The sequence below is a fragment of the Zingiber officinale genome, chromosome 5B (assembly GCF_018446385.1).
Source record: "Zingiber officinale cultivar Zhangliang chromosome 5B, Zo_v1.1, whole genome shotgun sequence".
Classification (NCBI taxonomy): Eukaryota; Viridiplantae; Streptophyta; class Magnoliopsida; order Zingiberales; family Zingiberaceae; genus Zingiber; species Zingiber officinale.
This window is the reverse complement of record NC_055995.1, coordinates 126,550,633-126,682,371: the sequence shown is the minus strand read 5'-3', so window position 1 is coordinate 126,682,371 and position 131,739 is coordinate 126,550,633. Positions and strand designations below refer to the sequence as shown.

Here is a 131,739-nt window from a genome sequence, read left to right as displayed (position 1 = left end):
CTACGACCTTCCAATGGTTTGTTCCTTTCCATTTGGGTCGTGAGCTGCTGTTTATAATTTATAAGGTACTGATAACATCATCTTCTGTATGTGACACCACATACTATGTTATCTATAATATAAATTAATTAAACAACTACAAATAAATGTAGATAATTTGACCAAATGTGATTCTTTATTCAAAATAAATGTTTACAAAAGCTTAGGCTTTCAGTATACACTCTAACAACTACGACTATTCCAATGGTTTGTTCCTTTTCATCTCAGTCGTGAGCTACTGTTTATAATTTATAAGAAATTGATAACATTATCTTCTGTGTGTGACACCATACACTATGCTATCTACAATATAAATTAATTGAACAACTACACTTAGCTTATAAATGTAGATATTTGACCAATATGATTCTTATTTCTATGTAAATGTTTATATAAAAAGCTAGACTTTTAGTATACATTTCAACAAACATCTCCGCAGCAAAGGCGCGAGGGCGCCTCCATGGAGCTGGAGGCGCTTTGGACGCTGAGCAGAGGGCGCCCTGGACGCTGGGCAGAGGGCGCCCTGGACGCTGGTGGAGGGTGCCCTCTATGCGGTTGGAGGCACCCTCAGGTAGATAAGCGGTGAAGGAGTCAAAGCGTATCATCGCTGCAGATTCGGCGGGGATGTGGGCGCCCTCCATGGTGTTGGAGGCACCCTCCACGGGCTACTTAAGCCTAGTTCGAGCAACAGCAAGTATAACAACAAGAACTCGCAACCATTCTTTTGTGTGCTGCTTAAAGGACAATTTGATAAAGCTGTAACAAGACACCGACGACCTGAAGCTTTAAAATTTCGTGTTTTCCATTGTCGGTATAATTTCATTACTGCTTTACTTGTATTTCAAATTGTAAATTTCTGAGCTTATAGTGATTGCCTAAAGTAAACATTGTTGGTGCGGGAAGCATCCGACGATCGAACTCGTGTTTTGATAACGGCAAAGAATTCAAAGTTAAGATGTTTTTTAGTCTAACAAGTCTACTTGAGGATTTCAGGAAAGTCCTAGCTGCGGTTAGGCAAAGGGAAAACCCTAGGGGGCGGTAACCCTAGGTCATAGGGGGTGGTAACCCTATGCGGAAAGTCTTGGCAGGTCGAGGGCTTCAGGCAAAAGTCCTAGGGGGTGGTAACCCTAGGTGAAAAGTCCTGGTGTCGCAAACCAGGTGAAAGACTGGACTAGCCGGGGAAGCGGATGTCCAGCAGAAAGTCCGGAAGCATCGGGTGCTGAGCAAAAGTCCAGTCGATCTGGAGGATCGACTGGCAACAGGTAAATCTCCTGAGTGGAGTAGGTGAGGACGTGTTCCCCGTAGAGGGAACAGTAGGCGTCGGGTCGACCTAGGGTTTCCGGATGGAAATCCAAAGTCAGACTCGGACAGTCCGAAGACTGTCGTTTATACCTTACTATGTTTTATCATATTCTAACACTGTCTTGCAGGGTATTTTGCTCGGACTAACCTTTGTTTACAGGTGAGGAACCTGCTGGAAAAAGGGTGTCCGGGCGCCCGGGACCAAAGTTTATCCCCTGCGCGACTTCGCCACGTGGAGCATCCTGGTTGGTTGGCCACGTCACACTCCAGGCGCCTGGAAGGGATCCAGGCGCCCGGAACCGCATATAAAAGGAGGGTTGAGGTGCAGCTTCAAAGTGAACAACTTTCTAAAGCGATCTTCTGCAACGTGCTGCGAATACGACCATCCTGAAGTGCTGCAAGTACACCCCGACGACCCGGAGCTCAGTCTTTTCGATTCTACATTGTTGTTGGTATATTTTATTAGTTATTGTACTTGCAATCTGTAACTATTTAACGGATTTATAGTTGTTGCCCACCGAAAGCGATCAAGGATCGCGGGCCTTCGAGTAGGAGTCGCCTTAGGCTCCGAACGAAGTAACTCCTTCGTGTCTGTGTCTCTTAACTTAATTTCCGCTGCATTAACTCTTACATTTTACGATTCCGATAATCGAACGATTTTAGCCACGAGCGCTATTCACCCCCCCCCTCTAGCGCGGTCTCGATCCAACAATTGGTATCAGAGCGGGGTAGTTTTGAATTGGTGCAACCACCTTTCAAAACAAATTTTTTTTCGTGGTATTTTTTTTAAAAAAAAAAAAAAAGTCAATTAACATTTAGCTTTATAGCTATATTTTAATTCTTTTATCGAATCGTTTTTTGCTCAAAGTTGGTCAATACCACTTGAGCTCGTTTTCTTTTTTTGCTTCCAGCACTACTAATCCAAGACTCAGTCTTGGAATAGATCTTCGTGTTTTTGTACTTTTTCAGCTCAAAATGTCTCAACAAGAGGGGTTCAGTACTGTTCGTCCCCCACTATTCTCCGGAGATGATTTCGGTTACTGGAAGGGAAGAATGGAGACGTATCTGAAGATTCAGTTCGAAACATGGATGATCATTAAGACGGGACTTCAGCTACCATCCGATGACGACGGCAAACCGACTCCCTGCGAGAAGTGGGATGCCTCTCTAATCAAAAAGGTGGAAGCCGACGCCAAAGCTACCTGCACCCTCCAGTGCGGCCTTACCAAGGAAGAGCTCAACAGGGTCGGCCCATTCACCTCCGCAAAGGAGCTCTGGGAAAAGCTAATCGAACTCCACGAAGGCACTAACGACACCAAGGTAAGTAAAAGAGATCTTCTACTTAATAAGTTATATAATCTAAAGATGCAGGAAGGCGAGACGGCGAGTTCTGTACATGCGAGAATCCAAGACATCCTCAACTCTCTTCACGGAATCGGGCAGAAGATAGAGAATCGGGACGTCATAAGGTATGCTTTAAACTCATTTCCAAGGAATACATTGTGGGCATCAATGGTAGATGCCTACAAAGTCTCTAAGGATTTGTCCTCCTTAAAATTAGACGAATTATTTAGTGAGTTTGAACTCCATGAACAAACTAATGCACAGCCATCCGAGAAAGGGATTGCTTTGGTTGCAGGAACGAGTCGAACACGGGAATCAAGAGGACGGCGAAAAGTTGAATCGGAATCAGAAGACGAACCCGATTCAGAAGATAAACTGGCCAGCGAATTTGTGAATCTTGTAAAGAAACTCTACAAGAAGAAGAAGGACTTCAACAAGAAAGATCTGAAGAAGGCAGTTCAATCTAAGGAGGCTCAACAGAACTCAAAGACAAAGTTCGAAGTCACTTGCTACGGGTGCAACCAAAAGGGGCATATAAAAGCCAACTGCCCCAATCAAAAGGAAGCCAAGAAGCAAAGAAGAAGGAAAGTCCTAAAGGCAACCTGGGACGAATCTTCTTCGGAGGACGAAGACGACGAACTCGACCAAACGAGTTTACTCGCATTGATGGCCCGGGACCAGATCAGCGAATCCGAGAGCGAGTCAGAAGCCGACTCCGGGCAAAGCCACGGATCCGCATCCGTTTTCGAAGGGCCAGACTCCGCTGTAAGTATTCCTAGGCTTAATAATTTAGTCAATTATTTACTTCGCAAATTAGCCAAGTCAAATTTGAAAATTAAGTCACTTTTAAAAGAGGTAACCATTCTTAAAGAAGTAACTAAATCAAAACCTTTAACTGAAGATTCAACTCAAGTACAACAACTTGAGAAAGAAAATTTAAATCTGAAAAATCAGTTAAAAGATTTAAAAATTACTTTAGAAAAATTCTCTCTGAGCTCCAAGAATTTGGATCTAATTCTTGGGACACAAAGAGCCGTCTACAATAGAACTGGGCTAGGATATAAAAAGAAATATAAATCCTATTTATCCTTAATAAACAAACAAAGTAGTAAATCAGTCCAAGCATGGGTCCCCAAGTCCAAATTGATCAATCAAATTGGACTTGGCCAATACTGGGTTCCGAAGGATCAAATATACTACCTCGACAGACCATATCGAGGCCGTGATCCAGGGAAAGCTAAAATGAAAACGATCTTAATTTAAAAATTCGAAATTAAATTAAAAATAAAATAAAAAAATTTAAAAACCAAATTCAAAATTCAAAATTCGAAATTAAATTAAAAAAAAAATAAAAATCTAAAATTAAAAATCAAATTCATAATTTAAAAATTCGAAATTAAATTAAAAATCTAAAATTAAAAACCAAATTCAAAATTCAAAATTCGAAATTAAATTAAAAACCAAATTCAAAATTCAAAATTCGAAATTAAATTAAAAAATCAAATTCAAAATTCAAAAATTTGAAATTAAATTAAAAAATTAAAATTAAAAATCAAATTCAAAATTCAACAAATCGAAATTGTGAAAAGTAAATGGAGGATCCAAACTAGCTGGCACCTCCAACTGAACTACCCGACAGGGTAACTGAACCTAATTTACCCGGAATGGGTAAAATAAGAGTAGACTACCCGGTAGGGTAATTAAGGATAGATTAAAAAGGGTTAGATTTAACTTGAAAGACAGTACTGGTGAAATTTTTTGGATGATAGTACGTTAGGGAAACTTGGGCATCGCATGTCTAGGAAGATATGGCTTCGACCTGGTGCATTTGGCCAAGTGGAACTGACCGAAGCTACCCTTAAATGGATCCTAACTAGTTAGACCAAGGGTTAGTATTAAGTTCAGTGGGTAGGACTATTTGGGAAACCTCGAAGGCATGGTTACTTTAATGAGTTCCTTGTGACTCACCATAGCCCAGAAGTTTATCCAAAAAATGCCTACTTGTTAAACCCAAAGCTAAACCTGAATCTAACACAAAGTTAAACTAAACCTGTAAATTGAACCTCAATTCATCTCACATCAATTATAGGATTCCCTAATTGACAATATAGATCGGGTGAGATGACTAAGGAATAAAATTGTCTTTTCAAACAAATTTCAAAATTATTTAAAAATCTTTTCAAAAATCATTTCAAAATTATTTAAAAATCTTTTTCAAAATCATTTCAAAATTATTTAAAAATCTTTTCAAAATTATTTAAAAATCTTTTCAAAATTATTTAAAAATCTTTTCAAAATTAATTTCAAAATTATTTAAAAATTAATTTCAAAATTATTTAAAAATCAATTTCAAAATTATTTAAAAATCTTTTCAAAATTAATTTCAAAATTACTTAAAAATCTTTTCAAAATTATTTAAAGAACTCTTCAAAATGAATTTCAAAATTACTTAAAAATCTTTTCAAAATTACTTAAAAACTTTTCAATTTCAAAATTATTTAAAAATCTTTTCAAAATTAATTTCAAAATTACTTAAAAATCTTTTCAAAATTAATTTCAAAATTAATTTCAAAATTACTTAAAAATCTTTTCAAAATTAATTTCAAAATTACTTAAAAATCGTTTCAAAATTAATTTCAAAATTAATTTCAAAATTATTTATCTTTTCAAAATAAATTTCAAAATTATTTAAAAATCTTTTAAAAATTAGTTTCAAAATTATTTAAAAAAAATAATCTAAAATTAATTTCAAAATCATTTGTAAAATATTTTAAAAGTTATTTTAAACTTAAAATTATTTGAAACTTAAAATTATTTGAAAAACTTAAAATTCAAAATTATTTGAAGACCTTAAATCTCAAACTCAATAAACATAGAGGTAAAACACCACTTTGTAAGGGATCATGTAGCTAAAGGTGAAATTACACTCAACCACGTTGAGTCCAAATCAAACCTAGCTGACATTTTTACAAAACCCTTACCTGAACTTGAGTTCAGTGGACTTAGAAGGCAAATAGGAATGTGTTGGGTAGAATAGATATCTTACTATTATTATTTTGTTTTCAAATTCTAGGAAAAACAGTTTTCAAAACTCCAATTTTGTTAGATTTTTAAAACTTTCTGGAATTAGCCTAGCCTTTCCCCCTAAATATCATGTTCCCCTAGAATTAAGCCAGAGCATCTCACAAACACCTAGGTTTACCTTGATTGTGATTGAAAAACATAGAATGGTGTGAGATGCATAGGGTATAGCCTGGACTCAAGAATGCTTATATCTGTGCATCAATATGAGTTTGGGCGTTAAATATGCAATAGACATTAATCAAGTTAAAGTTCTCCAGCTCTAGTCAAATCTATCTGGACCAAAAAAAAAAAAACTTAACTTGACTAACCTAGTAAAAGCTATTGTCCTATAGACAATCAGCAAGTAACTAAAGGTTAGACAGTTGGCAAAAGACACTCAATTTCTATGTTCAAGAATGTTTTGTTCTCTATGGCTCTGATACCTAACATATAAACATGACTTATGCTTGGACTTAAGGACCAACTGAACTTAAATGAATAATCCTGTCCACCTTAACTTCCAAACTCTGTTGAACATTGCTAACTTTAATCATGTACAACCCCTTACACATTGCCCATTTTTTGAGTTATGGCAAAGGGGGAGAGTAGCAAAAATATAGTAAATATAAAATTCAAGTTAAAAATATAAAATTCAAGTTAAAAATTAAGGGGGAGCAAAAGTTAAGGGGGAGCCAAAACTTAAGGGGGAGTATATAGGGCAAAATTTACTTTAGTTACCTTGTTCATCTATACTTAGCAAATTTTGCCTATGTTTAAAATGACTATCTATTCGCTTGTTTACTTAACTTTGAATTTGTGTTGCCATAATCAAAAAGGGGGAGATTGTTGGTGCGGGAAGCATCCGACGATCGAACTCGTGTTTTGATAACGGCAAAGAATTCAAAGTTAAGATGTTTTTTAGTCTAACAAGTCTACTTGAGGATTTCAGGAAAGTCCTAGCTGCGGTTAGGCAAAGGGAAAACCCTAGGGGGCGGTAACCCTAGGTCATAGGGGTGGTAACCCTATGCGGAAAGTCTTGGCAGGTCGAGGGCTTCAGGCAAAAGTCCTAGGGGTGGTAACCCTAGGTGAAAAGTCCTGGTGTCGCGAACCAGGTGAAAGACTGGACTAGCCGGGGAAGCGGATGTCCAGCAGAAAGTCCGGAAGCATCGGGTGCTGAGCAAAAGTCCAGTCGATCTGGAGGATCGGCTGGCAACAGGTAAATCTCCTGAGTGGAGTAGGTGAGGACGCGTTCCCCGCAGAGGGAACAGTAGGCGTCGGGTCGACCTAGGGTTTCCGGCTGGAAATCCAAAGTCAGACTCGGACAGTCCGAAGACTGTCGTTTATTCCTTACTATGTTTTATCATATTCTAACACTGTCTTGCAGGGTATTTTGCTCGGACTAACCTTTGTTTGCAGGTGAGGAACCTGCTGGAAAAAGATGGTCCGGGCGCCCGGGACCAAAGTTTATCCCCTGCGCGACTTCGCCACGTGGAGCATCCTGGTTGGTTGGCCACGTCACACTCCAGGCGCCTGGAAGGGATCCAGGCGCCCGGAACCGCATATAAAAGGAGGGTTGAGGTGCAGCTTCAAAGTGAACAACTTTCTAAAGCGATCTTCTGCAACGTGCTGCGAATACGACCATCCTGAAGTGCTGCAAGTACACCCCGACGACCCGGAGCTCAGTCTTTTCGATTCTACATTGTTGTTGGTATATTTTATTAGTTATTGTACTTGCAATCTGTAACTATTTAACGGATTTATAGTTGTTGCCCACCGAAAGCGATCAAGGATCGCGGGCCTTCGAGTAGGAGTCGCCTTAGGCTCCGAACGAAGTAACTCCTTCGTGTCTGTGTCTCTTAACTTAATTTTCGCTGCATTAACTCTTACATTTTACGATTCCGATAATCGAACGATTTTAGCCACGAGCGCTATTCACCCCCCCCCCTCTAGCGCGGTCTCGATCCAACAAACATTCAATGAGCTTGGGTCTTGGAGTAGGAGTCACCACAGGCTTCGAACCAAGTAAAACCAACGTGTTATTTCTTTTATTGCTTTTATTCCGTTGCGTATTACTCAATTCCTTTAAACGAACGAAATAGCCACGAGCGCTATTCACCCCCCTCTAGCACTTTCGATCCAACAATTGGTATCAGAGCGGGGTCATTTCGAATTAGTGAAACCACCATTCAAGCAGTTTTTTCGTGGTATTTTTTTTTACTTTTCGGAGTCGATCGGAATCGAAATAATTGCCGCCTTCCGATCTATTTTAATCGCAATCGAAATCTTTGCTCGAAGCTGGTGCAACACCACTCGAGTTCGCGTATTATTTTTAATCCCGCACTACTAATCCAAGACCAAGTCTTGGAAAAAAGTTTCTTGTCTTTTTGTGTGCAAGGTTTTCTCTAAAATGGCCCATCAAGAAGGCTATAGCACAACCTGACCACCGCTCTTCTCCGGCGAAGATTTTGGCTACTGGAATGGCTGAATGGAGTCTTACCTTCAAACCCAGTTCGAGATGTGGATGTTCATCAAAACCGGCATCACACTTCCACTCGATGGCACAGGAAAACCAGCTTCATGCGAGAACTGGGATGCAAGTATAATAAAGAAGGTCAAAGCCAACGCCAAAACAATGTGCACTCTTCAATGTGGATTGACAAAGGAGGAGCTGAACCGAGTTGGCCCGTTCTCAAGCATGAAAGAGCTGTGGGAAAAATTAATCGAGCTGCACGAGGGAACTTCCGACACGAAGGTAAGCAAGCGTGATTTACTTTTTAATAAACTGTATAACATCAAAATGCAGGAAGGAGAGACGGCTAGCCAACTTCACATGCACATTCAAGATCTTCTCAACGACCTCCATGCAATTGGACAGAAGGTGGAGAATCGAGATGTAATAGGGTACGCACTAAATGCTTTTTCGAGGAATACGTTGTGGGCATCAATGGTAGACTCCTACAAAGTATCCAAGGATTTGTCGTTAATTAAATTAGATGAATTGTTTTCAAAATTTGAGTTACATGAACAGATTAACGCACACTCAGCCGAGAAAGGTATTGCTTTGGTTGCAGGTATGAGCAAAATTCGGGAACCAAAAGCAAAGCGCAGAACCGAACCCGAGTCCAAAGATGAACCGGACTCAGATGACGACAGTGACGAGATAGCAGCCGAACTCGTCAACCTGATACGAAAAATGTGCAAAAGGAAGAAGGTGACTCCATCGAACACGAAGGCCAAATCTGGAGTTACCTGCTACGGCTGCAACCAGAAGGGACACTACAAGCCGGACTGTCCGATCCAGAATCAACAAAGAAGAAGTCCTTCAAGGCAACGTGGTCTGAGTCATCGGAAGAGTTCGACTAAGAAGAACACAAGCAAGCAAGCTTTCTCGCTCTACCGGTACAAGTGTACATTGTCGAAACTGACTCCGAGTATGAAGCCGAGAGCGAATTCGAAGCCGAGTCTGAAACAAGTCATGGATCCGTATCCATTTTCGAAGGACCAAACACCATTGTAAGATCTTCTCAAGTAGATAAACTATATAATTTAATTAACTATTTAATGCGCAAATTAGCTAAGTCAAATATCCAAGTCAAGTCACTCCAAAAGGAGGCAACAACCCTTAAGGAAGTGACTAGCCCAAGCTCCTTGACCAAACCTAGTCAAACTGGAACTTCAACTCAAGTTCAACAACTTGAGAAAGAAAATTCCAGTCTGAAAGATCAAGTCAAGGAACTTAAGGGAGCATTGGAACGGTTCACCGTGGGTTCCAAGAATCTTGATTTGATTCTTGGGATGCAAAGGGTCGTATACAATCGATCTGGACTTGAATACAAGACTAAATACAAATCATACTTATCATTAGTAAATCAATCAAATAGAAAAGTAGTCCAAGCATGAGTCTCCAAGTCGAACTTGGTTAATCAAGTTGGACTTGGACAATATTGGGTCCCCAAGGATCAAATCCACTACCTTGATAGACCTTATCGAGGCTATGATCCAGGAGGAGTCAATAGAAAAACTATTTTTAATAAATATATTTGTTTGATGATTGCCTTTACTGCTTTTATTAAACATGCTTAGATTAGGCTAGATAAGAACCTAGGCGTGATTTACACTTGACTAGTTAGACCTAGGGGTTTCAAAAAGAAAAATTAAATATCCAATTTCTTTGAAAGAGTTTGTCTAGAAGTGGTGGATGATCTCATACCCAAGAAGGTCTAGTGCCTGGGCACAGCCTGAAATCCAATCTTTGAAATGAATATTTAATTGACTAATTGAAAAACCTGAGTCTAACTCAAATGTAAATCAATCCTTAGATGATAACCTAAATCAAAGATTAAATTAACTATCTCACAAAACTATTAAGATTCCCTGATTGAAAATCTAGAAAAAGGGTGAGATGAATCTAGATTTAAAGTAGTAACCAAACTCGAATTAATTAATTTTGGAAAATTAATTTAAAAGGTTAATTATTTTTAAATCATAATTATTTTTAAATTATAATTTATTAATTTCAAAAGTTTAATTAATTTCAAAACTTTAATTAATTACAAAACTCTAATTAATTTCATAACTTTAATTTCAAAAGTTTAAGTAATTAACTTTCATATCTAATTAAGTTTCAAATATCAATTAAGTTTCAAATATAATTAATTTTCAAAGTGTTAATGTTAATTGATTTTCAAAGTATAATTAACCTTCAAAATCTTAATTATTTCCAAATGCTAATTAATCCTTAAATTTTCAATTTACACTTATATTTTAAAATTTGAAATTCAAACTCATTCAAAAGTCAAACTTAAGTTTTTAAATCTCAATTTCAATATTGCAAGTTAAACTTAAATATTCTTCAAAATTCAATATTTTGAAATCTAGTTCAAATTTAAATATTTTTTTAAATACTTCAAATTTAAATATTTTCAAAACTTTATATTTTTGAACATTTTCAATATCTTTAAATATTTATAAACTGAAAATTAAGTTAAAAATTAACTTAAATTTATCTCACACAAACTCATAAGCTGAACATGTTTGATAACTTAGAAACGGTGAAATGGAAAATTAGGATAATAAATAATTACTTCTATTTTTACTTTAAATTTTCATGCTTGGACTCTAGGATTTTAATTTTTTTTTTTATAAAAATTGACTAGCATTAATCAAGGGGGAGTAAAAAAAAATTCAAACTAAGCCAAGTTCATGTTTTTAAAAGTATTTTTCAAATAGAAGTTTTCTTTTGTTAAACTTTATTTAGAATTATTTTTAAAACTTGGTTATTTTTAAACTTGGTGTTAAAATGAAATTATTTTTCATATTTAAACAAATTATTTTTAAGTTTAGTATAAATTTAAGCTGAGTTTTTTTAACTTAGTGTTTATTCAAAATTAAAATTATTTTAAGCTTAATGTTGAATTAATATCAATTTTTTGAATTATAATTATTATTAAGCTTAATGTTAAATTAAAATTAGTTTTAAGCTTAGTGTTTATCAAAAGTATTTTTATCAAAAGTTTTTACTAAATACTTGACTAAGCTAAAGCTTTTATCAGAATTTTTAAGTTGAGTACTTCTAACTAAGTTTTTCTTAAAAATCTTTTCAAAAGCTAAGTACTTGAAAAAGTATATTTTAAATATTTTTTAAAGAAATCATTTTCTTTGCTAAGTATTTTTAGAAGAGAATCTTTTTAAAGCTAAGTGTTTTATCAAAATCTTTTGAAAAGCTAAGTACTTAACTAAATTTTTATAATATTTTTTTTTAAATTGAGTACTTTTAACTAAGTTTTTTATTAAAACCTTTATAAAGGTAAGTCCTTTACCAAAACTAAGCTTTTATCAATGGCGGAGCCAGGCTTTAGACTACCCGGGCTATAGCCCGGGGACCCAGTTAAAATTGTATTAAATTTTACCCTTTGATTATATTGATTTTTCCATTTCCAAATAGAACAAGGGGATCTCTAGCCCGGATACCCCTTTGGAGGACATTTGTAGCCCAGGTGGGCTACAAATCCTGGCTCCGCCATTGGCTTTTATCAACATCCTTTTAAAGGTAAGGACTTAACAATGTTTTATCAAATTTTTTTTAAAAAAAAAACTGAGTACTTAACTATTCTTTTTTCTTTTTAAAAGCTAAACTGTCCTTTTTAAAAGGGGTACTGCTACCCTTTAGGGGGAACTTCAAGTTAAACAGATTAAAAGCTAATTTTTTTTCATAGTTCTCCCTACTTATATTCTTTTTGATTTATGTCAAAGGGGAAGAATAGTTAAACTTAAGTTAAGAAAGCATAAGGGGGAGTTTTTGTTATATAAAATTTGTTTTACTTATACTCTTACTCTTGCTTAAACTACTTTTATTACAATTATATTTTACTTAACTTTGAACCAGGTTGTCATAATAAAAAAGGGGGAGATTGTTGGTGCAAGGAGCACCAGACGATTGTGTTAGAGTGTATACTAAAAGCCTAAGTTTTTGTAAACATTTACTTTGAAATAAAGAATCACATTGGTCAAATGTCTACATTTATATGCTAAGTGTAGTTGTTTAATTAATTTATAGTAGATAACATGGTATGTGGTGTCACACACAGAAGATCATGTTATCAATTCCTTATAAATTATAAACAGTAGCTCACGACTAAGATGGATAGGAACAAACCATTGGAATAGTCGTAGTGTAATTTGGTATTAGTTTATCTTGACTATAAAATTACACTAGTACACTCTGAGTGTATTGAGCAGGACCATTTAAGGTAAGTTCTTTTTATACTGGCTGCATAAAAGAACAAGACCTTTGTTATTATGGAAGTGTGTGCTTTTAATCCTGATATAATAACAAGCACATATATTTAGTATTTATTTCTTTAATTTATCAAAGGGTGCGATTTAGTTAGATAAATCAATAGGCCCGATAAGTTGGGAAATAATATTATTTATAGTGTGCGTTGTTGATTATAGAAGGAAACTATGTCCTAGGAATCTAGGTTGATGATGTCCCCAAGAGGAGCCCATAAGGATTGTCATGTAAACCCTGCAGGTGGACTTAGTCCGACATGACGATGAGGTTGAGTGATACTACTCTTGGAGCTAGATATTAATTAAGTGAGTTGTCAGTAACTCATTTAATTAGTGGACATTTTATATCTTAAACACAAGGAGATTAACACACTCATGATAAGAAGGAGCCCATATAGTAATATGGGATTGGTGCGGTAGTTCAATAATAACTCTTTAGTGGAATGAGATATTATTCATGAACTCGAGTTGGGTGTTCGGGGCGAACACGAGAAGCTCAAGTTCATCGGGAGACCAAAATCAATTCCTCCTCTCGGTCCCTGTCGTAACCTCTTATTTATAAAGTCTTATACTCACTCATACCCACCTTCTTACCCACCTTAAGGTGGCCGTCCAAGCTTAGCTTGGAGCCCAAGCTAGGGCCGGCCAAACCAAGGTTGGATGGGTCAAGTAGGTGGTCGGCCCTAGCTTGAACCCAAGCTTAGGTGGTCGGCCACAATTAAATAAAAGGAGTTTATTTAAAATCTTTCCTTATGTGGAAGCCATGGTTTTAAAAGAGAGTTTAAAATTTAAATCTTTACTTTTATAGCTCTCTACAAAAGATTAAGAAAAAGATTTGATATCTTTCCTTATTTGTAGTTAAAAGGAAGATTTTAATTTTTTTATAAAACTTTCCTTTTTTTGTAACCATCCTCATGGTTTTAAAATAGAGTTTTAAAATTTTAAATCTTTTCTTTTATAGCTTTCTGCAAAAGATTAAGAGAAAGATTTGATATCTTTCCTTATTTATAGTTAAAAGGAAGATTTTAATTTTTGATAAAACTTCCTTTTTTTTGTAACCATTCTCATGATTTAAAAGAGAGTTTTAAAATTAAATCTTTCCTTTTATAGTTTCTACAAAAGATTAAGAGAAAGATTTAATATCTTTCCTTATTTGTAGTTAAAAGGAAGATTTTAATTTTGGAGAAAACTTTCATTTTTGTAATCATCCACATGTTTTAATAGAGAGATTTTAATTTATAAAAGTTTCCTTTTATAACCAACCATGAAGGAAATTTTTAAAGAGAAATTTTTATTTTAAAAATTTCCGGAAACAAATTAGGAAGTTTTAATTTTGTGTTTAAAACTTTCCTTCCTTGGAGGATTTGATATGGCTGGCCACATTGATAGAGAAAAGGATTTTTTTTTAATTAAATTTTCCTTTCAATGGCAAGGAAAATAAGGAAATTTTTATTAAAACTTTCCTTATTTGCCAAGACCAAGGAATATAAAAGAGAGGGTAGAGGTGCCTCACCTCACAACAAGATATCCTCTAGTATTCCTCTCTTCCTTGGTGGTGGCCGGCCCTCTCTTCTTCCTCTTCCCCTATTCTTCTTCTTAAGTGGCCAGCGGCATCATTTTCTTGGAGAGATCTTGGTGGCCGGATTTTGCTTGGAGAAGAAGAAGAGATAGGAGGAATTGTTTCCTAGCATCCCTTGGAGCTTGATTGGTGGTCAAAGTTCTTCATCTCTAGGAGATTGTTGGTGGCCGAAACTTGCAAGGAGAAGAAGGAGGCTTGGGTGGATTCTCGTCTCGGTAGATCGTCGCCCACACGACGTCCGACATAAGAAGAGGAATACGACAGAAGATCGTGAGGTCTATAAGCTATAAAAGGTATAACTAGTTATTAGTTTCCGCATCATAACTAGTTCATCCTTTTATTTAGATCTTGAAATACCAAACACAAGAGGCTAATGAATCTAGGTAATCGAATTTATGTTTTTGATTTTGTGTTTCTTTTGTTTTTCGAACTTGTGATTCGATTGTTCTTTTTGGTTAAACCTAGGGTTACTATAAGGAAATTAAATATTAAATTTTGTTGAAAGGTTTTGTCTAGGAAGTGGTGGATGCTCCCATACCCAAGAAGGCCTAGTACCTCATCATGTTTAACCTGGAAGCCGATCTCTGAAATTAATATTTAATTAAATTTGTAATATGGGTGGATTTGGATCAATAATGTTAAGCATCGTTTGCGATCCAAGTCTAAACCACTAAGAACAGATAAGTTGAATTTGGAATCAATAATGTTAAGTTCTGTTTGTGATTCCAAATTTAATTTCTAAAGAACACAATAGGTTGTTAGGAAAGGTTCAGGACTTGTACAAAATTTTTGTACAGAGGAACCGGTACGATATTCCGAGTAGCAACCAACAGATTGAACCTAATTTTTGATTATGTCAAAGGGTTCAAAGTTAAGTTATCTTGTGGTCTAACATGTTTGAATGAGTTTGCAGAAAAGTCCTAAGTGTACTTAGGCAAAAGTCCTAATTGTGGTTAGGCAGGTGGAAAATCCTAAGGGGTAGTAACCCTAGGTCCTAGGGGGTGGTAACCTTAGGTGAGGAAAAGTTCTAGCTGCGGTTAGGCAAAGGGAAAACCCTATGGGGTGGTAACCTTAGGTCCTAGGGGTGGTAACCCTAGGCAGAAAGTCTTGGCGAGTCAAAGGCTTCGGGCAAAAGTCCCAGAGTCGGGGACTCTAGGTGGAAAGTCCTGGTGTCGCGAACCAAGTGGAAGATTGGACGAGTCATGGAGCGGACGTCCAGTAGAAAGTTCTGGAGCCTCGGGTGCTGAGCAAAAGTCCAGTCGGTCTGGAGAACCGGTCTGGCAACAGGTAAATTCTCCTGAGTGGAGTAAGTGAGGACGCGTTCCCAGGTGAGGGAACAATAGGCGTTGGTTCGACCTAGGTTTTCCGGTTGGAAATCTGAAGTCAGAACCGGACAGTCTGAAGATTGTCAAATATTTTATGTATCATGTCTATATTGTACTAACTTTATTTTGCAGGGTATGGTTAGTTTTTTAGACTAACATATTTTGCAGGAAGCGAATTAGATATGATTGCCTCAGATGAACAGTTCCCGAGACGCCCTCCATAGAGTTTGGGGGGTGCCTCAGGCACCCTCGTCAACATCTCCGCAGCAAAGGTGTGAGGGCGCCTCCATGGAGCTGGAGGCGCCCTGGACGCTATGCAAAGGGCGCCCTCTATGGAGCTGAGGGTGCCCTGGACGCTGGTGGAGGGCACCCTCCATGCGGTTGGAGGCGTCCTCTGGAAGATAAGCGGTGAAGGAGTCAAAGCGTATCATCGCTGCGGATTCGGCGGGGATGAGGGCACCCTCCATGGTGTTGGAGGCGCCCTCCACGGGCTACTTAAGCCAATTTGAGCAGCAACAAATATAACAACAAGAACTCGCAACCATTCTTCCGTGTGCTGCTCAAAGGACGATCCGATAAAGCTGTACACCGATGACCCGAAGCTTTAAAATTCAGTGTTTTCTGTTGTCGGTATAATTTCATTACTGCTTTACTTGTATTTCAAATTGTAAATTTTCGAGCTTATAGTGATTGCCCAAAGTAAACGCTCAACGAGCGTGGGCCTTGGAGTAGGAGTCACCACAGACTCCGAACCAAGTAAAACCAACGTGTTATTTCTTTTATTGCTTTTATTCTGTTGCATATTACTCGATTGCTTTAAACGAACGAAATAGCCACGAGCGCTATTAACCTCCCCCCTCTAGCGCTTTCGATCCAACAAGCTAGTCATCTCAATCCTCTTTGCAACAGTAAAGGGATAAGCATTTATCCACTCCCGGGCACCCGGACCATCTCCGGGCGCCCAAACCGCTGCTGACATGGACCCGAAGTTGATCCACTACGATGAGGTGCCCGTTAGACACCAAAGTGGTCCGGGCGCTCGGATCAGCTTCAGGTGCTTGGACTTGGTCTAGGTGCCTAGACAAGGTCAACTCAGGTTGACTTTGTCCGGTCTTCAACTCCAGTCGCTTGTGTGATTTTCTGGCCATTTAGAGTTGGGCTCACCTGAACCCAACTCCGGCAATCTCTCCTTAAGCAGACTTCCGCTCCGGCTTTTTACCCCTTGCAAGCAGCGGGTGCATCCTTCTCATTCCACTAGCATATTCTTCCGCAGCTTTTCGTCCTTCGGATGCACTAAGCCCATCGACTTGATTCCCGTGTCATCCTTCTCATCCATCGCGTCTTCCACTTCACTTCTTGTCTTCCTAAGTCCCTACATACTTAGACGCAAGACATCAGCATAAACAGGATATAATTTAACTCGGTTGATCACATCAAAACTACCATGGGATACTTGCAGAATTACTCTCCCATGTGATGACTAGCTTCAATTTCCTTATTTACTTCCTCCCAATGGTGTGGGGGCAATCGGGAGGGTGGTCTCTAGGGTGACAAATTTCACCTTTTGTAGAATTTCCTACAACGATTGAGTGTGGGGTAGTGGGCGGGAACCAAGGTGACAGATTTCACCTTTTGTAGAATTTGCTACAACAATTGAGCCCCCCAGGGCATAACCAGGTTGGTTATTACATAACAGGTTTATAGAATTGAGCAAGGATTGAATCTCGGCAAAGACCAAAGAATTACCCTCCCATATGATGGCTAGCTTCAATTTTCTAATTTATCCCCTCCCAGTGGTGTGAGGCAGTTAGGGGGGGCCAGGGTAATGGATGTCATTTTTTTACAAAAATTACATAATTTGCTACAACAATTGAGCCCCTGAGGCATGGTTGAGTTGACTATTGCGAGGTAAATATTGCTACAATGGCCAAAGGGTCGAATCTCGATAAAGTTGAGAAAAATACCCTCCCCGCAGTGGTCAATTGCAGCTTTCCGATTTACCTCCTCACATATGGCCATGGGGCCAACCATGTGGGGGCCGCTGAGGTAACAAATTCCACCTTTTACTACAATTTGCCACATCAATTGATTGCCTGAAGTGAGCATAATCATTTTTTACTATAATTTGCTACAACAATTGACATGGTGCTTGACTCTCGGGATAAACTCCTCCCACACCTAGTTACTTGGAGGTCATCTATAAGCAGACCTAGTAATTTACCTCATTTTACATAACCTGAGGACATGATATGATGGGCACCTGAGGTGAGCATAATCACCTTTTGCCACAATGAGATGGTGTCCGACTCACTTTCATGCCTCATTTCATGACTGAGATGAATTGGGTTGCCAAAAAATGATCTTTGTGCCTTGAGTGACTTCCAAGCGCTCCGATTCATTTCAATCGCAAAAATGAGGCACAGAAGTGAGTCGACCACCATATCAACTTCCACCTCTCACGTATTGGGAAATAATTATTATAAGTAAATAGTTATTTGTTTCCTAGTTATTAGGGAATAATTATTATTAGAAAATAGTTATTTGTTTCCTAGTTATTAGAGAATAATTATTATTAGGAAATACTTATTATTTTTCTAATTTATGTATTTTCCTATTTTCACTTGTAATGGTATTTATATATACCATATGCTATCATTAATAACATGTGAATTCTATCGTCAATATGGTATCAGAGCTCTAAGCTTAACAACAACTCTTTTCTTTTCTCTTTCTTTCTTTTTTTTTTCTCCACAATACCTACCAGCCGCCTTCTACAATGACTGTTGCCGACGACATCAACCGCCGGCTCCAGCCGTCTTCTACAATGGCTGTTGCCGATGACATCACCGATGTCGCAACCTGCCACTAACCGTAGCTGTCTGCAAGTGCCTTATCACCACTGTCATCATCGCCGCCATCATCTCCATCATCATCACCTCTTGTTGCCGGGTCGTTCACGCTGCCTGGTGGCAATCGACCCTCTAGCCCATCGACTCTTTCTCCCTCTCTCGCTTCTCTAAACCAACATCCCATGCAAACTCACTCCAAAAATGCCATCTACAAACCAATCCAAAGTATCTTCTTCATACTAGTCTTCCATAATCTTGTGAACCCTCCTTTGTCACGCAGGCGCTTAAAGATCCGAATTGGGTACAGGCCATGCATGAAGATTATGATGCTCTTCTCCGTAATCAGACTTGGACTCTTGTTCCACCTTCGCAAGAGCAAAATCTTGTGGGTAATAAGTGGGTGTTTCACATTAAGCGTAATTCTGATGGCTCAATTGATTGGTATAAGGCTCGCCTTGTTGCCAAGGGTTTTCATCAGCGCCCTGGCGTTGACTTTCATGATACATTCAACCCTGTTATTAATTCAGTAATAATGCACATTGTTCTTAGTTTGGTTGTGAATCGGTGATGGTGTCTTCGCCAACTTGATGTACAATGTGTTTCTTAATGGTCATCTTGCAGAGGAGATTTATATGGCGCAACCTTCGGGAATGCTCAGTGCTGAGTTTCCGGATCATGTGTGTCGTTTGCATAAGGCGCTTTATGGTCTGAAGCAGGCTCCGAGCACTTGGTATTGGGAGCTTCGTGCTTTCTTGGTCTCTCTTGGCTTTATCGCATCCCGAGCTGACACCTCCTTATTTGTTTATTCTCGGGATGATACTGTTATCTATTTCCTTGTATATGTTGATGATCTAATCATTACAGGGAGTGATGCTTCTTCTATTGACGTCATAGCATGTAAACTTCATACAAAATTTGCGATTAAGGATCTTGGGGCTCTTTCCCTCTTCTACGGTATTGAAGTTCGCCCAACTTCAAATGGTCTTCTCTTGTCTCAGCAAAAGTATGTCACTGATCTTCTCTCCAAACACAACATGCTTAACTCCAAGCCGGTCTCCATTCCTATTGCTGCTGGCTCTCGTCTTACTTTGCATGATGGGTCTTCATCTTTTAATACGACTAAGTTCCGACAAATGGTTGGAGGCTTATAACATCTCCGTATGACTCGTCCTGATATTTCCTTTGCGGTCAATAAACTTTCAAAGTTTATGTATGCTCCTTCAGAGACACATTGAGGTGCTGTGAAACGTCTATTTCGGTATCTCAATGGTACTAGGGATCTTGACATTCGTCTTCTTGCGGATACACCTTTTACTCTTCATGGTTTCTCCGATGCAGACTGGCAAGAGATCAAGATGATCGGTGTTCTACTGGTGCATTTGTTATTTTTCTAGGTGCTAATCCGGTTTCCTGGAAATCTACCAAAAAGCGCACGGTTGCACGCTCTTCTACTGAGACTGAATATCGTGTCATTGCCTCTGCAGCAACTGAGATTCAATGGATTAAGTCACTTTTGACAGATCTGCTTCTTCCGATTACTACGCCTGCTGTGCTTTTTACTGATAATTTGGGTGCCACATATCTTTCAGCTAATCCTGTTTTTCACTTTCGGATGAAGCATCTGGCTATTGACTATCACTTTGTTCGTGATCTGGTGCAGACCTTCGAACTACGAGTTACTCATATTTCTGCTGAGGATCAGTTGGCTGATGCACTTACAAAGTCGCTTTCTTGACCTCGGTTGTTTGCTATTTGTAGCAAGATTGATGTTATTTCTGGGACATAATCTTGAGAGGGCATATTAGGAAATAATTATTATAAGTAAATAGTTATTTGTTTCCTAGTTATTAGAGAATAATTATTATTAGAAAATAGTTATTTGTTTCCTAGTTATTAGAGAATAATTATTATTAGGAAATACTTATTATTATTCTAATTTATGTATTTTTCTATTTTCACTCGTAATGATATTTATATATATATCATATGCTATCATTAATAATATGTGAATTCTATCGTCAATGTCACGTGTGTGTAATTTTAGGGGGGAAATGGGGTGCTCCAAGTTTATGCAAATCATCGAAAATGACATTCTTTAAAAAAAAAATGCCCCCATTAGAAATTTTATTTCCAGAATACCTCTTATCCAATAGTATTGTAGCAGCAAATGGCTGCTATCACAGATATAAACTACTAAGTAGTTATTACAATATATAAAAGCTATCAAATAAGAGTTGTGATATGCTCAAGGAAAAAATTCAAAGAAAAGCTCAAGGATAGATACATACATTTATTGTCCACCATTTCACTTTTTGTGGGTCACATCACTTTATATGTCTATACTTAAATTTTTCCTTAAACAAATCATTTCATATCAAATAATTGTTACATGTTGTTCCTTACTTTTAATATTATTGTAGAAACTATTCTATAACTTAAACTATTAAAGTAATTGTTATAATTATTTTAAAATAATTTGATTAATTTAAAATATTTTTATAAAATTTAAATAATTTTGGCCTAAAATTATTTTGATATAATAATATTTAAAATTTAAGATTTAGAGTTGAAGGTTTTAAAATTTAAAATTTAATTACAACTACTATAAACCACTCTTCTATTAAAAAAAATTACGTTGATAGATGCTACAATTTAAAAAAATAATTATTTATTTTAATAAAAATAATACACATAAATCACTATTATATTAAAAAAAATTTATTAACTTATCAAAATTATTTAAACTTTATTAAAATTATTTTAAAATAATTATAGTTAAATCCTAAACCCTTATATTTCTTTATTTTAATAATCTATAAATCAGTTTTTCCTAATTCGCCTATCGTGCAAATTTAAAATATAACTTATTCACATTAAAAAATCGATCTTCAACATTTTGACCGGTTGCACCACCTTAAATCAATTTTAACCAACTTTAATTCAAAGTATTCCAAAATGATACAACTTTATTCAAAATCATTTTTAACTTAATTTTAATCAAAACTACTCGAAAATAATACAATTTTAATTTCAAAAAACTACATAAAAATATTTTACAAATTACATAAACTAGCAGCAGGTGATTTTAAATTGATATGTTATCAAATTTGCTTGTATTTAATTCATTATTTTCAGTAAAATTTGGCCGTCTAGACCCCCCTCTGTTTACACATATTTTCCATAAAAATTATTATAAATTTTTTTTACTCGTGTTTGTATAATTTGTCAACCTGCCCGAACAGAATCAGACAACCACCATGAACCAAACGAAGCAGCACCATGAACCAGCCATCAACTTCTCTCCATCAAGCCTTGTCTTGCTTGTTATTCACAATGGGAATCATCTCCATTCGACCCCTAGGGGTGCGCGGTGTTCGTGGCATTCCAGGAACGGCGGCCTGCTGAGACAACAGATGTCGAACATACCCGTAAAATGTGCACCCCAGCAAGGTCACCGCGCATCCAAAAGCATTCATAGCAGAAATGGGGTTTCTGAAGATAAGCCATGACACTAACACCGCAACGGCAACCTGAGTTCGCATTCATATTTCATTAGAGAATGATCATAACAGACTATTTTGAGTTGAACAATCAAAATATACTATGAAAAGAGATAAAGAATTGAGTTTGGATCATCACTCACTTTCATGTTGCCAGCTACGTTGAATGTAACTGCTGTGGTAGAGTGTATAACATAAAAGATCGAGAAGTTGAGGCAAAAAGCTAGTATTCCTGAGCTAAAAATGATGACCAACGATGAATAAATAGACTGATGTGTGTATATCCAGTTCATGACTCCGGCCCCTTCGATCAACATTGCTGGTATAGCTAATATCATGGTCGCATAGGGTGCCATGTAGTAGACAGTGTTTATGCTACATAGAAGAAATAAAGGATGTGTTAGTTTAGAGAAGGTGAGAATTGAAAATCTTAAGGGTGCGTTTGGTTTGCCCCATTTTCATTTTCATTTTCTGAAAAACGTGCGTTTTTCGTTTTTTAGAAAATGACTTTTCCGCGTTTTTCGTTTTCTTAGAAAACGCTCTCATTTTCTTAAAAATGAACGTGGAAAACGCAAACCAAACGCGTTTTCCATTTTCTCAAAAAATGAAATCAGAAAACAGCGTGGAAAACGCAAACCAAACGCCCCCTTAGCTTTGTAGAGATATGCATATCAGTTGTTGTTCGCCAAGGAGGTTTATCAGACATGCAGAAATCTGCTGAGTTTTCCTTCAAAACATTGCAGGGTAGTCATGCTAGTTGTGTTCAAAGTATTTGTTGAGATTGAGACAGATGAAACACTGGAAGTTGACGATGAGATAAAAGCTCATAGGATCAATGTGCCAAGGAGAATGAATTAAACATTATACAAGCTCATAGGATCAACAATCCTTACAAAAATCATGGAAATAGAATTGAAACATAGAAGAAAATACTAGAAGGCCCTGTGTCATAAAAGGAAACATAAATAAATGAGGGCTTGGTTTCCTTGAAGAAAAATATGGAAAGTAAGCAACAATGGGAGAGAAAGAAGGTGAGGTGACTAAAAAATCATGTTTACTTGGACAGATAGTTCAGGGAAGAAAGAAAGATGGAGAGATTAAAACCATGAACTTTCTTCCCAAACAAATCATCCCATGACTATGCACAGATTGGAGAGCAATTTGAGACTGTAAAAGGAAATTATTAGGGTTGCTCATCCCTTAGGTAGTCCCTAGCAGATGGGAAGTCTCTTGCTTTATTGCCCAACACACTCCCCTCTTCCACCTTCCCTCCAAATTGTGCCCTTCCAAGGTAGTTCTTCCTTTGTGATCCCTCTTGCTAAAATCCCTATTCTCATTAAAGTTTGCTCTCAACTGCAAACCATGACTGTAGTGGCCAAACCTTAGCTAAGAAGGTGGCAATGTAAAAAGGGGGAAAAAGAAAGTAGAAATTTGGAGCACTTATTTTTACCATCTATATCTCTGCGATATAGTCTTCCACATAGGGATAAGATTCTTGTAGCAAATCTCAAATGGCTAAGACAAACCCAACTTGATCATGATGGTGATGGAAAAGAACAATTTTTGACATAGTGAAGAGGCAATTACAGATAATCACTATTACCTGTCAAATTTATATCCATGAAGAAGAGATTCTGCTAGAATTGTCTTTGTAGATGTGGCAAGACACCCAAGCAATGCAGCACAAAATCCAAGACCATTGAAGCTAAGCTCAGTTATAGACGTTAGAAGAATACCCCCAACAATGGGCACCAATGAAGCCCATATGCGCCATTCAAAAATTTTCTTCCATACTAGCCACTGAAGAATCACTGTTATATACATATACTTTAGTTAAGATACAAGCAATGTGAAATTTCATAATTAGAATGAAAACCATCAAAAGAAAAGAAAAAAGAACACAGTTACCTGTTGTTGCAGGAGTGAAGGATTTTATTGTTTGCATGAATGAAACAGGAATATAACGCAAGCTGACATTTCCCAATACAATGTTGATACAAAACACAAAGGACATTGGGAATATTCTCCTCCAACGATCTTGATATTTTACCTCGATAAGTGGTTTAATTTTAAGAAATTTGATTGCAACAAATGCTCCAACAGTAGAGCATACAAAATGGATGCATGATACGGTTAGAGGAAACTTGAAATCCAATTTCTGCAAAGTAGATTTTTTGGTTAGACCATTCAATTTAGAAATTGAAACCTAGAAATTATTTTGACATTCTCAAGATAGGTAATGTGGATAGTTTCTTGGCAGCTATGGTGATTAGTGAATGATGAATCTTCAATAGTAAATATGATAATTGACAAAACATCACATCATATACTAGTCTGTTTGGACACACAAGTAACAAGAACCATTAGGAATTACATTACTCCATATTATAATGTTTGTATCTTTTAATCAGAGAACATTATTCTAAACTCCAAATAAATCTTCAATTTACTGTGCAAACTTTTCTCTTAATATGCATTGTGAAAGTATCAACAGGATATATAAAGGTTGGATTGGTCTCACAGTTGGTAAATTTGGATATTAGACTAGCAAATAATAACTTAACAATATAAAAGAGAAGAAAAAACTAATTCTTAATAATGACATAAAAATCAGGAGTATATAGATGTTGTTGAAAGACAGACTTATCCTTCCCAAAGATCTATTCCTTTCTCTTAAAAAAATTGAAAAATAATCTGAATGTCGAACCTAGAATTTTAAATTTGCATTCATCAATTTGAAATATATGATCATTGCGAGGTATCAGCCTCATCAAGATATGGATCGCAATATCCAATTCCCAACTTTAACTCAACCGATTATATTGTTCAGCTTACATTTAGCAAGCTTGTGCTTCGATTCCACAAAGCATCCTTAAATAGGGAAACAAGAGTATCAGTTTTCAAAACGCAGGATGTAGCTCAGCAGCAAATCGAACAGGAAATACTTCCCTCACAAGTATTTATCAAGTAGTCTACCGTTTTGATCACAAGTATTTAACTTTAACTTCTACCAATTCTTGGAACTCTAACTCTCATCCCGACAAAAAGATTGCTAACTCTCAACGAAATTATCTTATAAATGCGCCTTTACAAACCCTCACGAAAAGGTGAGCAATGAATAAAGACAAAAGAAAAAAAAATACAAAGAATAACTTCATTCAGGAGCAAAAGGAAAAGACGAGACACAGTATATAGGAACAAACGCGTACCCTGTAACAATCGGTCAATAAAACAAAACACCTTATGCCTTTTGGACGAAAAACAAAAACAAAAAATCCCTACTTTTAAGCGAAAGATATGGAGGCCAAAGAAATATAACCTGAAAGATCCACTTATTCATGATGATCACAGTAACGTTGAAGCCCCACCATTGCAGGATGGCGAGCACTGCCCGCAGCATCCCCAAGTGCAAAACTTTGCTCTCGTCCATCCTAATTCTTCTTTCGATCCGCCGAGAACCAGAACGCCCAGCTCCAACACCCACACAAAAGCGCTTCAGATGTCTCCGAGGACGAGGTCAAATAACAAACTTTAGCGCGGACCAGAGGCAGGCAGGAGAAGAGCGATCAAAACTTCTCGTCTCCAACCACCATCTTTAGCGCGCGCACACGATCTCTCTCTCTCTAATCGAAGGAGGACGGTAAACAAGTTCGGAAAGCGTGGGATTTGGAAAGCGGAGAAGAAGGAGGCGCTGCCTGGGAATTCGTTTTCGGTGTGAAGAAGGAGGCGTTATGTGCGAGCCGCCCTCACCTACTCTGTTACGTCATTTTTAACTCACAGCTACCTGCTCTCTAACTGGAATATAAGCGGGACCCAGCCTACCATCTCTCAAAGGTAAGTAACTCCGAGTATCTAAAACTCATTATAATTTATACACCAGAAGAAAGTAACGCGTAGCTATAAATGGGGAAAAATATTTTATTTTATTTAATCAAATTATTATATATAAAATATTTAATTTAATCAAATATTTTTTATTAATTTAATTAAAATTATTCATATAATTATTGTGATTAAATTTGGACAATTTTATTTTATAGTATAACACTCTATCAACGATAAATGAATAATCAATGACTAATACAATTTATTTGAGTAACAATGAATTTTTTTTCATTGCCAAACTAAATTTGCAATTAATGAAGAAGTAAGTTAGGAATAATAATAATAATAATAATAATAATAGATAAATCTATTTAGCCGCATTGATTAATCTGGGAAAAATCGGTCTAGCTTCATAAAATTTTTCTACCGGTCATCAGGGTAAATTGGAAAGCGCACGCGGCGGGCAGTCCAGTATTTATTGGTTGCGCGACCCATTTAGAAAAAAAAATTCTACAAATACGTCATAACTAGGGATCAAATTACGAGTACTTAGGTGCTAACTTAGATATCCTACTACAGTACCATAGTCCCAAGGACAGTAAATTAGGCATAAAAAAGATATATAGGGGAAGGCGTTTTTAAATCTCCAATGACAATTCTTAAATCTTTCATTAGTCCTTATGTCAGACAAAATACGTTCTCATTCCCCAATAGCTTCAGTTGTTTTAACCCTTAATGGATATGAATTTACCCCATTGCCCTTCATTAGTCCTTATGTCAGACAAAATACGTTCTCATTCCCCAATAGCTTCAGTTGTTTTAACCCTTAATGGATATGAATTTACCCCATTGCCCTCGGTTTTAATTAAACTCTCCTAATACTTTTTCCCTCCCGATTCCCAATATCAGCTTCTACCATAAACCATCGACAACAATGCCCATCGAATGGAGTTAGCGGCCAAAATCAGAGCGACGACCGGACCTTTGAAGTGAAGCAACACCTTACTTTGTCCAAAACAGGGGAAAATCAATGAATAAGAGAAAAAAGTAAATTTTTTTTTGCTAGACTTTATATTTTTTTTTCCATTTAAATTACACCTTTATGATTGGGGTTGTGTTTGATCATTTTCAATTGAATGATTCCATGAGATTTAGGGTTAGTTTTCTTATTGGGTTCGTGTAATTTACTGTCAATTAAAGTGAAATAGTGCCTTAGTTTATGATTACCAATCTCATGCCCAATATTTAGGGTTTAATTTTCTGATTGTATTTATATTTTATCTATATCCATTGTGGAGTAGTTATCTGAAAATTCTTTAGAGTAATCGATTTTATGTCCAATTTTTATTGTTTAGTTCTTGAATCGAAACATTGTTCAATTTTTAGGAATGCTCTTGAAAATTTATTTTTTTTTGCCTTGAATTTTATATAGATGAAGCTTTGATTTTTAATTTTTCATATTATGAATTGAATGCTATGTTTTTGTATATTATGTTGAAAAGGGATTCAGGAAGTGGGTCTTGTAACCTTACGTTTTTGGGTAGTTGTAAGTGCAAGAAGTTGTTTGTGATTTCAATTTCCAGTGGTTGTAATTTGATGGATATATTTGTGAGTCTTGGTAAAAAATGTGCAGAGCTTACTCCTGAATCTATGATTCTATAATACGTCGCTCCACAGCATAAGATGTATGTGATATTAAACGATGATGATGATGTCCTTAATATGATACATCTTCATATGTGTATAAAACTCAACATGATCGATTTGAGGGTAGAGAGTAGAAACGAACACGTCGACAATCTAAATTTTGGGAGGTAAATTGTTGTCCCTTTTTATATTGTGGTTTTGTTAATATTTTATGTTACATCTAGCACAAGTGCATGTGATGTTGTTTATTTGACACTACTAATCATATTTACATTCAATATTTTCATTATGTATGTATGTTATCTACTTATTTTATACTTATTTGTGTCTAATGCATCTTAATAATTTTGTATCAAACTAGTAAGGGTTAAAGAGGAACACACACAATCAAGGAGTGATGAGGAGATCAAATAGGCCCTATTGTCGAATTCTCTAGATGCTTAGATTAATTGCATCTATTGCGAAGGGTAAAAATTCGAAGATGTTGCTGATTTTAGAAGAAGTGTTAAAAACTATGTTGTTGCTACAAGATGTTCACTTTTGTATAGAAAAATGACATCAAGAAGATTATTGCTATTTTTAGTGAAAGGAGTTGTGGATGGAGAATTTATGCTTTAAAATATAAAGTAGATAATATATTTGGAATCCAAAAATGCAACTTGTAGCATACATGAGGTAAGAATAATCTACGTAGTAGAGGACATTCTAAAGCTGATACAACTTGGATTGCTAATGTGGTGAAAGATAAATTGAGAGCAGAGTCCTCTTATTGCTCTTGTACAATTTAGAAAGACTTGCAAAGAGATTATGGGATAGAGTTAAACTACCGTAAAGTGTGGAAAGGTAAGGAGTTAGCGATGCATGATATTCATAGCATAGAGAAGGTATGCTACAACACGCTATGATGGTATTGTTGTGCTATTCGAAAAATAAATCTTAGCAGTGTTGCTGAGTACGAGATTGATCCAGTAACCAATAAATTTAAACGGTTATTCATTTGTTTCCATGCATGTGCAATTGATTTTGTTACTGGTTGTAGACCGTTGATTTTTTTTGGACGGGACTCATATAAAGAATAAGTATAAAGGTAAGTATCCTAGTTGCTATGTCGAAGGACGTCAACGATGATCTTTTCACAATTGCTTATTCTATAATGGATGCGGAGAATGATACTAATTGGGAATAATTTTGTTATCATTTGAGAAGTGTCATACTTTCATGTCAAAGCATTCTGTTCAACAAGTTCACATTTTTCTCTAACAGACACACTGGGATTATGAAGGCAATTGAACAACTATTTGTGGGTAGTCACCATTCGTATTGTTTAAGACATTTAATGGATAATTTTGTGAAGCGGGTAAATTAATTACTTACTTTCATCTAGAAAAATTTTACTTTAATTTTTATATTAATACATGTTTTGAGGGCAATTTACAAATGTTTTGAATTTGAAATGTTTTTTATTTTGTTATTTTAGGTGTTGCGAAGTTATCCAAAACATAACAAAAAACACAAGTCTTTAGCATTCAAGAATGTTACTGTTGGTGCGGTTAGTACTAACGGTCTAACTCAAATTTTGATGAATGACAAACTACATTAAGTTAGTTTCATATTGATCTAACACTTTGATGAAGTGTGCAGGAGAAGTCCAAACGGGTCGACGGGCTTACCTGACGTCTGGCATGAAGTCCAACTAGGTCGATGGACTAACCTGATAGCTAGCAAAAAGTCCAGACAGGTCGACGGGTTGACCTGACGTCTGGCACGAAGTCCAGCTAGGTCGATGGGCTGACCTAATAGCTGGCACGAAGTTCAGACGGGTCGAAGGGCTGATCGGACGTCTGGCAGGTAAGTTAAGGTAAGTCACTGGAGGGGAGTGACTGTGAGGACGCGTTCTTGGGGAGGGAACATTAGGAGTCGATCCAACTTAGATCCATTTCGGAAATCTAAGTTGAGATCATGATTAGATTCCGGTCTCGAAGTGACGGAATCTAATTAATGCTCTACTTATTAATTATAACTGTGCTAATACTTTATTTTGCCGGGTAATATAATTTGCATTTGTGCTTCAGACTAACGTTTTCTTGCAAGGAGTTGAGCTGCTGGAAAACAGAGGTCCGGGCGCCCGGAAGGGATTCGGGCCCCCGAAATGCAAAAGTTATCCTCGACGCACGGCGCCACGTGGAGCACTTAGGTTGGACGGGCTACGTCACACTCCAGGCGCCCGGAAGGGATCCGGGCGCCCGGAGCCTCCTATATAAGAATGATGCACCCTGGAGCAAAGAACATCTCAGAACAAGATCTTCCAATGCTTATTCTTTTGTGCTGTGCTCCTGCGACACTGCGAGGCTTCTCCAACAAGTGTTGTTTTTATTTTCCTTATTATTGTCAGTATTGTTTATTTATTAGCATTCCTATAATTTAAACTGTGTAATCATCTTTTCGAATTGCTAGTGAATTGCCTAACGAAAGTACTCAACGAGTGCGGACCTTGGAGTAGGAGTCGACAAAGGAAAGAACTTACCTAAATGATCCTACTCAATACACTTAAAGTGTATCAGTGTAATTTATTAGTCAAGATAAACTAATACTTAATTACACTACGACTATTCTGATGGTTTGTTCCTTTCCATCTTAGTCGCGAGTAACTGTTTATAATTTATAGAGAACCGACAACATGATCTTCTGAGTGTGACACCACACTCCATGTTGTCTACTATATAAATTAATTGAACAATTACATTTAATAAATAAATGCAGATATTGACCAATGTGATTCTTTTATTTTAACAAATAAATATTTTCAAAAACTAGGCTTTTAGTATACACTCTAACAGCGATGATGAAGGGGGGCCCACCTTGTAGGTCCCTTGGCGACTGGCTTGAGTGGGGTAAATAGCCTGCACAATAAAAACAAACAAAATCCCCTTTCTCGAACTTTACAGCTTTATTAACACTTGCATAAAAAGTAATACAAATTAATTAAAGAAAGAAGATATACAAAGGGTTACTTGGTTTGCAATCAGGGGATTGTTAATCCAATGAAGTTGAAGCTCACTAAACAATCTAATTCAGGAGAAGAAGCCTCTTACAACAGTTAAATCTCACAACAACAAAGCTAAATAGAATTAGAAGTATTTACAAGTGTTGATTTAAGCTACTAGGACTAGGGCTATATTTATAGCCCTCGTCAGGGCGCCTGAAAGGGTTCCAGGCATCTGGAGGGGGATAGATTTTTATCCCTATCACAACAGAATGCGCCACATTGCGTTTGGCTGAATTTTCAGGTACAGGTCTTCCGCTCTGGTTCCGTTCACTTGGACCAGATCTTCCACTCCGGCTCTATTCGCTTGGATGATTTTGGCCATCCGGAATAGGGCTCACCCGAACCCATTTTCCAGCCTTCGAACAGTCTTCCGCTCCAGCTTCTCGTCCTTAGAAACACCGTGCACCTCCTTCTCTTCCGCCAACGTACTCTTCCACAGTACCTCATTCCTCGGGCGCACCAAGCCCGTCGACTATCTTTCGTACCATCCTTATCACTAGCTGCGTCTATCGCTCGACTTCCTGTGTTCTTAAGTTTCTGTACACTTAGACACAAGGGTTAAAAATACAACAGACCCTAACTTGACTTGGTTAATTACACCAAACTATCATGCGATCTCTTCTTGGGGACATTCTCAACCTAGATAACTAGGATACAGATTCCTTCTATAATCAACAACACACACTATAAGTAATATCATTTCCCAACTTATCGGGTATATTGATTTATCGAGCTAAACCTCACCCTTTGATAAGTCAAAGAAATAAATATTAAATATATGTGTTTGTTATTATATTAGGATTAAGAGCACACACTTCCATAATAACTAAGGTTTAGTTCTTTTACTAAGTCAGTACAAAAACACACCTGAGGGAAGTCAAAGTCAAGAAGGGAAGCCACGATGTGGCAGTCAAAGGACAAGCTTCTGGTGGCCGAGAGGCCTACTTGTCCGCCCGGTCAGACGACTTCTCCGGCCAGGTGGAAGACAGTTTTCTACGCTCTCATCAATATAGGAAGGACAATAGGTTCTCATGTTTGCAGCGATCGCAGAAGGGATCATCCGCTCGGATTGACTGTCTAGCCGGACTGGAAGAGCTACTTAGCCACGTGGTTGTAATAATGGATTGCCCAAGTGGTCGGGCGGTGTCCCCAAGTCGAGCGGCTCCCCTGCTCAGTCAAGCAGTGGGATCCCTTTCCCCACTTAGCATGCCTTCTTGGGAGTTCATGCCACTGACATGGGGCATGGTCAGGCGGCAAATCATACGACAGAAGGTTTTACCATCACGTCAGGGATATGCACGTCCCGTTAAGGTAAGGTGTTAGAGATGCTTTACTGACATGTCCTTTCATAGGACAAGTATGGAAACATGTAGGCATCTTGGGACGTGTGCTCACACATTTCTACGACTCCATATGCCTTGGGATGTGTGCTCGTACATCACCACAGCTCTATATAAAGGAAGAGTCCAACCACTATGGGAGGTACGCACACACATTCTCACTATTGAGAGCTTTCATCCACTATTTATTGTTCCTCTTTGCTGCCGGTGAATGACTTGAGCGTCAAAGGGCCAACGTCGGGGATCCCTTCCCCGACCCGACACTAACATTTCTGTTCTTGAAGATCGGGCATAGTCTTTGTATAGTCAACGGAGGAGCTACATTCCTAGCCAGCCGTCTTCATCAAGTTTGGACAGGATCAATTACCAAGAGAAAAAATAACACAGTTAAATAGAAGACAAATAAACATTCTAATAAAATCATCCACTTCAGAATCCTTCTCTGATCTAGCTAATAAACGTATATCAATCATTCAATTGAAGAGGATAAAATACAAACATATTCATAAAATTGTAACTAGAAATCTAGAACTCAATTTTATTTAAACTAATAATATCGACAACACTAAAAATAGGAATGATTTAGCCAAAACCATTTTATTTATAATTCATACCATAAAGTAAAAAATATGAAAAATTGAGGATGAAAGTGCTTAAATTGAGTTTATTATTCAGTTTATTGAGGGGTAATTCATTAAAATATCCCTAATATTTCAATCATGTCCTATTTATATCCCTAAACAAACAATAAAGATCTAGAGAATGCTTGAAGATCATTCATAACATAAGTAGCAAAAGCTTGAAGTATATAATATAAGCACATATGTTTATCTCGATATATCCATCAACTTTCATTACAAAAGAAAATAAAAAAACTACTTAGTATCATCTCTAACATTGAGAGCTTTCAATGTAGGTATTCCGAGGCAGTTTTGATATGATTAACTAAGTTAAGTTAGATCCTATATATTTGATACCTTGTGTCTAAGTGTACATCAACTTAGGAACACAGGAAGTCGACCGAAAGATGAACATAGTGAGAAGGATGGCACGAGAGAGAGTCGATGGGCTCGGTGCGTCCGAGGGATGAGGTGCTGCAGAAGAGTATGCTAGTGGACGAGAAGGAAGCGCATGATATTTCTGAGGGACGAGAAGCTGAAGCGGAAGCTTGCTCGAGGAGAAGATAGGAAAATTGGTTCGGGTGAGTCCTATTCTAGATGGCTGAGATCACCCAAGCGAATGAAGCTGAAACGGAGAAGAATCCTGATAGTTAACTTGCTATTGACTGTCTGAGGGCCTAGACCAAGTTTGGGCACCTGGACCCCTTGGGGTACCGTAGGGGCACCTGCCTCAAACGAGTCATATCAGCATGGTTTGGGCGCTTTGATCAGTCTGGGCGCCCGAACCTAGATAAAATTATCCATTGTGAGCCATTGTGACCCAAATAAAGTTTTATCCATGCCCAGGTGCCAGGAGCACTTCCAATCACTCGAAGCTACCATGTCAGCAAACAAGCAGATCTAATCAGCAAGATATAAATAAAGCTTTGGTCTCAGTAGTAGATAACATCACTTGTTCACGAATTCATTTTCTTTTCTATTTTACTACTTTGATTGTGAGCTGTTAATGCTATAAGAGGCTATTCCACCTAAGAAGATTTCTAATGTGCTTTTCATAGTCTTGGATTAGTAATTTTCTGATTGCAAACTAAGTAAATTCTGTACCTCTTTCTGTTATAATTAGTTTATTATTTTTTTTATACAAGTGTTTGTCTAACTTCGTTCAAAGTTTGAGAAAGGTATGTTTGTATTTTCAGGGCAATTCACCCCCTCTTGCCAGCTATATCAAAAAGAGACCTATAAGTGGTATCAGAGTCAGACTCACTTCAGAAGGACTAACCACCATCTGAAATAGAAGAAATGACCGAATCTAGCATCTACTAGCTGAAATTTGAGGGAGACTTTACAACGTGGAAAAAGTGCATGGAGGTATTCTTCAAGACTGATTTTGAAATTTTTCTAATTATAAAATACGATTTTATAGCACCTAAGGATCGACACGAAGCCGATAAAGAAGAGTACACATGGATGAAGAAGGAACTAGCCGACTTCATGGCAAATGGAAAAGAAGAATTTCATCTGCTTAGTGTTCTTCTACCCCAGGAGGTCAGCCGGATCGGAAGCTACAACTCCGCCAAAAATCTTTGGGAAAAATTCTTGGAACTTCATGAGGGTATATTGGAAGCCAAATTAACAAAGTGGGGCATCCTCCAAACCAACTGACAAACCTCCGGATGAACAAAGGAGAAAAGGTAGCTCAATTCCATACGAGGATCAAAGATCTGATCACCCGGTTCAACAACCTCAGAGAAAAAGGTAACAAATCATGACTCGTTAAGGTACACACTTAACGCCTTTCCGAAAACTCAAGAGTGTAGGCTGCTTACTATATTTTTAAGGATCTCGAGGCAAGTGCACTTGAAAGTTTATTTTCTACTTTTGAAATTCACGAGTCTCGTTGTGTAGATAATTAGGAACTAGATAAATCAAACAACATTACCCTAAAAGCTAAGAAGGACTAATCAAACGCCAACAATTCCCTCGACGATGACGAAACAACATTTATGGTAAGGAAATTTAAAATTTTTTATATCTAATAAATTAATCAAGTGCAGGCCAAGAAAAAAAGAGCAAGGAAGATGAGATGCTATAACTACAATGAAGAGGGGCACATCAAGGATGACTACCCAAAGCTAAAGAAGAAGGACAACAAAAAAGTGTTAGGTTTTTCAGACCGCAAAAATCGCTTTTTGCGTTGCGGAAACCCCGAAACCCCTCCACCAGATCTGTGCGAAGAAATAAAATTTTCATAAAACTTCGAGTACGAGTTTCTAACCTAGATCTAAACTAGATCTACAAAGGAGAAGAGCTTTACACTTGATGCGATGCCCTTCGCTTAATCCCGCTCGTCCAAAGTTCGCTGGATCTGGAGAGTATCAAAGTAAATACTCCTCTATGTGTATCCACACAAGCAAGAGATGGAGAAACCAAACAAAAAGTGTGCTAGCACCTTTGAAAGGTTCGGCCAAAGTGGAGGAGAGGGAGAGAAGAGAGAGCTTTAGGAAGAAGATGAGAGTTACACAAAAGAAATGAAACTCACACAATGAATTAGTGTGGCCGGCCACATTAAGAGGGAGTTTTATCTCCATGGGATACCAAGAGTCACAACTCTTGGTAACTCCCATAAGGTGGCATCCCACTTAAGTAATCATGATGATGTGGAGCATCATCATTGGCCCACTCTTTGCCAACTCACCAATGAGGTGGCAAATGGTCAAGTCAAACTTGACCCTTCATCTTCCTCTCAAGTCAAGTCAAACTTGACCACTTCTCTCCCATGGTTGATCTAATCTAACAATTGGTTCAAGTTAATTTTAATTTAATGAATCTCTATTCATTGAATTAAATTGATTTAATGAGTCTAAGTCCAAATTAGACTCATCTAACACATGAACCAAATTGAGTTCAACTCAATTAGCCTAATTTGGATTACTCTTAATCCAATTTGGTTCATCACATGGACCTAATCCTTTAGGTTCATCAGATGAACCTAATCTCCATCTAATTGCCCTTTGTGTGTGACCCTATAGGTTCTTATAATATTGGCAATGCTCCTAAACCCATTTAGAAGCATAAGTAATGAGCGGTATCTAGCAACACATCATTACTACCCAAGCTATAAGAATGTTGAGATCCAACATCACCTTGTGACTACTAATTGTGACTCTTCACAATATATGACAAGTGTTCTTCTATCCTAGACATCTAGATTGATCAATGTGAGGCATAGACCGTTTCATCCTCTAATCAATCTAAATCTTGAACTCCAAGTAGACTCACTCAATCAAATGAGCTCAACATCTCATATTGACTCATTTGGGCATGACCATGCACTTAGTGGTCTCACTCTATCAAGAATATCGATGTCTCTCCCGTCATATAGGAGGGATAGATCCCATCTACATCACTCACATCCCTCCGCATAATTTGTTACATACCCAGTAATCGCCTTTATAGTCCACCCAGTTACGGGTGATGTTTGACGAAGCCAAAGTATGTAACTCCTTATGTAGGGAACCATGGTGACTTCAGGTCCAAGGACTAAAAGTCATACTAATAGCCACATGAGAAAGTATATGACACTCATATAACGATTCATGATACTTTCTCATGGCGGGTCATTCAGTATACATTCTCCAATGCATACCCATGTGTCAACTTGATATCTCCATATCCATGACTTGTGAGATCAAGTCATCGAGTTGACCTACATGCTAGTCTCATCGCATTAACATTGTCCCTGAATGTTAATACTTGACTAGGAATGATTAAGAGTAGTGTTCCCTATATCATCTCACTATCGATTCAACCAATCGATTGATATAGATAAGAACCTTCTACTCAAGGACGCTATTATACTTAGTTATTTGACACCAATACAAGTAAGTATAATAACCAAAAACAAATGTCTTTATTTATATACAAGAATATGATACAACGAGTTCATACAATAATCATCAAATGATTGGCTCTAGGGCTCTAACTAACAAAAAGGACCAAGCACAACAAAGCACAAAATCCTAAAGGTGACTTGGGATGAGTTGTCATTAGAATATAATTTGGAGGAGTACGTTGGACTTGCACTAATGATAAGTCACCAGGAGGACAACATACACGAAGGGGGATGCTCCTCAGAAGAAACCTGCAACGAGGAGGAAGAAACAAATTTCAGAGCAGATTTAGTGAGATATATTTACTACCTCTTGACCAATTATATATTCAGGTATTAAATCTATGACTAGATCATTATATAAGCTTAAGTCTAAAAATAATAAAAATGAAAAAAAATTGAAAGACCCAATTGAAAAATATAAAATTCTGTATGTGTTAATTCTAATACTTCAAGAAATTATAGAACCCTAAATTGGTACCCGAAATATCATAAGGGGAAATTGGAAAAGTATCGTAAAAATATGTTCCAATTTTTTTTTTATAAATCCTATAGTTAAAATTTTATTTTGGGTCCCAAAATCTTGTTTAATATAAATAAATAATTATGCATGTTTTATGTTTAGAAATATTAATTTTTGCAAAATTAAGTTTGTATACTTATTGATAACATTTGTTGCTGAAATATTTCTTCTGTTGCTAGAACGAATAATCTCTTAGTATTAACTTTTATAGTTTTTTTTATTAAACAATTTTTTCAAATTTGTTATTGAAAAATAATAATTTAAATTTATTTTTTTTAATATATATTTTTAAAAACTTGATTTTTTTACAGAATTACCATTATATTTTGAATTAAAAAGAAAAATCAACCTGATTTTTAGGTTAATAAAATTATTTTTAAATATTCATTTTTAAAAGAATCATGTCTATTTAAAACATTTTTGTACAATATTTATTTTAAAAATTCTTTTCCAAAATTTTTATATGATAGAACCATTGAATTTCTATTTGAAAATATTTTTGTAAATATTTTTTGATAAATAATGAATTTTGTATGAATTATTTACTGAAAATCTTATTCTTAAAATTAAAAAGTCTTGAAAACTTATTTTTAAAAAATTTAAGTTTTCCTTAGTTGTTCATTTTGTTTTCAATACTTAGAAAAATTTAGGAGATTTGTTTCAATAAATATCGATTTTTAAAAATTTATCTTGCAAAAACTATATTTTTGTATAAAATAATTTATTTATGCTAAAATATTTAAAAAATTTTGTGAATTTTTTTATGAATATTCATATACTACTGTTGAACTTTAAGAAAAAGTTTTCAAAATTTTTCAAAGTGTTAAACTTATTTTTAAATTCAATTTGCAAGTATGATTGTTATATCTTGAAAATTCAGATTTTTAGAAAAATATTTTGTAAAGTTTTTTTTACTTTGAATTATGTTTCTTTAACCCTTAAAAAAAGTTTTAAATTTTTATCTAACTTTATTTTTTCCTGACTTTATTTTTAATGTGATCAAAAAGGGAGAATGAGAGATGAGAGCTTAAATCTAGGGGAGGTTATATTTGTAATTTTATAGTTTGTAAAATTCTAGTTTTAATTGTCATCTTATTAATTCTATTTTTTTCCTAATTCTAACTTGGGTTGATACACATCAAAAAGGGAGAGATTGTAGATACCCTTAGACAATTTTGATGTGGTCAACTGAGTTAAATTAGGTCCGGTGTGTGTTTGATACCTTCTGTCTTAGTGTGTAAAAACTTAGGAGCACAGAAAGTTGAGCAAAAGACGCAGCTAGCGAGAATGATAGCACGGGAGAGAGTCGATGGGCTCGGTACATCCAAGGGACGAGGTGCTACGGAAGAGTATGTTGGCAGATGAAAAGAAAGTGCACGACATTTCCGAGGGACAAGAAGCCAGAGCAGATGCTTGCTGAAGAAGAAGGCCGGAAAATGAGTTCGGGTGAGCCCTATTCTGGATGGCCGAAATCACTAAAGCGAATGGAGCCAAAACGAAGGAGAATCCAGACAGTCAACTTGTTGTTGACTATCCGAGCGCCTGGACCAAGTCCAGGAGCCCATACCCCTAGGTAGCCCAGGGGCTTGCCTCAAACGGGCCGTATCAGCATGGTCCGAGCGCTCAGACCAGGATAAAATTATCCATTACGAGCCATTGCGAACTGTTGCGACACAGATAAAGTGTTATCCATGCCTAGATATCCGGAGCTGTCAAGTCATCAAATAGTCAGATTTGACCAGCAGGCTATAAATAAAGCCCTGTCCTCAGTAGTAAATAACATCACTTGTACACGAATTCATTTTCTTTATTATTATACTACTTTGATTGCGAGCTGTCAACGCTATAAGAAGCTACTCCACTTGAAGGAGAATTCTAATGAGCTTTAGTCTTGGATTAGCAATTCTTTGATTGCAAACCCAATAAATTTTGTGCCTATTTATGTTATAATTAGTTATTATTTCTTTTTCTACAACTGTTTGTCTAACTTCGTTCAAAAGTTCGAGAAAAGTCTGTTTGTATTTTCAGGAGAATTCACCCTCTCTTGCCCGTTGCACCAAAAAGGGACCTACATTCAATTATTGTTGTATCTCATCTAACATCCATGTAACCTTTAGACAATGGTTACGATGCTCATTTGCTAACTCTAACTATGCATCCATAAGTTTAGCTAGCATCTCAGATGGGTCGAGTTTACTAGAACTCGAAGCGGCAGTTGAGCTTGATGCAAATGTTGAGCTCGAAGGTTTCTTTTAGCACAGATAAAGGTGGCAGCTTGTTTCTCTTTGTATGCAATAAGTACTATTAGCGCCTCCTCATTAGTTTTATAGGACTTGTGTACAACTCCGCTAAATTTGTTAACTTGCATTTATGTTTCTTCCCAAGTGATATAAATGTCAAGCTTCTGTCCAACAAACACAACATATATCTTGCCCTATAATTGCAACAAATTTTTTCTAATTTATTTCCAAAATACAATAAATAATCAAAAATTGAAATTGAAAAAATGGCTCACTGTATCCAAACTTATTTACTCCTCTTTCTTCTTCTCCTACTCGGTTTAGATGATCATGACGTGTTTTCTAGTCTGCTTGTATAGGGGAAAAAATCACATGAGAAGCACATGCTCATTCTGTTAATTATAAACAACGGAGTTAATGAGAAGGATATATTTAGACACATTTAAAAAAATAAGGGACACATTCAACTCCTAAAATTTTTTAGGGATATAATTGGGACACGATTGAAACAATATGGCTTTAATGGGATAATCATATCTCTTTCAAATTTTCAATTAAAGAAGACAAAATACAAACACGGTCATAAAATTACAGTTTAAACACCAAAACTAATTTTATTCAAGCTAGCAGAATTGATGTCACAAAAAATTGGAATAATTTATCCATTCATATGATAAAGTACAAACCCTAAAAATTTTGGGGGCATTAAAGTATTTAAATTGGGTACGTTACTCAATTTATTGATAATCACTATAACAACTCACATATCTCATTCATTCCTTGAATTGAAGAAGAGCAATATAAATTCATTCAAAAAATTCCAATTCGACCACTAAAACATAATTTTATTCAACCTAACAAAATTGACAATACCCATAAACTAAAACTTCGATTGTTCACATCATTTTACAGAAACATACACCAATAATAATTTTAATTTTATTCTACAAACAAGAATAATAAATCAGTCAAAATTTAGGGCACAAATATAACTTACCTTCTACTCGAATACATATGTTTTTGCCTTCGAAATACAATGTAAACCACTTTTTCACATTAGCAGTCCTCTGGTTATTCCGATTACCATCTTCTTACTTCTTTAGGCCCAACATTCATCGATCATCCTTAGGTTGAAGGTGAAAGTCGGGTTCTGCACTCAAATCTTTAAGTTTTGTACTTGAAGGTGAAAGTTGTGTTCTGCCGCCTGTTCGATTTTTGCCTTCAACGTTGAAGGAATTGTTTTGGACGACCAAGGTGGAAATCGGGGAGGGAGTTCGCTAGAAGCCAGAGGAATATAAAATGAGTCGTAGGAGTATAGAATGAAGAAAGAGCGTAATTTGGTAAATTGAAGTAGATTAGGGAGTTAAAGAATAGAAAGAGGTTTGATTAGAGAGTGGGAATGCATTTTGTCGGACTCAGGAGCTGGCGAAGGAGTTGAGTTACAGTTAGGGACTTAAAGACAATTTACTAAAATATAATAAATTTATATATATAGTTTTTTAAAAAAATAGATGGACAGATTAGAGGATCCATTTTAATTTATTTTTTCACACTCAAAATAAACTTTCCATCTCTCATTTCTACTATCCCATCGGCATCGGCCTAGCAACTCAATGCCAAAACCCTCAAACTCATCATAGTTGCAACCTCTCAAAGTCACGACCGCGAGTGCGACCTTGTAGCCTCGTCATGGGGAGGCCCACAACAAGGAGGTCGGGGTGACACTGTCATTCTCTTCTTTCCATTTTATTAGTTTCTTATTTTTTTTCCTTTCAATCTCTATCTCCCTTCTCTCCACCAAATTAAATTAGGTCGGTTATCCCCAGGGCGTAGCACAACGAGTGAAATATGATTTCATAGCTGACAAATTTAAAGTTCGATCCTCGAGATGTCATTATCTAGGATTAACGTTTCGACCATGCACATTCAACTGTATACTTATATTTATTTCTCTCTATATCTGTGGGACCAGTTCTAAAAGGATTTTTTTTTAAAATTAGGCTAGTAAGCACCATTAATTACGGGCTCAACACTGAACAAGACATTTACTAGTTCGGAGAAATTCAAGCTCATATCAAAATGGACTCTATTTTCCATTATTAGGTTGAAATGATTAATGATATGGAAATGCAAGTTCATATAAAAATAGAATTATTTTCCTTGATTCATAAACACAGGTATTGTTGTATTTATTGATCCTGTGAGCACAAATCTTTTAGGTCATTTTTTTGTGATTTAGGAGATGTGCCATTCACATTTACGTTCGGATCGTGATCCAACCGTAAATAGTTGCGATCTCTTCTTGGATTCACCGTCCCTATCAGGTTATAGTTTTTGTTCAGAACGGGTGGTCGGAGGCCGCCTGAAGACCTCCGGTGGTGGATAAGTAGTTAGATTACTGAGCGCCGAGCGAGAGTATCCTCCGGACGACCTCTGGCCGCCCGTTTAGAACAAAAACTATAATCTGGTGGGGACGGTGAACCTAAGAAGAAATCGCAATCATTTGAGACCGGATCGCGGTCATAATCCGATCGTAAATACGAGTGACACATCCTCTAGACCATAAAAAGTGATCCTGGAGATCCTGCCTATGATCCTGATTATTACCCGTGTTCATGCTAAGACTTTTATAAATAAATTTAGTGTTTGATTTCAATAAAAAATATTTATTTATGCCATTTAATAATAAACACATATAATAAATAAGTTTGAAAAAAATGAGCTCAGTCTAACATTCATAAATAAAACTCACGAACAATTTATAACTATACATACTTATTAACTTGTCTAAATTCTAATTATAAATTCATTTATCTATTTTTTTATCCATATTCAAAAAATTAATCATATAATTTTTACTATCTTAAATTAACTATAATATATCATAAATAAAAAATATATAAATTTAATATATTCATTCTGTTAAATAATTTAAATAAATTAGATTAAAATGGTATAAATCCTGATTCATTTATCAGGCTTAAACGGATTTAAACGAATCAATCCCTGCGGTATTCAGGTCGGTTGGTTCCGTGGCAGGCTGGAGACACAAATAACAACAAGATAAACAACAAAATCCATTGGAACTATCAAAACTTGTGAATGACTCATCCAACGGCTGAGATAGCTCAAAAAGCCTCGAATAAAAGTTGCGAAACGAAGCCTGATCTCTCTCGTAAAACCCTACCCCATTCGCCTCGAGCCTCGGCCGCAAGACTGCAAGTTCATTTGGGCCGCCGCTGCCGCAGGCGCGTCGGGTTGATGTGAGACGACTCCGTGCCGACGTATTCTTCTGCCACTTCCTCTCTCCGAAACCCTTAGGAGGCACTCGGTGCTGGTCGTCCAACTTGGCGCCTCCGCTGCCTTATCGGCTTCTGCGGTCGCCCTTCGGTCAAATTGGCTCCTCCGACTGCCCTCGCCGCGCCTGGTACGCAGAGTTTATTGTTTTCCACCAATAACTTGTCAGCTTGCTAAAAAATTTCGTCTTGTTGCTGCTTCCGGCTTTATTTTGAGTTTGATTTCTTGAGGAGGAGCTCTCTCTCTCTCTCTCTGTTGAGTGTTGAGAACCATTCTTCAGGTGTAGAATTCTCGATCTAATTATATAGTTTTGGAAAAGCAAACTGATCTCTGTACTGACCAAACGATCTCAAAATTTTCATTGTTTAAGTGCATGAAACGGGGAACCATGACAGCCGAGGATGAGTTTACCATATATACTTACCCATGGAACTACGGGAAGAAGAACAAGAAGAAAACAGAAAACAAGTATTTTGCTCTTTTTGTGTGCAAGTTGGCATGGGAGGCGTTGGAAAAATATTATTCGGTGAGTAATATCTATTTGTATTTATTTAGTTGTAGAAAAATAATTTTTCCATATATTAGGTAATTAGGTTGAAATGATTAATAGTAATTGTTGGGCGCCACCTTAGCACTTCCACTCACTTCATGTTCTTTCTGTTATAGATTACTGCTCCAAGATCAAATTAATTCAAGAGATCATAACTATCATGGCTTTGGTGGTAGACTAATAAAGAGATTTCATAGAAGTTGATGCTTGATCAACCGTCACATTATGTGAAATGCATCACGATCAGTGTTTAGGACTGAAATATGCTACAGTGTTTATGAAGTATACCCTCTCCATCCAATTGCAGTGCTCTTGCTATCCTCCATCCACGGTAACTGATGTACATTTCCAACCATTATATGTACTGTAACGACCACCCTTCTTACTACTACTACTACTCTCTAAAGGCGGACGCTACTTAACTACTAACTCTACTTAACCGGTACGCTACTTAACTACGAGGAATCCCTATCGAAAAATTTCGACAGAATCTCCTCTGTACCGGTGACCAAATCAACAATACAAACAAATTATACTCAGCCACAGGCGGCTGGAACATATATTTTCACAACCACGCAGTATAATATCACAAATAAAAGAAGGAAACTACTCTAGCAATAGCAAACAATTATATCACTCCATCAATAGAACCTAACTACAAGTACGGAATAAACTTAATTACAATCTCAACTCATAATAACATTTAAAGAAAACTAAAAGAACTCTAAACAGAAAAATCTTGACAATTTCTTAGCAAACTCTTGATCTCCCCATAGTTCAGCCATCACACACTTTCATCACCACCACCTTGTCGCCTTCCTTGCTAAATCTTTTCCTTTCCTTTATCTGCAGATAAAGGAAAAGCTAAAGTATGAAAGGAAGGCGACAAGGTGGTGGTGATGAAGGTGTGTGATGGCTGGACTATGGGGAGATCAAGAGTTTGCTAAGGAATTGTTAAGGTTTTTCTGTTTAGAGTTCTTTAGTTTTCTTTAAATGTTATTATGAGTTGAGATTGTAATTAAGTTTATTCCGCACTTGTAGTTGGGTTATATTGATGGAGTGATATAGTTGTTTGCTATTGCTAGAGTAGTTTCCTTCTTTTATTTGTGATATTATACTGCGTGGTTGTGAAAATATATGTTCCAGTCGCCTGTGGCTGAGTATAGTTTGTTTGTATTGATGATTTAGTTATCGGTACAGGGGAGATTCTGTCGAAATTTTTCGGTAGGGATTCCTCGTGGTTTTTAATTATACCGGTTAAGTAGAGTTAGTAGATAAGTAACGGTTACTCTTAGAGAATAGTAGTAAGAAGGGTGGTCGTTACAGTTGATAACATTACCGAGAATGCTTCTCAAATGTGTAGCTGATAACATCTTCAAATATTTGAGGTTCACAAGATCGTGAATGTCCCTTGATAGAGACGCAATCCTAGTAAAGGATAAATCAAGCAATTCAAGGTAGGAAAGATTGCCAATCCATAGTGGAAGCTCTTCTATGGAAGTGTTCTAGAGCTTAATTACAAACCTTGAGGAAAAAGATGTAGAGTTCAGGGTCAAATTGTTGCATCTATCGGAGTATGCAACAGTGAGATAGTAGTACTAGTGCACATGGTTCCCGAGATTGAGACCACTGCGATGTTGATCATGAACGCCACGAACAATGAGAAGCCACTCTCCAACAAGAAATATCCGCAGATATCTTAAAATATCTGCAGGTATCCTGAAAAAACAAAAGAGTGAGAAATGAAGAGAAATTTTCAAGAAATAAATTGCCTGATCAAACAGATTTGATTCATTGATTCCTTTGGCCCCATCGTAATGCGAAATAAGTTGTGCCTGCAAACAGATTTGTTGATCAGTAAAGTTGCGCTGCATGTGTTTGGTTATTTTTGTTTGTTTACGGCATGACAAGGGTGTCCAGAAGGGGAATAGGTGGTGCTGCCGCCTTGTAGTCTTGGGACAAACGTGGCCTTCATCATCTCTAAGAAAGCTTAGGCTTTCTGACCTATAGGGAAGTACAATTGCAGCGAGGGAAAAAAAATGATGAGAAACAGAGTAATAATTGAGGAGGCAAATTTGGCAAAGTCAAATCAGTTTTTTTTTTTTTTTTATCAAGATAGCTAGATTCTGTTTAATTTATTTGTCATAAGTTGTTTAAAATCAGCTTACGCCATTAAAATTAGTCAAGAATTATATAAAACGATTTCAAAATAAAGTCAACTAGGGATAAAAATGAAACAAATGAAGATAATGTTAAGAGCGATTAATATTTGAAATTGCCATGCATCAGTAGAAGTAATTATGCTTTTATTTTTTCTGGCTGTGCAATGAATACGATTGTAAAAGAAATACCTCTAACCGGTAATGAAAGAGTTGATATTTTGAATATATATATTTGATATGTTAAGTAATATTTTGTGTACGATCATGAGTGACATATGATGCAGGTTATCTGATGCGATTAAAATTTAATTTTTTTAATCTCTTTCACATTTGCATTCAATAACTTTTGTCTCTCATTTATATATAATAATTATAAAATTTTCATTTCTCTCTCATATTATTTTATACAACAATTATTGTGTTGCTAATTTTTAAAGTTGATGTAGCTGCTATAATATTGTAGCAGTTATTACACAATATTTGTTATATCTTGTAGCAGTTTCTATATAATAGTTGTTATAACGTTGTAGTAGTGTTATTATGTATCTATTATGTTGTAGCAGTTATTGCACCGTTGTAGCAGCTACTGTATCGTTGTATCAGCTTCTGTACCGTTGTACCAGCTTTTACACTGTTGTAGCAGCTTCTGCACCATTGTAGCAGTTTCTGCACCGTTGTAGCAGCTTTTACATCGTTATAGCAGTTACTGCACCGTTGTAACAGCTGCTGCACCGTTGTAGCAGCTACTGCACTATTGTAGCATCTACTGCATAGTAACTGCTACAAGTTATAACATCGACTACATAGTAACTGCTATAAGTTGTAACACCTACTGTATAGTAGTTGTTACTATATTGTATCATCACTATCACAATAATTTTTTGCATGTAATAATAGGAGAAAGAAGATAAAATTTCATTTTAATTTAAAAAGAAATCGAGAAAAGTTATTGCATGCAGATGAGAGAGAGAGATTAAAAAATTTGGATTTTGGCCACGTCAAATAGCCCACGTCGGATTTCATTCACGGTCGCGCACAAAGTGTCGCTTAGCATATCAACTATATTTATATATATATATAAATATTATAATTTTGTCTGAAATCGAAAAAGATGATGTGTTGGATAAGTGACTCTGATGTTTACTACAAGTGGACTCCTAGCAAGAGGAACATGGTGTTGTGGACTATCTCACATGGAAAAAACAAGAACTGGGAGAGAGCGCCAACAATCGGGCCACAGAGGGGTCTTTGGCGCAGGTACTTCGACGCTCAAGTTAGACAAATATGAGTGTGTAATGTTGCATATCGTGCTTGTGCTTTTAGGAGTGGACCTTTTATATAGTGTCAATATTCCTTTCCACACGAATATCGATGCATTTTCAAAAAAAGATTGACCATTCTGATATTTTGGCACTTTTCCAAAAATAAATCAACTATCTCTGCACTTTATAGGGTGGAAGTTTCCATTGTAAAAACTGCATAGGGAATAGTCTCTTGATTCTCTGACAATCGTTACACAAAATGTCAAAAAGGAATATTAGATCGTTGGGTTGATGGATCATTAATATACTCTAATGGTAAGTCGACTGAGTCGCCTCTATCGTTCGATCGGATCTCGTTGTATACATGTTCAAGTCAGCTAAAGAATGGTGACTGGTGTTGGCCTTTTTGCATGTCACGTGACACTCCAAATTAATAAAGATTGAAACTCATTAAAATTAAGACAAGTGTCGTAGTAACGAGTCCCAAGTCGTATTTTTCCAAGGATAACTAGTGAGTATGTGTGTGTTCTAGAATTGGTTCATATTGCCTTCTTTATCTTCAAAGTTTATTAGTCATTTTCATCAATCAAGCATCATGGAATCAATTTCTTCCGCTAATAATTACGTTGACAATTAAATTCACGCTCAACGATTTATAGAAACCGAATTGCATTCAATTCTTGATCACCATCCACTGCATCACTTAATTTGATCTCCAACTCTTGATTTCATTTCTACAATCAAAGTTAACAAAGGTAAACAACGTGACAATCAAGTGATTCATTCAACATTCAAACTCAATTACTGTCTCAACAAATCCAAGCATCGAACAAATATTTTCTAAATTTTCGAATTGAAACTATCTCTAACTTGTGAACCGAAACATGGAATTAAAACTAGAATTAGATTTTAAACTAAGTTATCAGTTAAACACTAGTTAGAATCATAGAAGTTCAGAGAAAATCAGAATTACAATTAGAAATCAGAAATGAGTTTGCAAAGTAGTAAATCAGAAATAGAATTGCAAACTAAACTGAAATAAAGATGAAATTTCGAAGCTAGGAAATCAGATCTGGTGATCTGAGCAATGTAATGGAGAATACAAAGACAAAATTAAAGAAAACAAAACCCTAAACATTCCATATATCGAAATCCAGCTCAAACTCCTCTCTGTCGAAACATAGATCTGCCTCTGGGAACGTCCTTCCGGCAATCACCGGCTAACCACTGAATCACCAGCACATTCAAGAGAATTCGAAAGCCATAAAGAACACGCTAGTTAGCTCGGATTCACCTGAAATCACCAGCCACCGAAGAAACAGAGCACATCTTGCCATTTCGAAGACGCGAGGTGAAAATGAAGATGGATCACCCTCTGAAGAACCAGGGAACGCCCTCAAATCCTCCAGTGAGTATGACAACAGCTTAGATCGGGGAACGCCCACAAATCCTAGCCGAAATGAAGCTCGCGAACAACAAAACTACGATCGGGGAACACCCACTGCATTGCGCTCTGCCCCTTGAATTGTTGGTGGTCGGATCGTAGATAGCTCGCCGGCGATGAAGGAGATCAAATCTTGGCTTTGGATATGGATGGAAGTGTCGGCGTTGCTGATGAAGAAGACGCAGGAACAATGTGGAAATCGTGAACGCCGAGCTCAGGGAACTGTAGCTTCTCACGCGGCTTTTAAACCTCCTCAAAATTGATCGGACGGTCCAGATTATTTCTGGGCTTGATCAACGGTTAGATCGTCTTGGATCTGGATCAAAATCTCTGGATCTTCATCTACAGTCCAGATCTACTCTTCATTAGGTTGGATGAGTCGGATCTTCAATGGATGGTGTAGATCTGCTCCACTCTTGAATGAACGACTACGGTTGTTCTGGAGCTTGATCGCCTCATTTCGTCCTAGCTTTGATCGCAACTGTGGTCTGATCTGATTGGGTCCATGACCCTTTTGATGCCTACAAAATCATAATCAAATATTAGCATCAAATACCATGAAAATAAGTTAATTTGTAATTAAGTCCAAAATTAAATGCAATTACAAAATGTAATGTAAATGTGAGTTTAAGCTATGAATAGACCATCAAAAATATGCATTATGAATCAAAATAATATAGCTAAATCATGGTTATCAGTGACCCTCTCAAGGACTCTGCATTCGCTCGACCCTCTGCTCGGCTAAAGAGCTCGGTTGGGTCATGTGCTTAGCATGTCTGATTGAATCGTAGGTTCGATCAACCTGACCACTCGGCTGAGGCACGTGCCCGTGTTAGCCCCGAGTGACCCAGAATATTCGACTATGAGTGACACTAAAATAACTTGAGGTTTCATCGACCCTGAGGGACTCGGGATCCGATCAAACCAAGAGTCTGATCGGCTGGACCACTCGGTTGCAATAGGTGGCCGTGCTAGCCCCGAGTGTTGACCCTTTCTTTGTTAGTACACCAAGATAGTTTTGATGTGATCAACCAAATGAGATTAGGTCATGTTGGTATTTAACCCCTGTGTCTAAGTGTGCAAGAACTTAGGAGCATAGGAGGTCGAGCGAAAGACGCAGCTAGCGAAAAGGACAGCACGGGAGAGAGCCGACGGGCTTGATGCGTCCGAGGTACGAGGTACTACGGAAGAGTACACAGGCGGACGAGAAGCCGAAGCAGAAGTTTGCTCAAGAATGTCGGAAGTTGGGTTTGGGTGAGTCCTATTCCGGATGGACGAAATCACCTAAGTGAGTAGAATCGGAGCGGAAGATCTAGACCAATGCGAGCAGAACCGGAGCAGAAGACCATAACTAAAAAGAAAACATCAGGTTGACTTTTCGGTCCAGGCTCTCGGAGCCGGCCGGGGGGGCGCCTTATTTCAGCGGCTTCGCGGAGCGGGTTTAACTAGGTCTGGGCGCCCGGAACTAGTCCAGGCGCCTGGACTGAAAAAGTTATCGACACGACAAGTGTCGTGAGCCATTGCAACGGGGATAAAAATTTATTCTCCTCCAGGCGCCTAGAACCCTTCTAGGCGCCCCGCTCAGGGGCTATAAATACAACTCTGGTCCCAGAAGGTGATAACAACACTTGTAATTAATTATTCTTTAGTCTTGCTCTGTAATTGAGTGCTTCAACTGTTATAAGAGACTTCTCCGCCCGAAGGAGATTGTTTAGTGAACTTTTCATCTTCCTTGGATTAACAACATTCCCGGTTGTAACCAAGTAAAATCTCTGAGCCTCTTATTTCTTTAATTAGTTTTCTTTTGTACAAGTGTTTATGTTTATATAGCTATAAAGTCGAGAAGGGTTTATTTTTCTTGTGCAGGCTATTCACCTCCATTTAGCCTGTCGCCAAGGGACCAACAAGTGGTATCAGAGCCCAACAACTTCAAGAGGATTAATCGCCAAATGAAGCACAGACATGGCCGGATCGAGCATCAATCCATCGAAGTTCGAGGGGGAATTCGCGAGCTTGAAGAAAAGGATGGAGGTATTCTTTAAGACAAATTTTGATTACTTTTAATAATGAAATTTAGTTTTGTAGCACCTAAGGGTAAAGAAGAATATCAATGGACGAAAAAGGAGCAAGCCGACTTCGTGGCAAACGACAAAGGAGAGTTCCATCTGCTGAGCATCTTAACGCCACAAGAAATCAATCGGATCGGAGCCTACAGTCTGCTAAGGAGATCTGGGAGAAATTCCTGGAACTACACGAATGAACTTCTGAGGTAAAACTCGTGAGACAAGATCTGCTCAGGAACCAAATCAACAACATCAAATTAGAAGGAGGAGAAACCATTGCACACATTCACTCAAGAATAAAGGAACTCATCACTGGACTCTCAAATCTCGGAGAAAATGTAAGCAATCGAGATTCGCTAAGGTACGCACTTAACGTATTTCCTAGGACTACTGAATGAACATCATTAGTAGATACTTATTATATATCTAAGGATCTAGATTAAGTACTTTAGAAGAATTTTTTTAACATTTGAAGTCCATGGAATAAGACGTGCAGATCTGAAGGAGTCAAAGCACAATATTGCCTTAAAGGCAAAAATGGACAAATGAAATTCTGAATCTTTTCTCGATGACGACGAAGCACCACTCATGGTAAGAAAATTTTAAAAATTATTTAAAACTAATAAATTTAATCAAGTGCAAGGTAATAGAAGGAAAAGAAAGATAAAATGCTATCACTGTAATGAAGGACACGTGAAAGACAACTGCCCTAAATTGAAGAGCAAGGACAAGAACAAGAACAAGGACAAGGAGAAGAACAAGAAGCCAGCTCAGACCAAGTATAATCTAAAAGCGACGTGGGACGAAACGTGGTCCGAATCAGAGATAGAATCCCTTGCCGGACTTGCGCTAGTAGTAAGTCACCAAGAAGACGAAGACGAAACAAGCTCGCCCGAAATGAGCATCAAAAGCATCGATGAAGGAGGAGCGACATCGGAAGAAAGCAACACTTTAGGGGGAGCTTCAGATTACGAGATCGACAAGGTAAGTCAGGTACAGTCTCTTCCTCCTGCCAAGTTATTTCAGTTTATAAAAATGTTATTAAAAAATTACTGTAAATTAGAAAAATAAAATAAAGAGTTAAAATCAAGTTTAGTTATATCTTGTCGATTAGAAGATTTCGACAAAATAAAAATGAAAAATTGAAAATAGAAATAGAATATTTGAAGTAACGTGCATGCTCACATGTTCAAAATATTAGAAGATATAATAGTTTAAATTGATATTTTAAATATCATAAGGGTCAAATTAGAAAAATATCATAGAAATATATTTTTAAGAAATTTTTTATTAATCTTGTAGGAAGGAATCTATTTTAGGTTCTAAAATCATATTTAAATTAATTAATTTTTTGGGCTTTCAGAGAGAAAATTAAATATTTACTTTTATTAAACGGTTTTGTCTAGAAGCGATTGTTGTTCTAATAACAAAGAAGACCTAGCGCCTCGCCACAGCCTGTAAGTTAATTACTGAAATAAATATTTAATTACTAACTGTGAAACATTTAATTAAAAAAAAGTATCTAATACTTTCAATCAAATTGTTAGAAATTATTTAGAAGATATTTTTTTTTAAAAAAAATCATCACTTAACGGTATAAAAATTTTATAATATTTTTTATTTTTTTATTCTTTTGTGAAAAGTTATCATATTTTTGGAAAAGATTTTTTTGTAAAAAATTTTATGTCTGATCAACCCTTGAAGAAGTAAATAGAGTTGACAGATAGTCAGTTGAACCATCTTTGTGTCAAGCTGAAGAGGGTGGTTAAGAACACTCGACACTTGACGTCATTCAAGTGGCAAAAGGCGAAATCGCTCGCCCCCAGCGCTCCCGCTGCACCCGACCCAAGGCCATCACGAGGGAGGTAAATCACAGCATCCTGAGCTAGCATGTGGCAGGTGGGGTGAGTTGCACAGGGACCAGGGATTTACGCCCCGACTACCCTGAGTTTCGACCCCGCGACCTCATGTGGCAAGCATCTCACCACATACCAACTCGGATGACCTGTGGGGTCACACTTGACGTCATTCATGTATTGATGGAAGATAGCTACATTTTCAAATTTGAGCAAATGGTCCTTGATGTGAACGTAAATTGTCACATGTGCGAATCAAATTAACAATTACTAATCAACCAAACTCCTTAACCTATACTAATATAATATAGTAAAGGGTTCGGGTCATCTCTCATGTGGAACTAATGATAGGATATTTGTTTTCAGATGAAATCAAACAAGGGGGTTTTTTGTTTTCTAAACCTAATGTAATAAATGAAATCCTAACTAACAATCAACGATGAACCCATGAGGCAGTGTCACTCTACGCTACAAGCATCACCTTCTACAGAATAAACATACATAAATAATTAACCAACAATCTTATTTAACTATTGAAGATTACCCTACAACCGCATTATGACATCACAACAAAAGAACATCCCTTAATTGGCATAACATAAAAACAGAACAAATAACACAAACATGCATAAATAAAACTAAACAAAATGGAATGCTAAACAATCAAACATGGATAAAAAAAATAATATATAAATTAAACAAGACAGTCAACTAAATTAACCAACCCCCAATTCCAGAATAAAACACGAGAAGTGTTCTGCTTGTCACACGTGAAACCACCGAGGAAGAAAATCGCTGTCACTCGGAATCCTCTTGACTTTGGTGGACGACAATACCATTGGTAGCAGATGCAATTGATGACGGTGGAACCGCAACTTCCTCAGTGCAAACCACACTGAAAGAAATCTGCTGGATGTGAAGGAGTTCTGTCCAATACCCCATCAACCTTGGCTCTGCCCTCTGCACCCTGTCTGGCAGAATAGGTTGTGCGGTGCTGGAGCTTGGAAGAATGCTGACTGGACTCCTCCAGTGAAGGCGAAGTGGTTGTTGGAATCTCTGAGCTCCTGCCTTCTTCACCGTGTCCGACAGCGAACTTAGAGTTCTAAGGCTGGTGTAGGAACATGGATGAGCGTCGGAGAAGAACCAAGGCTTGCCGCCCGCCGGAGCCGTTGCTTCCTTCTTCACCGTGTTCGACAGGGAACCTGATTGGAATGTGAGAGGGATGAGAAGAAGAGTATAGACGGAGAAACCACTCTGACTCTGCACAATGGTTGCTGTCGTTGCAAATATACAGAAACCTGCTGTCGGTGGCTTCGTCATCTTCGATCGGGAGAAGAGGAAAGGGGCTACGCTCAGAAGAGAAGAGAAGGAAATGAATTGAAGCCTCACCCATGCTCCAAGCCTTGCCGCAAGCCACCTTCTTCATCGATGGTTGCTTGGGAGGGAAAGGAAGAGGAGTGTCGAGGATTTGGAGAAGTTGAGGGATCGCGCACAATCACCTTTGCCCTAGCTCTAAGCCAGCCACCCTCTTCATTGAACCAGTTTTGCTTTTAAAGCTCCAAGTGAATCGGTCGGTTTGAGTTGAACAGGACCAGTTTGACTAAACCAAAGCTGCTGAACTGAACCAAAAAGGAGGCTTTAGGGGGGTTTACATTGGCTTCTTCTTCATTAATCCAATAATTGAATCAAATCATGATTGGACCAAATCGATGCTCCTCTCAATTGTTATCTCCCTCAATTCTTACAAAACACAATATAATCAAATAATATTCATAAAATATACAAGAATTGAAATAAAGGCTAACAAAGATTCAAACTCCTGAAACACGCTAAAAACATAGATTTGAATACATAAGAGGATAGAAATACTGATAAATCATACTAAAATAATGTTAGACCCCGTGGTTGTTTTGATGTGATCAACCAAGTTAGTTAGGTCCTATTTATTTTTCATCCCTGTATCTAAGTGTGCAGGAGCTTAGGAGCGCAGGAAGTCGAGCGGAAGACGCAGCTAGCAAGAAGGACGACACAGGAAGGAAACCGACGGGCTCGGTGCATCCGAAGGATGAGAGAGCTGCGGAAGAGTACACCGGTGGGTTAGAAGAACATGCACGACGTTCGAGGGACGCAAAATTGAGACGGAAGACTGCTCGAGGAAAAGGCCGGGAATTGTGTTCGGATGAGCCCTATTCTGGTTGGCCGCAATCACCCAAGCTATCGGAGCATCGAAAGCCAAAAGGAAGTATAAAGGAGCTGGAACGCTAGCCGGAGGCACCCTCAATGAAGCAATGGAGGCACCTGCGCTGTCCTCAACCTTGGAGGCGCCTCCAACAAGTGTTGAAGGCGCCTTCAACAATGGAGGCGCCTTCAACACTGCTTGAGGCGCCTCTAAGCTGGTCAACTCGACCGTTTGAGCGCGGATAGAGTTTTATCCGCTTGACTTGGTTGGAGGCGCCTTGGACCCTTGTTGGAGGCGCCTTGGACCCTTGTTGGAGGCGCCTTGGACCTTCGAGATAGGATTTTCAGGAGGTATTTAAAGGCCCCTGGAGTTAGGAAATGATAATACATTCAATCAATCAACTCTGTAATCATTCCTAGCAATCTCTGAGCCTTCTAAGTGTGTAAAAAAGGCTTCTCTGCCTACAGTGAAGGAGATATTCTAGTGGAGCTATTCAATCGTCTTCGATTAACAACCGTCTTGGTTGTAACCAAGTTAATTTCTGGTCTCCTTTTTATTTCTGCTTATTTTATTTGTTTAGCGTTGCATTTTTGAGTTGAAAGTCTTGAGGAGGGTACACTTTGATTTTTTAGGCAATTCACCCTCCTCTTACTCGTCCCGCTGCGCCAACAAATAATACGTCAAAATGATGGTTATCAAATCCCCCACAAATTCTTGCTTGCCTCGAGCAAGTAAACAAAACAAGAAAATAATTATAGGTGCATTCCCCTAGCAATTCTCAATCATGTTTAGAATATGGTAAAAGAAAGTTATCTAGGATTGTCAAATTTCAAAGACTTAATCATTTATGGGCTCAATTCATTTACTGATTAACAAGCATGATAACTTCAATTCATAATGAATAAACTGAGAATGATAACAAAATCAACCTCATAAGGTAAGTGATAGTGACTCTCTTCTCATATTCATGCAATAGTGGAGCTTACTTAAGCTACTCATGATTTATGCACTACTCTATCCTTGCTTTTCATCTAATTTTCACCACTATCATATCCATAAGAATGCATAATAAAACAATGAAGGCTTATTTATATATAAGAGAAACATGAATAAAATCAAATGATAGTATGTATGAAAAGAAACGAGGAAGATAAAACAAAATAATGGTGAATGACATGGATACATTGAAATGCTACATAGATGAGTATAAGAAAATAATGCTCCAAAAGTATTTCATCCAAACTTCCAAGCTAGATTTCAACAATCTAATAAATATGTAGACAACTACTACTATAGCTTTTCACAATAAAAATTCTACTCGTGATATACAATAATATCTCAATGTTGTTGCAATAAAGATTGTCACTCACCAAAATTTTACCACAAATGAATATAAAATACACGACATGCCAAAATCAAAAAAAGCTTTTGTTTTTATTTTTTCATTTGTTTTTTTTTTCATTTTTATTCTTTTAACATATCATGCATTTCCCTACACATCAATAATAGCTCAACTAAAAGGATAAAGAGCATGGTTCACCTATGATGATCAAGCATGATTCACTTATGCTTCTAAATTCTTCTTAGTTATTCCTCTCTCTCACACTTAAATTTTTATCCGTCCATGGCAAAACACTCATCATGCAACATTCAAAATATCCATATCCAAAAGTGTAATAAAGTGAAATAAATAGAAGAGAGAAAGAATGACATGACCAAAGATAAAAGAATTATTCAAAGTAACAAAAGGGATGAATAGAGCAAGTGGAGTGACCTTCATAAAAATCATACAAACCTATAATAATATAGTCTCGAAAGAATTAAAACAAGTTCTAGAGTAACATTAACCATAAGTGCATCACACATAAATAAAAACAATAGGTTTAAAAGATCCTCACTAGGTAAATAAACATTATCATCTTAATCTATCAACATAGAATCCACCGGTAAGTTGTAACTACATGTAATCCAAGAATTTGATCATGACAATAAATCTCCAACTCAACAACTAAACTTAACTTACAATTTTTAAGATGATAAAAAGAATGTATAGGGAATTTATTATGGACAAAATCATAATGAACTACCAAACAAAAGCAAACAAAACAATGAACTATATACAAACAAAAAGAAAAAGAAAAAGTGAGATGGAATAAACTTCCCTGAATTTAATGGTCAGAGTCTATTTAGTTCCATAAGCCAATCTAGCAGTGGAATAATTGTAGGTGAAGTGAGGACCACTCCCTTCACCATCGTTTCTTCAAAAATTTTCTCAGGTGGTCAAAGATGGTTTAGTTGGAGTATCCACTCCAGAAGCTTGAATATTGCATAAAGAGTTAGGGTCTTCTTCAAATGGCAGAATGCATCATTACGTGATTGACTACAAATGAAGTTCTCGTAGAAATCCTGAGCACTAAAAAGAGAATGATGCATTTTCTAAACGCATGCGAGGTAAGATGGACTTGAAGTAATATCAATGTTAACAGAGCATAAATAAAAAAAATGAGTCACATCCAATAAAATCTGACATAATTACCTCTATAGAATTTTTTAAAAATTTTGAGAAATATTGACCTTATCATACTGAAAGATACCTAGAGAGTCTAGAATACTGAATGAGACATTCTCTTGGACAGGTAAAGGCTCTGAATCTAGTTTAGTAGTCGTGCAATCAAAGGAAGTGATTATTGGGTCGTCCCTACACTTTCATTATCACTAAGTGCAATTGCATGCTCAACTGGCTCAGGTGGTAGTGTAATCAAAGACAGTAATTCTTGGGGTATTGTCTTTACAACACAGGTCCCTATACGTCCATCCTTATCAGCAACACCTGCAACATCAAGAATATTTGAAACAACAATATCATCAACAAAAACATTATCAAGAACAATTGCAACATAATGATATAAAAAACAAGAAGAGTTCTGTAGAGTAGTAGAATTAAGGTCAGGAATATCACGCACTTTACAATCCATCTTCTCGGAAATTGATACAGTAAATTGATCCAATTGCAGCTGTAAATGTATTGATAAATGTGTTCTTTGCTGGAATTATATTTCTTGTTGTTGCCAGAATTGTTGCAACCACTCCTCAAGATCTTGTTGAGGTTGATGGTACTAAAAATAAGGCTAGTAATACTGGAGCCACTCAGAAGTCCTTTGTTGTGTGTTCCCATACTTGAATCCTGAAAATGAATTATACCTGTCCTACTGATGGGGATGATAATATTGAGGATTAGGCTAGTGATACTAGATCCTGATCAAGAATACATTGGTAAAGGAATGAACATCTTTGGCAATCATCAATCTAGTCCCAAAGTGCTGATAATTTGCAACCATCATCTTAATAAGTTCTCTGGCCTGAGCATGTGTCTTGTTGATTAGAGTCCCTCTACTAGCTGTATCAACCATACTCCTATTCCTGAGACACAATCCCTAATAGAAGTACATAATCAGTAGCTAATTGCTAATTTGGTGCCGAGAGTAACTAATAACAAGTCTTTTAAACCTCTCATAATATTCTTATAATGGTTCTCATATGAATTATTGAACTCCGTAAATACTCTTCTGAATATATGCGATCCTAGTAGCAGGAAAGAACTTTGCTAAAAATAATTTCTTCATCTCGAACTAGCTGGTGATAGAATTGGGTGGGAGACAGTACAATCAATATTTTGCTGAATCTGCTAGTGAGAATAGAAATGCTTGAAGTTTGATATCTTCTTCTAATATATCATGTGGTTTCAATGTAGAGCATACCATATGAAATTCCTATAAATGTCTATTGGGATCCTCACCGAAAAGTCCATAAAACTTTGATAATAAATGTACAATTTATCATAACTCGAAGTCTGTATCCAAATCAGAGTAACAAATGTAGAAGGATTGATCTATCAAGTTTGGTGCCCAAAGCTCTCCGAGAGTTTTTTCAGTGTTGTTTTCCATATTTCTTATCAAATATGAGGTCTTGATCACATACTGAAACATTGAAACTACTAATGATATGCATCCATGGCTTACTTATACAAGAGATTTCCTGGTCTTACCTAAGATACTAACATAAATAAGATCAAAAGACACAAGAAATATATAAGATAGAATGCATACACACATGATATGAATAATTAAGCCCTAACAACATTTTTGAATTTTTATGACCACTAAAGAAATAGAAATAAGGGAGAATAAAATGAAATGAAAAATATTAAAAAATTAAAAAGGTGGTCTAAATAATAAAATTTAACCAAAACATGCCTTTATTCACGACATAACTATGAGTATTACTCCACTCGCTCCTTTCCTTCACTCGGTAAAGTTCTAGAGCAAAAGAAGATACTAATAGTTATGTCGATAGAAAAAATAAAATAACAAAACCAAAAAAGCAAGAACAAGATAACGATAAAACTAGTGTACAGTCTAAAAACAAATGAATACCACTGAGTTCCCCGGCAACAACATCAAAATTTAATATGAATGTAAATTGTTATATGCGCAAATCAAATTAACAATTTCTAATCAACCAAATCACTTAACCTATACTAAGGTAGTATCGTAAAGGGTCCTAGTCGTCTCTCACGTGGAACCAATGGCAGGACATTTGTTTTCAAATGGAATCGAATAAGGGGATTTTGTTTGGAGGTTTTGTTCTCTAAACTTAATGCAATAAATGAAATCCTAACTAACCAGCAATAATAAACTCATATCACAATGTCACACTACGCTACAAGTATCACCTTCTACAGAATAAACATGCATAAAGAATTAATCAATAATCCTATCTAACTATTGAAGAATACCTTACACCGTATTGTCACACTATGACACAAGAACATCCCTCAATGGGCATAACATGAAAATAGAACAAATAACACAAACATGCATAAATGAAACTAAAGAAAATGCAACACTAAACAATTAAACATGGATAAGAAAATAATACAGAAATCAAACAAGATAGTCAACTAATTAATCAAACCCTAATTCCATAATCAAACACGAGAAGTGTTCCGCTTGTCACACACAGAACCACTAAGGAAGAGAACTGCTATCACTCGAAATCCTCTTGACTTCGATGGATGATGACACTGTTGGTCACAGATGCAATCGATGACAATGGAAGCGCAACTTCCTCAATGCAAACCACTCTGAAGGAAATCTGCTGGATGCGAAGGAGTTCTATCCAATACCCCGTCAACCTTGGCTTTGCCCTCTCCACCGTGTTCGACAAAATAGGTTATGCAGTGCCAGAGCTTGGAAGAATGCCGACTGGACTCCTCCAGCGAAGGAAAATTGGTTGTTGGAATCTTTGAGCTCTTACCTTCTTCGTCGTGTCTAGCAGAGAACTCAGAGTTCTAAGGTTGGTGTAGGTATGTTGATGAGTGTCAGAGATGAACCAAGGCTCGCTGCCCGTTGGAGCCGTTGCTGCCTTCTTCACTGTGTCCAGCAGGGAACCTAATTGGAATGTGAGAGGGATGAGAAGAAGAGCATTGCCGGAGAAACCACTCCGGCTTTGCCCAATGGTCATCGCCGTTGCAAATCTACCGGAAGCTACTCACATCAGCTTTGTCGTCTTTGATCGGGAGAAGAGGAAAGGGGTTGCGCTCAGAAGAGAAGAGAAGGAAATGAACTGAAGCCTCACTCGAGCTCCAAGCCTCACCATAAGCCACCTTCTTCGTCAATGGTTGCTCGGGAGAGAAAGGAAGAGGAGCGTCGGGGATTTGGAGAAGATGAGGGATTGCACATAGTAACATCTACCCTAGCTCCAAGCCACCAGCCACCAGGCACCCTCTTCATTCAACCAAATTTGCTTTTAAAGCTCCAAGTGAGTCGGTCGATTTGAGCTAACCCGGACTAGTTTGACTGAACTAAAGCTGCTAAACTGAACCAAAAAGGAGATTTTAGGGGTTTAAATCGGCTTCTTCTTCATTAATCCAATAATTGAACCAAATCATGATTGGACTAAATCGATGCTCCTCTCAATTGTTGTCTCCCTCAATTCCTGCAAAACATAATATAATCAAATAATATCCAAAATACTTGTAAAATGTACAAGAATTAAAATGAAGATTAATAAAGATCTAAAATCATGAAACACAATAAAAGAACAGATTTGAATACATAAGAGGATAGAAATACCAATAAATCAAATTAAAACAATACGTTCAAATGATGACTATCGGTCCTATAGGTTGATCGTGTTGGAGGCAATCTTGAGGTCCGGTCCGACCATGCATTTTGATGTTTGGGAAAATAGCTTAAGTTAGGTTTACCCTTATATTTGATATGTGTATTTGAGTTGTGCAGGTTTACAGGATACACATATGACTCAGTTTGATGGCTTTGGGTCTAGTGAAGGATGGAGCATTCGAGGGACCGTGGACAAGGCAACAAGGATAAAAGACAAGGGAAGCGACTTCGAGGCATACGCGAAGGATGATATTGGGACAAGCTGCGAGCTTGAATGCATCCGAGGGATGAGAGCCAAAAGAAATAGGCTTGAAGGCAAGATGTCAAGGCTGCGAGGAAGAGTCAAGTGAATCATGAGGGTGAGGGTCCGAATGTTGAGAGACTATACTCGGGATACCAATCAACTTACACTTTCATCAGTCGATTGCTTCAGTCGACTTAGAGCGAACAAAATGCTTTTGTCCGCTTGGTCAGTGTGGAGCAGTCGACTGGTATTCAGCCGTTGGGATGTAACGGTTGAATTTCTATAGAGGGTGGTCGACTGACACTTTTACCAATCGACTGGTAGGCGGCGTTTTCCAACCCATGGCCTATATAACCAAGGCTTGGGAGCTTGGTTAAGGTTGATGAAATTAGTGGCGGTTAACCCTAATTAGTTGTCAACATGTTTTCAAGTGTTTTTTGTGTTCCAAGAGATCTTGGTTGGTGCTGTGGTGAGATTTCTCCACCCACAAGGAGACTTGAGGGAGCTAGAGTTTGTCGAAGGCTAATCCATCGAAGGATAAGGATCGCCCATCTTACGGACAGCCGTGGAGTATGATCAAGTTATCACCGAACTATGTAAACGAGTGTGTTAGCAGTTTGTCTTTCCTTTAGTGTTTAGCTTGTTTGTTTTGTATTATTGTACTGTGTAACAAACAAGTATAGGAAGAATCGCAAATTTGGGGGCGCCGTCTAATCAACCCCCTTCTAGTCGGTCATCCAATCCTCAATAGATCGCTCCTCCATACTCTCTGATTGTTAGGGGTTGGAAATGGCTTGGTAGCTTGTCTTCCAATATAATTTAGGAGAATAACATACTTACTCGTTTAGGGGAGCTACTGGCCTAGGAGCTTTCCCTTTTCGAATATCCTAAGTGGGGGTGTCTCCTGAAGATTATCCTTTGGGCATTCCTGCTCGGCCCATACCATTGAATGGTGTGTGGAACAGTGCCCAGTGATACGCAAATGAGGAGGGTAGCACAGGCTGCAGGTTGATCGACTGCACATGCGCCTAAATGAATCCGGCCGGAGGAGGAGGAATATGTTGGAACTCAGTCGACCCTTCCACTCGGGTCCCTCGCTAGACGTGAAGGCCTGTCATCGATATAGCTGAGTCGTTCGGCAAAGGAGGCCCGACTGTTGCTGGCTGCTTGTTGCTGTTGCACCAACTTCTGTGCTTGGGTGATTATTAGCAACCCCAAGTCTTTTTGTGAGAAAGTAACAATAGTGATTCATCCAATCTCTTCCATCTTTGTGTTTCAGATTCAAGTAAGTTTCCACAGACGGCGCCAAATTGGATCCTGTCTGAAATCGAGAAAGATGGTACGCTGGGTAGATGACTCTAATGTTGACTGCAAGTAGACTCCTAGCAAGAGGAACCTGGTGTTGCATATTGTCTGCATGAAAAAAATAAGAATTGGGAGAAGAAAACATTAGCAACCGAACTAGAGAGGGGTCTCCGACGCAAGCACTTCGATGCTCAAACTAGAAAAGTATTCGAGAGAAAAGGGAATGTAATGAACAGTAGGCTATGAGTGTGTAGCATAATGTACCTGTGCCTATAGGAGGAGACCCCTAATATAGTGTCAATATTCCTTTATGTATGAATATTGATGCATTTCCAAAAAAGGACCGACCATTATAACATTCTAATACCTTTCCAAAAATAGACCCGCCTCCTCTGCATTTTGCAAGATGGAAGCTTCCATTGTAAAGATTGCATTAGAAATATTACTGTGTTTTTCTAACAACCATTACACAAAACGTCAAAAAGGAATATTAGATCATTGGGTTAGTAGGTCATTAATATGCTCTAATGGTAAGTTGTCCAAGTCACCTCTATCGCTCGATCGGACCTCATTGCATACAGGGTTGAGTCGACTAAAGAAAGATGACCCTCTCAGAACTCGACCTTTGCTCGGACTCTCTACTTAGCCAAAGAGCCCAGCCGAGCCATGTTCGTAGCATGTCCGATCAGACCATAGGTCCAATCAGCCAGACCACTTGGCTGAGGCACGTGCCCGTGTTAGCCCCGAGTGACCCAGAGGACTCGACTCTAAATGACACTAAAACAACTCGAGGTTTCATTGATCATGAGGGAATCGAGATCCAATCGGACCAAGGGTCCGATCAGCTGGACTACTCGGTCGTAACAGGTGACTGGATAGCCCCGAGTGTTTTCCTCTCCTTGATTTTGACCGTCATCTTAGTCAATTTTCTTAACTTTATCCCTGACTTCAGCGACTTTAGGGCTATGCCTTATTCGTTATATATATATATATATATAGTCACGTTTCTGTATGTTTTTTATATATATATATAGTTGGAATCAAGTATTTATGTATTCGGCTCGATTAATTATGAGAGTGGTCGGTTCGATTCTATGAAATTTTTTTACTAATCACTTGATAAATCAAGGAAGTACATATAGAGGTCTATTCTGACAATTAACGTTCTCAGATCCGCTATCCATTAATAGAAAAATTCTCCATAATAAATCACAGCTATGTCTCAAAGTCCAAATGCGCATCCTTATAAAGAGTACAAGAGGTGCATGTATGCGGCAACTGGTGAAAATTTATCATCTTGGCAGTCTCCCATAATTGCTCCACACTATTAAGCGTGAGTAAATCAGGACATTGAAATTGATCCCCATAGGGAGGGTATGGTCACACTATTTCAACCCTTGATGTGATAATTTTATGCATAGTTACTAGCTCAGCTATGACCTGGGGCAAGTCCTTTAAAAGAGTGCAAGAGAGGAAATACAGGACAGTATTGCCTTCATAACTTCTATGTGGCTAAACTTAGATTTAATCTCATATTTAGACTTTAATGTATCTGGATAATGATTCAAGCTTACCCTTTATCCCTACAATCCAAGATATATATACTTTTAATTATTCACGTAGTCATGTTTTATATATATATAGTTGGAATCAAGTATTTATGTATTCTGCTTGACTAATCATGAGAGTGGACGATTTAGTTCTATAAAAAATTTTTACTAATCATTTGATAAATCAAGTTGCAAAAAGGCGGGTCCCGCCGCCCAGCGGCCCCCTCACCCCTGCCCCACGAGTATGAGAGGGAGTAAATCACGGTGAATACGGGCCCGACGATGACATGGCGGTCGAAGGTGTTTAGCACGGACAGATATTGATGAATCAAGAAAGTACATATGAAGGTCTATTCTAACAGCTAGCGTTCTTAGATCCACTATCTATTAAGGGAAAAATCTTCCATAATAAATCGTATCTAAGTTTCGAAGTCCAAATGCACATCCTTATAAAGAGTACAAAAGGTGCATGTATGCGACAATTGGTCAAAATTCATCATCTTGGCGGTCTCCCATAACTGTCTCACACTATTAAGAGTGAGTAAAATAGGACATTGAAATTGATCCCCGTGGGGAAGGTATGGTCACACGATTTGAACCCTTGATGCGTAATTCTATCCATAGTTACTAGCTCAGCTATGGCCCGGGACAGACAACTCCTTGAAAAGAGTGCAAGAGAGGAAAAATAGGACAGTATTGCCCGCATAACTTCTATGTGGCTAAACTTAGATTTAATCTCATATTTAGACTTTAATGTGTCTGGATAATGATTCAAGCTTTCCCTTTATCCCTACAATCCAAGAAATATCAAGGTGCTCCACCTCGTAAAAGTATTCCGGCCCAAATTGGAATATAGAACAAAATAATGAGAGCAAAGGTTGTTGCTAGCATTACACATCAAAGCAATACATAAATAAATAAATTTAAAATAAATACACATAATCTTAGATCCCAACACAACACCTTTCGGATATATCAATAGCAATCACAGCCAACTCTATCACTTGTCAGGAGCAATACTTCACAAATGTAAGTACTCTGTTTTACATAGTTACGGACTTACGGTAGGTGCTTCCCTTGTTAATCCATAGATTTTGTGAAAAGAAAAAGAGAAAAAAGAAAAGTTATAAGCTAAATGCTAATTATACCCGTAGTCATCCCAGATTTACTAATAATGGCTAGATAATGAGTATAAAAATCAAGCCGATTTTGTATCACCCACAAGAGTATCGTGATTTGCTCCTCTACTATCTCAAAACAAAGCAAATTAACTTATATATTTCAAAACAAATATAAAAAAGTTTAGAAAATGAGAAAATTGCTATGATCTCCCGGATAAAGGTAGACCAATGAGACTAACATGAGCAAGAAATCTTTTCTATCTTGGCGCCTGTCATTTTCCACTATCTTCTCCTAGTCAAGTAACTAAGCAGAAGGAGCAAATAGTGATATAAACCTGGTGCTAGGGTTCTCCTTGGCTCACGGGGCTCTCCCTTACTTGCCTTCTTGGTGATTGCAGTGTCCCAGATTCTTCATAGCCTGCTTTTATAATCCTTCGTAGCCTAAAATAAGTAAATATAATCTCGGTTTCCATTGTGCATGGATTAAAGTAAAACACACTAAAAAAATCAATAAATAGCTATAAATTATTAGTGACGAAATTAAAATTCATATCAAACTAGTACTATTTGTGACTAAATATAATAGTCATAAATAATATTTGTGACTATTAGCGACGAAAATGTATTGTCGCAATATAGTGCTAGCGACGAAATATTTGATTAATATAGTTATGATTGAGTAATTAAAATCAATTTTTGATTAATATCAAGGAATGCTTGGACGGCTATCTTTGCCATTACTATCCTCCGACGAAAAACTCAACGGGGAGATGTCAAATGTTGAGTTTGGACCTTCAACTATACAATCAATTAAATCTTTTAAAATAATAACCACCAATAGAGAAGAGCAACATAAGACTATAGTTTTACTGCCGAGGGCAGCAAACTTGGGGACTTTCGAAAGTCACCACTGCAATTCTGGTGGCTGGAATTTACCGGAATAGAGTAAAGGAAGAAAATCTGCTAGCATATGTACTGAGCAAAACTTTGAAAAATCTTGATATTTGGCTAATTATAAGAGGGTTAAAAAGAGATAACAGTTGATGACTAATTATAAGATTGTTGCTATTGTTGGCTGGAAAAGAAAAAGTGAAACGTTTGCTAGTGAGTTTATTCTCACGTCTGTTCCAGACTTTTGTATCGATCAGTCGAGTTATAAGCAAATGTACTCACGTGCCTATGTCCCAGACTCTGGTATCGTTCGACTGAGTTATAAGCGATCCTGCTCTCCACCTATGTCCCAGACTCATGTACCGATCGGCAGAGTTATAAGCGAGTTTGCTCTCGCGCCTATATTGCAGACTCTCATATCGCTCGATCGAGTTATAAGTGAGTCTACTTTCGCAACTATGTTTCAGACCCTCGCGCTGTCCGACAGGATCATAAGCGAGTCTGCTCTCGTGCCTACGTCCCAAACTCTTTTGCTATCTGATCAGATTATAAGCAAGCCTTCTCTTGCACCTAAATCCTAGACTCTCGTGTCGTTCTGTCGGGTTATAAGCGAGCTTGCTCTCGCGCTTATGTCGGAGACTCTAGCGTCGTCTGACCTACTTATAAGCGAGCGTGCTCTCGTGCCTATGTCCCAAACTCTCATGTCGTCCGGTTGAGTTATAAGCGAGCTTGCTCTCACACCTATGCCCCAGACTCTCATGTTGTCTGGTCGGGTTATAATCGAGTCTGCTCTCACACTATATCCCAGACTCTGATGCCGTCCGATAGGGTTATAAGCGAGTCTGCTCTCGCGCCTATGTCCTAGAGTCTCGTACCAAATGGCTGAGTTATAAGTGGATTTCTCCATATATTTTGACCATCCGGTCGTACGATCACTTAACCAATATTACCCAAAAAGGGTTGTCACAAACCAGTGCGGAACGGAAGATAATCGAGTCAAGTACTACACGAATACACTAAGGTGAAAACCTTTCGATCGATCGAAATAACGCTTGTGCGAGTCCGTAGTCGTTTAAGCACTACCCACATGAATTGGTGTGCACACATTAACATAACACCAAGGAAAAAATATGAAGGCTGAGAAGTACAAAATGAATGTTTAGTCAGTTGAACTTGTAGTCTCCTTCGACTAAACTGGAAAAGGAGGCTTGTGATATGGCGAATAAGGTAGGCCCCCGAAACTAGGATGGAAGTCAAGAAGATAGGTTGATGTGACGGTCAAAGTCAAGGAGGGTCAACACTCGAGGCAAGCATGGTTGCACAGTTCGACTAGGTAGTCTAGCTGATCGAACATTTGGTCCAGTAGGATATTGAGTCCCCCCAGCCCGATGAAATCTTGGGCTAGTCTAACCAAACTCCCTGTCCAGTTAGTCATTAGGCTGACCGGACTCCCTGTCTGAGCGGATACCCCGTCTTAAAGAGGTCGAGTCCTTGAGATGTTCAATGCTCTTTAGCCGACTAGACTCATTGTTTGAGCAGACATTTGGCCGACCGAACCCCCTGGCCGGGAGGATACCTAGTCTTAAAGTGGCTGAGTCCTCAAGATGTTCAACGCTCTTTAGCCGACCAGACTCCTTGTCCGAACGGACATTTGGCGGACTGGACTCTCTATCTGAGTGGATACCAAGTCTTAAAGAGGTCAAGTCCGCAAGATGTTCAACGCTCTTTAGCCGACCAGACTCATTGTCCAAGCGGACCTTGGGTCGACCGACCTCGCTGGGCGACTACCCAGTCTTCAAGAGGTTGAGTCCTCAAATGGGTCAGTGCTCTTTAGCCGATCGAACTCCTCGTCTAGGCAGATGAGGCCCGATCAAATATTATAAGAGACTCGACCAGCCTATCATCGAAAACGTATTAATGACCTATCAACCCAGCAACCCAATATTCCTTTTTTACGTTTTGTGTAATTGTTGTCAAAGAATAAAGAATATTCCAATGCAAGCTATATACAAGAAGCTTCTACCCTATAAAGTGTCGTAATTACGGGCCTATTCTAGAAAAGGTGTCAGAATGTAATAATGATTTGTTATATTTTGATAATGCATCGAGATTCGTGTAAAAAAAAAAGTAATATTATATACAGGGTCTTCACGGGCACAGGTACGCAAGGCATCACTACTCACTCAAGACTTAGTATTCATTTTCTATCGTTCATCATGATTCATCTTCTTTGATCACTTGCCTGACTTGAATATCTGAGTGCTTACGTCGGGACTCCTCCCTGGTCCGATGACTAATGTTTTCTTCTTTCAGTTCCTATTTTTGCCACACAGGTTTGTCCGCATCGTCAAGGTCTTTGTCTTCTTGCAGTCAATATCAGAGCCACCTAGGTAACGTGTCATCTTCCCCTATTTCAAAATCAGCGCTTATGGCGGTGGAGCTATTATTGTGTAGGTGGAAGAGAAAAAGAGAGGAAAATGCGAAAGCTCATGGCTCCGTTGATAAACGGTAATTGAAATTAATTTCTCATTAATATTGAGAACTGTTACTTTTATCGTCATTACTTTCATCCTTCCAGAGCTCATGCATAAAAAAGTTTGCTAATGACAGGTTGCGTCTTCTTTTACCTTCCAAGTGACTGCGATTTTCAGATACCTCTAGTTTTTGGTGCACCTGGTAGGTCCTTTTCCTCTTTCAAGATTTCTGGTGATCACTTTCCAGGTTCTGAGTGGCGTTATTTCGAGCACGACTATAATTTTTCCCCCATTTATATGCCTTTGTTCATGATTCCAAAGTAGGAGCTCAATTGATTATACGAAAAAGGGAAAAGGAAAAGGAAGTATTTATGAAGATATGTAATTGTAAGTTAGTGCAGAGTGCATATATAGGACCTATGCTGAGTGTGAAGGGTGTAGGCTTAGCTTGCTGCGGAAAGGGAAGGAGTAGGGGTGTAAATGAGCTAAGCTGCTCATGAGCTATTCGAAGCTCGATTCGATAAAAGCTTGTTTGAGCTCGTTTAATGAGGTTCGTTAAGATAAACAAATCAAGCTCAAGCTTCACAATATTCGGCTCGTTAGCTCGTGAGCATATTCGTTAAGCTCATAAATCAACTTTTAAATAAAAATAATAATAGTTTTGCTATTGAATTTATAGATTTTACACTCTACTTATGAAAAAACATACACTATATTAAATTTATTTATTAGAATAAAATTATAAATTTTAACAAGAATATTATAATTTTTTAAAAATATATAATTTAGTTTTTAATGAATATTTAAATTTATAATTTAGATTTATTAAGCTCGTTTAGGCACGATAAAAGCTCGAATAAGCTCGTGAGCTATGAATATATTCGTTAAATAAAGCTCGAGCTCAGCTCGATTATAAATGAGTCAAACTCAAACATCAAAGAGTTCAGCTCGGCTCGGCTCGATTACACCCCTAGGAAGGAGACAACCCTTAAAGATAGTGTATTATTATTATTATTATTATTTTCTAGGCCACATAATGATTGATTGGTTCAAGGTTATAGACAAACAAGATTTATCTAAGTCACTTCCTCTTTTCTTAATGAGTATCAGCAATATCCTCATTCATAGGTCCGATATCCACATCTATGAATTGAAAGATCCGAATGAGCTATATATGCTGGTGCTTGTCATGAAGAGGCCGACGAAGAGTAGGTCGGGGACTACAAGAAAAACCCTCATAGACATCGGTGTAACAACATCGATTTTAAGCAAAAACCGATGTCTTTGAGTATTTTACACCGGTTTTTCTAAAAACCGGTGTCTATAAGCGCAGATTTTCGCTCATAGACATCGGTTTTTTAAGCTGATGTATATGAGCGCCTTTTTTTTTTTTGTTAATAGACACCGATTTTAACAGCGGTTTTAAAACCCGGTGTCTATGATAAAATAAAATAATTTAATTTTCCCACCAATACTTAAGCCAAATTTGTAACACTTCAATATTTCCTCCAAACCTAAACCTATATCGCGCCCTCCACCATCTCTCTCAGCCTCATCTCCCTCTTCCCCTTCCTAGATAGATGCACGATGCCCTTGCTTCTTCAGCCAACCACACCGCATCTCCTCCATCTCCTCCTTTGGGTAAGAAGAGGCTGCCTGTGTGGATTGGAGTCATCGCCGAGTCGCTAGAAGTGGCCCTCCTCCACTCTTACTCGATCCCATATCTGGTAGCCTCGATTCCTCATCTCCTTCTTTTGATTTGATCCCTCCTTGTCGATCCTCGTGTGGCCAGGACTGATCGAAGCTCCTTGCTCGCTGATTTTGTTGCTCACGGTAGGATTCGGTGCTGCCTCCGGGTGTGTTATCGACTAATCGGTCGACATGGTAAGGGGGAAGACGCAGATGAGGAGGATAGAGAAACTGGCCAGCCGGCAGGTGACCTTTTCCGAGCACCGGAGAGGCCTTCTGAAGAAGGCCTTTGAGCTCTCCGTGCTAGATTAAAAAGGGGCGTTGTGTCCTGGGAACCCTAAAGATGCTCCCGCTATGGGTTTAGGAAATGCATGATAAATATACCCAATTATTTACCCGGTCTTCCAACTTCCAATCCCGAAGCCATGGCTTCCTCCTCCAAAGCCCTAGGCGAGCTCCTCCGCTCGCCGAAGCGTCTCCGCCCGATCTCCCTCTCCCCGGAATCCATGACCCTCAAATCCCCCCTCTCCACCCTCCACGCCCCTCCTCTCGCCGCCGGTGAACACCCCTCCGCACTCACGTCGGAGCAGGCGAAGAGGGCGAAGATGGTCGACGCCGGCCGATCCCTTTCCCGATGGAAGCGGAACCTCAATATCTGTTCCGAAAGGATCGCGACAAGGAAAGGTACTCATTCTGATCCCTATGTGAAGCTGGGAGAGCTCTTGGTCGAGGAGACATGGCTGGAGGCTCTCCCCGGCCAGCTTCAGAAACCCTACGCGCAGAACCTGTGCAGGTTTGTGGAGATGGAGATGCACGGCAGCGTCCCTATCTACCCTTCGCCCCACCTAAGAGCTTATGCTGCTTGTTCGGTTTGGCGGTGTTCAGGATGATTGCTTATGCTGCTTGTTTAGAAGGGTTTGATCCAGTTCGACTCTTTGACAAGAGAGTGAACGCGAAAAGAGGTATAACTTGCACAGTAGTTTACATCGTTGAAATCGGACAAAGATTGATTTATTTGTTGGGGTTGCTTATCGCTGGCTATTAATTGCTTTATAGATTGATTATGTATATATATTTTTTTGGTTTTGCACACTCAGAGCCTGGTTATGTTTTCGACAAGGTCGTCCTGCTGCAATACAATCACATGAGCTTTGGCGGGGCTCCTGTTGAGGTAGAGACAGAAGAAGAGGTAGAAGAGTTGATGCTACAAAATGATAAGGATTCTGCAAACGGTAATCAGCTCAATAGGTTTTAGAATATATAAACATTTTTGGTTGGCGTCTGTTTAAGCTAATAAAACCATTTGGTTGTTGCATACTTGCATTGATGCTTGAATTGTAGGCCGTGGTCATCATTTTCATAGTTATTTCAGTAGGTTGATCATTGTGAAAACACTATGGCTTGTGATCTACGCCTTCGGTAAGTTGAAGATAAAATGTAAATGTGAGTTTGTTACCAGAGATGAGAGATTTTTTGTGTCTCCAACTCCACCTGATGACTATGACATTCACATGGTGCTGATATGTGGATGATAGAAATTCTTCTCAATAGTGGGTTACTGTAAGAAAATTATCAGTTATTTTCATTTGTTGACATCATGCTGCCAGGAAATTGTTCATGTTCCCTAGCCAAAACTTGAATGTAATTTATATACTCAAACTTCGGGACTACTGATCTGCCTTGTGAAGCTTTTGGTTCTACCTTATATATGGTACCAAGGTTAATCTCTTCTAATCAATATTGCTAGAAAAAAATAGCCATTTCTTCTCTTTCCTGAAATGCACTATTTTTTACTTTTAAGAATAGAACTGACATGGAAAAGTGTGTTTCTGCGTCTATTATAACATGGGTTGAGATAGAAGCATACTGAAACTTCTGTAAGGGTGCAAGCATGTGTAATCACTACACACAGAGTTGGGAGAAATAATGATTATGTTGTTCCACATCATTTATTGTCCATCTTTTTGACTGTTTATTGTGCAGTTATGTAAGTTAATGCATGTTAAGGTCTTAGGTGAAAGTTATCAAAGTTCATGCTATCTTTTCCAGCTCTTCATTTGACTTCCTTTGATGAAGTCAAGGCAGTCATTATTGGACAGGTAGACTCCTTGACCTGAATCATTTTGTTATGCCTCATTGTATGTCCTGTTCTTTGAGTTTCTTGTTTCTTACGCATGGTACAACTTTGACATTTTGTGCCTCCTGATTCCCATTTATTAACTAGATGAATATCAAGTTTATTCATACTGTCATAGTGTATTGATCTAGTAGCAGTGGCTTGTAGAATGATGTTGGTCATTTTATCTGAGGCCTCCATTATTTGGTTCCAAGTAGAAAATCGAAAAGAACATGATTTAAATTTTGGTTTCTATGTCTTGCTTTGGTTTGATGAGTTTGATAGTTTAATTATATTTGGTTCTTGTTTTTTTTTTGAAAATTTTTTTTAACCAAAAATGCCAAAATATAATTTGTAATATATTTTCAAGTAAATCCTCAAAGCCTTGTCCAACCATAATAATCTTGTCAAATTTTATGATGCATGTGAGGATGCACTTAACGTCTACGTAGTCATGGAGTATGTCTTAATTAACTCTAGTTAACTTAACAATGAGTAACAACATTTCTACATATGATATTTGTTCCATGTCACAAGATAGAGTTGATATATCCAAAACTTTTTGCATGTAGTATCCTACTAATATGCCTCTTTGCTTTCCACTTTGTATCCTGCACTAAGGAAAAATGATAATACTTTTCCATACAAATTTTAAAATGAACACTTCTAAGATGATGGGCAGCAATTTTTTTTAAAAAAAATTATGTAGTACTTCTATTAATTTGGAACTCAACAATATGTTTTTCTCTTTTCCAGATTATGTGAAGGTGGAGAATTATTAGAAAGAATTTTATCCAGGTAAAAAAGTGATTTTATTGGCCATAATTTATATCTATTTGATTATTTGAATTTGAAAATTAATAACTTTTGATTGCTTTTTTTCCCTTGTGTTCTCAAGAGGTGGAAGGTACTCAGAGGAGGATGCAAAAGCTATAGTTATTCAAATACTGAGTGTAATCGCCTTTTGTCATCTTCAAGGTGTTGTGCATCGTGATTTAAAGCCAGAGGTTTGTATCATAGAGAGCTTTGATTCAATTTATGCAGACATGATATTACTTTAGATCTCTTATTTTACAGGAGCAACTTAGGGTATTCTGTTGTTCATTTCTTTTTCAACATATATTTTTCAGCGCTGTTAATATTTCTTCCTTGTATTTAACAACAGAATTTTCTTTTCACCACTAGAGATGAAAATGCTCAGATGAAGTTGATTGATTTTGGCCTTTCCGATTTTGTTAAACCAGGTGAGCATTGTTTAGTGGCATGGTCTAGTTGATTGCTTTTTTGGTGATGTTAAACATGAAAAATGTTATCCTATTTTGTTATGGATTCTTTTGTTGTTTTCTCTGGTACCATTTGTTGTGAGTTTCCTTTGCCACTGAAGTATTTGAATTTGGGATCGTTTCCAAGGTTTTTCTGAAGTAAAATTGCTGCTTAGGATCTCAGCGTCCTATCATAATCGATGTTTTTGAGTTTTGTGACCTTGTGCCCTATGATTACAGTAATTGGCTAGTTTGCATCAAGAAAATTCCCTGCTCTTGATAAGAAAGAAGACCATTAAATAGCTTCCTGATTGTGAATACTTCATTACTTGTAAATTAACCAGATATACACTTTTCAGTTGATCTGTTACAGTAAAAGCCAGTAATAGAAACTACTTAACCAGATATACACTTTTAGACCCCCATCTTCATGCACATGGCTAACTGTACTGATGATGCGACTTTGATTCAGGTCTACTAGTTTACTTATCTCTTCTGGGTTTTGAAGATACTTTGTGGCCTGTATAACATAGAAGAACAATGAGCCGTGGATATATAACATGAATCTACTAATATAAATCACAAATTGTTGGATCAAGAAGGATATATCTTGAGACTAGCGAACCCAAAGGGCAAACAATGTTATGTCTTTTCCAACTAATGAATCTCCAAAGGGAAGATAATGTTGAAAGAAACTTGTGATTTGCAACGAGGCTATGGTTTCCTCAGTTGGGATGTGATAAGGTAGCTAAATAGAGGTAATACAACCTTTAACTTACCCTGACTATTGTATGAACTGATTAGAGGGCTCGTTGAGAATTAAGCTTCTAAACTACATGGAACAAATGATTATCGGAAGTTTGTAGGAAATAAGAACAAATTTGGGTTTATGCCCTCAGTATCTGTTACAAGAAGTTGATGCTGTGTTTGAGTATCAAATATTTTCAAATATGCATCTTACCCAATTTATCAGACACCCTCTTTCCTTACAATATGGAGGTCTTCCACTGATTATTTCCAGTAAAACTACTCCAAAAGCAAAGATGTTAGCTTGAATTTCCATTTCTTGTTGCTCTCAAGGAACATTATATTCTGGAAGAGAGACTCTGCTGAAGTAACCAGCACTTTTCTTAGATTCTGAGAAAATAATTTTCCAGCTCTCAAAATCAACCAACTGCAAAAGAAATGTAAGAGGGTTTTATAATCTTAATCCATTCCGCTAATAAAAAGATGTGAAAAAACAGAAACCAAGTTAGCAGCAAAAATCACTGAAGGAATTATCTGGGAAAGATGAAAGCTGCAAAAAAAGCTCAGACTTGAGTCATGATTTGCTGCAATTCCACTTAATTAACACTTTCACTGCATATCAACCCACCTTGTGTTTGCCTGCTTCATTGATTGCGTGGTGATGGTGAATTTTATAGCTTTTGCTCCTTATTGTATTATGTCTATTAGCCATGTGTATACAAAGGGCACAGTTGCATTCTTGCTTATGAGATTTGGAAGATGGCATCAGAGGTAGTACAATAAATAGTATATCTCTTCATTTGCTTGTTAACTATGAACATTTTCTTTGTTCTTCTATGCTTCCTTCACTATATTCGTTATCTCTCAACAGCCTTTAAAAACTCAGTATTCTATTTTATTTGATACATGCACACATTTGTTTTAGTTATTTGACATATGGTGGATTTATGTGTTTTTACAGTTTACAAATCTCAAGTACTCCAGAGTTGAAATTGATGAAGTGCGGTTCGAGTGGGCTGAATGCATGCTAGATTACATTTGAGACAGTTGTACCTTGATGTGTTAACAGAATGTTATACTTTGATTTTGATATCTATTAGCTAGCTTTTGATGTAAAAAGAATGTTTGGGTATTTTATGGATATTGTTGTAAGAAGATTATTTATATAATTTATGAATATTTATGTATTTTATGGATATTATTGAATGAAGAATATTTGTACAATTTGTGAATATTTGTGTATTTTTTTTATTGTCGGTTTTAAAATCAAATCTGTGTTGTTAAAAAAATATACATATTACATCGGTTTTCCACTGATGTAAAACCGGTGTTATAAAGTAATATTACATCGGTCATTTACCGCTGCCAAAACTGCTGTTATTAACATACAATATTACATCGGTTTTACACCGTTGATGAAATGGTGTCGTTAAGTGATACTACACCGGTTAATAACCGATTCGAAGACCGGTGTCGTTAAGTGATACTACACCGGTTTTAACCCGATGTCTAAAATGGTAGACTTTTAACATCGGCTTCATAGACATCGGTCGAAAATCAAATAGACACCGGTGGAAAACCGATGTCTATGAAGGTTTTTGTTGTAGTCGGGAGACACCATCATTAACTTATTTCTATTTACTAGTTTTTTTCAACTTTTTATCAAATCCAGTAGATAAGTTTTCAAAATAACTAAATCATGTATTATAATTTTAAATTTGACTGGAAAAATAAATCAGTTGAATCGATTTCATTCTACACCATTAGCCGGTTTCGATCAAAATCGGCTGATAGACCTAAAGATCTCAGAATGATATGAAATCAATTCCTATATGCTCGTCTAGTTTTCCTAATTGTAAAAATACTATCAAACATCAATTTGACCCAATATATTGAGAGCAGTGTTTTTTTGAACACAAATTAATTTTCGATCGAAATCGACTGATGGACGTAGAGATCTTGAAATGACATGAAACCGATTTCTATATGTTCGTCTAGTTCTTCTGACTGTAAAAATACTATCAAATATTAATTTGACGTACTATATTGAGAACAGTGATTTTTTGAAACTAGGGTCCAATGAACTTAAATAAAATCAATGTAAATTTATTCGACCAAAATCGATTGATGAACCTAGAGAGCTCGGAATGAAGTGAAACTAGATCCTATGAGTTCTTTTAGTTCTTATGATTATATCAATTCTCTCAAACATCAATTTGACCTAATATATTAAGAGCAGTGATTTTTTTCAGTAAAATTGATTTGAGGATGAGGGTAAAATAGAAAATGGATACATGATTTAATAATTTTAAAACTATAATACATTATTTAAATATTAATATTAATATTAATATATTAGGTGGAGGGAATCGTTCTTAGTTTAAAAATAATAATAATAAAAATTTTAAAAAAAAACAAAGAGTTAAAATTATTCTAATTTAATCAAAAGTGGTATAATTCGATCAAATATAATTAGAACATTTTTTTATTGAAATTGCTTCAATCGGAACAATATTTTGAACTGCTTTACCAAACAAATCCTGAATTTTCACTGCGTCAGACGAACACGAGCGAGGCCCTCTAGGCAGGGCACCACCTCAGCGCCCCCGATCACTAGACGAACACGAGCGAGTATCTAAATCAAATTTTCTATCTAATTAAATTTAAATTTTAGAGTACAATAATTACTTTATTAAATTTAGATATTTATTTTTTAATACATAATCCATCAACTTAATTTCTTATGACTTATCCCATCTTTAGTTTTCTCTTTTCTTTATATTTTTTATTATTTATAAAATGATAAACTTAAAAATGAAAAGTGAATTTATTTAGGGAATCAGATATAGATGCTCTTAGATTAGATTTGAATGCGAAGGAAATGGAGGATAAGTAAAAAAAATTATATAAACAATTTATTTTTTTAACAACCATACTTAAAAACTTATCCTTTTAATTTCAGTGGTGGAATAATTGATAGAAACAATATATATTATAAGCTAAGCTTTACATAAAAAAATGATAATTATTTTATCTTATAAGAGATTATTTTTGAAATTCAAACTCGTGAATCTAGATCATACAATAGCAATTTTAACATTGCGACTACATTTCTAAGTTAAGCTTCGCATGAATATGAGAACTATTTAAAATAAAATTATACATCCATAATACGCCTAAGAAATATAATCTAAGTAGATACTTGACACGTCTCTTTATCACATGCTCAAATATAACACACTCTTTTTACGAGAATCATAAATACAGCTGCTAGCTCCCACGAATATGATGCAAATGATAATTAAACACTCGAAGAAATAAATAAAATCAAAATTTAAATCTCAATAAGAATGAATATTTTGAGAATATGATGCCAATGGTAAAAAACTCCAAGAAATAAATAAAATCAAAATTTAAATCTCAATAAGAATGATATTTTGAAAAGAGCAATGATATACTCAAGGAAAAAAATTCAAAGAAAAGTTCAAAAATAGACACATAAAATCATGACCCATCATTTCATTTTTTATAAGTTCCATCATTTTATAGGGCTATCCTTGAACTTTTCTTTAAATTTTTTTTCTTAAACATATTATTATTATTATTTTTTTTTTTGAAAGTTAGCCTCGTTAGTATGTATAAATTATGCTTCGGATTACACAGTAGGCGAATCAAGAGAGAGTCCAAATACTTTCCGGGTGGAATCCGAACACCTAAAATATAAAAAAAATAAATTTAAGAATAAGAACAAATGGCTTGCCCCATTATTGGCAGCAGAATGACAACCATGAACAAATTGCTTGCCCCATTATTACTTTACAATCCAATAATGCACAGCAACATAAATAAAAAATTTGGACTAGGCTATATAGCTCAGGATGACCCCTACCTGCATGTCAGTCTCTGACTTCATGCCCTCCTTGTTCCACCGAAACCTCCAACTTCTCGTCAAAGGTCATCGTCCTGTCCCTTCTATACATCAAGTAGATCAAAGAGATCACATAAAATGCCATCGCAGGGAAGACAACGACCCCAATCAAAACCGTCACAGGCTTCGGGAAGCTGCTGTGGATGATCCAAGTGACGAAGCTCGTGCTCAAGTAGTAGATGTTGATCCCAATCACACCCAAGCCAAGCACCCATGAGACCACAATTATCTAACATTAACTGAGCAGTCAGCAATAATGGAAACATGGTGGCCTTGATTGCGAGAATAAAAAAATGGTAAGAGCTCACGTAGATGGAGTTCTTGTGAGGCCCCATCTTGACGCTGCTGCTGCTGAACTTGAGGAGAGGGATGAGGGCAAAGGGCAGTTCGAAGGAGAGAACTATCTACCAAGGTCGAGGAGCAAATATTAATATCTTCTAATTTCTAAGGATAAAATGTAATATTCTGTACCGATGCTATGATTATAAGCCTCCCTGATCCTGTTGTTCCTCCGATAATGGCTACGATAAGACTGGGACAGATTGCAATGCATCTTGTTATAAGGTTTCGCAACCATATTCTCATTTTGATTTCCAGAAAACCCTAAACAAGCAGTAGATATAATGAATTTTAGAACGAAAATGACTTTAGTAATATGTCGTTGTTACCTGCATGATATATTGGCCAGCGTATGTGCCTGTGATTGTAGAGCTTTGGCCGGAAGCCAATAAAGAAATTCCATAGAGGATGGAGCTTGATTTGCCCAGCACATTCTGTAAAAACTCATCGCGAGCAGACTTTAGGGTTGAAATTCGCTGCGGTATTGATGCAGAGCTTAGTCACAGACCTTGAGTAAGAAAGACGCAGAGTTCAAGGTCAAATCACTACATCTATCGGAATCTTCAGTTGAGAGATCAGTGGTAGCGCACACAGTTCCGGAGACTGAGACTACTGCGATGTTGATGAGCAACGCCACGAACAAAGCTAAGCCACTCTCCAGCAAAAAATATCTACAGGCATCCTGAAATAAAAAAGGAAAAAAAGAGAGACAGAAATGTATTACTTGATCAAATAGATTTGATTACGTTGATTCCTTTGGCGGAAGGTGGCGTCTTCCTTGAGAGCACCAGTGCTGAATGTAGAAACAAATTGTGCCTGAAAACGGATTTGTTGTAAGGATTATGAATTGTGAGGTGCAAGTGTTTGGTTGAGTCTGTTTGCTTACGGCATGACAAGCGCGCCCAGGAGGGAAATGGCGTCTCCGGTGGCACTATCTCCCTGCAGTCTTGGGACAAACATGCCCTTCATCACCTCTGCTGCAGGTGGCTTCACGTAGACCAGCTCCCCAAAGTAACAGGCAGCCATCAAAAACACTAAAATTGAGATCAACAGTTCAAGCTTTCTCATCTGCAAGAAATTACAATTGCAGTGAGTAAATCAGAGGGAGTAATCAGTAATAAGACAAAGTCAAATCAAATTACTATTAAGTTTATTTATTTTAGATAGACGTTGTTTTAAATCAGCTTACGCCATTAAAATTAGTTAGAATCAATATAAAATGGTTTTGAGAGAAAAGTCATCTTGTGATACCATGAAACAAATGGTGATATATTTCAAAGTTCATGCTTTCGTTTCTTTTCTATCCTGTACAGCGGATGTGATTGCCAAAAAATATCTCTTTAGTAATTGTTGATATATAGAAATTTGTTAATCTGTACATTCGTTCGGTGTATATTTTTGGATGATGTTCATAAATCTGGATGCCCGGAGTTCCTCCATGACACCCCGATTCACTTTTGAGAGTCGTCCAGAAATATATACTGAACGGATATATAAGTTATCAAATTATTATATATAGTCAACTAGTTGGGCAAAATGAAAACTTATCGGTTTTCTTCTTTAAATTACGCATTTTCATGCGTGTCCTGTTTATAAAGAGTATAAGATCAAAGGAAATACAGTAGCATGCTACTGCCCCCATAATTTCTATTTAGAAAAATATATATGTTGCTAAACTTATATTTAATCTCACGTTTAGACATTAAAGCATTTGGATAATGATTCTAGCATACCCCATATCTTTGTAATCCAAGCAGTATCAGGGTGCTCAATCCGGTCAAAAGAACTCCTGTCCAAACTGGAATATGGAACAAGATGTTGAGAGCAAAGGCTGATCCGATCACTGTATATCAAAATAATACATAAATAAATAAATTTAGAATAAATGCATATAATCTTGAGACCTCAACACAATACCTTCAGGTATATCAGCAGCAATCACCGCTAGCTCTGCCACCAACCAGAGGCAATACTTTATAAATATAGGGTATTCTGCTTTGCACAATTCAGCCAGGTGCTTCCCTTTATTTATTGATCATGTTAATCCATAGATTTTATACAAAAAGAAAAATTATGAGCGCTAATTATACCTGTAGTCACTCCTAGATTTGCTGACAATGATTGGATAATGAGTGCAAAAATCAGACCGATTAGTATCACCCATAAGAGTTCGTATCTGTGGTTTGCTCCAGCTTGCAGATCAGTCTCCACTGTCTCAAAACAAAGTAAATCAGTTCATATATTTAAAGATAAATACAAAATAAAGTTTTGAGAATGAGAAAGTTATTACAATTTCCAGGATCAAGGTAGGCCAATGAGACAAGGAAACCTGGGCCAACATGAGCAAGAAATCTTTTCCATCCTGATGTCTGTTATTTTTCACAATTTTCTCAGAGTCAAGCTAAATAGAGGAAGAAGAAACAAATAGTGATGAACCTGTTGGTGGGTTTCTTTTTGGCTCACTGAGCTCTCCATTCCTTTGCTTGCTTATTCTTGGTGATTGTCTGCTTTTATAATCCTTAGTGGTTTAAAATAAGAATAATTTCAGATTCTTGGTGGATTAAAGTAAATATAATCTCAGTTTCCATTGTGTTTGGATTAAAGTAAAATAGTGTTGAGACTACTAATTCAAAAATGTAAAACTTCCCCACTTTTCTGTTTTGGCCTACTAGTTCATCGACTACACATCACTGCTGCTCCAGCACCAAGCCAACTGCAGTCCAAAGCACCAAGCCAACTGCGGTCCTAGTTTGGACTGTTGCCCTGAGTTGTTGCTTATTCTAAATTACAAGTTTCCCAACAAATCACATTGTTTGTTTCCATCCCCTCCTCTATATATTATCTTGTACCTCCATTTGATGCACACTTCTAGATGACCTTCACCGGTCCGGATGCCTGGATTTACCCCCGAATCCCTAAAAATGAATCAGGACATCCGAAAAGGACTCCGGGCACTTGGACTTGTGAGGGTCATCCAAGAGTACTTCGTGAGCGGCGATGTCACTGGCTGGCGGCTGGTAGGGCAGCAGCCGCTTCACGAGCGGTCGTGTCGCTGCTTGGTGGGGATAGCAGTTGCTGGTCCGCAATCCCTGATCTCCTCACGGTTCCTTTCTCAATTTGCATGTTAGATCACAGTCGAAATATGGCAAAAATTAATTATGATCTCCCCTAAATTCATCTTCCCACCTAGATTATAGTTTGAGTCGAGACAGTCAGATGGAAGCCCTGCCATTTAGACGGAATGTATGGTGCCGATCAAGGGGGCGCCCGTCCACTGCCACTGGCCTTCGGCTGTCTGACTCAATCTAAACTATAATATAGGTGGAAAGGTGAACTCAGAAGATATCGTAATCAATTTTAAATGGATTCTGACTTCAATCTAACATGTAAATTGAGGAAGGACCCAGAAAGAAATTAGAGATTGTGGACAAAAAAAAAATCTGATCTCGCTCGAAAGGCTACCTCACCGGGAAGCCAAAAAAAACCAACAAAGTTTAGGGTTACCTTTGATATGATTGAGCTTCCTTGCGTAGCTTGCTTTGGGTGCGGAGGGCGAGGGCGAGGGCGCGGGCGTAGGCGAGGGAAGGAAACGAATCTGTAGGGTTCTGTATTAATGTTTTGTCTGGGCCCAGCGTGGGCGCTGGGCCGTGTTAGCTCCGCCGCCCGTGCTCCAACTGGCCTAAGATTTTACTGAAAAAGAAAGGGATATTTTACCATTGTTAAAACAAAAAAAGCTATATTATATTTCTGTGTTTTAACGTTGCAGCGCATGAAGGGAAAACATTTACCTTGAAAAAAAAATATTTTATTCATTTGCATATCAAACATTTTTATGAGTAAAAAACATAGTCTTTTAATAATGTCGTGCTTCTTTCCATCTCTAGTATTTTTTTTCCATCCTTCATTCCTTCCTCAAGTTTCTCTCCTCCCAAGTAAGCAGAGTAAGCGGAGGAACTTGTTTTCATCCGTCAATGATTAATGGCTAAATTAGGTTTATTCTCCCAATAAACAATAGCCTTCCCATAAATTATTATATATCAAATTTTCCCATGTTTTCCTTATAACACTAACACCTGGTCAAACCTCAACACCTTCCTTTGAATTAATATTTTATTCAGACACAATAAGTCTTATTTTATCCCCAAGTCGTCCTCGGCAAACTTTTTTCCCCGTCAATCCACAATTATTAATTTCAAGGGGAATGGATATACACACACGAGCAACACATGTCTGTGCTCTTTACCCAATGGATGGGTGTTTCTATCATTAAAAAAAAATTCTAGTTGTTGAATGTTAAATTCCACACATTTTCAATTTGAAAGCTTGCTACTTTTTCTAGAATAATAGGAAAACCAAAAAAACACAAAAGGAACCTTTTATCTCCTGCAATGCCGGAACAAAGTTGTTATTTAAAAAAATATAATTGATTGTATTCTTACAATTCTTTTATTGTAAATAATTAAAACACTTTTATTGAAATTGCTTCAATTGGAGCTATAATCTAAAGTAGTTCATCAAAATTGGATTGGAACTACATTGCTCAAATACACTAAAATAGGACACAAACATGCCCTTTTTTTAATTTTTGTCTAAAAAATAATAATTTTGAATCACTTTAAATTACTATATATGTCCCCTAAGAATATGGTCAATTACAGTTTCCTAATTTATCTATAATTATGGAGCTGACCGTGTAGGCCACTAGGACGGTGGACTCCATTTATTTTACTACAAAAGAATATTTATTTATTTATTTATTTTAGGGTATATTATATGTATTTAAGGTTCAAAATTGTAGGATTTAGGAATTGGATCATAATGAATTTGAGCTAATAAAATTTTTCATCTAGGATTCAGTCTTCCCTCTTAAATTATAGTGTTTAAAATAAAAAATTTAGATATTTATGGGGTATATTATATGTATTTAGGGTTTAAGATTTTATGATTTAGGGATTGGGTTATAATAGGTGTAAGCTAATAAGATTTTCCCGTTAGAGTTTAGACTTTCCTCTTGGGTTATACTGTTCAAGAAAAAATAATTTTAGATACTCATAGGGCATAATATATGTTGATCCTGTCCGAACCAGGAGTCAACGGACACTGGGCACGTGGCGCTCCTTGCTGTATCCTCGAGTGCTCCGGCGAACCTGCAGCAAAACTGAGCCGGGAGGGGTGCCCCGGCGACGGCCCTCAGACGCTCAAGTCAGGCGAGAAATAACAAAAAGGTGGCCTTAGGATGAAGACTCGCATACCTCCGGTGAAAAAATGGAGACCTTATATAGACCTCTTGAAGGAGCCTGGGCGTGCCAATCAAAGCAATCACCTGCTTTCGACCATGCCCAGGTATGGGTCTGTCAGAAGGACCATGCCCAGGTATGAGTCTGTCAGAAAGACGTCCATAAGGCCATACCGCTACTGTATCAACCTCTCCATGATGTGACGGCGAGATCCTCCATCGTGCACTCTTGTGTACGACGTAATCATCAGACATGCCTTTGCTGACATCCCATCTCCTGAGCCGAACGAATAGGCCGCTCGGCTAACCTTCGTACCCTCGCTCTTATCCTGGCCGAACGGACCACCCGCTCGGACCTTCGGTCCCAGCCGGGCAGACGCCCCGCTCGGCTATTCGGTTCTCCCGCCTTGGCGTCGGAAACCCCAGCCCATGACTGGGTTATCTTTGGTTCCGCTCGGACCTACTCAGCTGCTCGGCGCGGCCATTAACCGCTTAGTCAGCCCTCCATCTGTCCTCAAGCTGAGACCCTTCAGGAAGTGGATCGTCTAGTCGAAGGAGGCAGTGAGTCCGACTGACTGGACTATGTGTCCGAGCGGGCGGTCACCGCCTTACCGTCGCTTATAATATCCCTTGAGCCGTTCGGCCCTTATGCCAAATTCAGCCGCTCGGCTCTTCGTTTTGGTTGTCTTGTCGCTCGACGTGGATGTTTGCTTGTCTAAATCTTCTCGAAAATCACGCAAATCCTCTTCATTAAGCCGAATCATGCGCGGTATGGGCGCCTTAATTGCGCCTGGTGACAGAGCGCCACGTGGCTCTTCTTGCGTGGCGGTGATGATCTGTACGATGGGACGCCAATTACTTTGAAATGGACGGTTAGATGATGACCTCGTCTCTCGTGACCTGCATCCGATGGCGGAGGCCGACCAGCCCCGGCCGTATAAGGCCTCCGTCTCCTTCCTTCGTCGCATGCTTGCTTGCGCGTTGTTCTTCTGCTGCGACCTCCGACGATCCAGTTCCTGTTTTTCGGCGGCTACCATCCCACCGATGATCCTTTCCGCCCGTTTCCTTCTCAGTGAGTCTTCTCCCTTCGTTTACAAGGTCTTCCCAACTCGTTTTGCCTCTTTCGTTCCCATTCCTCTGGTTTCTTGCTATCTTATTGCTTCTCCGAGATGGCAAGCTCCTCTGAACCCGCTGTTGATGTTCATGGCCCTTGGTATATGACCATGGAGAGTCGATTTGATGAAGAGGGCGCTCGGCGTCTCGTTCGGACGTATGAGCTCCCTGATGACCATGAAATAATTATAGCCGACCCGTCCGACCGGCCCCATGACCCGCCGATCGGCACCGTTTGTTTCTTTTTAGACCAATTCCAGGGCGGCCTTAGATTTCCTACCCATCCATTTATTTTGGAGGTTTGTAATTATTTCCGCATCCCGCTCGGCCAACTTGTGCCGAATTCCTTTAGGCTGCTGAGCGGGGTCTTTAAGCTGCACAGTATTCCTCTTGACCCCAAAATATTCCACTTCTTCTTCTACCCCAAACAATCCGAGTTGGGCACTTTTATTTTCCAAAGTAGAATAGGCTTTAAATTTTTGACAATATCAGACCTCCAACAAGCATTGGAAGGAATTCTTCTTCTATATCCGACTTCGACATTCAGACCAGAGCTCGGCAAATTCAGAAGCAATCCGGCCTACCTTCATGCGGCGAACTGGTTGTCTGGTCAGCGGTACAAGATCGACCAGTTGCTTCTCAAGGGGGTGTTGTATATTTTTGGGTTATCTCCCGTTCGGGCCAATCTTCCCTACCGCATGGGTAAGGACTCTTTACTCCCTTAGCCTTTTTTGTCTAACTGATTTTAATTTCTTCCACTGCAGCTGAAGTCATGTGGCGCTCCAAAGCTACCGCTCATTTGAAATTGAAGGCCGTGGAAATTGAGGCGGCTACCAGAAAAGAGCTCGTCGAGCGGGGTCTCATCCCCAGCCGCCCGGCAGATGTAGGAGAGGGGGGGGGGGCTCAGTCCGCCCCTGAAACAGAAGCTGCCCCATCCGCTTCAACGGAGGTTGAGGCGGATCCTGTTTCCTCGGCCTCCGCCGAGCTGGGAGTCCCTCAGGTCGGGGATCCACCGCTGGAAGTTCGGCGAAAGCGTCGAAGGGACTCCAGCCTTCCGCCGACCCAAGAGGGCGAACCACAGGCGCCGATCGGGGTCGGTTCGCCAGATCGCACGCCGTCGCGGATCGGGACCCCAGCGACCTCGCCCACCGCACAGCCCTCTGGCTCTCCTCCACGGATTCGTCGTCGCTTACGACGGTTGGGCGAAACCTCAACCATAGGGGAGTCCTCGGGCCAGGCGACCGCGGCTGGAGAAGCGCCGGCCGGCCACCCTACCATCAAGACCACCCTCCGATTCCCATCGGAGGAATATTTATTGTCAGCTGATCGGCCATCAAGCCCCGTCCATGAAATAACCCTGACGGGTCCGCTCGCCAAGCTTTTTGAGGACGCGCAGATTCAAGTGGCCCTCATGACGCCCAAGCAGCTCGGCGATAACAACATGCAGCAGGCCACTCAGGTAAATTCATTTCTCTTTCTATGCCATGCTATTGTTTGATTCCTGATTTTATTATTTCCCTTACAGCGTTGGGCCGAGCAAATCGCCACTAGCCATCGGCTAGCCGAGCTGGAGAATCTCCTGGAAAAACTCCAAGTGTCGGGGGGTCCGTCGGCCGAGCGGGAGAAACAAGCCCTCGAGGCCGAACAGAAGAAGTCCGCCGACCTGTCTACAGAGGTGGCTCGGCTAGAGGGCCAAGTCAAGAAGCGCGAGGCGGATGCCAAACGCGCTACTGCCCGGAAGAAGCGAGCGATAGCTGATCTGAACAAGATGAAAGTAGATGTCCGTGCGCTAGATCAGCGATCCCAGGATCTGGAGGCTCAGCTGAATGCCGAGCGCCGAGCGGGAGGTTCGTTCGGCTGAACGCACAAAGGCTGAGATGGACTTGAAGGCAGTCCAAGATTCCTTAACCGCCTCCCGGGCGGTGCTCAAAAAATATAAGGAGGGAGAGCCGAGTCGCTTAGCAGCAGCACGCCAAGAATACCTCCGCTCGGAACGGTTCGGCGCAAAATTCGGCGACAACGTCTCCTCAACTTTCGCCGAGGCGGTCAAGGTCACCATGGCGTACTTGAAGAAGGGTGGCCACCTTCCTACGGGAATGCATATTCCCGCCTCCGACCTGGCGGCCATGATAGATGATATCCCGGACGCCTTTTTTAATTTTGAGGACCCAGAGTGAGGCGAGCTCTTCTAAGTACTTTCTGTATTTCATCCGCTTTGCGAATATAAAACTTTTGTACGTGCCGTTCGGCATAATTGTGTTCTTTTACTTGTATTTTTGTTTTCCCTTCATTGACCCTTCTTATTCTGTTTGATGCTCATTCGTAGAATCAATTAGGCTCCACGTGTTTCTCACTAGGCGACCGATCAGGTTAATCGATTGGCTCGTTTTCCTCAAAATCGTTTAGCGCTTGGCCATACTGTTTGCGTTCAGCGAATACGAAGTATTGACAAACTGACGGCCGATCGGCCTTAATCAATTTAGTACTTGCGAACGCTCGTTATTTGCCGTCCTTAGTTCCGTCCAAGAAGTTCACAGTCGCGGATTCGGCACTCGATCTTTGACGGAGCTCGTTGGCTTTCCGCTCGGACATTTATAGACGCCGGCTCGTCTCTCGATCTTTAACGTCGGAGCTTGACGGCGCGGATATTTATAGCCGGTCGGCGCGGCTTTCGATCTTTAACGACGGGGCTCGTCGACTTTCCGCTCGGACATTTATAGACGCCGGCTCGTCTCTCGATCTTTAATGTCGGAGCTCGACGGCGCGGATATTTATAGCCGGTCGGCGCGGCTCTCGATCTTTAACGACGGGGCTCGTCGACTTTCCGCTCGGACATTTATAGGCGCCGGCTCGTCTCTCGATCTTTAACGTCGGAGCTCGACGGCTCGGATATTTATAGCCAGTCGGCGCGGCTCTCGATCTTTAACGACGGAGCTCGTCGGCTTTCCGCTCGGACGTTTATAGACGCCGGCTCGTCTCTCGATCTTTAACGTCGGAGCTCGACGGCGCGGATATTTATAGTCGGTCGGCGCGGCTCTCGATCTTTAACGACGGGGCTCGTCGGCCTTCCGCTCGGACGTTTATAGACGCCGGCTCGTCTCTCGATCTTTAACGTCGGAGCTCGACGGCGCGGATATTTATAGCCGGTCGGCGCGGCTCTCGATCTTTAACGACGGGGCTCGTCGACGCGGATATTTATAGCCGGTCGGCGCGGCTCTTGTTGGTTGCTACTCGGAAAGCCTAGAGGTTCCACTGTACAAAAATTTTGTACAAAGGTCTGAACCTTTTCCTAGCTACCATGTGTTCTTTTAAATTAAATTTTGGATCGCCTGCGGAACTTAACACGTTTGATCCAAAACTTAATCTATTTGTTCTTTTAGGTTTTGACTTGGATCTCCTGCGGAACTTAACACGTTCGACCCAAATCACCTTAAGTTATTAATTCCATTAAATATTAATTTCCATAATTGGTTCCCAGTACTGACGTGGCGAGGCACATGACCTTCTTGGATATGGGAGCAACCACCACCGACTAGACAAAACCTTTTATAGAAATCTAATATTTAATTTCCTAAAATAACTTTAGGTTAACCGAAAAGAACAATCAAATCACAAGGAAAAATAAAACAAAAGAACACAACTCGAAAACATATTTGAAATACTAGAATCGTAAGCCTCTTGTATTTGGTATTATTTCCAAAAATAACTAGTATGATGCGGAAAGAAAAAATACTAGTTATACCTTTAAGAAAGACCTCTTGATCTTCTACCGTATTCCTCTTCTAACCTCGGACGTTGTGTGGGCAACGATCTTCCGAGATGAGAATCCACCAAAGCACCTTCTTCTCCTTTCTTCAAGTTTCGGCCAAGCACAAAGCTTCCAAAAGATGAAGATCTTTTTCCACCAACCAAGCTCCAAAGGATACAAGCTTTCTCTCCTTCTTCTTCTTCTTCTCCAAGTAGTATCCGGCCACCACAAGAGCTCCAAGCAAATAGAGAAGGTTCGGCCACCACCAAGAGGAAGAGAGGGAGAGGTTGGCCGACAACACCAAGGAAAAGAGGGAGAGAAATAATAGAGGTTGTTCACCATGAAGTCTTCTCTACCCCCTCTTTTATAATCCTTGGTCTTGGCAAATAAGGAAATTTAATTAAAAACTTCCTTAATTCTTTTGCCATGAAAAGGAAAATTTTATTTAATTAAAAATAATTTTCATTTTCTCAATTTACATGGCCGGCCACACCAAAGCTACAAACAAGGAGAGTTTTAATTAATTAAAACTTCCTAATTTGTCTCCAGAAATTTATAAAATTTCTCCAATAATTTAATCCCTTCATGATTGGTTTATAAAAGGAAATTTAATAAATTAAAATCTTTCTTTTAAACATGTGGATAAAAGAAAGTTATCTCTAAAATTAAAATCTCTTTTAATCTACAAATAAGGAAAGATATCAAATCTTTTCTCAATCTTTTGTAGAAACTAATAAAAGAGAATTATTAATTTTAAACTTTCTTTTAAATCATGAACATGGTTAAAAGGAAAGTTTTCTTAAAATTTAAAATCCTCCTTTAATCAACAAATAAGGAAAGATTTCAAATTTTAAACTCTCTTTAAACATGTAGATGATTTACAAATAAGGAAAAGTTTTTACCAAAATTAAAACCATCCTTTTAAACTACAAATAAGGAAAGAGATTAATCTCTTCTCTTAATCTTTGTAGAAAACTATAAAAGGAAATTTTAATTTTAAACTCTCTTTAAAATCATGATATTCACATAAGAAATAATTTTAATAAAATCCTTTTAATATTCTAGTGGCGGCCACCTAAGCTTGGAACCCAAGCTTTGGCCGACCACATGACTCATCCACTTGATCTTGGCGGCCCTAGCTTGGGTTCCAAGCTAGCTTGGCGGCCCCATTGATGGGTAAGAAGGTGGGTATCGGTGGGTATAAATCTCTATATACTAGAGGCTACGATAGGGACCGAGAGGAGGAATTGGTTTTGGTCTCCGATGAAATTAAGCATCCCGTGTTCGACACACAACTTAATTTCATCAATAATAATTCATTCCACTAAAGAACTATTATTGAACTACCGCACCAATCCCAAATTACATTTTGGGCTCCTTCTTATTATGAGCGTGTTAGTCTCCTGTGTTTAAGATATCGAATGTCCACTAATTAAGTGAGTTATTGACAACTCATTTAATTAATATCTAAGTCCAAGAGTAGTACCACTCAACCTTATTATCATGTCGGACTAAGTCCACTGCGAGGGTTTAACATGACAATCCTTATGAGCTCCTCTTGAGGACATTATCAACCTAGTATCTCTAGGACACAGTTTCCTTCTATAATCAACAACACACACTATAAGTGATACCATTTCCCAACTTATCGGGTTTATTGATTTATCGAACTAAATCTCACCCATTGATAAATTAAAGAAATAAATATCAAATATATGTGCTTGTTATTATATTAGGATTAAGAGCACACACTTCCATAATAAGCGAGGTCTTTATTTCTTTATAAAGTCAGGAACGATCTCAAATAGTCCTACTCAATACACTCTAAGTGTACTAGTGTAATCATATAGTTAAGATAAACTAATACCTAATTACACTACGACCTTCCAATGGTTTGTTCCTTTCCATCTTGGTCGTGAGCTACTGTTTATAATTTATAAGGAACCAATAACATGATCTTCTGTATGTGACACCACACACCATGTTATCTACAATATAAATTAATTGAGCAACTACATTTATCATAAATGTAGACATTTGACCAATGCGATTCTTATTTCTAGATTAATGTTTATACCAAAAGCTAGGCTTTTAGTATACACTCTAACAATCTCCCACTTATACTAAAAGACTAAGCTGTCATATCTGCTGCCATACATCTGATTCCCAACCCTTCAACATGTCCATCAAAAGCTCTTGCCTTAAGGACCTTAGTGAAAAGATCTATAGGTCATCACCTGATGCAATCTAGGCGAGAACAACTTCTCCTCGTTTATCGATTTCTCGTATTGGGTGGTACTGCTCTATTGTGTTTACTTGCCTTATAGACTTATGGTTTCTTGAGTTTGATACTGCACCAACATTATTACATTAAATTGTAACAATCTTTGGACAAACCGAAATCATATCTAAGTCTATCTTGAGGTTATTGAGTCATTCAACTTTTATGGCTATCTCGGAGGCTTATCATATACTAAGCTTCTATGGTGGAGTCGAGAAAACACCTATGCTTATCACTCTTCCATAGTTATGACTATACCTCCTAAAGTAATCACAAAACCCCGAGGTTGACTTATTATTATCCCTATCCGATTGGAAGCCAAAATCCATGCAACCCACTATGACCAAATTAACTGCCTTGTAAGCTAGCATATAATCTCTAGCGCCTCTAAGGTACTTTAATATATGTTTTACTGCAGTCCAATGTCCTTGTCAAGGGTTACTTTGATATCTGCTAACTATGCCCTTGGCAAAACAAATTTCAGATCTCGTGCATAGCATACATTAGGTTGTCTAACTGCCGAAGCATAAAGAACTGCCTACATGTCCTCAATCTCCTTTAATGTCATTGGAGACATCTCTTTAGATAAAGACACTTCATGCTTAAAAGGTAAGAAACCTTTTGAGGAGTTTTGCATGCTTAAAACGAGCAAGGATTTTTCCGATGTATCAAGCTTGGAATAAATATATTTTTTCTTGTGATCCCTTATTACTTTGATCTTAAAAATATATACATTCTCCCAAGTCCTTTATATCGAATTATTTGGACAACCATACCCTTACTTCTGACAACATTTTGATATTGTTTCCAACTACCAAAAATGTTATCTACGTATAGTACAAGAAATACCACCACGTTTCCATCACATCTTTTGTATACACAAAACTTTATCCGTTTACTCAATAAATCCATAGGTGTGGATTACTTTGATAAACCGGATGTTCCAAGACCTTGAAGCTTTGCCTCAGTCCATAGACTGATTGAGCTTGCACACAAGATGCTCTTAGCCCTTTGCAATGAACCCTTCTGGCTACTTTATATGGATGTTTTCTTCAAGACTTCCATTAAGGAATGCTGTCTTGACATCCTCTTGCCAAATAGATAAAAGAATCCGGATAGACTTAAGCATGATTACCAGTGAAAAAGTTTCCTTTTTCATCAAGCCTTGCTTTGAAAGTTACTACCTTCCTGTCTATCCCTCTTTTTCTATTATAGACCTTTTACACCCAAAGGCTTTTACACCACTTGGTGGTTCTACAAGCTTCCAGATTTAATTAGAATACATATATTCTAATTCTATTATTCATTACTCTTTGCCAAGATGCTTCATATTTATCTTGGAGTGCTTCGTCATATGTCCGGAGATCAGGTTCATGTCCTTCAAGGATCGAGTTCAAAAACTCTCCCAAAACATGAATCTTTTAAGGTTGCTTAACAACCCTCCCACTACGACAAGGCATTTTCTGCAATTGTGTATCATTTGTGATACGTGTTGCAGTTTTCTTATGGTATCTCATCTTGTACAGTTGGTACTAGATTAGACATGTCTTTTATTATTTTCTTAAGAACAAATTTACTTATGAGCACGTGGTTCATTATATAGTCCTTTTCTAAAAATCAGTCATTGATGTTATCAATGACCTTCTGATTTTTAAGACTATAAACCTACTTTTGTTTATCTAGGATAACTTACAAACAAGTGAACTCCTATCCAACTTATCATTATCTCTCTTTAACATATATGCTGGATTACCTGAATCCGAATATGCTTCAAAATAGGCTTACGCCTATTCAGCAATTCTATATGAGTAGAGAGTTATGACTTGGAAGACACTATGTTCACTTTCATTTTCAGAGTTTATCCTTAAAACAAATTTGGTAATTTTCTTAATAACTCATCATCTATCTAATTATTCCATAAGAGTTCTTTTCCTTCTTTCTACTACATCATTCTGTTGGGGTGTACCAGATGCAGTTAGTTAGGATTGAAATCCAACTTCTGATAAGTGACTCCTAAAAATCTCTCAAGAGGTACTTGCCACTACGATCTTCCATAGTGACTTTGTACTTTATTCCTCCGCATCAACCTTGTACTCTTTGAACTAATCAAAGTACTTAGTCTTGCGGTACATTAAGTAAATTTATTTGTATCTTGAATAGTTGTCTATAAATTAGACAAAATAGTCAATACTACCTCTTGTCTGGATAGTCATAGGATCACACAAATCAGAATGAACCGATTTCAACATATCTTTGACTCTATACCCCTTGGACTTAAAAGCTTCTTGGTTATTTTCCTTCCAAGTAAGACTCGTAGGTTGGAAAGATTTCCACTACCAATGAATCCAGAAGTTCATCAGCTACCAATGAATCCTACTCAAGTATAACCTAGCTTTAGATGCCAAAGATATAATTGGTTCAATTCCAAAGGTTGCTTTCTCTTAAAATTAGAAGATGTGTTACTAATTTCCATTTGTTGCATCGTGGGAGTTATTGGATTATAAATTGTCAACCATCATACCAGAATAGATAACTTCCCTATTTTTCTTGATAACAACTTTGTTATCAAAATAGACACAATATCTATAATAGTTTAGAAACTGAAATCAGGTTCTTTCTAAACTTGGTACGTAAAGACAATTACTTAAAATCCATATTTTATTCTTATCAAAGGATAAACATCTCCCATTGCAACAGCTACCACTTTTACAGTAGTACCCATGTGGACGGTGATTTACCTTTCATTTAGTTGTCGGGTTTCCTGGAACCCTGCAATGAATTGCAGACATGATTAATGGCATCTTGTATCTACACTCCAGGTTCTGGTAGATAACACCACTAGACATGTTTCAACTAATGAATTAAATAACCTAAATTGTTCTTAGTTCTTTAGAAGACAGTCTACCTTAATGTCCAAGTCCTGTTTCCAATCATTACAATTGGGACTAATAAGTCTTTTTTATAGTATGACTACTGGGGATTGACAAACATCATAAATCCTAAGAATCACAAAAATATTTGGTCAAGATCAATTCTTTAAAATCCCCATGAATTTTGTATGCCACGATAGTGTGGACGTATACAAAATCAAAGAGGAGATTTTATCCATTAATTTTATTATCTCGTCAACTTTACTTTATGACGAATAAAATTAATAGTTGATCTGTCTTTGATCAAATATTTGGTCAAAACTTTTGAATTTAAAATAAAATATTGATTCCTCAAACAATATTATTTAAATTCACCAACACCTCAAACACCGTGAATTTTGCATGCCACGTTAGTGTGGACGTATACAAATTCAACATTTGTAAAAGGAGGGTTTTACCCATTAACTATCTTGTCAACGTATCTTTATGACAAATAAAATTATCTCAAACACCGTTAATTTTGTATGCCACGTTAGTGTGGACGTATACAAAATCAATCATTTGTAAGAGGGGTTTTAACCCTTTAATTTTATTATCTTGTCAACCTAGTTTTATGACAAATTAATAGTTGGTTTCATTTGGTCACACAAATAATAGCAGTGACTCCGATGGGGAGGATACTATTAGATGTGTCTAAGTGTATACCATTACTTGACACTAAGTCCATTAATAAGATTATGCCCCTTCCGTTGGGGAAGATCACACGCTCTTAATTAACTTCCTATAGTCATCCAAAAATGGAAGTCTGTTCTAGTGATCCACAAACAAGCTCATCCGTTATGGAGGAAGGCACTCAGAGCCAACGCGCAAGCTTATTTGCATCACTTACAAACCAGTAATGGAGACCATGGGATTTATTTAAAAAATCCCTCTCCCACTTAGTTATTTATAAACGAGGAATTTTAACGCGCAAGCTTGTTTTCGATGATTTTGAAGGGACCTGCCCACGGAGCTTCAAGCTTGCCGACGTCACCGACCGGTTTGACTTTCTTCCAGACAAGGTCGCCGACCTGGAATGATCGGGGAATGACGCGGCGGTTGTAGTTTTGCTTCATTCGTTGACGGTATGCCATCAGCCGAACGGATGCCTTGGCTCTCTCCTCGTCAATCAAATCCAGCTCCATGTTCCTCCGATCGGCGTTGCCTTCATCGTACAATTGGACCCGGACGGACTCGACGTCGACTTCAACCGGAATAACTGCTTCGCCGCCGTACACCAGATGAAAAGGTGTGACGCCCGTTGCTTCCTTAGGAGTCGTCCGGATGGCCCATAAAACGCCCGGCACTTCCTCCGGCCAACTTCCTCCCACGTGGTCGAGCCGAGCGCGCAGAATACGAAGAATTTCCCGGTTGGCTACTTCGGCTTGACCGTTGCTTTGGGGGTAAGCCACGGACGTGAAGTGTTGCTCAATGCCGTAGCTTTTGCACCAATCCTCTAACATCTTCCCTGTGAACTGCCGCCGAGGGATGCCGAACCGACAAATGATGTGTTGCCAGATGAATTTTTTAACCATTTGTTCAGTGATCTTTGCTAGCGGCTCGGCCTCCACCCACTTGGAGAAATAGTCTACCGCCACTAGTAAGAATTTCCTCTGCCCGGCCGCCATCGGAAATGGGCCGACAATATTCATTCCCCATTGGTCGAACGGGCATGAAACGCTTGACGCCTTCATTTCTTCGGTCGGTCGGTGGGAGAAGTTGTGATACTTCTGGCATGAAAGGCAGGTAGATACTGTCCGAGCGGCATCTGTTTGTAAAGTTGGCCAAAAGTATCCGGCCAAGAGGATCTTCTTGGCCAGCGCCTCCCGGATGACCCCGCATGATCCTTGATGTACTTCACGGAGGATGTAAGAGTCCTTGAGCTTACACATTTCAAAGAAGCTTTCTTGTAAGCGATCTCGATAGTGTAAACCGGCTCTTCTTTTGAGGAGCCGGGTTGCATATTCATCGGAGGGTGTGGTGCCCGAACGGAGAAATTCTATAATAGGTGTCCTCCACGCTTGGAAACGTGAGGCCTTGCATCCGATCGACGTGCGCCACCAGCAGTACTTTTTCAATTGGTTGTTGAATGGCAACTGGCGTTATTGAACTCGCGAGTTTGGCTAACTCGTCTGCTGCTGGTTCTCCGCGGGGATCTTCCGAATAAGAACCTCTCGGAAAGTAGCTTTGAGTTTTCAAAGGCCTCAACGTAGAGTTTAAGCGAACACTGTTGATTTCAAAGGTGCGAGAAAGTTGTTGAGCGGCTAACTGTGAATAGAGAGTCACCCGACCGGCACCAACATGCCGGCTGCCTGAATCCGGCTATGAGGGCCTCATACTGCTTCATTGTTGGTAGCTTTGTAATCCGGTAGGACGGATAGGTGCATCTTTTCTTCTTGAGGTGAGAGCAGCAATATTCCCATCCCACTTCCGAGCCGAGTGGAGGACCCATCCACATATATTCTCCACATAGCTTCCGGCTCGCCTTTGCACTTGGTCACAAAATCAGCCAAGGATTGCGCTTTGATCGCCGGCGGGGCTGGTATTGGATGTCAAATTCACTTAATCCGTCGTCCACTTGATGAGCCGTCCGGACGCTTTGGATTCAACAATACTCTTCCTAGTGGACTGTTCGTCCGGACAATGATGGTGTGAGCCAAGAAATACGGTCGGAGCGAGCGGCTAGAACCAAAGCAAAGGCCAACTTCTCGAGCCGGTGTAACGAGATTCAACATCTTTTAAAATGTGGCTTATAAAATACACATTTTCCCTTCTTTCTTCTTGTATTGAGAGTCTTGAAGGGCTTCTCGATGACAGATAAACATAAAGTGACTCACCCCGATCGGCTTAGCTGGTCTGGAATTAAGATCGTCTTCAATTCTTGAATGCCCGATCGCACTCCTCGTCGATGAAATTTAGTGGCCTGCAAAATTTTGAAGAAAGGGAGGCTCGGTCGGGCGATTTGGAGATGAATCGATAATCTGTTATCCGAACGCTGTACTTCCTTTGTATTTCTTGGGCGGCATGTCTTGTAGAGCTTTCACCTTCTGGGATTTGCTTGATTCCCCGCTCGGTCACTATGTACCCAAGAAACGCCCTCCTTTTGCTCCGCACTTCGGGATTTAGCTTGACTTCATATTTGCGAAGCGTTTGGAAGGTTTCTTCCATGTCCTTGAAGAGATCGGCCGCTCGGACGGATTTGATAAGAATGTCGTCCACATAGACTTCAGATTACGCCCGATCTGCTCCTGAACACTTTGTTCATCAAGCGTTGATAGGTGGCCCCGCATTCTTCAATCGAACGGCATCACATTATAGCAATATGTGTCGGAAGTTTACTTTTTCTTGATCTTCCGCGAGCGGCACTTGATGATATCCTTGGTAGGCGTCCGGCATGCAAATTAATTCGCAGTAGAGTCCACCACCGTGATCTATCAAGGCGGGGATAAAAATCTTTGGGGCATGCTTTGTTTAAGTCCAAAGTCGATCAGACTCTCCACTTGCCGGCTTGAGACCAATACTCGTTACCCGGCTGCACCTCACGTATGGCGGCCTCCAAGTTTTCTACTTCCGCCGGATGATGGAATTACGCCGAAATCCCTTTTTCTCTGCTTCACTGGCCGAGCGTCCGGTCGGACATGCAACTCATGCTGCGCTATGCTCGGCGAAATTCCGGGCAACTCATGTGTCGACCAGACGAATACATCATGATTTCGTCGGAGGCATTGGATCAGCTCCTCCTTTTGCTTCTCCTCCAGATCAGAGGCAATAAAAGTTGTAGCCTCCGATCGGGTCGGGTGAATTTGTACTTCCTCTTTTTCTTCATAAATTAAAGAGGGTGGCTTTTCAGTGATGGCATTTACCTCGATTCGAGGTGCCTTCCAAGCAGAGTTGGATTCTGCTCGGACCATCTCGATATAGCATCGCCAAGCTGCTAACTGATCTCCCCGTACTTCTCCCACCTTGTCTTCGACGGGGAACTTCATCTTCTGGTGGAAGGTTGAGACGACCGCTCGGAATTCGCCGAGCGCCGGTCGTCCCAAAATGACGTTGTAGGACGAGGGAGAGTCGACCACCACGAAATTTATTGTCCTGGTCCTCCTGAGCGGCTCCTCTCCCAGCGAGGTAGCCAGCCGGATCTGTCCGACCGGCTGGCAGCTCGGCTGGATCAATTTGCAGCTGATCGAACGCCTTCTTGAATATGATGTTGACCGAGCTCCCTGTGTCCACAAATACGCGGTGAATAGTATAATTTGCTATTACCGCTTTAATGAGCAGAGCATCGTCGTGGGGCACTTCAACTCCTTGTAAGTCCCCGGGCCCGAAAGTGATTTCCGGTCCACTTGCCCGCTCTTGGCTACAACCGACCGCGTGGATCTGGAGCTGCCGGACGCCCGCCTTTCTGGCTCGGTTGGAGTCCCCTCCGGTCGGCCCACCAGCAATAACGTTGATCTCGCCTCGGGAAGTATTGCTTCTATTTTCCTCTTCCCGCGCGGACGACCGGGATCGTTCTCTTGACGCTCGGCTATTCTCCTGCCTTGGAGATCGGTGCCAATCGGGCGTCTGTTGATGTCGCCTCTCGGTACGAGTCCGGTCGGCTTCATGGGTCCTTTGTCTCCTGTCGCTGGGAGGAGACCGTCGTTCGGCATTCCTAGGAACGGGGTTAGCCACGAAGGGAAGACTTCGACAATCCCTCGTGTTGTGCGTATCCGTCCGGTGAAAGGAGCAGAACATAGGGGTCCATCTCTTCTTTGGCTTGGGCCGAGCGGCAGCTACCTCTTGTACTTGGGACCTCACCCGAGGGGAGCGGATTGCTTCGGCCCTTGGTCCTCTCGGCCGTTGAGTGGCGTGCTGTATCCGTTTGGCATGAATAGGTGCCCGCTCGGTTGGAGTTTCCTTTTTCCGGGCGGCTTGCGCTTCTTCCACGTTTATGTATTCGTTGGCTCGATGTAGCATGTGATCATAATCTCGGGGCGGCTTTCGGATGAGCGACCGGAAGAAGTCCCCATCCACAAGGCCTTGCATGAAGGCATTCATCATCGTCTCTGATGTGGCCGTTGGAATATCCATCGCCACTTGGTTGAATCGTTGGATGTAAGCTCGAAGCGATTCTCTCGGCTCTTGCTTGATGGCGAACAAGCTGACGCTTGTCTTCTGATAACGCCGACTGCTGGCGAAGTGGTTGAGGAAGGTCGTTCGGAAGTCCTTGAAGCTAGTGATGGATCCATCCGGCAGCCTCCGAAACCATCGTTGAGCCGATCCCGAGAGAGTGGTAAGAAAGACTTGGCACTTTACTCCATCTGTATATTGATGGAGCGTAGATGTGTTATCGAATTTACCCAGATGATCATCTGGATCTGTTGTTCCATTGTACTCGTCGATCGTCGGAGGCACGTAGTGCTTGGGCAGAGGGTCTCGTAGAATAGCCTCCGAAAATTGGCGATTGATCCGCTCGGGAGATGAGTCCGCTCGGGGAGCTTTCCCCTTTCTGTCTCGCCTAGGCATTTCATCGGAAGAAGATCCTCTATCTCTTCGAGTCGGTACGGCTTCAGGGGTGCGAAATAAGGCTCGATGGAATGCGACGGTGGCTGGAGGTGCTTCCACTAGGCCACCCGACGCAGATGTTGCTTGTTGCTCCGGCCGCTCGGCCGCTGCTTTCTGTTTTTGCTCCACAAGTTTGGCGGCCCTCATCTCGACCAGAGCATCGAGTTCTTCTGTTGAAAGTGCCACCGTGTGTTGTCGTCCAGCCTCGTCCATTGTTCCCTTTCGGATGCAGGAGCGTTCCCACAGACGGTGCCAATTTGATCCTGTCCAAACCAGGAGTCAACGGACACTGGGCACGTGGCGCTCCTTGCTGTATCCTCGAGTGCTCCGGCGAACCTGCAGCAAAACCGAGCCGGGAGGGGTGCCCCGGCGACGGCCCTCAGACGCTCAAGTCAGGCGAAGAATAACAAAAAGGTGGCCTTAGGATGAAGACTCGCATACCTCCGGTGAAGAAATGGAGACCTTATATAGACCTCTTGAAGGAGCCTGGGCGCGCCAATCAAAGCAATCACCTGCTTTCGACCATGCCCAGGTATGGGTCTGTCAGAAGGACCATGCCCAGGTATGGGTCTGTCAGAAAGACGTCCATAAGGCCATACCGCTACTGTATCAACCTCTCCATGATGTGACGGCGAGATCCTCCATCGCGCACTCTTGTGTATGGCGTAATCATCAGACATGCCTTTGCTGACATCCCATCTCCTGAGCCGAACGAATAGGCCGCTCGGCTAACCTTCGTACCCTCGCCCTTATCCTGGCCGAACGGACCACCCGCTCGGACCTTCGGTCCCAGCCGGGCAGACGCCCCGCTCGGCTATTCGGTTCTCCCGCCTTGGCGTCGGAAACCCCAGCCCATGACTGGGTTATCTTTGGTTCCGCTCGGACCTACTCAGCTGCTCGGCGCGGCCATTAACCGCTTAGTCAGCCCTCCATCTATCCTCAAGCTGAGACCCTTCAGGAAGTGGATCCCTCATTCTTACCGCCGGATCATATGTATTTAAAAGGTTTCAGTTTAAAATTTAAGGATTTTTAATTTTTAAAAATAAAAAAGAAGAATTGAGGCACTTGGATCAAAACTTGGCGCCTCAACCAAAAACTTTAAAATATATTAAAAAAGAATCGAAGAGCATGAATTATTTTCAAACACCTCAATCGACTTGTTGTGGACTGTTCCACAGGGAACGATCCGTAGCATATCCTAACACTATATATAGAATACTGATATTACATGCAACTTCTTTCACGCGCATGTGTGTGACACTGTGCAAGAGGTGCCTAAATTTGTTCCAGGCGCCTCATGCAATACTTTTTTATGCAGCTTTTTTTAATTAATATTTTCTTAAATCTTAAACCCTAAGTATATATAATATACTTGTAAGTATCTAATTTTTTTTATCTTGAATATTATAATTTAAGAGGGAAGTCTGAACCCTAGAGGAAAAATCTTATTGGCTTAAACCCAATATACCTAACCCTAAATCCTAAAATTTTAAATCTTAAATACGTACCCTAAATACTATATACTATACACCGTGAGTATCTAAATTTTTTTTAGCATGAACACTATAAACCCAACCCCTAAATCTTAAAGACAAAATATAATTGGGATAACCCTGGAGCTAAAAAATAAACAAAAAAAAACTTTACTGTACTGAGGCGCTTGGATTAATTCCAAGCACTTGAGTACATAAAAACAAGAAAAAAATTATTTTATTGCTCGAGGCTCCTATATTGAATCCAGGCGCCTCGAGCGCGCACAATTGCGCACCAAATAAGCGCGTAGGATATGAGTTTTGTCATATATATATATAAAGAGAGAGAGAGAGAGAGAGAGAGAGAGAGAGAGAGAGTATTACCCTAAGGACCTTACCGTGCACACCCTGTGCAAACCTCGAATATTTTTTTATTTTAAAATTTTTATTTATGCTTAGTACAATAACCCAACCCCTAAATCCTAAATATAAAATCTTATTAGTATAAACAGAAGTTTTAAAAAATAAAAATAAATAAACAAATATAGTGAGACACAGATGTAAGTCTAGAAGTATGGGTCGAAGTATATATATATATAGATATACACACACAAACACAGAGATATGTTATCATGCTCGATGCCTCCTACACGTTCGTAAGAGAAATACGGCGTAGGCGAACTAATATAGCAAAAACCTAATTTTTTTAATCTCTCTCTCTCTCATCTCCATGCAACAACTTTTCTCTTATATTAAAATAAAATTTTCTCTTCTCTCTCCTATGATTACATGTAACAATCACTGTGGTGCTGATTTTTAAAGGTGATATAGCTGCTGCTACGACGTTGTAGCAGCTACTGTGTAGCAACTACTATAAAGTAGCTGCTAAAACATTATAGCAGCTACTATATAATAATTGCTACAACATTATGTTGTAGTAGCTACTACACACTAATTGCTACAACATTATAGTAGCTACTACGTTGTAACAACTATTACGTTGTAGCAGCAATTGTATAGTTGTAGCAGCTATTGTGTAGTTGTAACAATTACTACATAGTAACTGCTACAATGTTATAATAGCTATTGTGTAGTTGTTGTTGGTGCGGTTAGCACTAACGGTCTAACTCAGGTTTTGATGAATGACAAAGTAAGTTAAATTAGGTTCATTGTAATCTAACAATCTGACTAAGTGTGCAGGAGAAATCTAGCTAGGTCAACGGACCAACCAGATAGCTGGTACGAAGTCCAGCTAGGTCGACGGGCCGACCAGAAGTTGGCACGAAGTCCAACTAGGTCGACGAACTGACCGGATAGTTGGTACAAAGTCCAGCTAGGTTGACGGGTTGACCGAATAGCTGGGACGAAGTCTAGCTAGGTCGACGGGCCGACCGGATAGCTGGCACGAAGTCCAGACTGGTCGACGGGCTGACCGAATGTCTGGCAAAAGGTAAGTAAAGGAAGTCACTGAAGGAGAGTGATTGTGAGGACGCATCCCAGTTGAGGGACAGTAGGCGTCGGTCCAGTTTAGGTCCATTTGAGATTCCTAAACTAAGACCTTGACTAATTCTTGATCCTGGGAGGGCAGGAACTAATTACTCTATTTATTATATTTGTGCTAACACTTATCTTGCAGGATATTTGGACTAACACATTTGTTGTAGGGCAAGAAAGCAAGTAAAGAAGCAAAGCTGCCTTCGGGTGAACAATACCGAGGGCGCCTTCCATGGCTATGGAAGGCGCCCTCCGAAGGATAATTTTTGAAATCCATCACAGATAAATGTCGATTTGCTCGGGATAGAGATTGCCTTATTGGAGGCGCCTTCCATGCTTATGGGAGGCGCCCTCCAAGCCCTTTATAAGGCAGTCTCGAGTAAGCACTTACAAGACAAGTACATACAAGCTACTGCGCACATTTGAGCCTCTGACTGCTCCCGATTCTTGCTGCAATTCTACTGTGAGTTTGACAACTACTCCAAGGAGTTCCAATCGTGCCCAGCAGACAGACATCAACACAAAGTGCCTCATTTCTGTTGGACCGGTTTGGCCGGCTGGAGAGGGTTGAGTCACTTGAAACACTAAAATAAACTCCTTTCTCATCTTTCAACTCAGATTAGCAAAGCAATTAAAATAGAAATAACAACTTAAAGAAAAAAAAGTAAAAGGCCAAGAATTACTTAATTACAACCTAGATGGTTGTTAATTCAAAGCAGTAGAAAGCTCACTAAGAATCTCCTTCACTAAAGGCAAAGAAACCTTTTACACACAATGAAAGCTCAGAAAAGACTAGGAAAGTGAATATATAAGTTGTTACTTCTTTCCTAGGTTCAGGGGTCTTTTTATAGCCCCTGGAAAATTTTATCTGCAGGCTGAAGGCGCCTTCCATAGGGCTGGAAGGCGCCTCCAGCGAGGCGCACGTGGATAAAACCTTATCCACTGCCAATGACTCATTTCAGCCTGGTCGAAGGCGCCTTCCATAGCCTTAGAAGGCACGTTCACATTGTTCATTGAAGGTGCCTTCCAGCCATGGAAGGTGCCTTCCATAGAAGGTACGGAGGCGCCTTCAACAGCCTTTGAAGGCACCTCAAGTAGCACTTGCAGCTCCATTTCGCTCCTTTGCTGCTGTGATCTCCTGGGTGATTTCGGCCACTGAAATAGAACTCACCCGAATCTAATTTCCGGCCTTCTCCTCGAGAAGCCTTCCTCCTCGGCTTCCCATCCCTAAAACATCACGTACGTTCTACTCATTCACCGGTGTACTCTTCCGCGGCACCTCGTCCCTCAGACGCACCGAGCCCGTTGGCTCTCTCCAGTGTCGTCCTTCTCACTAGCCGCGTCTTCCGATCCGCTCGACTTCCTGTGCTCATAAGCTCCTGCACACTTAGACACATGGATTAGAACATAATAGGACCTAACGTAAGTTGGTTGATCACACTAAAAATAATCTTGGGGTTCCAACAATCTCCCCTTTTTTGATGTGAGCAACCCAAGTTAAGTTAGGGTAAACTAACCATCAAGTAGAGATAATAAAATTACAATACCAAGTAAAGAATATGCAATAAAGTGCAAAAAGATTTTTAAATTTAAATTTAACTACTACCTCCCCTTAGACTTAATATTCCCTTCTCCTCCTTTGATCACATAAAAAATTGGGGGAAAAAAGTCTAAGGGTAAATAAAAAAATTTAAGAAAGCTTAATTTCTAAGTAACTTGTAAGTAAAAAAAAATTCTAAGTAAAATTTGCAAGAGAAAAAAATTTCTAAGTGAGATTTGCAGGTCAAGAATAAAAAACAATAAATGTTAAACCATTGACAACTATTGAAAGCATTAATTTAATTAACTATTTCATGCTTATCGGTTTGTCAATTAAATATTCAATTCAGTAATTGGCATCCAGGCTGTGGCGAGGCACTAGGCCTTTTTGGTTATTGGATCATCAACCACTTCTAGACAAAGCCTCTTAAAGATTTTAAATATTTAATCTTCTATCTGAAAGCCTTAAGTCCAATTTTACTTTTAATTTATACAAGTTTTTGGAATCCAATATAGATTCCTTCCTACAGAATTAATCAATAATTTTTGGGGTACGTAACTTTTTGGAACTTTTTTAATTTGACCCCTGTGAAATCTAAGATACCAGCTTAGTCTTTTAAAATTCCGAGTTTGAATAATTGAACATGTATGGTTTTTCAAGTTTTCTACTTGTGTCTTTAATTTATCATTTTCTAATTTTAATTTTTGAAAATCTTCTAACAAACAAGATTTGGGTAAAATTATTTTTAATTCTTTGTTTTCTTTTTCAAGTTTACAACAATCTTTAGTTAATAATTTCATAAATGTAAACAACTTGTCATGTGGGAGAGATCGTACCTGATTTACCTTGTCGATCTCGTCTTCTGTAGCTCCCCTTGAACTGCTGTTTTTTCTGATATAGCGCCCCCTTCATTGATGCTCTCGATGCTCATTTCGAACGAGATTTCTTCGTGTTCATCTTCTTGATGACTTGCCATCAACGCAAGTCCAGAAAAGGCTTCGACCTTCGATTTGGATGACGTTTCACCCCAAGTCGCTTTAAGGGTCTTGTGTTTGTTTGTTTGTTTAGACGGGCTTCTTGTCTTTGCTTTTGTCCTTTTTCTTCAATTTAGGACAGTTGTGTTTTACATGCTCTTCTTTATTGTAGTGGTAGCATGTGATTATCCTTTTCTTTCTATCCTGTAGATGGTTAGATTTTTTAGTTTTAAATAATTTCATAAACTGTCTTACCATCATTACCGTTTCGTTGTCGTCGAGAGAATATTCTGAATCTTGTTCGTCCATCTTTGCCTTAAGGGCATTGTTGTGCTTCAGCTCCTTCTTTGAATCTGCATATCTCATTTTATAGATTTCAAATGTTGAAAATAACTCTTCTAACGTAACAAACTCTAGATCCTTAGAGATATAATAGACATCTACTAATGATGTCCATTCCTTATTTCTAGGGAATGTGTTAAGTGCATACCTTAACGAATCTCGATTGCTTACCTTTTCTCCAAGATTCAAAAGTCTGGTGTTGAGCTCCTTAATCTGTGAGTGAAGGTGTGCAACGGTTTCGTCTTCTTCTAATCGAAGGTTGATGATTTAGTTGCAAAGTAGGTCTCTCTCGCAAGTTTCACCTCCGAGGTTCCTTCGTGTAGTTCCAGGAATTTTTCCTAGAGCTCCTTGATAGACTCGTAAGCACTGATCCAGTTGACTTCTTGTGACGGTAGAACGCTTAGTAGATGAAACTCTACTTTGCCATTTATCACGAAGTCGCCTTGTTCCTTCTTCGTCCATTGATACTTTTCCTTACCCTCGGGTGCTTCAAAACTAAATTTCATTATTAAAAATAATTCAAAGTTGGTTTTAAAGAATACATTCATTTTCTTTTTCCAGCTCGCAAATTCCTCCTTATATTTTGGTGGGCAGATGTTTGGTCCGGCCATCTCGTTTGCTTCATTCGGCAGTTAGTCCTCCTGAAGCTATTAGGCTCTGATACCACTTGTTGGACCGGTTAGGCCGGCTAGAGAGGGTTGAGTCACCTGAAACACTAAAATAAACTCCTTTCTCGTCTTTCGACTCAGATTAGCAAAGTAATTAAAATAGAAATAACAACTTAAAGAAAATAAGTAAAAGGTCAAGAATTACTTGGTTATAACCTAGTTGGTTGTTAATCCAAGATAGTAGAAAGCTCACTAAGAATCTCCTTCACTGAAGGCGAAGAAGCCTTTTACACACACTGAAAGCTCAAAAAAGACTAGGAACATGAATATACAAGTTGTTACTTCTTTCCTAGGTCCAAGGGTCTTTTATATCCCTTGGAAAATCTTATCCGTAGGCTAAAGGTGCCTTCCATAGGGTTGGAAGGCGCCTCTAGTGAGGCGCTCATGGATAAAACTTTATCCATGGCCAACGGCTCATTTCAGTCTGGCTGAAGGCGCCTTCCATAGCCTTGTAAGGCGCCTTCGCACTGTTTATTGAAGGCACCTTCTAGCCATGGAAGGTGCCTTCACAGAAGGTGCGGAGGCGCCTTCAACAGCCTTTGAAGGCACCTCAAGTAGCACTTGCAGTTCCATTTCGCTCCTTTACTGCTGTGATCTTCTAGGTGATTTTGGCCACCAGAATAGACCTCACCCGAATCTAATTTCTAGCCTTCTCCTGTAGGAATCGTCGAAAGCTCTGAACCAAGTAAAAACTTCTTGTGTTCTTCTAGTGTTTCTTAATCTTTAAATTCTTACTTTCTGCTATGTACTCAAGTTTTTAAATCGAAAAGGAAGTGTTTTGAAAACCACATGATTCACCCCCCCCTCTCACGTGCGTCATGATCCAACAATTGTAGCATCTATTGTATAGTTGTAGCAGCTACTATACAGGAACTGCTATAAATGTAGCAGCTGCTATGTAGTTGTAGCAGCTGCTACACAATAATTACTACAACGTTGTAGCAGTTAATATGTTGTAGCAGCTACTAGGGGTGAGTATTCGGTTAAAATTAACTAAATTAACCAACCGAATCGAACAATTTTTTTTTTTAACAAAACGAACCAATTTTTAATAAAAAAACTGAATAAATCAAACCAAATTTTTGATAAAACTGAATAAACTGAACCAAACAAACTTATTTTTTCTAAAAAATTTGGTTCGGTTTAAAATTTAGCATCTAAAAATTTGATTTAGTTCAAAATTTTGGTCTATTCAGTCTATTTGATTTAACCGAATAAGAAATTTTAAAATTGAATCCGAACCAAGTTAACCAAATTAACCATTTTTTTTTTTAAAAATGAATTTTTGAATAAATCGAACCAAATTTTTAAATTCAATTGGTTTAATCGATTTGTTTGGTTTAACTGAACTTTTGCTCACCCTTAGCAGCCACTACATTATAGCTGCTATATGTTATAGCAGCTACACCACCTTTATAATCAACACTACAGTAATTGTTGCATGCAATCATAGGAGAAAAGAAGAGAAAATTTTATTTTAATTTAAGATAAAGAGAGAAAAGTTGTTGCATGCAAATGAGAGAGATTAAAAAAAAATAGATTTTGGCTGCATCAACTCATCGATGTCAGATATCGTTAACGGTCATGCAGAGGAGTCGGGTAGGATATCATTTATACACACACACACACACAGAGAAATGTTATCCTGCTCGATGCCTACGACGCGCTTGTGAGCGAAATCTGATGTGGGTGATCTGACACAGCCAAAATCTAATGTTTTTAATCTCTCTCTCTCATTTGCATACAACAATTTTTCTTTCATTCCTCTAAAATTAAAATAAAATTTCTCTCTTCTCTTTTCTATGATTACATGCAACAATCACTGTGATGCTAGTTTTTAAAGGTGGTGTAGCTGTTGTTATAATGTGTACCAGCTACTACCTAGTAATTACTACAATGTTATAGTAGTTATTACTTTGTAGAAGCTACTATGTAGTTGTAGTAGCCACTATGTAGTTGTAGCAGTTATTATATAGTAATTGCTACAATATTGTAACAGTTATTATGTAGTTGTAGTAGCTACTATAAAGTAACTACTACAACATTGTAGCTGCTATTACGTTGTAGCAATTACTATATAGTAATTGTTACAATGTTATAGCAACTATTGTATAGTTGTAGCAACTACTATACAATAACTGCTACAATGTTACAGTAGCTATTATGTTGTAGCAGCTACTACATTATAGTTGATACACGTTGTAGCAACTAAACCGCCTTTAAAAAGTAGTACCATAGTGATTGCTACATGTAATTATAGGAGATAGAAGAGAGAATTTTATCTTAATTTAAGAGGAAAGAGAGAAAAGTTACTGCATGCAGATGAGAGAGATTAAAATACTTGTGTTTGGCCATGTCAGATTGCTCACGTTGGATTTTGCTCATGGTCACACATGAGGCATCGACTCTATATATATATATATATATATATATATACTTATACCAAAATTTTTCTCATAGTTTTTGTGAACAGTAATTGTAAACAGTGTTTATAAATAGCAATTGAACAGTAATCATGAATAGTAATAGTAAAAGTGAACAGTAATTATAAATAGAAAAACTGAACAGTAAAAAATAGTGTGGGTTTTATATTTTCTTTTTAATTTCTCTTCCTTCCAGTGAGCCTCACCTGTAGAGAAAAATAAATTTACAACCCTAACTTTTTCTGTTGGTATGTGAGGGATTAACCCTTTAACCTTAGATAATCAGCATAGGTTTTATGCAAGAATTCTCATATAGTTATTGTTCATCTCTTGGGTACTTAGATAAGGAATGAGGAAGGAAAGATAACAGAAACAGAAAATATATGCCACTTTATTTTCATTACAACCATAGATACAAACTAACACAGAGACAATTTAACTTATAAACACGTTTAAACATAGATTACATACATGACTAACAAGACTTGGCAGAAATATTTATAGACTGAGACTACTTATATGAATACTTGAAAGGAAACACTCATACTTACAGACTGAAAAACTAGAGGTTTGCTTGAAACTTAACGCTTGCTTCTAGGGAGCGAGGGTAGTCTGCTGAGCCGAGGTTGGCGAGGGCTTTTATAGAGGAAGGAGAGAGGAGGATGTGCCTTAGGGGAGAAGGAAACTTTCTCGTGAGTGCTTAGAGAAAAGCCGAGAGGATGATTCCTTGAGAGTAGAGGATAAGAGGGAGTAGCTGTAAAGTGGAAGAAGGATGAAGAGTAGCTGTAAAGTGGAGAGTAGTGGTTGAGAAGAAGTGGCACAAAAGTGGAGAAGGATAATAAGGTGGGTCCCTATGATTCCATTATATTGGCAAGATTTTGCTCGCTGACAGAATCCAATGAGGGAGTAGAATTTGTTCCTTGGGCTTCTTGGAAGTGGGTTGGAGATCTTGGGGTAGGACTTTGGGTATGTTCTTGGGTTGTATATTGTTGCACCCTGGCTAAGGATGCTTTGTAGGCTCTAGAGGATAGAGTGGAACTTGCAAACCATTTCATGGCCTTTAATCTTGGGATTGCTTTCTCCTTCAAAAATGATTGTCATCCCCTTTGGGACCTTTTCTTGGTGTCAAATCTGTAAAACTTCGCATAGTTCGGCAAAGGTTTGAAAAGTAGAGTCTTCTGTAAGGCGCCTCATATATATGGAACTTTCATTTGGAATAGTGTTGGGCAGGCCCAACAAAACTGCTTCTGAATTTCTTTGTGTGGATGTCGCTGCTGCAGCAATTCTTAATTGTCCCAATGTTAAATAATTGGGCCTATGGACCCTAGGTTTTGTATTGTTTGGAGAAGAAGTTGTAATAGCATGTGCATGTGTCTTTTTAGGTGCTTCTTGGGCTTTCTCTAGTTTGTCTATTTCCATAGGTGCTTTTCCTCTTATTTTTAGTAAGGTACTAATAAAGAAATTAGGCTCAATGACTAATTTGATTGAATCAAAAGCATCTTCCAGTGAATAGAAACCCCAAAATGAGGGAGTTACATAGACTTGAATAGCTATGGTAACTTCTTCCCAGTCATAATATACTCCTGCTTGAGAATCTGAGTAGACTACATAACAGGATAACTTCTTTTTGGCTGATTTGAGTATTACTGTTTGGAAGCAATTAGCCATAGCATTAATTATGACTATCTTGTATTTGGTTCCTCCAAGAATTGTGGGAATGTTCCATATGTTGTCAAGAAGACATGTCTGTATGTGATCTAATTTTTCTCTTGCTGAAAAATGAAATTGTTCATCATAATGAGTGAATTGTTGAAGTTCTTGATTTCCAAATCTCATGATTTTTATTGTAAAAGTGTTGACTTTCCTTTGTTTATCCATGTCTACAAGATGTATGTCAAAATTTAATGTAATAATCTAGATAATACATTGGCTATGAAATTGTTACTTCCCTTAATGTGTTCCCATTGGATGATTAGTCCTTTGTTAATAATAATATCTATAAATTTTAACCATCTTTTTGTAGTAAGGCATTTTCTAAGGCCCTTTGTTTGTTGGCTATATTTTACTATAACTTCACAGTCTATTCTGACTATGATTTCTTGTTTGTCACAAATAAAAACCTGAAAGCATCAAGATAATAAATTACAACTAAAATTTCATAGTCTAAAGAAGTCAGTCGACCTTTTCCTTTGTATTGGCCTGAAGCATACCTATATAGTGCTTCTATATTTATAGGATCATATTTATTGGATTTTCTGTAGAGGACACTTCCCCATCCTGTTTCACAGCCATCAATCACTATCAGATAATCTAAATCAAGTGATAATGTTAATTCAGGTAGGTTTTTTACCATGTCTTTTATTTGTCTAACTAGTTCCAAATCTTGTTGTTTAAAATATTTTATCCTCTTTGTGATGTTTATTGTACAAAGGTCCATTGATTTTTCCTATATCTTTTAGATATTGTCTAGCATAGTTTAAAAGACCTAGAAAAGATCTAAGAGTTTTTTTATCCTCCATCTTATCAGGAAAGATTTGGATTTTGATGGTAATATGTGGTTGTAGAGATATTTTTCCTTGTCCTATTTCGGTTCCTAGGAATTCAATATGTTTTATAGCCAGTTTCATTTTACTTCTGGAGATAATTAATCCATGAGTTTCAAATAAGTTAAAAATAAAATGTAAATGTGCATAATGTTCTTATTTTGTTTTGGAGAATACTAATATATCATCTATACATACGCATATACAGTTAGATAGATTGTGGAGGCAGTATATAAATATTTCTACCAAGTCTTGTTAGTCATGCATGTAATCTATGTTTAAACGTGTCTATAAGTTAAATTGTCTCTGTGTCAGTTTGTATCTATGGTTGCAATGAAAATAAAGTGGCATATATTTTTTGTTTCTATTATTTTTCCTTCCTCAGTCCTTATCTAAGTACCCAAGAGGCGAACAGTAATTGTATGAGAATTCTTGCGTAAAACCTGTGTTGACTATCTAAAGTTAAAGGGTTAATCTCTCACATACCAACAAAAAAAGTCGGGGTTACAAGTTTATTTTTCTCTACAGGTGAGGCTTACGAGAAGGAAGAAAAACTGAAAAGAAAACATAAAACTCACACTACTTTTTACTGCTCAATTTTTCTATTTATAATTACTGTTCACTTTTACTATTGTTATTCACAATTAGTATTTATAATTATTGTTCATGTTTATTGTTCACAATTACTATTCACTTTTTATTATTCAATGACTGGTTACAAATACTGTTTACATATATTGTTCACAAAAACTATGAGAAAAATATTAGTATCGGAGCCTAAAGATTTTTAAGGACTTTTTTATGCCTAAAGCACAACAACCGAGATTAAAAATATCTCCACTTAGACAATTCTTGTCCACAATTAAATATCATCAAAGATTTTATCTTAACTCTTTAAGAGCAGCTAAGACAACAAGAATTACAACTAGAAACAATAAATGAACAAGTAAAACAACAGAATAAACAAATAAACAATATCAAACAAAACTTAGATTTTTTAAAAGGATCCCAAGATGCCTTACTTAAAAGACATTTAAGGAACAAGGAAATAAGTAGTTTTGAACCAAGAGACACACTATTACAACTTAAAGAAATACTTATAGCCAACATAGATTTACTCACAAATAAACTAGATAACTTACAACAAACCCTTGAGGAAGTTAAACATAAATGAGCAAATTGCACTTTGAAAATAATTACTATGAAGGGGCTTTAGACTTTTCTAAACAATTTGCTAAAACATCATAAACAGGCTAGTGTAAACTTGAAGTCGTAGGAGCAGGCGCCCAAGTCCTTATCCAACAAAATAACACCATATTAACCTTACTCACATCTCTCCATCATAGACTCACCATAACAGATAACAAACTACTACAATTAGAAGCTCAAATTAAAAATAGACCTAAGACCATAGATTTATACGAGAGTATTAATACTATAACAAAAGATTTAAGTAAACTTTCCACAAGAACTATAATCTCTAAAAAGTAACCAGAAAAATATAAATTTTTAACCTACAATGAGTCAAACACAAACTAGAACTGAACCTTTTTCTAGTCTCTCACAAACAATAAGAAGACAAATGGAAACAAATACTAATTCCTGGTTAGATAATATCATAACACAAGGAAGAAATAGTACCTTAACAAATACATATCAATTAGAAGACTTAATAGATGTTGAAAGTAATATGGTTACTTTCTCAGACAGACAATTAACAACTTTAAATCCAAGATGAATGGATAATCAAGGATTACTTAACTTCTCAATGGCATTTTATAGGCATCATAGGACACAACCACTACACCTACTAGATGGAAGAGAAGAACACTTGACCCTCATGACCACAGAATCTATAAGAGCACTCTCACAAAGAAGACATAACTATATCCATCTAGGATTATTGGTAATAGGACTTAGAGGACTAACAAGAAAAAGAATAAGAGCCAAAGTATTCCTAGTCATCTACGATTCTCGTTTTTCAAAAATAGAACAGGTAATTATCGGACTTATTGAAGTAGATATGAATAACAACCTTGAAATTACATATTTTTGTCTAAATTTTAATATGACTATTGAAGATTTTATTAAACATATCAAAATAAATGTCCAAGCCAAAGGATATGGAAATTTTCTAAGGAACAACATCCAAATTGATATAGTCTTTTTGGGGAAGACAATGACATAAATTAATAATAGTTACAAAGTCCAAATAAACTCTATCATAAAAGCCTTAATATCAAAAGGTATATCCTTTTTGGAACCAAAAGATTTCTCTTCTAAAAGCCTAGCAGGGCTATATTAGAGTCTAAATCTAGACCTCAATACATAGCAAAGAACACTAAGACCAAAAGAATTAATTATGTACAAAAACAGGCATGTAAAAATAATAGTCAGATTTAACAACTATCAACCCTCCACTTCTCAAAATGAAAAAGAAGAAGAGGAAGAAAACTTTAATTTAATGAACATTGGAAGCCTACCTGAAGAAAACCAGAGCTAAGAATTTCAGGGTTTTTATGATGACTTAGACTATATATGTATAGCCCAGCAAAAATAACATCCTATATAAATACAGAAGAACTATTGGAATTCGAACAAAATGAAAAAAAATGCATAGACAAGAATGGGATTGGGAACTATATTTTGATGATGATCAGAATATAATTGCTAGAAAACAACTCCCACAAATAAATCTTATGAATCCAGCAGAATCAACAAGAACATCTAGACCATCTGGACCAATACCCTTAAACATACCTCCAATAGCCACACATTATCCTGAAAGTTCCATAGGAACGAGAGACAATGGCCAAGGGCATCCCCCGAGAATTGGAATTTCTCCATACACCAATAACAATCCATTACTTAGAACAATAGGAAAAAGATAGCCACCAGAAATTACTTATTTTGGAAAAAAAACTCTGTACTATTAAACATAGCAGAATATGATGATCCCCAAATGTATGACACGTATCTAGAACAATGGATTGTTTCAGTCCAAAGGGGCCATCAAGCCAAACATGAACTTGACATTGAATTGGGAGAAGTTATGATGTAAATAGGAGAAAATTACTTAGGAGATATATCTAGAGCAGCATGAGAAGCATATAAACAAAAGTTCCCAAAAGACATTGCTAGAATAGCAGCCCAAGAAAATAATATCCTAAATTTTTGTTATACTATATACCACCTACTAACAACCAAAGATGCTAGCACAGGCTTAGACCTAAGACGACGAGAGGCAATGCAAGACTTAGAGCAATTGTAGCTTCTAAGGTGGAATTGAATAAAACCATTTTGTAATGACTTTTTAACCCTAACAGCAATCTCTGGAAATTATTGCAACCCTAAATTAGGAGAAAGATTGTTTAGTAAAATACCAGGCGATTTAGGAAAAGAAATCCATAAAGCATGGGTAGACATGAAAGTACCCCCACAATATGATAACATAGGAATAAGAATCCAACACATTAAAGCAGTACTGAAAGAAAAATGTACATACATACAAATACATAAACAACTTAAAAACCAACAATATGATTTTTGTAGTCAAATTTATACTTCACAACAATATGGAACCAACCCACATAAATAATACAGAAGAAAAGGAAGACAACCTCATAGACCTATTATACAACCATGAATAGGGGGAACCAAAGAAAACATATTTTATTCGAAAAAGTAAGGAAAAGAAGCCATACTTAAACAATGATAAACATGTAAGGAAATATAAATCCAACAAAACGTATGCAAACACCATTACATATTTCGCCTGCCATGAGCTAGGACATCTTTCTTGGGCTTGTCCTACAAAGAAAAACCTTTACACAAGAGAATCCCAACTAATAAATAGTACAAACATGGATTTAGTATAAATCCATTCGCACATTTCAGACACATCGTCAATATACTTAATAATATCTATTAATGACCTGGAAGAAGTCCCATCTTCCTCAGACTATACATTAATAAATTCCTTTTTACAGCCACCAAGGTAAATTGATAAATATGGTTTCCCTACAGATATATTACAAGAAGATTTAAATGACTTAGAAGAACAATATGAAGATATCTACAACTAGTTGATATGATACTCCGACAGGTGTTATCACCTACCTTGGATGTTAGGGTCGATTTGTAGCTAGAGAGGGGGTGAATAGCTCGTCATGCTCATTTTCTTGCTTCGTGATGATGTTATACAGTGGAATAAACTCGAAACAAGACACACAACACTAACACAACGATTTACTTGGTATTCACCTCAAGAAGAGGTGACTAATCCAAGAATCCACACATGACACACTCTCCACTATAAAAAAATACTTCTTCTCGGTAACTATCGAAGGTAGAGAAGCCTTGTACAAACTCACACAACAAAATACAACATGTGCAAGAAGAAAATACAAAATACAAATGAAAAACCTCTTCTTGCTTGACCTTGTTGTTGAAGAACACTTCTTGAACCTTGGAAGTGCAACAGCACTTGTCCCCAAGATCTTCCAAGAATTGGCGGAAAAGTTGTGAGATTGGTGGAGAAGAATCGCGAGAAGAATTTTTGCGTTTGAACTCGTCATCGCCTTTATATATGCACTTCTAGAGCTCCCAATCGATTGTGCATTCTCCCAATCAATTGCCATGTCAGATCCCAGCGATCTCAGTCATCCAAAACATGTATCCTGCGAATGGTCACATCCAATCGATTGACCAATCGATTGGGAAGACTTGAATCGATCAGATGATCGATTCAGAGCGCCTCTGTGCTCTGCTGGAAACGACCTGAATCGATCGACAAATCGATTCAGGCTTCCTCCCATCCTCGCGAGAAAACCAACCCCCAATTGATCCGATCGATTGGCAGTGCCTAATCGATCAGCTGATCAATTGGGGGCGGTTCTGTACTCGCGACATCGCTTCCCAATCGATCGACTGATCGATTGGGTTGCTGTTTGTCACAGCACTGTGCCCAATCGATCAACTGATCAATTGGGTTTGGTCCAATTTGATCACTTGATCAAATTGACCAACCCTAGCTTGACCGAGTCAAGTCTAGGGCTCCCAAACCCAACATCTAGTCAACCTTGACCTATTGGGACTTCTCGTGCCTAGTATCCGATCAACCTTAACCTACTAGGACTTCTTCACCAAGTGTCCGGTCAATTCTTTGACCCACTTGGACTTTTCTCATTGTGCCAAGTGTCCGATCAACCTTGACCCACTTGGACTTACCGTCTCGTGCCAAGTGTTCGGTCCTCCATGACCCAATTGAACTTCCTTCCACCGGATGTCCGGTCACCCTTGATCCATCTGGATTTTCTTGTGCCAAGTATCCGGTCACTCTTTTGACCTACTTAGACTTCCCAACACCAGGTGTCCGGTCAACCTTGATCCACCTAGATTTCCACGTGCCTGGCTTCACTCACCAGGACTTTCACCTAACTTCACTCACTAGGATTTTCCATCTGCCTAGCTTCGCTCACCAGGACTTTTCATCTGCCTAGCTTCACTCACTAGGACTTTTCGTCTGCCTGACTTCACTCACCAGGACTTTCACCTAACTTCACTCACTAGGATTTTCCCACTGCCCAGATTCACTCACCGGGACTTTCATCTGCCTAGCTTCACTCACTAAGTCTTTCACCTGGCTTCACTCATCAGGATTTCCCAACTGCCTAGCTTTACTCACTAGTTCTTTCACCTAGTTTTACTCATCAGGACTTCCACTTGCCTAACCTCTAGTTAGGACTTTCTCAGTCAAGTATCGGGTCAACTTTGACTTACTTGACTCTTCTTCACATCAAACTGGTCATCCCTTAACCAAAGGAGAATTGTATCAACAATATCCCCAATTGGACAATTGCACCTACAATCTCCATATATTGTTAAACATTGAAATTCACACATTAAGACTCAAGATTGAGCCAACTCAAGCTTAGTCAACTTGGTCAACCTTGACCCATGAATATTGTACCAACAATCTCCTTTTTTTTTTTTTTTTTTTGACAATACCTTTAAGTTAGGCTAATCTCATAGCCTCAACTTCTTCTTCATGTCAAAGCATGAATGAGGGTTTCCTTCATTCTCTCTCTTTCCTAGAGGGCAGACTCCCTCTTTAGGTAACGAAGGCCTAACTTAAACTTTACATTCTCCCCCTTTGGCACACATAAAAAACTCTCGCCCTGAAGAGCTACTCATACGTTGTTCACAACCTCACATGTTGGTCACAACACTACAATGAAGGTCTCATACCCTTCATTGTATCTCATGCTCACCCTTGAGCATTAAACTATTTCACAATGCTCATCTTAGAGCATTTTCTCTAAAGAAGGTAAACAACCTTCCATGGTTTTGAAAATAATTTGCATGTCCTTAAAGAGTAGCTCCCCCTAAAGACATGCTCCAAACTTCTATCATTGCACCAACAATAACTTGGAATACCTAAACCATTAGGAACCCCAAAATTTGAAGTTTTGAGGTTCAAAAATCAATATTAAAACTAAACCTCATCCTAAACTTCAATTTAGTCTTCCTATAACCAATCCTTTCTTGTTCCAACAAGAAGATCACCCCTAAATATATATAAATATATTTTAAGGGGTTAAGAATGATTAATGAGACTAAAAATGATTTAAAGTGCTGAAATCAGGCTTTCCCAGCCAAAATAAGCCTTCTCAATCGATTGAGGTTGGGACTCAATCGATTGGCACCATTTCAATTAATCTACTGATCAATTCCGTGAGCTTCTGTTCGCGGAAAAACTGCTTGAATCGATTGACTGATCGATCCAACAAAGTTGAATCAATCAGCTAATTGATTATGTGAGTCTTTGCTCATGAAAAACTCTTTCTCAATCTATCGCCCGATCGATTGAGGCACTCCAATCGATCGCCCGATTGATTATAGCTCTAATTTCCTGAATTCCAATTTCAGTGAAATTCATAAATACCCTATAAATTATACAAAATTCTAAAAATTATTAAAATTCTTGTAGACATTATTTAGGGTATGTACTATCATAGAAAAATAGTTTTCTAAGAAACTACACCTTATTTTCAAAGATTGACACAAAATTGAAAACTTGTAAAAACTTCAATATTTCTTCCAAATTTATGTCTAACTTTTTAATGATGACTGCTATCAAAAGCTAGTCTTCACTAAGGTTTTTCAAAGTATATTTAAAATAATTTTCAAAACTAATTTCCAACCATGTTCTTTAGGCTCAATGCACATGACTTGTACATTAGCTTTCCCAATGATTAGAGTACACATACCTATGTGTTTTGATGAAATCAAAACTCAAATAGATACACTAAACCAACATCTTGAGTCTTGTTCATCATCCTAACATCTCACATATATCTAATGTGCACTAAAACACATACAAGTCATCTTATAATATTTGTGAGATGTAGATTTTGGTTTTGCCCTAAACTAAGGATCATGCATATCTATCTAGGTATTTTAGGAATTATGAACATCCACCTAGGATGCCACTTGTTAGTAAATGTCATTATCCTTAATTTCAAGATGATGTATGATGACTTATGGCATACATCAAAAAGGAATATTTTTTTTAAAAAAAATATACTATTGCTACATGATGTATCATGTGTGTATGACATGACATGGTATTTTTGTTTATTTTTCATAATAAGCATGAATGCAAAATATAATGTCATGGCGTATGATGGGCAAATAATCATGGTAATTAGAATAAATAAAATATACCTAGATAATCTATCTAAGTATCCTTAATCCTTGCTAAATTAAAATCTAATCCTAGATTGTCCACATTTTCTCAAGAAAATGCCAAAACCCAATTTGACATTTCTTTTACTCTTGATTAGTTGTGCCAATTTAAATCAAGTATAATTCCTCAAATTTTGGCACATTTACTCCTCCAAAAAGTAATCAATTAATCATTTTCATTTTCAAAGGTTAACAAAAACCTTGAAAATACCTCCAAGTGTCAACTTTATAAAAGTTGGGTTAACCACCCTATCCATTTAGAGTTAACACTCTCTAAACTCATCTAGGATGTAGAGAATATACTCCTAGGAACCCAAAATCTATTGGTGCTCCTTGGATTCTCTAGGTATTCACTAGGATGACTTTCCTAGATACCTTCCTAGTAATCTTCCTAGGCTTCTTAGAAGCCTTAGTCACACTTGACTCACTTAGGTCAACTCTAGGGATAACTTCCCTTGTGACCTTCTTGGTGACTTTCTTTGACTTCTTAGAAGTCTTGGTCACATTGGTCTTGGAAAAAATACTTCTAAGGATAACTTCTCTTGTATCTTTGACTTGACCCTTAGACCTAGGGTTGGTTCCATAACTATATGGAACCCTATGGTATAAAGTCATATCCTTCTTAGCCTTAGGTTTGTATCCCAAACTTCTACAGTCATTTGATGGTTTTTGTGTTCCTAGACCTAGGTAATGCTTATTTTGGCCTTTTAGAATATTTTTCATTCTTTTCAAGGCCTTTTCTAATTTGTCAAGCTTTGACCTCAAGGCTTGGCTTTCCAACCTTAAATCCTTATATTTGGTTTTTTCATTTTTCCCTTGAGCATTTTTGTTTTTAGGCCTATATCTAAAGTCCTTAGAGTTATTGCCTAATTTGTTATCTACCTTTCTACCTTAGGTTGAGTGGTTTTAGCATGATAAGCTACATAATTTTTCTTAATTCTATCATGCTTCCTATTTTCATGATAAATAGCATTGAAATGATATAAACTAGACCTAGCATGCTTTTTATCATGACTTAAAGGGATAGACTCAATAAATGATACATTGAGTTTCCTTTGAGAAGCTCCCCCTTGACTTGAGCTTCCTACTTTGACTTTGACCGGTTTCTTCCCCTTAGAACATTGACTCCGATAATGTCCTCTTTGATTGCACAAGAAGCACACTATGTGCTCTTTTCTCTTCTTTGTCATGGGGGCGGTCTCCTTGGGCTTCTCCTTGCCCTTAGGTGCTACTTGGCCTTTCTTCTTGGCCACTATAGGACACTTACTCTTATAGTAGCCTTGTCCCCTACACTCAAAGCATATAATGTGATCTTTATTATTTAAATTTGAAATTGTTATACCTTTGCTTGTAGGGGTGACACATGATCCTCCATTTGATTTTTCTTGACTTGTGGAGGTGGCATCATCTTCCTCTATATTTGACTTGGAAGTAGAAACTTCCTCTTTCTCCAGTGTCAATGAATGACACTCTCCCTCGATCCTAGAGGCGGAGACCTCTTTGTTGGTGCAAGAAGCATCCGACGATCGAACCTATGTTTTGATTATGTCAAAGGGTTCAAAGTTAAGGTGTTTTATTATCTGATATGTTGAATGAGCTTTGCAGGAAAGTCCTAAGATTTCTTAGGCAAAATTCCTAGCTACGGTTAGACAAGTGGAAAACCCTAGGGGGTGGTAACCCTAGGCGAAAAGTCTTGGCGAGTCAGAGCTTCGGGCAAAAATCCTAGGGGGTGGCAACCCTAGGTTGAAATCCTGGTGTCGCGAACCAGGTGGAAGTCTGGACGGGTCGTGGACCGGACGTCCAACATGAAGACCGGAAGCATCGGACGCTGAACAAAAGTCCAGCCGGTCTGGAGGATTGAACTGGCAAAAGATAAACTCTCTTGAGTGGAGTAGGTGAGGACGCATTCCCCGGAAGAGGGAACAGTATGCGTCGGTTCGGCCTAGGGTTTCCGGTAGGAAATCCGAAGTCAGAATCGAACAGTCTGTGACTGTCAAACTTTCATATTATGTTTATTGTATGTGTTAACTTTGTTTTGCAGGATATGTGGTTGGTTTGTAGATTAACATGTTTTGCAGGGACAAATGAGCAAGATTGACCTCGGATGAACAGTACCCGAGGTGCCCTCATGGAGCTTGGAGGCGCCTCGGGTGCAAGGCAGATGCAGCGCACGCAGCAAAACTGAAAGCACCTCGAATGGAGCTGGAGGTGCCTCAGACAGCTTGAAGGCGCCCTCAAGGTGTATGGAGGCGCCTTCAACCGGATAGGCTGTGGAGGATTCAACACTCATCCGCGTGGCTGACTCGGCTCGTTGGAGGCGCCCTCAAGGGGCTTTGAGGCGCCTCCAACAACCTTTATATAGGGCATTTGACTAGCAGCTCAGTAGATCAATCACCGAGCCATCCTTCAGCTGTGCACTACCCACGAGATGCTCCGACTAAGCTACAACAAGTCCCTGACGATCCAGAACTTTATTTTCTCTAACTCTGTTATCGGTATAGCTTTCTTATTTCAGTTTTGTAATCCATATTTGTACTTTACGATCTGATAGTGAATTTCTCAAAGTAAACGCTCAACGAGCGTGGGCCTTGGAGTAGAAGTCACCCAAGGCTCCGAACCAAGTAAAAACACTTGGGTTTTTGTGTGTGTACTTTCTTAATTCCGCTGCTTTACTCGTCGAGTTTTTCGAATCCGAAACGCGTGAAAGCCACGAGCACTATTCACCCCCTCTAGCGTGTCTCAATCCAACACTCTTCATCTTCATCCTCTTGCATATGAAACAAAGAGTGTGCTCCCTCTTTGCTCTTCTGGTTGCACTCCTTTGAGGATGAAGCTTCTTTGACTTCTTCTTCGGAAGTTGAGCATCTCTCAACTTCGAAGTTCTCTTCCTCTTGGTCTTGCTCCAATGAGTCGCCCTCTTTAGATTTCTCTTGGTTTGGTGAATTGGAGGGTTCTTCATGAAACTTAGCCAATTTTCTCCATAGTTCATTTACATCCCTGTATTCTCCAATTTTGTAAATGATTGTGCTTGGCAATAGACTAACCAATAATTTGGTTACCTTGTCATTCGCCTTGCACCTTTAAATTTACTCTTTGCTCCATTTTCTTTTCTTGAGAATTTTGCCTTTCAAATTCTTTGAAGCTTCAAAGCCTTCCATGAGAGCAAACCATTGCTCTATCTCCATCATGAAGAAATTTTCAATTCTTGATTTTCAAGAATCGAAACTTGTCATTGTGAATGGTGGAGGCACCCTTGTGTCGTATCCAACTCCATCTTGGAATTCCATTTGAAGTTGAGCCTTTGATGAAACTTTGACTTTGTTGAACTTGCTTCAACTTCTTCTCCCTCTAGCTCGTTGTCCTTTCCGGTGATGATTCCGGTGAAGAGCGACCTCCCTCTGATACCACTTGTTAGGGTCGATTTGTAGCTAGAGGGGGGGTGAATAGCTCGTCGCACTCGTTGTCTTACTTCGTGATGATGATATGCAACGGAATAAACTCGAAACAAGACTCACAACGCTAACACAAGGATTTACTTGGTATCTACCTCAATAAGAGGTGACTAATCTAAGGATCCACACACGACACACTCTCCTTCTCGGTAACTACCGAAGGCGGAGAAGCCTTGTACAAACTCACACAACAAGATACAACACATGCAAGAAGAAAATACAAGAATACAAATGAAAAACCTCTTCTTACTTGACCTTGTTGTTGAAGAATGCCCCTTTAACCTTGGAAGTGAAGCATCACTTGTCCCTAAGAGCTTCCAAGAACTGACAGAAAAGTCATGAGCTTGGTGGAGAAGAATCGGGAGAAGCATTTTTACGTTTGAACTCGTTGTCACCTTTATATCTACACTTTTAGGGCTCCCAATCGATTGGGCATTCTCCTAATCGATTGCCACGTCAGATCCCAGCGATCTCAGTCATCCAAAACCTATATCCTATGCAACGGTCACATCCCAATCGATTGACCAATCGATTGGGGAGGCTTGAATCGATCGGATGATTGATTTAGAGTACCTCTATGCTCTGCTGAAATGACCTAAATCGATCGACGGATCAATTCAGGCTTTCTCGCATCCTCACGAGAAAACCATCCCCCAATCAATCGCCCGATCGATTGGGGACCGTTCTGTGCTCGCGGCATTGCTTCCCAATCGATCGGCTGATTGATTGGGCTATTGTTTGTCGCAACACTGTGTCCAATCGATCAGATGATCGATTGGGCTTGGTCCAATTTGATCACTTAATCAAATTGACTAACCCTAGCTCGCCCTAGTCAAGTCTAGGGCTCCCAAATCTAACATCCGGTCAATCTTGACCTATTGGGACTCGTCGTGCCTAGTATCCGATCAACCTTGACCTGCTGGACCAAGTGTCCGGTCAATTTTTTTGACTCACTTGAACTTTTATCCTCGTGCCAAGTGTTCGGTCAACCTTGACCCACTTGGACTTACCGTCTCGTGCCAAGTGTCCGGTCCTCCATGACCCACTTGAACTTCCTTCCACCATATGTCCGACCACCTTTAACCCATCTGGATTTCCTTGTGCCAAGTATCCGGTCACTCTTTTGACCTACTTGGACTTCCCAACACCAGGTGTCCGGTCAACCTTGACCCACCTGGATTTTCACGTGCCTAGCTTCACTCACCAAGATTTTCACATAGCTTTACTCACTAGGATTTTCCATCTATTTGGCTTCACTCACCAGGACTTTCCATATGTCTAGCTTCACTCACTAGGACTTTCCGTCTGCCTGGCTTTACTCACCAGGACTTTCGCCTAGCTTCACTCACTATGATTTTTCCACTGCCCGGCTTCACTCACTGGGACTTTCACCTGCCTAGCTTCACTCACTAGGTCTTTCACATGGCTTCACTCACCAGGATTTCTCAACTGCCTAGCTTCACTCACTAAGTCTTTCACCTAGTTTCACTCACCAAGACTTCCACTTGCTTAACCTCTAGTTAGGACTTTCTCAGTCAAGTATCCGGTCAACTTTGACTTACTTGACTCTTCTTCACATCAAACTGGTCATCTCTTGATCAAAGGGGAATTGCATCAACAATATCCCCAATTGGACGATTGTACCTGAAATCTCCATATTATCAAACATCAAAACTCACACATTAAGACTCAAGCTTGAGCCAACTCAAGTTTAGTCAACTTGGTTAATCTTGACCCAGGGATATTGCACCAACATTGGATACATACCCAGAATGTCTACATCGGTGGACTTAAAATTGGGAACTACTAATGTGCCTTGTTTTATCTGTGGTTACTACCCTTCTATCAACAAAAGAGGAAGGTGTACCTTGTGCAAACAACAATGTTGTACACTTTGCCTAGAACAAAATTTAGGTCTTTCCATACCAATGCCTATAACTTCAAGACCCCCAAGAAACCTACTTCTTGAAATAAAAATTGCAATTTTAGAAACTAGACTTAACAACCTAGAAGATGAAATCAAACTACTCAGACCAATGGCCCAGTCACATAAGCCTCACCAAGTTGATAAAACTAAAGAAATAGTCGTCATTGAACCTCAACAAAACTTAGACATGGTTTTTATTAAAACACCTAGTGTTTGTAATACTGGGCGCACCATGGACATTCATGTCTACTGTTTGGCCAATGTCCATGGTCATGAATTTACCCTTCATGTCTTTTTGGATAGTGGAGCTACTAACTCCACAATGGACGAAAAAACCCTTCTAGCAATTCTACCTCCTATATTCATCAAAACTGCTACTCATCTAATGTTGAGTACTCAGTTTGATGGTCAAACCCTAACAAGTACAAAGTTTGTTACAAACATATACCTTCACTTTTATAATAACTGTGACACTTTCAGTCCACCCCTATCAGTATCCAAACTCTGGATAAAACCTTTACTACACCCAGATATCCACTTAATACTCAGACTCAATTTTCTTGTCCAACCGAACCATGCCCTTCTGCTAACTAAGGATTATGTTTTTTTCTCTCTACTCCTATTGTATCTCTGTAACGCCTAAAAAAATTCTCGAAACTGCATTATAAATATTCTATGATTTTTCTGGGATTTTAAGATATTTTTCCGGAATTTTCCGCGTAGCGGAAGCAGCAAAAATAATTAGAACCGCAAAATAGCTTAGGCGGGAATCGAACCCGGAACCCCTCGGATCCGATAGCTTTTAGTTAGCCTTAGTAACCGGTGAACCCAGTAGGGCCGTGCTGAAAGAAAGAGGAATCAATTATATTTATATTAGAGTTGGGTTCAATTATCCACTTAATATAAATAGAAGAGTTAGGTTGGGTTTGGTTTATTTTAGAATTTGGTTCGGCAAACTCCTCCCCTCCAAACCCTCACGCTGAACACCCTTCTTCTCTCCTTCTCTCGGCGCCAACCACAAGGAAGACCTAGGGTTCTCTCCCTAGGGCCCCAAGGACATCTTCCGGCGATAACTCCGGCACGAGGACGCTCTCCTTCGCAAGGGGAACGCTTAGACGTGAGAAGATCGTCGAGAAGTCGTCTCCACCGGAATTCTAGCGAATAGAATTGTAAGGAAATTAGCGTACGAGGTAAGAAACCCCTCACCTGCAGTATAAGTAGCTCCGTTTGAGTTTTCTACGCATTACTTTAGCTATATGCAGATTTTTATCGACGTATAGCGTGAAATTGACCCTCCTCGCAGGTTTAGGGATTTAGTGAGCACTTCTAGATGGGCCGAACACGTAATCCCTCTTCAGTGGGGGTTTCTAGACATTGTCAGGTGCCTAGAAGTGGTCTCCCTAATAGAGAGGAGAGTTGGGGCACACTAAGTGTTCGATAAAATAGCTAGTTAGGTAAAAATGCAAACTAGGCATTTTAACAGCTCAGTTGAATACATTAGAAGCATCTAAATCAGTAAATCAGTTTATTCTAGCTTATATGAGACTACGGTCCAATGGGTGGGCTCCCACAGTCGCCTCTGGGTTCAGACAACGTAGTTCTAGGTCCAGATAACCTAGAAACAGCAATTTAGAACAGTTTAGCTATATTCAGTATTTTACTTTTCAGTTGGCACTGTACCGGATTAGATATCCATTGGGTTGGACTCCCACAGTCGTCCCTAGGTTTAGATAACCTAGTAAACCCTACTAAATTCGGGACTTGCAAATCCGGATTTAGTTAGGGATGCGCGCACAGTAAGTATAGTTGCCGGGCCCAACAGCACATGATTATTATTTTGATCTACTATGCTAATAGTTTTCAAAACTCATAAAATCAGTTATGTTAGTTGAGTTTGATTTCAGCTTCAGGTTAGCTTCAGTTAGCTTAGTTTTCTATTATTGTTCTATGTGATTAGCCTGCTATGCCATGCTTCAGCTTACATGTTCAGTTATTTCAGTTTATGCTTGCAACCAGAGTATGCCATGCCAGTACATGTTTTCAAATAGCATTCTTTAAAAGCATGTTTGCATCGTTGCATGTTTTAGTGAGATAGTTGGTTTCTTACTAAGCTTTAAGCTTACAGATTCTACTTTCCTTATACTGCAGATAAAGGTAAAGGGAAAATAGACTAGCAGAGGAAGCTGGAGTTCAATGCAAAGATGGTGTGTGTGGCAGGAACTGGAATAAAAGATCCTCAGGGGTTTTAGCAAGCTTAAATAGTTGAATTCTTAGTATTTCTACCTTTATGCACTTTTAGACCTTAGAATGTTTAAACCATGGAAGATTTGTTTAAGTTGTTAGTAATTATGTTGGAATGCTAGTTAATAGATGTTAGAACTTATTTCAATTGATTTTAGAACCTTTATATGAGATTTTGGCACGAACTAGTGCTGAAATCAGAGTTTCGGTGTGAAATCAGAAACCCGGATCGATCTACGGATCGATCAGAAATGGGGTAGTGCCACTGGATCGGTCAGCTGACCGATCTAGGCGCGAACAGAGAGTTTATGGATCGGTCAGCCGACCGATCCAGATGCGAGCAGTGAGTACAGAAGCTCACTGATCGGTCAGCCGATCGATCAATGAGCCACTGGATCGGTCTACCGACCGATCAGTGTACTCCTGGATCGGTCGGTAGACCGATCCAGCCACATACAGAAGCGATGAAGCTTGTGGATCGGTCAGCCGACCGATCCAGGGTCTTCCTCCGTGCCAGTATCAAGCTGGATCGATCACTGGATCGATCCGACAGCCCAATCGATTCATGGATCGATTGAAATGCCTGATTACAGCTAGCAGGACATCCGAGAGGCATAGATTATCCTCCCTAGCATGTGTACAACCCCTAGGTACACCTAGAATATTAAGTTCAGATTTTACAGTAATCAGGTTAGTAAAATTTTAATCAATCCAGATTTCCGCAATAGTAATTTAGCACAGCATTACGTAACGATCGGCCTCACAGCCTAGTCAGTAGGAGGCGGGTCGTTACAGAGTGGTATCAGAGCAGTGTTCCATACTTCCTACACACACATCAGCATTGAACCTGCAGCTTCCAAGTAAGAATACCTCTACTTTATTTATGTTTCTTGCTTTCTTGTTATAGTTCATGTTTATAGATAACTGATGCATGTTAGTATGTGATAATAGATAACATGATAGCAATAGTTATGCAATTATAATTGTATTAGTTATACATGTCCTATTCTTTATGTCTTTAGAAATGGCACGAGGACGCCCAGCTAGAAGGACACCAGCTACTGAGCCCCAGCATGAGGCAGGCAGTTCAGTGCCTCCCCCAGACCTTACAGCGTTAGTGGCTCAGTTACAGCAGCAGCTAGCCGAACAGCAACAGGAGATAGCCACCCTCAGGGCTAATCAGCAGAATACCCCCACAGTCACCCCGGAACCAAATCTGACGACTCCAGTGGTCTTAGAGGTTCCACCAGTCCAGCCTGCAGCATCAGCACTAGCAGCCCCAGCAACAGAGGCAAGGAGAGAAGCCTATCTGATCCAGTGGCAGAGGGTCAAGCCAGAGAACTTCTCAGGCACTAGTGAACCATGGGATGCACAAGCCTGGTTCAAAACACTGGAGAGTACGATGGAGCTTCTGGACTGGCCAGAACACGAGAAGGTGAAGTGTGCCTCCTTCTGCCTGACAGGGGATGCACGCATGTGGTGGGAGAGAATCAGAGCGAAGCGCCCAGTGAACCAGATGTTATGGGCTGACTTCGAGAAGGAGTTCTTTGAGGAATTCTTTCACATGCTGGTCACGAACCGCTACTACGACGAGTTCATAGAGTTTCGTCAGGGCAACCTTTCAGTGGAGGAAGCCGTGAAGAAATTCAACAGGTTGGCTCGTCTATGCCCAGAACTAGTCAGCACAGAAAAAGAACGAGTCCGGTTGATGCTCAAGATGCTGAGGCCGGAAATAGCAATGAACGTGGCTGGCGGCATCCACAGGCCGCAAACCACCGAAGAACTAGTCAGCAGCGCCTTGACCACTGAGCACTACCAGAATAGTATCAAGCAGCAGAAGCAAATCCCCTCAGAACCTAAGGGTCAAGGAGGCTCAGGTACCCAGAAGCAGCAGGGCCACAGCTCTCATGGCTCTAACTGGAAAGGGAACCCCAGTAACAAGCGCAAAAGCAGCCCAGTTACCCAAAGTGTGCTACTTGTGGGAAATTCCATCCTGGAGTTTGTCATAAGGGCACACGAGGATGCTTTGAATGTGGACAAGAAGGGCACATGGCTAAGCAGTGCCCAAACAAGACCAGTCTTCCTCAGCCACAGCCGATTCAGTACGGAGGCCAGCCAGCACAGTTGCATCAGATGCAGGCCGCTCTAGATGGTCCACACATCAGCCAGGGCAGATTAGAAGCCCCTCCAGCTATGACCAATGCGAGGATCTACTCACTCACCAGAGAGGACGTAGCAAATGCCTCGACAGTTGTTACAGGTCAGATTAGTATTTTACAGCAAAGTACAACTGTCTTATTCGATACTGGGGCAACCCATTCTTATATATCCAGGGCATATGCAAAGAAATTAGTGATACCCTCAGAGGTACTCAGTAGTCAGTTTCTGACGACGTTACCTTCGGGAGAAATTATGGCATCCACGCACTGGCTCATAGCAGTGCCAGTCATGATAGCAGACAGAGAACTCTTTTGTGATCTGATAGTGCTAGATATGACTGACTATGATGTCATCTTTGGAATGGACTTCTTGATTAAATACGGTGCCTCCATCGAGTGCCGTAAGCAGAAAGTCGTATTCCAACCTGAAGCAGAAGCACAGTTCGAGTTCGTCGGAGAACCCAAGAGAAGGGACAAGAAGTTTCTCTCAGCTATGAAGGCACAAAAATTATTGGATTCAGGATGTACGGGATTTTTAGCACACGTAGTCAGTACCAGTCAGGACAAGGACCGACAGCTAGCAGAGGTCCGAGTCGTATGTGACTACCCAGCAGTCTTCCCTGAAGAGTTACCAGGCCTAGCACCAGACAGGGAGATCGAATTTGAGATAGAGCTCATTCCCGGTACAAATCCTATCTCCAAAGCACCTTACCGCATGGCTCCAGCAGAACTGAAGAAACTTCATGAGCAACTACAGGAGCTGCTTGACAAAGGCTTCATACGCCCTAGTCACTCACCATGGGGAGCGCCTGTGTTGTTCGTGAAGAAGAAGGACGGAAGCATGCGCCTGTGTATAGATTACCAGGCACTGAACCAGGTCACAATCAAGAACAGGTATCCTCTTCCCAGAATAGATGACATGTTCGATCAGCTAAAGGGAGCAACAGTGTTCTCTAAAATAGACCTCAGATCAGGTTATCATCAGGTGAAAGTTAAAGAAGGGGATATACCCAAGACAGCATTCAGGACCAGATACGGACATTACGAGTTCGTAGTCATGCCCTTTGGCGTGACAAATGCTCCAGCTACTTTCATGGACCTCATGAACAGAGTATTCAGGGAATATTTAGACAAGTTTGTTATCGTGTTTATCGATGACATCCTTATCTATTCCAGAACTCAGAAAGAACACGTAGAGCACCTGAAAACAGTATTGCAGACCCTTCAGCAAAATCAGCTGTACGCCAAGTTCACCAAATGTGAATTTTGGCTAGATCAGGTGTCCTTCCTGGGTCACATCATCTCAAAGGATGGTATCATGGTAGACCCCAGTAAGATAGAATCTGTGAGCAACTGGAAAAGACCCAAGAACGCCAGTGAGATCAGAAGCTTTCTGGGATTAGCAGGTTACTACAAGAAATTCGTAGAGGACTTCTCGAGGATAGCCTCCCCACTGACAGCTCTTACCAGAAAGAACAGAAAATTTCAGTGGACAGAGGACTGCGAGAACAGTTTCAGCGAACTGAAAAGGAGATTGACTAGTGCACCTATTCTGACTCTACCAGAGAACGCAGATAGCTTTGACATATATAGTGATGCCTCGAAGTTGGGATTAGGAGCAGTGCTGATGCAAGAAGGTAAGGTGATCGCCTATGCCTCTAGACAACTCAAGGATTATGAGAAGAACTATCCTACTCATGACCTTGAGCTTGCAGCAGTGGTGTTCGCTCTCAAGATTTGGAGACATTACTTGTATGGAGCTCAGTGCAGAGTGTATACAGATCATCAGAGTCTGAAGTACTTCTTCACTCAGAAGGATCTGAATATGCGACAGCGCAGATGGCTAGAGCTGGTCAAGGACTACGATATAGACATCCTCTACCACCCAGGGAAAGCGAATAGGGTAGCAGATGCACTTAGCAGAAAGTCCAGTGCTATCTTATTATCTCTAGCAGCCATGTCACCACCCCTACAGAAAGAGATCACTAATTTCGGTCTCGAACTCATAGTTGGGCAGCTCTCTGCTATGACATTAGAGTCTACCTTACTCGGTGACATCAAGACAGCTCAGGAGCAGGATCCTGAAATTCAGAGAATCAAGCAAGGTTTAGCAGAATCAGAAGGTGGAGCGTTCAGAATGTCAGATAGCGGGGTGTTGTATTTTAGCGACAGATTGTGCGTTCCAGATCAGGAGGAACTCAGAAGGAAGATTTTAGATGAGGCTCACAAGACTCCCTATGCGATGCATCCTGGCTCCACCAAAATGTACCAGGACATGAAGAAACGTTTTTGGTGGCCTGGGATGAAGAGGGACATCGCTCGATATGTCAGCACCTGCCTAACCTGTCAGAGGGTTAAGGCAGAACATCAGAGACCAGGGGGAGTTTTGTAGTCCATACAGATACCAGAATGGAAGTGGGAAGACATTTCTATGGATTTTATAGTGGGATTACCCAGGACCACAAATGGTTTTGATACCATCTGGGTAATAGTCGACAGGTTGACTAAATCAGCCCACTTCCTAGCTATCAGAATATCCTATTCCATGGAGCAGTTAGCTCAGTTGTATCTCAAGGAGATCGTCAGGCTGCATGGAGTCCCACGAACCATTATTTCATGCAGAGACAGTAGGTTCACATCACACTTCTGGGAGTGTGTACAAACAGCTTTGGGCACGAAGTTAAGATTTAGCACAGCTTTCCATCCTCAGACAGATGGTCAGACGGAGCGAGTAAATCAGGTACTCGAAGATATGCTCCGAGCATGTGCCCTAGACTTCAAGGGAAGTTGGTGCAAATATCTGAGCTTAGCAGAGTTTGCATACAACAACAGCTATCAGGCCACTATCGGTATGGCACCTTACGAGGCTCTCTACGGGCGGAGGTGTAGATCTCCAATCTGCTGGTATGAGAGTGGTGAACAAAAAGAACTAGAGCTTCAGACAGATCTAGTAGCAGATACCACAGCAGCTATACAGCAAATCCGCCAGAGGATAGAGACAGCTCAGAGCCGCCAGAAGAGCTATGCTGATACATGGCGCAGACCCTTAGAGTTTTCAGTCGGGGATTCAGTGTTCCTCAGAGTAGCTCCCATGAAGGGAGTAATGCGTTTTGGGAAGAAGGGCAAGCTAAGTCCCAGATATGTGGGACCATACCTTATCAGCGGAAGAGTGGGTAAGGTAGCATATGAGCTAGAGCTACCCCAGGAAATGTCGGCTGTCCACAACATATTTCATGTCTCTATGCTGAAGAAGCATACGCCAGATGCCACCCAAGTGATTGAGCCCCAGTTGGTACAGATCCGCGAAGACCTCAGCTATGATAGTCGGCCTATTCAGATAATAGACCGAGCAGTTAAGAAATTTCGGAACAAGAAAATACCATTAGTCAAAGTCATTTGGCACAGTCACACAGCAGAAGAGGCAACTTGGGAGACAGAAGCCAGCATGAGACAGAAGTACCCAGAATTATTCTAAGTTCGAGGACGAACTTTTTATAAGGTATGGGGGATTGTAACGCCCGAAAAAATTCTCGAAACTGCATTATAAATATTCTATGATTTTTCTGGGATTTTTAGATATTTTTCCGGAATTTTTCGCGTAGCGGAAGCAGCAAAAATAATTAGAACCGCAAAATAGCTTAGGCGGGAATCGAACCCGGAACCCCTCGGATCCGATAGCTTTTAGTTAGCCTTAGTAACCGGTGAACTCAGCAGGGCCGTGCTGAAAAAAAGAGGAATCAATTATATTTATATTAGAGTTGGGTTCAATTATCCACTTAATATAAATAGAAGAGTTAGGTTGGGTTTGGTTTATTTTAGAATTTGGTTCGGCAAACTCCTCCCCTCCAAACCCTCACGCCGAACACCCTTCTTCTCTCCTTCTCTCGGCGCCAACCACAAGGAAGACCTAGGGTTCTCTCCCTAGGGCCCCAAGGACATCTTCCGGCGATAACTCCTGCACGAGGATGCTCTCCTTCACGAGGGGAACGCTTAGACGCGAGAAGATTGTCGAGAAGTCGTCTCCACCTGAATTCTAGCGAATAGAATTGTAAGGAAATTAGCGTACGAGGTAAGAAACCCCTCACCTGCAGTATAAGTAGCTTCGTTTGGGTTTTCTACGCATTAGTTTAGCTATATGCAGATTTTTATCGACGCATAGCGTGAAATTGACCCTCCTCGCAGGTTTAGGGATTTAGTGAGCACTTCTAGATGGGCCGAACACGTAATCCCTCTTCAGTGGGGGTTTCTAGACGTTGTCGGGTGCCTAGAAGTGGTCTCCCTAATAGAGAGGAGAGTTGGGGCACACTAAGTGTTCGATAAAATAGCTAGTTAGGTAA

The 131,739-nt window shown here is 38.9% G+C and overlaps 3 protein-coding genes across 16 annotated transcripts; 1 reads left to right on the top strand and 2 right to left on the bottom strand.

Annotated features, from left to right (window-relative positions):
• Positions 1-21,409: 21,409 nt before the first annotated feature.
• On the bottom strand, positions 21,410-25,553 carry LOC121985872 (UDP-galactose transporter 1-like). The gene is made up of 5 exons (XM_042539574.1): positions 25,113-25,553; positions 23,702-23,951; positions 23,397-23,604; positions 21,937-22,168; positions 21,410-21,823 (listed from the first exon to the last, which is right to left on the bottom strand). Exons 1-5 carry the CDS (start codon positions 25,221-25,223, stop codon positions 21,599-21,601), a joined length of 1,026 nt encoding a protein of 341 aa, XP_042395508.1. The 5' UTR covers positions 25,224-25,553; the 3' UTR covers positions 21,410-21,598.
• Positions 25,554-42,071: 16,518 nt separating this feature from the next.
• Positions 42,072-74,341, top strand: LOC121985871 (CDPK-related protein kinase-like). 12 transcript variants are annotated; one of them, XR_006113284.1, is made up of 12 exons: positions 42,074-42,350; positions 42,437-42,500; positions 42,591-42,746; positions 67,346-67,422; positions 67,487-67,540; positions 67,643-67,708; positions 70,316-70,427; positions 71,210-71,294; positions 72,068-72,109; positions 72,210-72,318; positions 72,477-72,555; positions 74,282-74,301. XR_006113284.1 is itself a non-coding variant. In XM_042539571.1 (5 exons), exons 1-5 carry the CDS (start codon positions 71,266-71,268, stop codon positions 74,308-74,310), a joined length of 288 nt encoding a protein of 95 aa, XP_042395505.1. In that variant the 5' UTR covers positions 70,434-71,265; the 3' UTR covers positions 74,311-74,317. The 12 variants fall into 12 exon arrangements, 2 of the variants coding, with proteins under 2 accessions (XP_042395505.1, XP_042395507.1); XR_006113288.1 differs by having other exon boundaries at positions 42,072-42,500; positions 72,497-72,555; positions 74,282-74,341; XR_006113283.1 differs by having other exon boundaries at positions 42,075-42,500; positions 71,245-71,294.
• Positions 74,342-76,991: 2,650 nt separating this feature from the next.
• On the bottom strand, positions 76,992-81,079 carry LOC121985870 (metal transporter Nramp5-like). 3 transcript variants are annotated; one of them, XM_042539568.1, is made up of 12 exons: positions 80,024-81,079; positions 79,878-79,956; positions 79,678-79,797; positions 79,505-79,609; positions 79,321-79,430; positions 78,474-78,655; positions 78,334-78,403; positions 78,096-78,269; positions 77,917-78,021; positions 77,720-77,851; positions 77,557-77,652; positions 76,992-77,477 (listed from the first exon to the last, which is right to left on the bottom strand). In XM_042539568.1, the coding sequence occupies exons 1-12, from the start codon at positions 80,060-80,062 to the stop codon at positions 77,217-77,219; spliced, it is 1,473 nt and encodes a 490-aa protein (XP_042395502.1). In that variant the 5' UTR covers positions 80,063-81,079; the 3' UTR covers positions 76,992-77,216. The 3 variants fall into 3 exon arrangements, with proteins under 3 accessions (XP_042395502.1, XP_042395503.1, XP_042395504.1); XM_042539569.1 differs by having other exon boundaries at positions 79,505-79,579; XM_042539570.1 differs by having other exon boundaries at positions 77,336-77,477; positions 77,557-77,648.
• Between the last annotated feature and the right edge of the window lie 50,660 nt (positions 81,080-131,739).

Coding starts and splice junctions, on each gene's coding strand:
- LOC121985872 (XM_042539574.1), bottom strand. CDS start 25,223: ATGGACGAGAGCAAAGTTTTGCACTTGGGGATGCTGCGGGCAGTGCTC. Junction 23,605..23,701: donor CTTCACTCCTGCAACAACAG/GTAACTGTGTTC, acceptor TGTATATAACAG/TGATTCTTCAGTGGCTAGTA. Junction 22,169..23,396: donor CATGGATATAAATTTGACAG/GTAATAGTGATT, acceptor TCTTCTATGTAG/CATAAACACTGTCTACTACA.
- LOC121985871 (XM_042539571.1), top strand. CDS start 71,266: ATGAAGTCAAGGCAGTCATTATTGGACAG. Junction 72,110..72,209: donor TTAGAAAGAATTTTATCCAG/GTAAAAAAGTGA, acceptor TGTGTTCTCAAG/AGGTGGAAGGTACTCAGAGG. Junction 72,319..72,476: donor ATCGTGATTTAAAGCCAGAG/GTTTGTATCATA, acceptor ATTTAACAACAG/AATTTTCTTTTCACCACTAG.
- LOC121985870 (XM_042539568.1), bottom strand. CDS start 80,062: ATGGAGAGCTCAGTGAGCCAAAAAGAAACCCACCAACAG. Junction 79,957..80,023: donor AAAAAGAAACCCACCAACAG/GTTCATCACTAT, acceptor GAAAAATAACAG/ACATCAGGATGGAAAAGATT. Junction 79,798..79,877: donor CTACCTTGATCCTGGAAATT/GTAATAACTTTC, acceptor GTTTTGAGACAG/TGGAGACTGATCTGCAAGCT.